Genomic DNA, 111,005 nt, shown 5'->3' on the forward strand with positions numbered 1-111,005 from the left:
GTGGGGAAATGGACTTGGCCTCTTGTTGGGAGGAGTGTGTGCGTTCTAGGATGGCAGGACCTGTGGTGCCTGGTGACGCGGGGTTTGCACACCTAACACCGCTCTCCCGGTCCAGGGCCTGGCGGGACGGGCAGACGCAGAGCTCCACCCAGAAGGGCCCAGTCTTTCTCACGGTCTGGTGTGGGTCCCCAGCAGTGTGCACGGGGGCGTAACAGCCCCGGTCTGGATGAGGGTTCCGCCGATTCCTGAACTGCTGCAGGCACACTGAGTGAACAGAGCCATCTTTATTGGGACTATTGTCATTCCCATGTTACAAATGAAGACACTGAGGCATAAGGAAGGAGTTGAGGGAACTTGTTCCAGTCCACACAGCACAAGTGGGACCGTGGGTTTGCAAGCCGCCTTCTGGAGCTTTCTACCGCATCACCTTCTTTTTTTTTTTTTTTTTTTAAAGATTTTATTTATTTATTTGACAGAGAGAGATCACAAGTAGACGGAGAGAGAGGCAGCCAGAGAGAGAAAGAGGGAAGCAGGCTCCCTGCTGAGCAGAGAGCCCGATGCGGGACTCAATCCGAGGACCCTGAGATCATGACCTGAGCCGAAGGCAGCGGCTTAACCCACTGAGCCACCCAGGCGCCCTACCGCATCACCTTCTGAAGGTCGCCCTCCAAGGCACCTCCCTCCTTCCTCCCTAATGTCGGGAATTCAGGGGGACAGTGGCTGGAGCACACATCCCTACCCCTCTCCCTCCCCGGCTACCACTCTGAAGTCATGGACCAGCAGGTGAGACTCGGCAAGGGGCGTCCGCACCCCAGGGTTCGCTGGGGAAGGAAGCAGTTAAGCAGGGTGTTGGTTTCAGGGCTGAGGGACACCCTGTCACCGGGGACCAGCAGCAGAGAGAACGTGCCTGATCTTGTCCTCTGGAAGAAAGTCCACAGGGGTTCCCCAAGAGGACTCAGCAGGGGAGACAGGAGGATGGGGCGGGCATGCATAATGTTGAGGAACTCACCAAAGGCCCCTGGTTCCCCTTTCCCTCACCACGCACCTACCTGTACACACGCACAGAACCTCAATGTATTTTCATGTACCAGGCCCAGTAATCAGAAAGCGCCCTCACGACAAATACAGTGAAGTCCGGACAGGTGGTCCTGTGGCGGCTGAGATCGAGGCCAAATCTTGCCACTGGAACTGTCCTTTTTTTTTTTTTTAAGATTTTATTTATTTATTTGACAGAGTGACACAGACAGAGAAGGAACACAAGCAGGGGGAGTGGGAGAGGGAGAAGCAGGCTTCCTGCAGGGCAGGGAGCCGGATGCAGGGCTCGATCCCAGGACCCCGGGATCATGACCTGAGCCGAAGGCAGATGCTTAACGACAGAGTCACCCAGGCGCCCCTGGAATTACCCTTTAAGGACAACTGTGCCTCAGAGACCAGGTATTTCCAACGTTGCAGTGAACTTTGATGTAAATCACATCAGCAGTGCAGCTGAGTACAAGGTGAATTTGGGGGGACAAGACGGCACGCAGGGAAGTGAATCCAAAGACAGTTATAATCCATAAGGCTACTGGCCACTTAGAGCAGAAGTGGGGAAATGAGCCCAGATTTGCGAAACATTTATCATCAAGATGGCAAATGGGTTCAATTTGGATTCCAAACTACTAACAAAAAAAAGTCACTGTAGGGGCGCCTGGGTGGCTCAGGGGGAGAAGCCTCTGCCTTCAGCTCAGGTCATGATCTCAAGGTTCTGGGACTGAGCCCCATACCGGGGGGTCCGTACTCAGTGGGGAGCCTGCTTCTCCCTCTCCCTCTGTCCCTCCCCCCACAACTCATGTTCTTGCTTGCTCTGCTCTCTCTTGCAAAAAAAAAAAAAAGATTAATTTTTTTAAAGTGTTTTTTTTTAAGATTTTATTTATTTATTTGACAGAGAACACAAGTAGGCAGAGAGACAGGCAGAGAGAGAGAGAGGAGGAAGCAGGCTTCCTGCTGAGCAGAGAGCCTGATGCAGGGCTCGATCCCAGGACCCTAAGATGGTGACCTGAGCTGAAGGCAGAGGCTTAACCCTCTGAGCTACCCAGGTGCTCCAAAAAGATTAATGTTTTAAAAAGAGATTAGGGGTGCCTGGGTGGCTCAGTTGGTTAAATGACTGCCTTTTGCTCAGGTCATGATCCCTGAGTCCTGGGATCGAGTCCCGCATCGGGCTCCCAGCTCTGCTGGGAGTCTGCTTCTCCCTCTGACCTTCTCCTCTCTCATGCTCTCTCTCTCTCTCTCAAACAAATAAATAAATAAAATCTTTAAAAAGAAGGTGAATAATAAAATCATTTTAAGTTCCGCAATGTTAACATTTTTGTTTCCTATTGTTACCAAGACCCATTATAATCACACAAAATTTTATCAGTTGCCTTGTGTGATACAAGTGGGCAAATGAGCTATTGTCAAAACTAGTTCCTCATTTCTTATGACATTTTTTTCAAGAAATTGACATTTCAAGAGGTTAAAAAAACCTTTCCATTAATAGGCCTATAGAAAAATATAAAAAAAAGAAATCTTTTAACTCTTGAAAAGCATTAGGCTCTAATTGTTTGAGTCACAAATGCTAATCCACATTCTCACTGATCCAGAACATCCAGGCTGACATTCAAAATCTGGTCATCAAATGTGTTTTCTTTTTGCCAGCTCAGTGCTACTCAGCTTCAATTCAGTGCCTCAATTTGTGCTTTTATAAATTCTTGAAATACAACTGGGAAAATTTTCATCATGGCTTTTTTTTTTTCTTCCATAAAACAGTTAATCATCTAAAAGTGGTTTTGATTGAAATGACAAAACCAGCCTCTGATACATAATTAGAATTTCTAATAAATTTTGATTAGAAGCTTGCTTGAAATTCACGCCACTTCAGAGACTGAAAAATAAAAATTGATTTTCATAAAAATGTATTTATTATATGAAGATGCTTACACAAAATTGCTTTGGAACAGAGAGGACTTCAAGTTTTGAAGTGTTCCTGGTTTTATAAAGTCATAATCCATCCACATCTTCAGTGAAAAGTAGGTATGTATACTCTTCAAGATTTTAATTCACCTTAATGATGTTTTTTATGTTTTTATGTTTTTTATTATAATTCTTAAGACTCTAACATCAGGGGTGCCTGGGTGGCTCAGTGGGTTAAGCCTCTGCCTTCTGCTCAGGTCATGATCTCAGGGTCCTGGGATCGAGCCCCACATCGGGCTCTCTGCTTAGCAGGGAGCCTGCTTCCCCCGCTCTCTGTCTGCCTCTCTGTCTACTTGTGATCTCTGTCTGTCAAATAAATAAATAAAACCTTTAAAAAATTAATTAAGTTTTAAAAATCACAATACTATTATTGCATCTAAAAAAGCGAACAATTTCTTAGATTAACCAAATATCCAGTTTGTATTTCAAATTTCCTTGATCCAACAATTGAATTTTAAGGTAATAGATCAACATTGAAGCCAACGTTAAGCTAAAAAATGTCGCAAGAGGGGTGCCTGGGTGGCACAGTCCGTGAAGGACCAGGCTCAGGGCGTGATCTCAGGGTCTTGAGATGGAGCCCCATGTCGGGCACCGTGCTCAGAGCGGAGTCTGCCCCACAGTCTCTCCCTCTCCCCTCACCCCTTCGGCTCATGCTGCCTCTCTCTCTCTCTCTCAAATAAATAAATCTTTTTAAAAAATCACTGCAAGATTAAAGATACATACAAACTGAAAGTGAGGATGGAAAAGTATTTGCCGTGTTTTCATTTGAAAACCAAAAAAAGACTTCAGGCTAGCAATATTTACATCGGACAAACAGACTTTTTTTTTAAGATTTATTTATTTGACAGAGAACGCACAAGCAGGGGGAGTGGCAGGCAAAGGGAGAGGGAGAAGCAGGCTCCCCCGCTGAGCAAGGAGCCCGAAGCGGGACTGGATCCCAGGACCCTGGGATCATGACCTGAGCTAAAAGCAGACGCTTCACTGACTGAGCCATCCAGGCACCCCTTGGACAAAATAGACTTTAAACAGACTGTGTTGGGGTGCCTGAGTCGCTCTGTCAGTTGGGCAGCCGACTTTTGGTTTTGGCTCAAGTCATGATCTCAGGATCCTGGGATCAAGCCCCAGGTTGGGCTCTGGGCTCAACTGGGAGTTTGCCTGAAAGTCTCTCTCCCTCTCCTGCTTCTCCCTCTGCTCTCTCTCTCTCTCTCTAAAATGGATAAATAAATCTTTTAAAGTATATAAATATATATATACACACAAAGACTATAACAAGAGACAAAAAAGGACCTTATATAACAAAAAGGGGATCAACCCAATAAGAGGACATAATGATCGCAAAAACCATTGCAAGTGCCTGATTTGGGGAGTGCCTGGTTGGCTAAGTCCATAGAGCATTCAACTCTTGATCTTGGGGTCATGAGTTCAAGCCCCACGTTTGGCCTAGAGCTTACTTCAAAAAAAAAAAAAAAAAAAGATGGACTTCAACGTGACAATATGAGGGACTCACCTATATAAAAAGACAACCATTTACAATAATCTAGAAGTGGTCCTATGGGCATACACAAATGAAGAAACATCTATTCAAGAAAATCCACTACAATTTTAGAAGTGTGGTATTTGAGCCCAAACTGTTCCCTCTCTCCCTACCTCTGCTCCAGATGGGTGTAGCTGAGAACACGGGGCCCCCTCTCCCCTCAGCTCCATGTCAGAGGGAAGGAACAGGACATCAGCATCTGTCATCCTACACCAGCAACCTGTTGTTGAGACTGAGTTCTGGGCAAGTGTGGCCAAGAGGTGGGGACTCCCTTGTTCTGTTCAGCTCGCACTCACGGAATGGAGACTGTGCAGAGTGTGATGTCACGTTGAGTATGGTCATCCCTGCCCTGGCTCATTAAGACGGTGGTTTCATGCCAGGAGAGGCAAGCTGCCTCCCATCCTTCACGGGCTCAACACCGAAATGTGTCACTCAGAGAGAAGCACACCATGGTCCCCACCCCAGTTCCAGAGCCCTGGCTCAGAGATTTGGCGGGGGGGACAGAAGCGGGCTTATACTCTACATAGGTCCTAATCTCTTCCCAAAGGAATTGACTTTATTTGCAAAGAGAGTGGAGAAGTTCATCCCTAAGGGTGCTCCCGAAAACAGTGGTGGTTGTGGCAAGAGGGAACTGGGAGCAGACTTGTAGATTTGATGAAGCTACAGGTTCAAGTGTGAGCCAGCTGGTTTGCAGGAGAGAACCAGGGAAAGCGACAGCTAGTAGAGACCCTAACTTCAAGTGCCACTCCTGCAGAGGAGCGGGAGTCTTATCAAGCAATTTCTGCCCCAGGACATTGTTACAAATCGTAAAGCAGTCAGCTAGCAATTAATGGAGCTGAACAGCTGGATATGGTCAGGGAAAGAGGTGTAGCGAGCCCAGGCCAAGTGGCTGCCAACCTAGGGTGACGTACACCCCAAACCACACTTTCCTGCAGGGCAACATCAAAGGTTTAACACTTCACGGGACTCGGGGGTGGGAGGCTTCACTAAAATAAGCCACCCAGTCATTAAAAAGCAGAGAACAGGCCTGAGATGGGGACTGGGGGTCCAGTACCCAGGGTTGTTACAATATATTACCTAAAGTGTTCAGTTTCCAACAAAGACGTATGAGACAAACAAAGAAGCAGGAAAGCAGGACTCTGCTCTCATTCTAGAAAAAGGCGGCCGCAGGCCATGGCCACACAGCCTGTGACCGTGACCAGATACTGACTTTAACAGACAAAGACCTAAAGTAACCACGAGGACACTGTCAAGTTTAAATTCAGAGGCAGATGTGGCAGTGTTAGAATGGAAAACATCTGCTCTCCTGGGAAAGATGAAGGCCCTTGGTGGCATCAACGGGGGGCCTGGAGGGGGGCAGTTTCAGGCGTGCAGCAGGTAACCACAGAGACACATGGACTTCCCCTAGCCAGAGAGGTACAGGGGGGTGGCTGGAGCTAACCAAGGACCAGAAAACAGCAGGTGTAGAAAGCCCGGCTGAAGCTGAATGCTACTCCCAGCAGCTGTTAGCCAGGCCAGGGCGGGGGCAGCAGATCTGAGAGCATGCATCTGGGTGAGGGTTTGGCTGGGCAGAAAGCCAGGAACACAGGGGATTCGGGGTTATGATGAAAGAGTAGCTTGGATGATGACCCCCAGGGGTCATAAGCTTTTCCCGCCTGGACACGAAAGAAAGCTTCGGGGCTGACACGCTGGGAGGCACACAGGGGCAGAGAGATGGAGGCTGGAGAAGGCTGTAGAAGACGAAGAATGAAAATGCTGGGGGACGGATGGGAGGCCTTGGTCTGAGTGGGGTATTAAAGGCCATGAAAGTAGACTCGAGTCATTAACACAGGTGGTGGGGGGCCAACTCCCACACAGGAGGACAGAAACCACCCCCCCACACACACACATCTTAAGCTGGAGTCCAAACGGGTGGAGGCTGGGTTGGGATAGGGCCAGGTTTATAGGTTTAATGATGCAAAGGTGAGGAAATGAATAGTTGGCATTGAATGACACTTTAGACCAGATGGACCTAACGGATATATACAGAACATCCCACCCAAAAGAGTGGAAGACACATTCTCTTCAAGGCCACAAAACAAGTCTCAGTAAGTCTGAAAAGAAGAAGCAGAGCAGCAGAAGCAGAAGGAGAGGGAGAAGAAGGAGAAATTAACAGGATTCCCTTTCTCCATAAGGAGGAGAGGCATTTAGAGAGAGCAAGAGTGGGCGTGGGATTTGCAGGCTCAGAGAGAGGGTCTCGTGTCTTATTAACCACTGAAGAAAGGGCATAAGGTGCTGATCAAGGGATAAGCAACATCTACAGGGATTTTGATGACTAAAACCCACAAAGATGGAAATGAAACACATAAAACCATTGATTCTGAGTCGTGTCTGTCAAGAGGGTAGCAAGGCACAGCTCCATGTGCAGACAGTCTTGGAATGAAGGGAACAACTGTCCCCTTGTGAGTCCGCGCCCATGACCCTGACTTGGCCCCCCTAAGAGGAGGTGAGAGAGCCGAGCCTGAAGGACCCATGACCGCCCTGGGCGCCGGCTCCTGCTTCCCGGGAAGCCTTGCAGAGGACGGATACCTGTCGCATCGCCCAGACTTGCTCTCACAGGTGGAGAACAGGTGAGGGCAGAACGTTCCTGGAAGGGACGGGCGCCTCTCATCCTTGAAGTTCCAGACAGCTGGGGGCTGGGGGCTCTCCCAGGCTTTGGAAGGCGAAGACCCTGGATGCTGTCTGTCCGCGAATATACCGTCCCACCTGCCGCTCGCGCCCATGGAGGGCTCTTCGAGAGCGGGGGCTGGGGCGGGGTGGGGGGGAGGGAGGGGGTGCAGAGCTGCCCTGCCCTTCCAGGTGACGCCCCATCTGGTGACACCAGAGGCCCTGCGGGACCTTTCAGGCCGTCTCTCTGCTGCCGAGAGCTCCAGGCTGGCCCGGGTTTGGAAACGGAATGTAACGTGACTGAGGGTCCTGGCGGCCCGGGACGGCCACCCATCCTACGCCTGTGGGAGCCCTGCCTCCCGTCCCTACCACCGCCCACCCAGGGTCGGCTCCTCCATCCTCCCCGGCCCGTCCTTTCTCCCGCACTTCTGGACGGGGCCCAGGTGCCAGGGCCAGACCGACAGGTCCCGAGGGTCCCTCCGAGGGGGAGCGCGCCCGCCGCGGCTTGCCCCACGTCAGGCGTCCGGAAGCCGCGGGCGCAGGCCGGGAGCCAGGAGTGCGCGGCCCACCCGGCAGGTGGCGGCGTCTCCCCGCGCCCCGCCCCCCTCGCCAGCCCCCCCGGCCCGCGCGCTCCTGCCCTTGACCGCGGCCGGACAACGCCCGGGCCAAACCCCGGCTCGCGCAGGTGCCCGCAGCCCAAGTGCCCGGGAACGAGGACAGCGCCGGAGGGGCGCGAGCGGCTCGGCGAGCGGGTGGGGGAGGGGCGACACGCCCGCCCCCGGGACCCGCCAACGCACGCCCCCGAGGGTGCGGCGAGCCCGGGCAGGAGGAGAGCTGCTGGGCGGGGAGGCGCCGCGGGGGCCGGAGGAGGGCAGGGCCGGTGGGGCTGGGCGGCCGCCTCCGGGAGGCCGGCCCGGCCCGCCCGGGCCTCTCCCTTCGGCCCGGGACGGCGGCGGACGGGGCGCCCGCAGGCCGGGGCTGCATGGGGCTCCCGCGCGGCCAGCTCCTCTGGCTGCTGCTCCTGCTCGCGGCTGCCTGCTCGGGGATCCTCTTCACTCTGTACTCCTCGGCAGTGGGGCCGTACCCGGGGCCCCGGTCCGGAGCCAGGTAGGGGCTGCGGCGCCGTCCGACCAGGGGGGTGTGGGGGGTGGCGCGGGGGACGCGCGGGGCGCCCAGCCCGGGCCCCTCAGTCCGCCCGCCGCGTCGGCCTCCCTGGGGTGACTCGCGGCGGGGAATCGGGCCGCTGCCCTTTGTCCCCAAAGTCTATACCGGGGCCACCAACCTGTGCCGCCCGGGGCCCCACAGCCTCTGCCGGGGCCCGAGGGGAATCTCGCCCCTTTGCGCACTGGCTACTCGCTCCGCGGAGCCTCGAGGGTGGGAATCACCCTCCGGCCGTGATTCCAAACACTTTGTCCAGATCTGGCAGGGTCGTCGGGGTCGGACAAAACAGCCCCGTTTTTGTCAAGAACCGTCCCTCGCTAATGTCACATTTCTCTGACTCTACTTTTGGGGGAGGGACCCAAGACTCCCAGTTCCGTCTGCGCCCTCCCCGCGCCGGGTCGCCGCTCTGGCCCGCGCGCCGTTCGCTCAGTTTATTTTGATAAAGCGCCGTCTGCGCGCGCTCCAGCGAAGCGGCGGCCGATCCCGGGCTCCGTCCAAGCCCCCCCAACACCCGCCTCCGGGCCCCCCTCCCTCCCGCTCGCCCAGCGCGCACCTTCCTTGCATGTGTGCCGGGCGAGGACGAAGCTCCGAGCCTGCGTCGGTAGGTGATGGTGCCAGGTACTGAGGAAGCCCCGGAAGAATTTGGTTTTCCGTCCGGGAGGCGAATCGAGCTGTGCAGGAGTCTGGATTTGGGGGACCGCCAGGGCCCCCCACAGGCTCGCCCACCCGCGAGGCGCCTCCCCACCTGCGCGCTCCTCACCAAACCGACGGGATGAAAGGCAAGTTAGTTGTTAGTTCTCAGGAAACGCGGTCCGAAGGCATCTCAAGTTGCAAAACAGCACGGGAACACCTGTGAGTCCTTAGCAGCCCAGTGGCTCTACAACAGAGCGGTTCTGGCCGCGGGGACCTGGAGCCCCTGCACCTGAGGGTAGTCAGGAGTTGCAGAAGGCAAGGGCCTGGAAGGTGGAAGGTGTGGTTTAAGAAAGAATCCTTTGTGAATTTTACGTAAAGATGTTTTAAAACACATTTCAACATCCTTTGAAAGTATCTAATAAACTTCAAATATGAGGGTGTGGGACATCCACTGTGCCTCCACAGAAGTTTTGAAAGGTCTTTCATCTTTTAAAAAGCTCATACCAGCGAAGAACGTGTCCGTTTTCTTGCTGTTCCCCCTAAGGTTTGCGATTTGGCTGAGCCCCAGGGGCTGGCCAGGAGGGTTGCTCTGTAGGGGGTGTGTGGGTGGGGGGCGGCTGGGTCTGGAGCAGCGAGGAGCAGGCTGGGTGTCCCACCCACTGCGGCCCCGGGGTGGGAAAGCAGATGGCCTGGCCACCTGGAGAGCTTGGGAAGGGACTGGGGTGCCTTGGGGCCTGGTCTTTCCGCACCTGAGGGCCTGTCATTGCAGGCTGGACAGGGGAAGCCAGCCCGGGAATTCACCTATGGCAGAAGAATCTGGGTCAGGAGTTTCCAGGCATTGGGATATCTAGACTTGTCTTAAAAAAAAAAAAAAAAAGAGGGGCGCCCAGGGGGCTCAGTTGTTAAGCTTCTGCCTTTGGATCAGGTCATAATCCCAAGGTCGTGGGATGGAGCCCTATATCAGGCTCCCTGCTTCGCTGGAAGCTTGCTTCTCCCACTCCCCTTGGCTTGTGTTCCCTCTCTCGCTGTGTCTTTCTCTGTCAAATAAATAGGTAAAATCTTTTTTTTCCCCTTAAATATTTTATTTATTTATTTATTTGACACAGAAAGAGAGAGTATAAGCAGTGGGAGGCGCAGAGGGAGAGAGAGAAGAGGACTCCCCGCCGAGCAGAGAGCCCGACCTGGGGCTCGATCCCAGGACCCAGAGATCACAACCCAAGCCGAAGGCAGACACCCAATCAACAGAGTCACCCAGGCACCCCAGTAAATAAAATTTTTAAAACATAATAGCAATTTTGGGGACACCTGGGTGGCTTAGTGGGTTAAGCCTGTACCTTCAGCTCAGGTCATGATCTCTGGATCCTGGGATCAAGCCCAGCATCGGGGCTCTCTGCTCAGTGGGGAGCCTGCTTCCCTCCCCCCCTCTCTCTGCCTGCCTCTCTGCCTACTTGTGATCTATCTCTCTCTCTCTCTCTCTGTGTGTGTGTCAAATAAATAAATAAGAGGGAAAAAAGTAATTTTTAAGGAAAAAAAAAAAAAGAAAATCCTTTTTAAGGGTGGGGTGGTGGTGGTAAGGATAGATATAGGCCGCCCCGGTTATCTGAGTGTCTGTTGTCAGCATTATTTTGTAAAAGAAAATTTTTTTTCTAGGGAACTAGAAAATTCTAGGGAACTCCCCTAGAATTCCTAAGAGTAGATCCAAATTGAGTAGACTTTGTTTTATGGGAAATGCACCGCAGGGCTACCTCCTTATATGCAGTTTGGCTTTTCCTACAGAGGAAAAACACAGTCACTCACCCCTACTCAGGTCTGGAAGCAGATCAGCCTCCCCCACCCCCACCCCGCCCCCACAGACAGGTCAGTAGGAGCCTGAACTAATGGTAAGTCACAGTGCGGCCATCACTTCCCTCCCCCTCCGATTTTGTCATCTCCCACCGGTGCCAGAAGGGTGATAGTCACAGAGTCAGATATTGACAGAGACCACACTCACATTATATTCTTATGATCGTCCTATTTTATCAATTGTTTTTCTCTTACTGTGCCTCATTTATAAAGTTAACTTTAGCGTTCCTTTGCATGTAGAGGAAAAAACATAGCGTGCACAGAGTTCCGTACTGTCCACGGTCGCGGCCTCCACTGGGGGTCTTGGAGCTTACCCCCAGGGTAGGGGAGGACTACTGTACAAGGTCCTTATTTCTCCTCAGACCAGTGAAACCTGCGAGAGGGGCATAGGGGGGCTGGCTCCCTTCCCCACTTCTTCTGGGCTCATCTAGAAGGTGTGTCTAGAAGCCCTTGAATTCCTAAGAAGGTGGACTGGGAGAAGTCACTGAGCACCGAGGGGGGTTCTGGAGATAAGCAGGCCTCCCTGAGACTGGGGTGTTCAGGGCAGCAAAACAGAACTGGGAGGGGGGCTCCCCAGCCCCTCGCCCGCAACTCTATCCCTCTGGTCTCCAAGCTGCCCTGGCCAGCAGCTCCCTCATCTGGTTCTCAAGCCGGGCTCCCATGAGAATCACCTGGCAAGGAGGCCTAGACCAGTCAGATCAGAACTGCAGGGGTGAGGCCCTGTGCGCAGGTGTTTTTCAGACGCTCCCCGGGAACCTCCCCTGAGGCTGTGTCCTGGGGCCCCGGTTCCTCTTGAGAGGCTGTTCTGTTGTACTGAGGAAAGGAACCACAGGGTGTGGGGGGCAGGTGGCCATCTGAGGGGGAAAGGGAGAGATGGGGGAAGGGACCATCCCTGCCCCTCCCCGTCTGCCCCGTGGGGTTCTACGGAAACCCGAAGTGAGGCAGGTCATGGGCTCCCTTGTGGCCCAGCTGGCTCAGCAGGTCAGAAGCAAGGAACAAGAGGCCTCTGTTTCCTTGCAAACAGCCTGGTGATCCAAAGCTCTCCCCACCTGCTTCCCTGTGGCTGTGGGGGCCGGGGGAGACAGGAGTCCAGGAGAAGCCCGACACCCGTTTGAGTAGACAAAGGCCCCTATTCCTTCTATGCTCTTTGCCGTCTCCCCCAATGCAGGGGTCGCCTGGGAGGTGGGAGTAGGGGCAGAGCAGTAACATGGGCCCCTTCCCTCCCTCCGGAAGGGACACAGTCGTAGAGGTTGTCATAACAAGGTACTTTCCCTTCCTCCTTTAGGTAACAATAGCTACCATTTAGAGGACACGTTTTGTGTGAGATAATATCGAGTCTCTGTGTGAACCCTTCCAACAACTGGAAATGTGATATATTTTTCAAAATTTTATTTATTTATTTGACCGAGAGAGACACAGAGAGAGGGAACACAAGTGGGGGTGGGAGAGAGAGAAGCAGGCTTTCCGCCGAGCAGGGAGCCCAGTGTGGGGCTCGATCCCAGGACCCCAGGATCATGACCTGAGCCAAAGGCAGACACTTAACGATTGAGCCACCCAGGTACCCTGGAGATGTGATACAATTAATAATGATAATGAATTACTTGATTATATCTGCTGCCCAGATATAGACACCGAGGCTTCTAGAAGTAACGTCCCTAGACCGTGGGGTATAAACCTAGGGAGTGAGCCTTCAGACACGTGTCTTCTATGGGGAGCCACAGGGCAGGAGCCAGGATGACCGACCCCAAGGGGAAGGGGGACCACATCATCTGAGACCGACCATCTATCTCTGGGGACTCTGCAGGGAGCTCCCTCAGATGGCGGAAGGGGTCTGGCAAGCTCGCCTAGTGTATGTTTTCATCCTTGAACCAGATCTCACAGTTCTGTAAACTACATTTTTGCCACTTGCCATGGGATTTCTTGGATTTCTGGGATTAGAGAGCTGAGCAAAACATACTGATGTAACAATACATATTTTTTTAAAATTTTTATTTATGTGGGCGCCTGGGTGGCTCAGTGGGTTAAGCTTCTGCCTTCGGCTCAGGTCATGATCTCGGGGTCTTGGGATCAAGTCCCGCATCAGGCTCTCTGCTCAGCAGGGAGCCTGCTTCCTCCTCTCTCTCTGCCTGCCTCTCTGCCTACTTATGATTTCTCTCTGGGTGTCAAATAAATAAATAAAATCTTTAAAAAAATAAAGAAGATTTTATTTATTTGACAGAGAGAGCACACAAGTAGGGGGAACAGCAGGCAGAGGAAGAAGGAGACAGACCCGGATGTGGGGCTTGATCCCAGGACCCTGGGACCATGACCTGAGCGAAGGCAGACGCTTAACCAATGAGCCACCCAGGAGCCCCTAATGTGACAATATTTTTGTTCCTAAAGTAGGAGACATGGGCCCAAATCAGAGCACGGCAAGATCAAAGGCATGCCATCTTTGACTCTGACAGGCTTTACCAGCCCCCGGAGCTAAGAATCAGACAGAAGGTTCCGAGGGACAGGTCTGAGCCCTGCTTTACTTCTGCTTCTCCCCAGGAATGCCACATCATCTCGAGCATTCTTTGGACACAAGGCATCCAACGCTGGACCAAGAAAGGTACAATGGCCGACTCTCCTGGCAGTTTCGAGCATCTTCCAGTTAGCGGGGAGGTGGGGACAAAGAGAGCAAATGAGAACGTTCTCGTGAGACTGCTGGGGGGAGCTCTCCAGACCCCGTAAACATGAAGCTTCGAGCTGAGTGGCCAGCCAGACCTGGCCACCAGGGTTCCCTGGACCCCAGGAGCAGAGAAGGGACATAGCCAGAAGAGTTCTTGGGAAGCCTTGTAATTTATCTTTAAAAGGCCCGTGAATTTGACATTCTACTCAAAATGCCCTTTTTTTGAGATTTTATTTTTAAGTACTCTTTAAACTCACCGCGGGGCTTGAACTCAGGACCCTGGGATCAAGAGTCACGTGTTCTACAGACTGAGCCAGCCAGGCACCTTCTTACTATAAAATACCTTCTTGCTATGGAATTCACACAATTTTTAAACGGCTCTCCATGGAGTAGACGAGCAAACCTTGGAAAGATGCTCCACGCTTGCCCACGGGGCTGAGAACCTTCTGGGCCCTGCTCTATCATGAATTGTGTTGCCTCGAGCACTTCGCCCACGTTCTCGTGCAAAAGCCCCACGGCACCCCTCGCATGTAGCTTTTATAGATGGACACAGTGAGGCAGAGAGGTCAGGTCCTGGCTCATTCAGGTTTAAGAGTTGTGCCCAAGACACCAACCTGGGACTTGTTAGGGCGGCCTTAGGGGAGAAAAGATTTCACTGCGCGTGGAACATAGCGACAGCTGAGCTGTACAGAGACAGGGCAAGTAGCCCTGGGCAGGTGAGGGGGGTCCCCATCTTGAGAACAGAGGCAGGGTGAACCCTTGGCGCACAAGGCCAAAGAGAAGCCTCAAGCATCTTATGGGAGCTTATGGGTCGTCTTTAAGTTTCCTAAAGCCCTGTGCACCTTGAGCTGCTTGATGCAAACATATCTGAACCAGGTTTAAAAAAAAAAAAAAAAAAGTATTCCGGGTGGCTTTGGATACACATAACAAGGCAAAAATATAGAATAAAATGAAGAAATGGCAGTATAAAGGTAGGAGAATCAAACAATGTCATGTAGATAACTGCATGGAAAATGGGCCACAAGGTGTAAGGGATAGGCCATAGATCTGGCCCTGAGCTTCCTGGTGGCCACGGGGAAAAGGAAATTTGCCATTGTGTCCATGAGCTAATAGCAAGCCAGCTGCCCAGTTGGAGCACAGCCTTTCCCAATACAAAGACTGAGGAGTTTTCTCCTGGCCTCTCTTAAAGAAGGCCCTGGAAAAAACCCCAGAGATGAGCTGAACGGTAGTGAAATTAGTAGTCAGTTCTGTTAGAATGTCTGCTTTGAAAATGTGAATTTGTTCCAGCAAGATTGGTATCATAGGAAACAATTTGAGCATAACACAAACTTTGTGTTTGCCTCTGGGTGACTGTCATTGTGAACGCGAAGAGTAAATCCAGAGACCCACGCCCAACCCCAGGCAGCCACGAGGAACACGCAGAGTGCGCACACATGTGCCCGTCAGATAAGCACTTCAGGGTTCTAACCCTCTTTCCACTACTCCCCAGTAACTCCCAAGCTCCCATCTTTCTGACGCCCACTCGCACAAGCAAACGTCAAGCCTCCTCCAAGGCCAAGGGACACGTGTTTAGTAGAGCGTGGCAGATCTTAACCACGGGGTGAGTGAGCCTGGGCCTCCAGCTTTGTTAGGACCCTCATTTGCCCAGTCAACCATCACGGACCAAGCTCTTAAGTATTGTGCCCTGATCCCATTAGCCCCAAAGCCCCGTGGTTTTGACGGCACCCGTTTTGCCTAGTGCGCTGGTTTTTGGGCATCCATAGGTAACATTACAGCAGAACTTACCGTACGGCTCTTTCCTGACCTGGTCAAACCACCGGCCTAGCAAAGAGCCCCCTTCAGTGGGAAGGGGAGCCCCAGCCAGGCCAAGGCAGTGAGGGATTCAGACATTAGGGGCTGCAGGCAGGTGAGGATGGCCAGAGCTAGGATTTGGGTCCAGACTGACGGATTCCAAAGCCCAGGCTGGAATTCCTCCATCAAAGGGCTGGCAGGGGGCACCTGGGTGGCTCAGTGGGTTAAGCCGCTGCCTTCAGCTCAGGTCATGATCTCAGGGTCCTGGGATCGAGTCCCGCATCGGGCTCTCTGCTCAGTGGGGAGCCTGCTTCCTCCTCTCTCTGTCTGCCTCTCTGCCTACTTGTGATCTCTCTCTGTCAAATAAATAAATAAAATCTTTAAAAAAAAAAAAAAAAAAAGGGCTGGCAGGTCTTACACATTTGGTGGGAAGGTGCCCCACAGTTCCCTAGGTGTGAACTGAAGGAGCAGGAGGCCAGAGCCATCAGGCCCTGGACAGGGCGGAATCCAGGAGATAGAGAGAGAAGGCTGGGCTTGGGTAAATCCAGAAAGCTGACCCCCACCACGCTGCTGTGCTACAAGCCAGCTCAGCAGGCAGGTTTGGTGGACCAAGTCCGGAGGGGAAGAGCAGATCTCTCCCCCCCCAACCATCCTGCAGGGGTCTGCAGGCTCCCATAGGAAGGTTCCCACCCCCCACAGCCCCCAGCTAATGGAGCTTGGCCCTCTTGCCTCCTGCCCCACAGAGCCCGCACTGCCAACATCCACTTTATCAGGCCATCCAGAAGCACCCCCACTTCCGCACCCTGTTCGATCTCTCCATTCCAGTACTGCTCTCGGGGGCCCTCTTCACTCAGGAGCTCTGGGACAGGCTGAGCCAGCATAAAGCCCCCTATGGCTGGCAGGGGCTCTCCCGCCAAGGTAACCGGAAGCGGCTGCTTCTTGCCCAGCCCTCTGACCCCAGAGAATCCCTTCCTCCTGCTTTGGGCCCACGTGCCGACCCTGCCTTCACAGCATCTTATGGGGACCCCCACCCCCACCCCACCCCTTTGCTCCCAAGGAGGTCTCCTGGCTCGGACCCTCCCCCTCTGCTGTGTGACACCTGCCATACTCGCCAGCACCAGGGGTCAGGGAGGGTTTGATGTGCAGCACCTGGGACCAGTGTCCAAAGGTGGTCAAGAACAGCCCAACCGTGGTTCCCGCAGTGGGAAACCGCCCAGAGACCCCGCCCCCACGCTCACTCTGCCCCCCAACCCCCGCGAGCCTTTTACTGTGGAACATTCAGTCTTGAGAGGACTAGTGATTCAAGTTCTTGAGGTGACTGAGGGTACAGCCGAATCCTTCCCCCCTACCCCCCCCCCCCCCCCCCGTTCAGCCCGACATTGCGCTCTGCGCGCCCCTCCCCCCCCACCCTCCGTGCCTTGCTTAGGGCTGTCAGGCCTCTGGCAGTCTCGGGACAGCCCCGACCCATGAGACAGCACCCCCACACACACCATGGCACCCTGCCCTGTCTGGCACCCACAGCCATCAACTCCACCCTGAGCCTCCTGAATGGCTCCGAGAGCTCCAGGCTATACGCCGCCTCCAGGAAGCGGCCCTCCAAGTGCATTCGCTGTGCGGTGGTGGGGAACGGAGGCATTCTGAATGGCTCCCGCCAGGGGCTGAACATCGACGCCCATGACTACGTGTTCAGGTATGGGGCGCAGGAGGGGGGGAGGAGCGGGAAACGGAGCTAGTCCTCACCGGCCCCTGGGGGAGCATCCTCGGGGAGGGCCATGGGCAGGGGCAGCCCTGGAATGGGCAGGCGGGCCCAGACAAAGGCATACAGAGGGACAGACCCTGAAGGTGGGAGTGTGGGTGCCACGAGCCGGTGGGGGGGGAGCCGCCAGGGCCAGATGTGCCCATTTCCTTGAGGTCTGGAGGAATGGGGATGGGCTGGATGGGACGGGCCACCAGCGCTGGTGCCTCCCTGGGCGAGGGACATGGTCTGCCCAGAGGCCTGGGGACGGGTGCGGAAGTACAGCACAGCATGGGAGGTGCTGATGGGAGGCTGATGGGCCTCTGTCTGGACCAGACTCAATGGTGCTGTGATCAAAGGCTTCGAGAAGGATGTGGGCACCAAGACCTCCTTCTACGGTTTCACCGTGAACACAATGAAGAACTCCCTCATCTCCTACTGGAATTTCGGCTTCACCTCCGTGCCACAAGGCCAGGTGAGGCTTCCGATGGGCCTGCCACTGTCGCGGACGGTCAGTGCCAGTGTTCCCAGAGCGCCCTCTGTGTGGCGAACCAAGTGGCCCCAGTCCAGTAGGCAGAGAGCTTGTGCCGGGATGCTGGGTGCCTGGGATGGGGCCACTGAAAAAGTCAGCTGCCTCCAGGCCCCCCTGAACTCATGAGCACTAGGGCTTGTCTCCCATTTCCCTGAGTGGCCTTCCTGACCCCACAGCAGCCCGTGAGGGAGGCTGAGGTTCAAAGGCCCGGGGGTTTGTGCCCAGCCAGGGAGCAGGGGAGCCGGAATCCGAGGCCGCCTACCGCCTCCAGCTTCTTGACACTGTTCTTGATACTGTTCCCAGCTGCGGGAACACCGCTCTTGCTTTCAGGAGCCATCTGGGTGTCACATAAAGGGGGGAGATCCCAGGGCCTTGTGGTGCTAGATAGGACTGGGCTGAGTTTCTAGAAGCCTCCTCCTCTAAGCAGGAAATTCAGGAGTGTCCTAGCCACAGCAGGACCTCTCCTAGCTCTTGACAGAACAAGAAAGAGCACATTTCTGGCCACACTACCTGCCTGAGTTACCACGGTGTTAACATCACCCCAGACTTAGTAGTAGCTTTAAACAACATACATTTATTATCTCACCGTTTCAGGGGGTCAGGAATTTGGGAACAGCTCAGCAGGGTGGTCTTATCTCAGGATCTGGGTGTTTGCCAGGATCCGCAGGGGCTACGGGCACTTGAAGGCTTGACGGAGGGCACTAGAGTGTCCTCAGACCGTGGCAGCTCGCATCAGGAAAGCTGCAGTGCCTTTTACGGCCTTGTCTCTGAGGTCACACACCAGCCCTTCGGCTTCGTTCTATCCATTAGCCCCTCAAGGGGATGGCAAGGAAGCCGCGCCTCTTGCAGCATGCCCAAAGATTTGTGAGCACGTACTGAAACCAGGAGAGGGAGACCAGTGAGAGGGGGGTTCCAGGCAGAGAGCAGAAGTTCTCCCATCAGGACGGGCAGCAGGACCGGGTGTCGGGCTGAGCAGGACACGGTCCTGTTAGGGGGGCTGCAGGGACTGGGTCAGTGTCTCTGTCGCCCCGACAGGACCTGCACTACATCTTCATCCCCTCTGACATCCGGGACTATGTGATGCTGAGATCGGCCATTCTGGGTGTGGATGTCCCCGAGGGCCCTGATAAAGGGGACAGGTGAGCGGCCAAGCCGGTGTGGGGTGTGGCACTGCTGGACCCACTGTCAGGGTGGGAAGGTGGGTGAGGACAGCAAGAAAATCCCCAAGAATTCAACAGACACCTGGGGAATTGTGCTCTTTTCCCTGCCCCCAGAGGAGCCCAGGTAGCCCTCCCGGTCCCCAGGAGCCCAACGGAGGCGGTAGGCTGTAGCTCCGAAGGGCTGCTGTCCCCTAACACACACAGCCACCCCTCCCCCGGCCGGCAGCACAGGCCGTGCCTGTCCACTCCTGACTGCTGGCCGGCTGAGCGCACGGTGTCTGGAAGCGAAGTGGCGGGGGGGGGGGGGTGGTGCTGGCATCCACGCCACTCGTCCCGGTGGGCATCCTCCCAGGACTGTGCCCGGGAAGTGGAGAGCATTTGACAAGGGCCCAGAGACTGCAAAGAGAGAACAAAGGGCGCTCTGACTTTTCTCCCGCACCTTCCTGGGCAGCAGGCCGGTGTCCAGCTCCTTTGAACCCTGTCCTGGCCTCAGCTGCACCTTCCCCCAGTGGTGCTGAGACAATTTCTCGTCCCAAAGTCAAGTCCTTAGGTATCCCTGCCACCTCTGTGGCCACAAAAACCAGCCCGCCCCATGACGAGCCAACAATCACTCCTGACGCGGCATCTGGTCATGAGGGTGGGCTTTGTGACACGGGGGGGCCTGGGCCCTTGGGGGGGGCTGGCTCAGAGACATCGATCGGGTGGTCGTAAGCCTCCCCAACACCAATGAGCTCCCCCTCCCATACCCCCAATCCGTCCCCTACCCAGTCCCCCTCCCAGTCCCGGTCCAACCACATTGTCCCTTCCAACCAGCAGGCCAACTCCAGCTCTGCTGCCTCAGCCCCTTCTCCGTCCCCCACCCGGGGGTCTTCCTCCCGGCCCCCCTCTCACCCTGTCACCCCCACTGCCTCACAGCCCTCCTCCCGGGCTTCATCCCTAACCCCCAGCCCTCATATCCAACATGTGCCCAGAGGGTCTTCCCAAAACCCCACCCCCCCCACCTCCAAATCTCCTTCCCAGTCTGGCTTGAAATCCCTCTCCCGAAACTCTTCCCAAACTCCTCCCGTGCCGATCCCCCGGTCCCCCTCCCGCAGCCCCGCCACCTCAGCCTCCTACATCGGGCCCATTCGGGGCATCCCCTCCTACATCGCCCCCTACGTGCCCCGCTTCCTGAAGGAACCCCCCTTTTTCCAGCCCCCCACCGCACCCCTGCCCCAGAACCAGTGCTTCCCCTGCTCCTTCCCCTGCCCGGCCCGGGAGCCCCCTCCTCTCCCGGACTCTCTCTACTTCCCCCTGCTCCCACCGCCTCCCCACCACCCCCGGATCAACTGCTCCTACCCGACCCCTCCATCCCTGTTCACGCCGCCCTCCTCGCTCACCTACACCCCACCCACCGAGGTTCTGGTGAGCGGGAAGCCGCACGTGGTGCCCACGGTGCTGCCGGCCACCTTCTACACGCCCTTCTCCCGCTACTACACCCAGCCCCGCCCGTACCGCACGCACCGCCGCAGGCCCAGCGCCTTTCCCCTCACCTCGCTCCCCAGCCTGCCGTACGACGGCCCAGGCCGCTCTGTCCACTTCTTTCGTGGGTCCTAGGCCTCAGACCTACTTCGGACCGGAAGCCTCTGCCAGGAAATTCAAGCTACTACATCCAGACTTCATCAGCTACCTGAGGGAGAGGTAGGTGTTGCGGGGTGGGGGGGTGGGTACACAGAGAACAGCTCCCCCTCCCATCCCCCTGCACACCAACCCGTCACTGCAGGCTTTACACTCCAGACAGGAACCCACAGGGACAGCCAACCTGTTCTGGGCCCAAGCGCGGGCGTTCCAAGGCGACCACAGGGAGGAACCCGGGAATAACAGCCTGCTCTCACCCCTCCTTCCGGCCCTCAGTCCCTCTCCCCTACCAGCGGTTCCAATGGTGGGGGGCGGTGTCACGTGGACCTCTCTGGAGCCGTTCTGGTTGTCACTAGGTAAGCGCCACTGGCGAGCAGAGACAGGGATACCGTACACAGAAGGCCCCTGCAACCAACCAAGAATTACTTGGACGTCCATAGCGCGTGGCCGAGAAGCCCCACTGTCGCCCCCTGCTGGCCCCCTTCAGAGCAGGTGGAGGGTGGCGGGTGTGGCTCTGGGTAGGCCCACTGGAGCCATCCACAGAGGAAGAAACAGGCTCTCCAGGAGGCCAGGTGGTTTTTCTGGCAAAGCGTAGATGTGAATCCGGGGTGGCCACCGTGGTGTGGCCTCACTCGGATTCTGAGAGTGTGCGCACACTTCTCTCACCAGCGACTCCGGGCCCAGGCTGTGGGGGCCCTGCTCATGCGCCTCTTAAGGGACTTCTCCTGGGCTGAAATCTGGGGAAAGAAACACAGGTTCCAGGCTGATCAATAGGCCGCCCGTCCCCTAGAGACTGTGGTTACTTAGCCCAGGGGCAAAGGCAAGGTGTAGTGGAGAGGAAAGGGCAATCAGGCTGGGTTCGGCTTCTAGAGCGGGAGAGGGAAGGATCATACCTGTGGTTCTGCCCAGGCCTGCTCCTCTTCTCACCTGATTCTGTTACCCAGACGTTTGCGTTTGCTTTGTTTGGGTTTTCTCCTAAATGGGGAAGAGCCGGGAAGTTCTGAACGGTTCTCCAGCCAATCGGAACGGGTCGCTGGAAAGCGTAGGGGCACAACCATCCGCTGAGACTTACACCTCTTTCTTCAGTTCTGATGCCGCTTCTCCTCTCCAGGTTTTTGAAATCAAAGTTGATTAACACAAATTTTGGAGACCTATATATGCCTAGTACTGGGGCCCTCATGCTGCTGACGGCTTTGCACACCTGTGACCAGGTAAGAGGCCTTCTCTTTGAGGAGCCCGCAGCAGCAGGGGGCAGGTGTGACCTGATAAGCCCTACAGGAGGCCTCTCACCCGCAGGGCGCCTGGAACTGGCCCTGCCTCTGTCCCGTTGGGGAAGGGATTTGCCCCTATGGGGAGGGGATTCTCCAGTCACAGGAGCAAAATCAGGTGTCTGGAAGGGGCGGGAGGGAGTGCCACTCCCCAGCTACCTCCATGCAGGCTTGGCAGGGACCTTCCCAGGACAGGTGCTTCCTGTCCTTCCTTCCTGTCCTTCCTCCAGCAGCCGCCTGCCCCGGGGACCTCTGTCCTTCACCCCTGTGGTATTTAAGGAGCATGTTATCAAACTGTTGTTGTGAAAGCAAAATTGCAACAGGAGTGGATAAGGACATCCTTTTGGGAGAACATTCTAGAACTGAGCTGGGCAGCAGGTTTAGCCTTCCACACACAGCTTTTGAAATCACTGCCTGAGACGTTCCCAGTGCCGCCCCCAAGAGCCCAGCAGAGGTGGAGGAGCGGTTTTCAAAGAAGGGCAGTGACCCCCACTAAGGCCAACACAAGAGCCGGAGGCCAAGCGCCACCCCACGACACTGTCCTCTTCCTTTTCCCAGTTTTTGTTTTTCTTTTTTTTTTTAAGCAGCTGCGCTCCCCTTAGAACGAGTACTCGTGGACTTGTCTCCACCTCACACTTAACAATGGAGACCATGGCTTTGATCATGAATCACAGACCTGACTTGGAAGCCCAGCCTGGCCACTCACTAGCTCGTGACTGAGGACGTGGCTGGTTACCCCCGAGCGCTGCCCCATTCGTGAGATGGGGAGAACCCCTGAGCTTATCCCGAGGCCGAGAGAACGTGTACAGGAGCGCACGGCCTGCGGCTAGCGCGAGCTCCGACTAGTTCGCCTGTGCTTTCCACACGGCATCTAAGGAAGGGGGGGGTGCCTTTCCCAATTCATGTCACTTCACAAATCTATCTGCACAGAGCTCAGTAAATGCTAACTCAGTGACTGTCCTTGTCCAGGTTAGTGCCTATGGATTCATCACAAGCAATTACTGGAAATTTTCAGACCACTATTTCGAGCGAATTAAGAAGCCACTCATATTCTACGTGAACCACGACCTGTCCCTGGAAGCCACCCTGTGGAAGAAACTGCACAAGGCCGGCATCCTTCGACTGTACCAGCGCTGACCCTGAAGTACCCAAGCCTTTTGTTCTTGCAGAGCTGTGGACCCGTGGGCACCTTCCCTGGCCCCTCACGTGCCTAGGCGGCCCCCAGTTTTTTCAGCCTCTGAGAAGGGCTCCAGCTCCCCTCCACCAACCCCTTCTTCTCTAGAGAGCACAAGAGCTGGACTTCTGACTGTTTTTGAAGCCTGTTCATTGCGGGACACCCCATCTTGTTCTTGGTTTCTCCAAGAAGACTCCCCTCAAGATTGGAGACGGATATCCCGACCTTGGGCGAAGGGAGACGACCGCTCTGCTGGGTGTTTGAAAACTGAAGGTAATGTAATAGGAGACTGTGACCCTCACCAGCGAAGGGCAAACACACTTCAGAGCAGATGCTCTAAGCCAGCCGTTGGTAGAGAACTTGACAATGTGGGTGCGGTGACTTCGACATCTCCACTGACCAGGGTCAAGCAGCAGTGCAAGCTTGCCCACTCGCCAGCCAGACCCTCCCACGAGCATGTCCAGCCCCCCAGCAACTCCACGACGTCAGACTCTAAGACATGCCTACACCACCCGAGGACATGACCACTTTCCTTCTGCCCCATGATGAAGTGGGAGCACAAAAGGCACAATGTAACTTGAACTAGGTACTTGCATAAATGACAGAATGACCCTTGCGTCTTTTCTGTGTGTTGGGGACAGGGATGGGGTGGCACACCAGAGTGTTTAGCAGGCAGATCACTCAGAAAATTCAAGAACCATGGGCCAGTCCTGGTAATTTGACAGGGGTCGAGCGCACAGAAGGCTGCCCACCTGCGCAAGTCCCACTGGATCCATTACCACTGGCCAGTGAAGTGCAAGATCAGGTAAAGAACTCTCTGCCTCACATCGCGGCTTCAGTAAATCCAGCCAGTTTTAGAACACAGGGGCTTCCATTGGAAGGGTTAAGTCTCAACTAACCAAGTCACCTCCACATAGCCCTTAAGCCCTGGGATTTACTGGCCCCGTGACTAGTAGCTCCAGTCTGATCCGCTACACTGGCTACATCAAGAGCCTTCCCAAGGTGGCACTGACCACCACTGGCTAATTCACCAAGGCCTGGGACCTGACCTCTGGCTCCGTGGTTTTGGAAGATAGATCCTATCAGCGTCTTACCAAGAGGTTAACTGTCACCAGAATCAAAATTCTACTTTAGAAATTCAAGTATGTGACCCAAGGCCTGGACTTTAACGACCAAGGCAGCTACTTGAAACTGCTTCCTGGGGCTGGCGAGCAGCTTAGACAGGAGGGGAGTAGCAAGCAGGAGGCCACAGCCTCTCTTAAGCTTGGCAACATGGAAATGTCCCTTAGTCTCAAGGACAGCAGTGTCCTAAGTATGTTTCTCTGGACAGAATCACTGGTCCAGGAAGAAAATGTCAAATGTGGGAAACACGGTATGGTCAGTCCGTTCTGCCATCTGACAGTGACATTTACTATCAGTTGCTAGTGAAGAAATCCAGTTGCCCTAAGTCAGGATAGCCAGCGTAGCCCAAGTCAGACTGAACTCCTTGTATCCAGGACATTTCACTTGTCCCTATTCCGCTCACATCTGGAGCGATCAGAATCTTCGTCAATCCATTAGATTTGAGAAATGCTAATGTTACATTTGTGGGTGGTAACCCATTGAGAGAGGCAGAAAATCAATTTAGTGGGAAACTTGTAAAACATCTGATTGCATCCTGTGGAAGTTGGGGGACCCTGGTGGCTCAGTCGGGGAAGTGTCCCACTCTTAGGGAGAGAAACTAGATTCCGGCTGAGCCTAGAGCCCAGAAGCATCAGACTCGATGTGAGTTCAGCTGGTGATCTCAGGGTTAGGGGATCGAACCCCCCAATGAACGTAGAGTCTGCTTGTGACTTTCCCTCCCTCTGCCCCTCTTAAAAAAACAGTATTCGGTGAAACCTTCATTTATTTAAGAATGTGTTTGCTGAGTCACAGAATAAAATCCCTTTATGAGGGTCTCAACATGAAACACATTTTTAAAAAACTTTTATTTATACTTCAAATCTTAAGCCCAAGATACATTAACTTCACAGGAAATCCGCTCTGAGAAACCTCTTTCTAGGCCAAACACCTGCTTCCCCTCAGACTCCCCAACACACAGCGCGTACACGTCATTCTCTGTTCACAATCCCCGCCTTCCTGCCAGCCGCTCACACCCAGATCGGCTCAACTGCGGCCTTCTGCACGTTCCTAGTTATGCCCTGGTCTGACTGACCGCCAGATAGTTTTCGGGGTAAACTGTCACTCAAAATATTTGGTTCCTTTTTGAAGAGAAAATCCAAAGAACTGTTCAACTGTTCTCCCTCTGGGGCCTCAGTTTATGGGCATGAACAGTTCGCACAGACGCAGCGCGGCTCCATCTGGCGTCGCGGAGGAGGGAACCTGCAAGACCAAAGGAGAGTCGCGTGACGGGCCGGTCAAGTGCGGGCCTTGAAACGGAAAGCCAGATCTACAGAAGGAAACACAATCGTAGCAGCACTCGTTCTAACCGCAGGTCGGGCACAGACCGCTTCCCAGCAGGCTGCCCTCCCCAGCTGAGGCGCGGAGGGAGCAGGGCCTGGGGAGGGGAGAACCACCAAGAAGCACTGGAGACCGGCACATTCAACCCTCTTCTGGAGGTAAAACTTTTCAAGCCAAACCTGAAGGTCTACAGAGTCCCACAGAGCAGTCAAATCTCTGCATCAACGATAATGCAAGCAGCTGACTTCCGACTCCCTACCACGTCCTTCTACTGTTTTACTTACAGGCTGTAAACTGCTGGGGCCGGTCTTCAGGCTTATTAAATCCCACCCCAAATCTAGCTTCCTTGGTGACTGAACAATTATGTGACCTTAAATACAAAAAGCCCATACATACCTCCCAATTTCAACAACAAAGGCCATCTGCCCACTCCAAGCCTGGCATTTAAATGGGAACAAAGCCAGACAACCACCCCACCCAGTACACTGGGTTACTTTTTGGTCACACGCCAGCCCACTCAGCCCTGGGCCACGCCAGGAGCAGCGCCATGCCCGCTATGTTGTCCAGAAAGGATCCGAGCTACCCCTAGGAGAGCTCCCTGGTAGTGTGAACGAAGCACCTGGAAACCAAATAGCTCTGCTGGCGCCACGGCAGCCCTTCTTTCCCAAATGTCACAATGTGGTGCCGAGGGAGGTCCCAGTCCTGCCACAGCTGGCAGACTGCCGACATTCCCATCAGTTTCAAAGAGTGCATTCATTTCCTTCAAATATGGGACAAGCACTCTTTGATTCCACAGTAAGAACATGACCCGAAACTGGGCTACTTGCCTGTGTCTGCCCCCTCTCAGAACCTGTGCCCTGAGGACCACTGATCAAGGGGCCAGAGAGTGACAGGGCAGCCACACTACTGGTTTTCAAGTTGCAGAGGGATGACGCACGCCACTGGGGTCTTGGCGAGGTAACAATTCCCTCTGGAGTACATTCAGGCTAATTCCTGATGAAGCCTGAACCTTTAAGAGCAAAGAGCCAAACCCCGATGCCTCAGAGTAGACGGTTTCCCCTCAGCCGAGATGTTCGGACAGGGATAACTAACCATCACAGGCTCATGGGGCTTCCTAGGGACACGGAAGATGGAAACACAGACTACAAGCAACTGGGGAGGGGTCCTTTCACTTACTTCAGGCACAGCAGCTCCATTCTGTTTCACACACTGCAGACATCCAGCCAAAGAAACAAACCCATGTTAAAATCTCCCTGCACCCAGCACAATCCTAAACCCGGGGCAGGAGCAGCAAACAAACCTCCCACCCAAGTCTATTTGGAAGGGCTCTACTTACATACAAGTCTCCGCTTCGGGCCCAGGGCCGTGGACTTGGCCACCATCTGCCTCCGCAGGATCCTTTCCAGCCTTGGAAACCAAGGCTGGGACTGTACCTGGCAAGGAGAAATTGCAAAATAAAAATCAAGATATACACAGGTTAATTCTCAAGCCGCTCACTTTCAAATCTGGCCTAAATTTCCCTTAAAGTGAACTTGGGAACTGAGTTTCAGACATCCATATTCCACAAAAAGGCCTTTCTTTGCCTTCAGACAGGGATAACTTCAGATCATCATGGACTCAGCTCCCACCAATCCACCAGTCCCCAGGGCTGACGCTTCTAGCACACGCAGGCCGCTTTGTCCTTACAAAATTCTTTACTTCCCTCATAAGCTTTCTCAATCTTGTCTACTTTATTAAAAGAACTTTCCTTCCAAGGTAAAAAACTGCTGATACCCAGTGCCTAGATGTACCCAGCATCCTGGACCTACCTGACACTTCCTGCCCTTTTAAAGACAAAGTCCGCCCCACACGAAGTGCCTGATGGCAGAGTATGTATGGGGTATATATTCGAATGTCAATAAAATGTGTGGTTACTGGGGCACCTGGGTGGCTCACTGGGTTAAGCCTTCAGCTCAAGTCATGGTCTCAGGGTCCTGGGATTGAGCCCCGCATCGGGCTCTCTGCTCAGCAGGGGACCTGCTCCCCGCCCCCCACCCCGCCTGCCTCTCTGCCTACTTGTGATCTCTGTCAAATAAGTAAGTAAAAATCTTTTTTAAAAAGTGCAGTTACTTCTTTGGGACATCCCTTTGAAGGCCAGCTGTACAAAGGAACCTGCTGCCAGGAGGCACCGCCACACAAGGTCATTTTCTCCTTCATTCTCCTCTGCGTAAACATGATCCACAGAGCTAGATCAGTTTTTTTTTAAAGTAGAGGATTATAGATCTGCCCCAAGAGCTACTTATAAATAGCCAGTGCTGTAATCTGGCTGTAATAAAAATTCCCCGAGCTAAAAGTGGATCAGATCATCCAATTGTTCCTGTATGACTGCTCTTGGAGCAGCCACACAATACTTGGGCCTCACTCCAGGGTCATTCTCAACCATGGCTGGAGATGTACTTCTCCAGCCTTAGATGTATAGCCAGATCTGGAAAACAATAACCCTTTCTTACAAGGAAATAAGGCTCCGGTGGGGTTATTTGGTAACAGGCTGGGACTGGAGCACAGAGCACTCAAGTCCATCTAATACAAAGCTTCGGCCTCAGCTCTGACGTTCTGGGTGGCTAGTTCTCTGTGGTGGGGGCTGTCATGCATTGCAGGATACTCAGCAGCACCCATCAGTGCACGCCACACTCGTGGAGAACGCCTGGGCTACTCCTAACTCAATTATTTCTCAATGAAACTGAAAAATCCAACAGCACTCCCACAAAATGTTTATGGTTCTTTAAAAAACAAGAAACAGCTGTAGAACTCTAAGCCTGTTTTGTCACTCACTAGCAAAGGAGAAAGTATCTAGTCCACTTAAGATTGTAGTAACAGGGGCGCGTGGGTGGCTCAGTGGGTTGGGTCCCTGCCTTCCGCTCAGGTCATGATCCTGAGGTCCTGGCCCTCGTTGGGCTCCCTGCTCAGCATGGAGCCTGTTTCCCCTCTTTTCTCTCCGTCGGCCTCTCTGCCTACTTGTGATCTCTATCAAATAAATAAATAAAATCTTAAAACAATTAAAAAAAAATTGTTTGGGAGACTGCTTGGCAAGGAGGCTAGCAGAGTTCCACACTCCTTCCCTTATCTGGGTAGGAACAATTCTGGGAGGCTCACATGCTTGAAATCTAACAGACACTAAAAGCACCCTAATCTCTGCAATTCCGCCAAAGAGCTTATTTTTTAAAAACAGAAATAAAGAAAACCTTCCCATTTATAGAATTTTCATGAAAAAAATCCTTACACTCAACAGCTTAAGATGGTTTTCACGTGACTTTTTTCAAAGTTTACAGTCAACACTTTTAATCTCTACGAGAAATGTGGGTAACATACTTCATTCTAACAGAAATGATGTCAAGATGTTATTCTCAAGATCGGTATTTAAAAAGCTGAGCTCTGGGGACACCTGGGTGGCTCAGTCGTTAAGTGTCTACCCTGGGCTTAGGTCATGATCCCAGGGACTTGGGATGGAGCCCGGCATCGAGCTCCCTGCTCCATGGGAAGCCTGCTTCTCCCTCTTCCACTCCCCCTGCTTGTGTTCCCTCTCTCCCTGCGTCTCTGCCAAATAAATAAAATTTAAAAAAAAAAAAAAGAAAGAAAGAAATTGAAGTACCCAAACTTGTTAAAAGAAAATAAAAACATGGCGCCTGGGTGGCTCAGTGGGTTAAGCCGCTGCCTTCGGCTCAGGTCATGATCTCAGGGTCCTGGGATCGAGTCCCGCATCGGGCTCTCTGCTCAGCGGGGAGCCTGCTTCCTCCTCTCTTTCTCTCTCTCTGCCTGCCTCTCTGCCTACTTGTGATCTCTCTCTGTTAAATAAATAAATAAAAAATCTAAAAAAAAAAAAAAAAAGAAAAGAAAAACAAAAAGCTGAGCCTCGAGGCGTCAGAACTCCTCACAAAAGACCTCCTTTCAGACCAGGGTAACTTTAAATCATCCACAAATACTCTCAGCCCCGGCCTACCAGAAGCCTTTCCCTGACTCGGTCTCCCTTCCACCCCTGGATGCAGTGACCCTCCCGATTCCACACAGCGACACCTAGTGGCCCCAAATCACCCTGGCCCAGACCCCGCTCATTTCCGGATTCTGGGTCCCTTTTTCTCACCCCAACGAGACTCCGGCGTCCACGTGCTCCTAAAACCGAACTGAACAGCAGAAGAAAGTGAGAGGCAGGCCTTCCCACCACCTGGACTTCCTCGCGTGCGGAAGGTCCGCGCAGGTCCTGCCGGGCCCCGTCCTTACCCACTTCAGGGATCCATCTGGTACTTTTAAGCTTCAGCCTGCAGGTCTGGCGCTCAGGGTCTCCGCAGACGCCCAAGAAAAGCCTGCGGGGAAAGAAAAAAATGAGCTTGGAAGTGGGGGGGGGGGGCTGCAGAGTCGTGGCTTTCCAAACCCGACAGTCCCACCCACGAAGGTCTGCAGGGTTAAGCAGAACTACGGGCCAGGGCGTCCTCCAGGCGCTCCACGAGGGGCCTGACTTGGCCGCTAACCTTGGACGTGAATTAAGGGCCGGCCTCGGAGACCCGCGGGGCACACCGTGGCGGTGCGACGCCCGGGGCTGCCCAGGCCGGAAGCAGCTCTCCCCGGCCCAGGAGGGACCCTCTGGCTCCAGAGGAGGACCTCAGCGCTCTCCCGTCTACACGCGCGGCTCGGAAAGCGTCTTCCGACCCAGTACTCGACCCAAGCCTCCCAGCCGCCCTAGGAAGGAGACCGGCTACCGTCCCCATTCCGCCTCTGAGGAAGGGTAGTCGAATGAACTAGCGCCGGCTCAACGAAGACCTCGTTTTCCTACCTCCACAGACTTACCCCAGCCAAAGGCCCGAGACTGCTCGTTCCGTTCTTCCCAGAGAGAAGCCGCCATGTCTCCTGGCCACGCGGCCTGCCTCAGAAAAGAAAGCGGGGCCGCGCCTGCGCAAAGGTCTTTTCGGACATCTCGCGAGGGCTCTCGCGATGTTGAGAAACCGCTCATGGGAAGTGTAGTCCAAGCAACAGCGAGCGGCTGGGAGGCGGTCGCATCCTCAGCGCCACTGTGGGGCTGGGGGTAAGACGGTTTCCGCCACCAGGGACAGTAGAGAGCGCGGGGTGGGAGCCCTGATCTCAGTAGAACACGAAGACAGGCGGTGGCTTCAGCTACAGTCATTTATCTGCTGGGTCCACAGATTGTCCCTGGCCCAGACTGGGGTGGCGCAGGAAGTTCAAGGGGACCTCAAGTGGGTAGGTTGCCACATTTGCTTATGTTTGCCTACTTTAATTTGTAAGTTCTTCAAGACGGGAGACAGGAGACGTCTGTGTCTCTTTTTAAAGATGGATTGGTGGAGGGGCACCTCGGTGGCGCAGTGGGTTAAAACCTCTGACTTCGGCTCAGGTCATGATCTCAGGATCCTGGGATCGAGCCCCGCATGGGGCTCTGCTTGGCGGGGAGCCTGCTTCCTCCTCTCTCTGCCTGCCTCTCTGCCTACTTGTGATCTCTGTCAAATAAATAAAATCTTAAAAAAAAAAAATTCATGGATGGATGTATGGATTGATTGGTTGATTGATTGATTTGAGAGAGAGCGCACACAGCAGGAGGAGGGAATCTCAAGCAGACTACCCAGAGTAGTAGAGTAGCAGAGCCCGCCCCAGGCCTCCATCCCACTGCCCTGAGATCATGACCCCAGAGGAAACCAAGAGGCCCTCACTTTACCACCTGAGCCACCCAGGGGCCCCAGGAAATATCTCTCTTAATTATTTTCATTTTCTCACTAATGTCCTCACCTCACGTGGTTGGTATTTGGGTGCCTCTGCTTACGACACATTCAACAGACACGCGTGGGCTCACCTCACAGTAACTTCTATCTTGTAAAATTGACCCTGAAGCTTCTCTAGCTTACCCTTGAAGACACTGTTTTGTATAATACCGAAAGGGGAATGGGTTCTCTCCATGTACACTTAAGTTCCTTTCATTTCAGACTTGGAGAGGCAGGTTTTTGTTTTTTTAGGATTTTATTTATTTATTTGAGAGAGGGAGAGCACCAAGGGAGAGGGAGAAGCAGGGTCCCCACTGAACGGGGAGCCCGATCCCAGGACCCTGGGATCGTGACCTGAGCCAAATGCAGACGCTTAGCCAACTGAGCCACCCAGGCGCCCCTGGAGAGGGAGTTTTTCTGTTTGTTTTTAAGACCTTATTCATTTGAGAGCGGTAGCAGGAGCACAAGCACACGCACAGGGAGATGGAGAGAGAGAAGCAGACTCCCCACTGAGCAGGGAGCCCAATGTGGGACTCGATCCCACGACCCCGGGATCATGACCTGAGCAGGGAGCCATCCGGGCGCCCCTGAAGAGGGAGTTTTAAGGGTGGAAGTTCCCAGACTGGCTGGTATGCAGGCCAGCGGCCTGCTGTAGGAGAAAACAGCGAGAATGGATACCTCTTAGCGCTTACTATGTGTATGTGCCATTCACTCCTGGAGCGCTGGACGTGCACTGATTTGTTTAATGTGCACCACTGCCCTGTGAAGGGCACCATCACTACCCCCATCTCACAGAGGAGGGAATGCAAGCATAGAGTGATGATGTAACTTAACCAAATTCACACACAACTGGCCATTGCTGGAGTCGGGGTTTGAGCCCAGCCTTTAAAGTCCAAGCTTTCGCTGCTAAGTTGGACTGCACCATGTATGTCTCTACACCCTTATTACAGGGCTTCTGGTTGTGGGAGAGAGGAGCAAAGAGGGGTTTTGTGCATTTGCAGGGGTGATCAGGGGTGAAATTACTAGCCGGAATGATGGGCACCTGTCCTGTGATTTTGGCAGTGGCCAGAGCAATGTGCAGCGAGAAGGCTTGGGCCTGCATACCTGTTGGGCACACTGCCTGGGCAGGCCAGAAATCCATGGGAAAGACGGGGTGTCTGGGTAGCTCAGGCGGCTAAGCATCTGCCTTCGGCTCAGATCGTGATCACAGGGTCCTGGGATGGAGTCTCAGATTGGGCTCCTTGCTTGGTGAGGAGTCTGCTTCTCCCTCTGCCCCTCTGTTCCTGCTCCTTTGCTTTCTCTCTCTCTCTCTCTCTCTCTCTTCTTCCCTCAAATAAATAAATAATCTTAAAAAGAAATCAGTGGGAAAGACAACAAAAAAATGCATCAGATGTCTGAATGAGTAGGCAGGGGTTCAGAGCTGTCGACACCAAAGCGTTAAATGTTGTGATTTTTTTTTTTTTTTTAAGTAAGATCCACACCCAGCGTGGGGCTTGAACAGACCACCCTGAGATTAAGTGTGGCGTGCTCCACTAAGCCAGCCAGACGCCTCGAGGTCTGGGATGCTTGAATTTTCTGTGCGGTGGAATTACTATGCAGACATTGTTCACGGCTAGTGTGGATCTGTATTTATTGATATGGACAGAGTCACACAGTCGAGTTGTCAGTGACAGAAGTCCAACACGGGCTGATCAGGGCCCAAGTCCTCCATGCAGGTCAAGGACCTTGGCTCCCAGCACAGACGGGAAATCTAGTCAGTTGGTCTCCTGTGTTCTGGTGGTTGGCTCATCGGGTTCCATTCACTGATGGGATTTCAGATATGGTATCTGAAACCCACATTAATAGGAAACTGAGTCTCTAGAATCTGAGGTTAATTTCTCAACTGGGAAAAGCAGCTCGGCTGTTATTAACAAGAACAGAAAGTTGGGTTGGTGTATCCCAAGTGGCTGGCTGCTTAGTTGGGAGCAGCTGACCGGTGATTCACGATTCACGGGAGGCCCACAGCTGTTCCTCCTCCATCTCACAAACAGAACAAAGCTACTGGTGGGCTTTGCGCTTCATTGAAGGCAAGCTCCTCTCCAGCCCTGAGGGCAGATCTTGCTGAGTTGGCACCAGACCCTTATGATAAATCTATTTCTTCTGCCGGGAATTCAGAAAAGGGTTTGTGATGCAGTTATGCCAAGTTTGGGAATGTTTTCTTGTTTTTAAAAACAACAGCCTCCCTTCTGGCTTCCGGATGCTGTGAAGATAGGCCGCTTAAGGCTGTGGCAGCCTTCTTGCGTCCCTGAGGCTTGTTCCAAAGCCAGAATCCAAGGTCTGGTGTGGCAGGGTAGAAACAAAGGACAGAGTCTTCATGATGAACTGCCGAAATCCCAGCCCTGGAGCCCCGTACCTTCAGACCTTTGTTTGGACTCACAGACACTTTTTTTTTTCATCTTAATATTTCTTTCTTTTTTTTTTTTTTAAAGATTTTATTTATTTATTTGACAGACAGAGATCACAAGTAGGCAGAGAGGCAGGCAGAGAGAGAGAAAGGAGGAAGCAGGCTCCCTGCTGAGCAGAGATCCCGATGCGGGACTCGATCCCAGGACCCTGAGATCATGACCTGAGCAGAAGGCAGCGGCTTAACCCACTGAGCCACCCAGGCGCCCCTCATCTTAATATTTCTGAATGTGAGAAGCATTTTGCAAGCAATGGCATGTTAGTTTCAGTGAAACACAGAATGAGAGTTTTTAACATTTATTTATTTGAGAGATGGGGAGGGGCAGAAGGAAAGGGAGAGAGAATCCCAAGCAGACTCCCCGTTGAGCACAGAACCCCCCCAACACACACACAATGCAGGGCTCAATCTCACGACCCTGAGAGCGTGATCTGAGCGGAAACCAAGAATCGGGAACTCAACGAACTGCACCACCCATGTGCCCAGAATGTGAGATTTATTTATTTTTTTTAAAGATTTTATTTATTTATTTGACAGAGAGAGATCACAAGTAGACAGAGAGGCAGGCAGAGAGAGAGGGAAGCAGGCTCCCTGCTGAGCAGAGAACCCGAAGCGGAACTCGATCCCAGGACCCCGAGATCATGACCTGAGCCGAAGGCAGCGGCTTAACCCACTGAGCCACCCAGGTGCCCAGAATGTGAGATTTAAAAAAAGAAATCTCCATACTGTTTGAGCCACCCTAAGTTGGGCGTTCTGTTGAGTCACAATCATCCTAAATGACACGATCCACATGTGCCACATCCTTTCGTTTCATTATAATTTTCTGAAAGAACGGGTCATGGCAAAGTAAAAGGAATGAGCTGACATGTGCACATCCCCTTTCTGAAAACACAAAAGATACTGTCTATTAAGAGTTTGCTCTGGGCCAGGCTCTGCTCGAAGCACTTCCTTTTTAAAAAACCAACGTATTGAGGCCAGACTAGCATACAAAAAGCTGTACGCACTTAACGCCTCAGACTTGATGGGTCTGGTTCTCCAATGTGCCCTCTTAACGATCACCGCCTCCCACTTTTGCAACAAAAGGAGCCAAAGGACAGGAAGGTGAACGTGATCAGTGAGTGGGAGCCTTGAGATGGGACCGCAGACAGTCCAGCCTCAAAGCTGCTGATCCCCGCGGCTGTGCGGAGTTTCCCGGAAGAACACAGGATGACAATGGGACACATTCTGCTTCACGCCAGTGACCTGACTTCAGCCAGTTAGAAAGCCCAACATAAAGCCCAGAGAGTTTTCTTTTTTTTTTCACCCTGGGATTTCTCAGGACCACGACAGAGTGCCACCAATGGTGTTCAGCGGAAACCTGGGCACGTGGACCACATGACCTGTAACCTCCGGGAGGAGAATTATGACAAGGCTTACTCCACTCCCTCAGAAGAGGCGACCCTGGCACCACAGTGGTGTTTTCCTATGTTTGCCAAGAGCACACCCATCCCTTGCCTGCTCAGCAGAGCTGTTGCCTCTCGTAAAATTATTGCTTAATGGGTTCTTAAAAAAATAAATGAATATGAAGTACGTGCAATATCCTGTTGACCTCTTCTGCTCATTTCAGGACATATCTCTCCCTCCCCAGGAGTCCTGCCTTCTCCAAGGCTGTCCAGCCTGTCCTTATTTTTGTTTGTTCCCTTTGCCTTGAAATCTCCTTCCCCGCATCCTCTCCTCTGCTAAGCAAATTCCAACTCCTGTGTCAACACCTCCTCTGCAAAGTCTCACCTGAGAAGCTGCAGCGGTCCCGAGCTCTCCTCGGGGTGGTCTGCCGCAGGCTGGCATAACACAGGCTCCACACCCAGGCAGGCTCTGAGCGTGGTCCCAGCCCTGCTGATTCTAGCTGAGTCACCCTTCGAGAACCGTTGCCCCTCCGTCTGAGCCTCTTTGCTCACGGGGACATTAAGAACAGTGCACGCACAGCACCTCCATGGGCCAGGGGGGAGGGGCCCTTGTTATCTGAGCACACTTCTTAGGATACAGTCTTTTTTTTTTTTTTTTAAAGATTTTATTTTTATTTATTTGACAGACAGATCACAAGTAGGCAGAGAGGCAGACAGAGAGAGAAGGGGAAGCAGGCTCCCCGCCGAGCAGAGAGCCCGACGCAGGACTCGATCCCAGGACCCTGAGACCGTGACCCCAGCAGAAGGCAGAGGCTTTAACCCACTGAGCCACCCAGGCGCCCCAGGATACTCACAGTCTTAATGATTATTTGTTTTCACATCTGGCTTTTACTTTGTTTTGTTTTTAAACTCTTTTTTTTTTTTTTAAAGATTTTATTTATCTTATTTGACAGATAGAGATCACAAGCAGGCAGAGAGGCAGGCAGAGAGAGAGGGAGGAAGGAAGCAGGCTCCCTGCTGAGCAGAGAGCCCGATGCGGGGCTCGATCCCAGGACCCTGGGATCATGACCTGAGCCGAGGGCAGAGGCTTTAACCTACTGAGCCACCCAGGCGCCCAAGTTGTGTATCTTTTTATGTGTTTATTAGCCATATGTATACTTTCATGCAAAGTATCTATTAAAACTCTCCCCCCTTTTTTGTCGGGCTGTCTTCTTATTGAGTTGTAGAAGTTCTTTATATATGCTGGACACAGGTCCTTTCTCAGACCTTTGCTTGGCAAATATTTTCTTCCAGGCTTTCCAAGAATTTCGATAAAATCCAATTTATCTGTTTTTCTTTTACGGTTAGTGCTTTTTGTATACTCTCAAAAGCACTTTTCTTTCTCCTTTGGATCACTTTCATTGCGTCTGTTTTGGGGATCCCATGGGTCTGTGTGGATATCCTTAGGAACAGCACGCTGCCCTGAGCTCTGATCTTGTCTCCTCACTGGAACGGGACCACTGCCATCTGCTGGGGTTCCCCTCCCCACGCCACAGGCAGGGACCTGTGTGAGGCAGACCTGAGGCAGCCACGGGGTCACCATCCCGTGTGGCACCCGCTGCCAAGTACTGGTTGCTTCTCCTTTGCCGGGTTTTCTGGTTCTTTGTGGCAGGAAGTCTCACCCTATTTCTGCACCCAAGGGACCTGGCACACGGGCTCCATCCACACTTGCCGAGCGAGCCAGTCATCGTCAGCGCCTCCAAACACGGTCCATCGTGGCCTGTCTGGACTGGGAGAATCGGGAAATGGTCCATCCCCTTCATCTGAACAGACCGTTCTTTTTTTTTTTTTTTTTTTAAGATTTTATTTATTTATTTGTCAGAGAGAGAGAGGAGCGAGAGTGAGCACAAGTAGACAGAGAGGCAGGCAGAGGCAGAGAGAGAAGCAGGCTCCCTGCCGAGCAAGGAGCCCGATGTGGGACTCGATCCCAGGACGCCGGGATCATGACCTGAGCCGAAGGCAGCTGCTTAACCAACTGAGCCACCCAGGCGTCCCCAGACCGTTCTTCTGAGGGTAGTCGGGGGTCCCTCTCAGGCTCAGCACCAGCCCACCCGGGGTCCGCACTGCTTGTTAAGAGGGGAGATGAGGTGCAGAGAAGGAAAGGTCAAGTGACAAGGCTCGGCCAGGCTCTTCCTGTTGTCCTCACTGGCGCGTCAGGCACTGTCCCTTCCGTCGCTCTCTGGGTGTGTATGTCACAGCGATATGTGGGTCTTAAATAAATGACCAAGGAAGAAACGAAATCATTCCTTTGAACGTTCCGTGAGCCCGGCTTCTGCAAATAGTATTACACATGTGTGTGCCCGTGTGTGTGCAAGCAGGCGCGTGCATTCGCAGGGACACAGGACCAGCCATTCCTGTCCAGCCTCAGGTGCCACAATGTATCAGGAAATCTTTTTTTTTTTTTTTTAATTTTCTCAGCCACCCTCTCATCTTAATCCCCACTAGGGGGCATGTGTAGCCCACAGAGAGGGTCCTTGTCCTTAGGTACAAGGATTGGTTTCCAGCTGAAGTCACCGGGTCCCTCTGGAAGCCATCTCCTTCACACCCTGCACCCTCCCCCTGTAAAAACAAACAACAAAGCCTTCCTCCTCAATCTCCCCGCTCTCCTGCTGGGCTGCTGGCTGCCCTCCTACCCCCAGGGCTCTGCCCCTGGTTGAAGGAGGCTGCTAGCAGAACACCAGTGACAATGAGTGACAAGTTCCATGACCTTGTCATCATGGGCCACTGCTTCCTCCCTGAGGGGTGTGACAGATCCCTGAAAGGCAGCTCTCAACACTCCCCTCAGTCGGCAACCCAGGACCACCCTTTCAGGGCCCAGAGTCAAATCCAGCCTGGAATGATGCATTTCCTGCAGAGGGAGCACGGGAATGTCACGGGGCCGGCTCCACAGCTCTCATTCTCCGTGCCCTGGTGGGCAGGTCATACCCAGAATGTCCTCAAGCCCCAGCTGGAGATTCGAATCCTCTGTGCTCCAACACCTCCCCAGGCCTTGGCATCACATTGCCCAGGGCGCGCTTTCTGGCTTCACTACTCGCTGTCAGTGACCTTGAGCAAGCTCCACAAACTTCACTTTCCTTATTGGGTAAATGAGGATGACAACAGTCCCTGCCCCATAAATGAGACAATGCGTATAAATAAAGCACTTGGCACAGCGCCTAGCACAGAAGTGTTTGAGACACATTAACCATTATTAATATTAGTATCATCATCTTACTGTAAACCTTGGCCATTTCTCTTCTTTCGAGGCTCACGAAGAAGCATGACTTCCCTCTAGCTCAAGGTCTTGGGCTTCTTCCTAACTGAGGTCCTGTAAAGGGTCCCTAGGAAACTGTGGGACCAGTCCCGGTGCCATCGCGCCTGCTTCATCTTGAACTAGGGCCTCTGCTGGGCGCCCTTGCCCACGACCCTCCCACACAAGCGCGTGTTTGGGTTTGGGATGGGCAGGGCTCTCCCTGTGGCAGCATCTGTCCCCTAGGGTGACACAGGACATCAGTGGCTCATACAGCTGCTGTGTCTGCTTCTCCTGCTCCCGACACCCTCCTCCACCACCTCATTAGCTCTCCAGTCATGCTCCAATCTCCAGGAGAGACTGGCAGCAGCCACAGAAGTAGCAGACAACAGCACCTCCCTGCTCCTGGCTGCCGCCCCTGGCCACCCTGCAGCTCAGAGCAGCCTTTCCCCTGTCACTCAGGATCCAACCGGCAGAGAGATTAGCATTCAGAGGGAGAATGGAAAAACATCAAGGCCATCACCTCCTGTCTTCCTTAGGAGCTAAGATCCATGAAGGGAAGCAGAGCCAGTGGGAGGGAGGGTGTCCAGGCCAGGCCTCCCCCTGGAGGTTAGGACAGGGCTCCAGGCACACAGAGGCAGCAGCGATGCACCCTGGTCCTGTCTGCCTGGTTGCTGGGTCTTCCCAGGTGTCCCAGGGCTGGGCTGGGCTTGGTTCTGGCTTGTTTCAGAACTGCCCATCGCCCTGCTGTTGCGTTTGTGGAAAGACAGGGCAGGAAGGGCCACGGGGGGAGGAGGCGAAGAACTAGCTGCTCTGAACCCACCATTGTTGCAAAGTGTCCTGTTGTTCTGTAGTTAACACTGCCTCCCGGGCTCAGATATATGGAAGGCTTGCTGAGCACTTTAGACACGTTATCTAATTTAACTCTGACGACCACTCAGAGACAGGTTTACCATAATCCTCCTCATAGGAGAAACCCCAGGTTGGGGACGTTCAGTAACCCATCCAAGGCCACAGAACTGGGAAGTGATGGTGGCATCTGGACTCATATCTGGTGCTCTGAGCCCGGACTCCTCACTCTCAGATTCTGCGTTGATATTTCATGAGAGCCAGCACCCCCCCACACCCGGGGCCAGGGGAGCCCCAGCTCTCAGTCTCTGCGCTGCCTCGCTGCCTCGCTGCCTCTCTGGTTGCCCTTAATCCCTTCCCTCCTATTATGGTCCGTCTGCCAAGCCCCTGGGCTTTCCTGCTCCCATTCCCAAGCAGCAGCTCTTTCCAAGGAAATAGGGCTGGGGCGGGGGGCGGGGGAGGATGGGAGGAGGCAGCCTCTTGGGGACACTGGGTCCACCCCCTGCGACAGTGGGCTGAGGCAGGAGCACTTGGGGCCCAGCATCGGCTGAGGGTGGCCACTTCCTGCAGCAGGAGAGGGGCTGCAAATGTGCACGTTGTGCAGAGAGCCCAGGGGTGGGAGAGCCCCGGGGAATAAGAGGGAGCGTGGGCTAGGTGTGCGGGGAAGGTGTAAACACAATCTGCTCCCACCGAAGCCAGCCGCTCCCTGGGGGAGGGGGCCCCTCCCGTCCAGCCCACATGGCACCCCAGCTGCCAGGGTCCAGGCAGCCGCCAAGGCCAGCCAACACACTCCCCGCCCCCATCCCCCGTCCCCTCGCCTTCCCTCCCTTCATCTGGGACTGATGCCTGGAGGAGCCACCGGCCCCTGAGCAGGCTCCTGGAACAGAGCTGCGAAGGGGTGTCGCTTTGTGGAGGTGTGTCTGGGCCACCAGCCAGCCCCTGTCCTGCCAGGTGACCTTGGCCTGACAATTCCTCAGACTCGTGCAAGGAGACAGGCCACCTGGAAACGGCAGAGTGCAGAGCCGAGGCTGAAGTAACAGCAACATGGCAAAGAGATTAGAGAATGAATACCCAGGTCGGGCTCGGGGACACAGACTGGGGCCCCAGGAACGGTGTCCTCTGGCCCTCAGCCTGACAGCCCTGTCACCAGGAAAGCCACTGCCTGCCGCGCAGCAGAAAGACAGGCTGACAGGAGCTGAGACAGGGGTCACGAACTCTTGGCCTGGGTCAAGTGGGCAGTGGGGCTCTGCCGGGGACTCCAGCCCAGAGCTCCTTGCCTGGTGGGACCCTTCCCCTGCCTCTGCCCCGCCCTACTTCTAGAGGCTTCCACAGCCCTGCCAGGCTCCCTGCAGAATCAACAGCCCCTCCCCCAGGGCTTCCGTGTAGGTCCCCACAGTCTATGGCATCTCACCCTTTCCTCCCCTCCTTTATCTGTGGAGTCACAGGGCGGCAGCAAAGGGACTGCTGTCTAGAGAACTCCTCATCTCCTGCCTCCCATTGGCAGGGGCCAGCCAGGCGGAGACTTCCCCGCCTGTCAGCCCGCCTGGGGGCTGGATGGTGAGGAAGGGGGGGGGTGCACGTGCAGGAGGGGGCGGGTGGGGGGGGTGCTGCTTTGCAAGATGAATGGCTTCCAGACAGTCGGGAGCAGCTGCCTGCAGGTCTGTGCCTGGATCCCAGGGAGCAGAAGCGGAAATCTGCTTTGATCTCTGCTCTGGGTCAGGCAGGATGGCGAAGAGAGAAATGGCAGAGCCGCTGGGGGCAAAGGAGGCCGCTATGGTGCTGAGCAGTCAGCGGACTGACAAAAACAAGTGTCATGCTTTTTCCCTTCCCACACGCTACTGCCCCTTTGGAACCCGCGCACGCATGCACACGCGCGCGCCCAGAAGACGCGCTCAGAGCCCAGGCTGGGAGAAGCTTTGCTCCAGCTGCAGGCAGACATGTCACAGATCCAACGGGCACTTCTTGCTGATGATCTAGCCAAGCGGCCCGTGACAGGGAGAGCGCTGGGGACCCGGGAGAGGCAAGGACCACAGGAAGCGCGTGCCACTCTGGGACACTGATGCCACACAGCCTTGGTCCACAAGTTTTGGGGCTGCCAGGCCAGGAGAACCCCTTTTTTTTCACAGAGCAGCTGCCAACTGCCGTGGGGTTCCAGAGACGACTAGGTCCTGGTGGTTAAGAGCGTGGGGCAGCTCTGCAGCATCCGTGAGAGGCTCGGGAAGGCGGGGTCCCCCATTAACGAGCTAGATGACACCGGACAAATTTGTTAGCTTCTCTGTGTTTCCTCATTTCCAAAATGTGGATAATAATATGCCCAGGCTCCTGGGTTATTTCAAGGATGAGGTTAAGGAATGAGTGAGAAGCCCTATCAACGGTCCCTTAACTCCTGAGCTGCTCCTCATCTAGCCTGGGCTGCTGGGATGCCCCAGAGTAGACCCCACCGAGTCCCTCTCTGGGCCTTCCCCCAGACGATCCTCAAGACCTCAAACAAAGGCAGACCATCCCAGGGCAACGAGCGTCTCTGCCCCTCCTGCCGGCCACCAGCGCCAGGGGACAAAATGAGGACAAGCAGGTCCAGGACCTCAAGGGGAGGGGACTACCTTCTCGATGGCTGCTTTTTCCCATTCTCCAGCGTGCTGCTGCTCCTTCCACCACAGCATCCTCTGCCGGGACTTGAGCTGAAACAGAAAACCAGACCAAATTAGCACTTCCTCCCATGCCAAGGCAGAAGCTTGCATTCCAGAATGGATATTCCAGAGCTCCTCCTCTCCCTTAGAAGTCCACTGGGGCTACCCCTCATGGCCCCAGCATGACCACTGCCTCATCTCCTAGCTTAGAAAATGCCATTGAGGGGCACCTGGGTGGCTCAGTGGGTTAAAGCCTCTGCTTTCAGCTCAGGTCATGGTCCCAGGGTCCTGGGATCGAGCCCCACATCGGGCTCTCTGCTCAGCAGGGAGCCCGCTTCCCTCTCTCTATGCCTGCCTCTCTGCCTGCTTGTGATCTCTGTCAAATAAATAAAATCTTTAAAAAAGAAAAAAAGAAAATGCCATTGAGATCACACATCATTCCCTTAAAACTGGCCCTTGCCCTGTGACTGGGACCATGACAGGCTCAAGGTAGGAGCTGAGAAGAGTCCACGCTCCCCCTTATGACCGCAGAGCACAGAGCTGCAGGTGGCCTGTTCCCACATGGCCAGGCCTTGCACAGTCTTCCTCCCTGGGCCCCAGCCTAGCCCTCTCACCTCCAAGCCTTGAAGCCTGGCCCTACCTGTCTCTGCCAGTTGATGTCGGTCCCTGGGGCCGAGCTCCTCCTGAAGACGTGAGAACTTACTTCAGAGACTCTTTCTCCCTAAACAGAAAAGGATGGGAGTCAGAGGGGGGTGTCCTTCCCATGCGTCCAGACCTCCACTTCCTTCTGCCCCAGGCCTAGCGAGTCACCCCACTATGGAGGAGGGGTAGCAGTGGCTGGGAAAGCAGCTGGAATTTGTGACCAGGTAATCAGAGAGCAGAAATTTCACCCAGGCTGACCCTTGCAGGCTGGAGGTGTTAGGCGTTAGGTCCTGAGGAGTTGACAGGAAAATGCTTCCTTCTGGTTTAACCACACAAGGCCAGGCCTGATGGTTCAGATTCAGCTCTCTCCTCCTGAGAAGGGGTCCGGGCCCATTTCATGTGGCTGAGACGGACTGCCTGAAGTCAGGGACCTGTCTGTCCCCATCGGCCACAAATCGGAGGGATGACCTTGAGCAAGTACTTGTGCCTCCAAGTCCCTCAGTTTCCTCCACCATTCATGAGAGATAGAAATGTTTGTCTTGCCAACCCTCTGGGACTGTTACAACCCCCAAATGAGTTAATACATGGGACATCTCAGGGAATGACTAGAACACTGACCAAGAACCAGAGGAGCGCAGAACAGCCAGCATTTATTAAATAGCTGCTTTGTGCCAAGTGGTTTAGGATGATCTGTATTTGAACCTCACAAACAACCCACGTCATACTGTTATCAATCTCAGTTTATATATAAATAAAAAGGTCGCTTTCTCTGAGTTTCAGTCAGTAAGGGAAGTCAGGACATGGACTCTGGCTATACACTTCCAGACCCAAACTCAGCCTGGAGGACCAGTCTCCAGTGGCCAGAAAGTTAACCCTTCCCTAGGCTGAAACCATGTGGCCTTCACAAGGGATGAAGTTTTGGGAACTTCTGGAATGTTCCTTCCCTGGGTGAACAGGGTCCTGCTCTGTGTGACGCCCGCTGTGTGAGGCCCGGGGCGCACCATTTCGCCTAGGTCAGCCGATTTCACCTTGGGCGCTCTGTGGCCATCTCAGCTGGCCTAGATGCCAAGGAAGGGCATCGAAGAAATGCCCGTTTCTGGCAAGTGTCCGGGGCTGGCCAGTGGGTCTTCTGACATTCAGAGCCTGGAGGAATCCCAGCACCAAGGAGGAGTTAGGCGCTGCACACGGACAGAGACTCCCATTCTCATGGCTTGCCAGTCTCCGTGTGGCTGAGGGCCACCGCAGGCGCGTCCCACACCCCAAGACGGAGACACTGGGGTGCCCCGGCAGGCAGGTGTGCTGATTGGCTCAGGCTTCTGAGCCCTATGCGGAGACTCCCTCCAGCCAGGGGCCCGGAGCCCGAGGGCATCATGTTCTTTGTTTCACTAGGAGTGAGCGAAGGCTAGAAGAATTTGCAGGAGAGAATGCTGTCCTCTCACTTGCAAGAGGTGGACCCACGGGCACAACAGAACGTGCCAAATAGTATCTTCTTGATAAATATTCGTCGATTTTTCCGTGTTTTGTTGGGCACAGGAGCCCTGATCATCAAAGGGCCCTGGTCACCCAGGGAAGGAACATTCCAGAAGTTCCCAAAACTTCACCCCTTGTAAAGGCCACATGGCTTCAGCCTAGGAAAGAGTTAACTTTCTGGCCACTGGAGACAGCGTCCTGCCCGCAGGAGCTGCCCAGCCAATGGCACTGCGTGCTGATGATGTCATGCTCCCCCTGCGCCTCCTATTGGGCACCGGACAGCGAATCGGGCTCCGGGCTCAGGCAGAGGAGCCGCGGTGGCTGAGCGGGGGCCGCGGGAGAGGGGGAAGGGAAGGCGAGCCGAGCCAGCGGAGCTGCTTCTGCCCCATCCTTCTCTCCAGTCCCCCTGCGCCTTCCGATAGGACCCTGGGGACCACCCCACATTCGGACAAACAAGACAGAGCAGCTGTGGTCCAGAGGACAGGCTGGGGGCTCCCACTGCCAACTGGAGAAAACGTTCAGCCTGCCCACCAGGCACACAGGGAGCAGGGTGGCTGGGGCGAGGGGCCAGCCTCCAGCGCGCGCACACACACACACACACACACTCACACACTCACGTACACCCCCTTCCCGCCCCCCAGGGACGGACAGGGACGGGAGAGCGGCAGCTTCCTTGGACACACCCTCCCTCCTCCACCCCTGACTCTCTTCTGCCTTACCTGCCTGAGGACTGGAGGTCTGTTTCCGATCTGCTGCCCATTACTGCCCCGTCTGCTCCGCTGGGCTCTCTGTGGGCGGGAGGACCAGGCAAGAGGAGCTGTGGGCAGCGCCCAGACCCAGAACCCTCTCTCCTGCAGGACCCAGCCACTCTGGCCTGGGGAAGCTGGGGAGCTTCAGCCAGAGTTTTTGAAGAGCTGCGAACTCCCCCAGCTCTGAGTGGAAGCCTCTCAGAGACCTCTGCAAATCTGCACCCCATCCTCCACCGCCCTCCCAGAAGGTCCAGGTAGCCTGGGGCCCAACTTCAGCTTGGCTCTCGCCCCCACAGTAGTTTCTCCCCACCCCACCCACCCACCCACCCACCCAAGTCCACTGCCCAGTTTCTCACGGTTGGACCCGGTTGGCGAATCGGCGGCGCCAGAGCATGGCCAAGGTGCTGAGCACAAAAAGAGTGGTGCACATGACTCAGCTGCCCCATCCCCTCCCCGACAGGGTCCGCAGAAGAAGGCCAAGATGGCCCTGTCACCTTCCGCGAGCCACTGCCGTCTGTCCTGAGGTTCCTGCTGGCCCTGGATTAGGAGGCTCAAGCTGCTTAGTGGGGTCAGCAGACCCGACCTTGTGCAGACTGATTAACCTCTCTGGGACCAGGTTGTCGCCCACGGTGGCAGGGTAAATCAAGCTGTCCCTTCGGGATGTCGATGTTACAGACCTGGGTCGGACCCTCAAGGGACTTCTAGTTTAGACACACGCCCTGGCCAGTTACATAAATGACCACAATGGAGAGATGTAGGTGATGGAGGGCAGAGCCCTTGGGGCGCTACAAGCCTTAGGGAACGCCCAGCTGGAAGAAGAGCTGGGGGCACCGGAATTGGGAGGGGCTCAAGGAAGGTTGAGCCCCCCTGGCTGGCAGATTCTGCTGGGGGCTGCAGACATGAAAGCATCAGGCATGTTCCAGCAACTGGAAGTTGAGTGTCAGCAGAACAATGATGTCATGGCAAGGCATCGGGAGGGGAGGAAGGGAGAAGAATATTAGATGATGAAGCCAGAAGAACAAGGAAGGCCAGGGATTGAAGGGCTGGCTAAGCCATTCAGTTGTCCCCTCTGGACAATTCTCTCCAACTCTTCCTGATGACCAACCCTCCTCCTTAAACGACTGATCTTCAGTGTGCATCGTGCAATAGTATATGCATCCGCTTAGACATTATATACTATACAACAGGGCAAATATAGTCCTGCACCACGAACACACAGAAGACTTACAACGGATGAGATGAGAGTAAGCAGACATAAGATTTCTCCTGCTTGATTTTCCGGTGGAAACCTTCCGGGCAGGTGCTTGGAAGGGCACCACACTGGCGTCGGGCATCCTATCAGAGTGCTTCAGGGAGGTGGCCAGGTGCAGAGGGCTCTGTCCTGACCCAGGCAGCCTGGGGAGCAGAGATGGGTCTGAGCATCCATCCTCTTCCAACCCTTTCCAAAACCCACAGGAGAAAGCACTAGATTCTCCTTCCCTCAAATGAGATGGAGGCAGCGTCAAGGGGGCCCCTGCCCAGGATTCCAGGGTGCCCCTGCCCAGGATTCCAGGGTAGTACGTGCATGAACCCTGAGCATCAGGGAGGGCCAGAGCTGGGGCTCCACCGGGGCTCTCTACTCGGAAATATTTTTTTTTAAAGATTTTATTTATTTATGTATTTGACAGAGAGAGATCACAAGTAGGCAGAGAGGCAGGCAGAGAGAGAGAGGAGGAAGAAGGCTCCCTGCTGAGCAGAGAGCCCGATGCGGGACTCCATCCCAGGACCCTGAGATCACACCCGAGCGGAAGGCAGCGGCTTAACCCACTGAGCCACCCAGGCGCCCCAGAAATATGATTTTAACATACCTAAACCAGCACTCAAGAGAAGAGCCAACCTCTTCTAATACTTGCAGTGGGACACAAAGTCTTGAGAAGGGCGGGGTCACCAGGGAGTGTTAGGGAAAACTGGGCCCTGGCCTCCTGCAGGGGCTGGACATCAGAGGTGGGACCTGGCTCCCAACAGCTTATTTGCAGGGTGGGGACCCACCAGCTCCCAGGCCCAGACACGGCCTCCTGTTCTGTGGTGCTCCCACCTCGCAGAGCAGGACCACCGGGATGAGAATTCGTCTCCTCCATCCTCGGAATCAGCGCCTAGTCGCAGCTTTGGCACCTAAGCTGTCTCCAGGGCCTGGGCCTCCCCAAGATTACTTGACACCTTCCCCACAGTACCTCCCTGCCCGGCCGGCTACCCCTCCTGTGGACTTCTCTCCACCAGGGCCGGGATTCGGGGTAGCGCCTGTTTTTTGCCTGCCTCTATCATTCATAAGCCACCCAGGAGCCTTTCTTCCGACGCCATGCGCACGTACCGCGGCGGGGGTGGTGGTGGTGGGGGGTGCTGGCCGGAAGGAAAGGGGGCGCAGGCCTTGGCGCTGAAGTTCGACAGCCGTCCCCCATCCCCGCAGTAGGGGATTCCAACATGGAACTGGAGCAGGGAGGCGACCCCAGTCCCAAACCCTCCGGAGCCTGGGGTCCGGGGCTCCGGGAGTGGCGCCGCGGCCCCCAGTGGCTGGCTTGGGAGAAGCCGGGAGGGAGCGTGAGCTCAGCTGGGACCCCCGCGCCGCCGGAGGGTCTGCGTCCGCCCCCTCGGGCGGACGGCCACGACGCAAACGCCTGGGAGTGTTTGACTTTGAGTCAGTTCCCCGCCGCGTGAACGGAGCACACACGCACACAGCCCGACACCGCCCGCAGCGTGAGCCGCGACACGGTGCCCCCCGGCCGCGCCCGCCCGGGCGCACTCCTGTGCGGCCCGCGCAGCCCAGCGCCGCGTGACCGCCCCCTCCCCCCGAGGCTCCCCAGCACTCCCACCACACCTACGCCCCAGCCCCGCCCGGCGGTCAAGGTCCGCGGTGGCCCGGCGGGCGGGAGCCGCGTCTCCCCCACCCCGCCCAGCCTTCACCTTGCCGGAATTGGCTCACCGACGCGGGGTTTGGGGTTTGGAGCGGCTTTATTTTTTTTCACATTTTTCCAGCAGACCACATCCCCGCCCCCCGCTCGCGGTCCCCCGCCCCCCGCACATATACCCTGCACACACACTCACACACACACACACACACAAACCCGGCGCGCAGAGACAGACACGCTCCCTCCCTCCGGCGCGCTCTACCCCTCGCTCGCCAGCCCGCCCGCCCGCCGCGCACGCAGCCGGCCCCGGCTCCCCGCGCCCGGCGCCCCGCGCCCCGCTGCCTCCGAGCGAAGCCGGGCTGGGCTTGGAGCTGCTCATGGAGAAAGTGCCGGGCGAGATGGAGATTGAGCGCAGGGAGCGGAGCGAGGAGCTGTCCGAGGCGGAGAGGAAGGCGGTGCAGGCTACGTGGGCCCGGCTCTATGCCAACTGCGAGGACGTGGGGGTGGCCATCCTGGTGAGGTAGGTGTCACTCCGGCCCGGCCGAGCCGGGGGAGGGAGGGCGGCAGCGGCTCCGGGCAGGGGCGGGTTCGGCCCGGGTCCGAGCTCCGGCGCCACCTCTCCCGCTGAAATTGGGGCCGGGCCTGCCCCGGTGCAGGCAGTGTGGGGCGCCTTGGGATGGGCGAAGCTCTGGCTGAGCAACCGGTTCTGGGTCTGGGCCGGGGGGCTAGGAACTAAAGAGCCAGACGCAGAAGGAGGGCACCCTGGTCCCCCTCCTCTCCCCCGCCTCAGAACTCCTGGCTCGGCCAAGCATGCCTTCCTCACCAGCGACCCCAACCACCCAGCCCAGCTGCGCCCGCACACATTTCAATTTGTGTGCTTCAACTGGGGACTCCCCATTTTAGAGGCGGGAAAACTGAGGCTCCACCAAGAAGGGGGAGAAAGAGGAGCAGACCCGTCCAGCTCAGCCCCTTTCTGTGTTCAAAGCCTCTCGGAAGAACGGAGCAAAGGGCCAGAGAATAGAGGTCAGAAGGAGCAGGCCACTAGGAACCGGCTTTCCCAGCTGGCCCCTCCTGCCCCTGGGGAGTGGGCGGGCAGGGAGCTCCCAGGTGAGGCACAGGTGAGTGGAGAAGCGAAGGTCCCTAGGGTACAACACCTGCTGAGCTGAGGAGGGAAAGGAAGAAGGGGCAGGAGTCAGGGCTCCACCCTGGAATCACCCCTTAAAGAGGAAAGGCCATGTGTCTTGGGCTCAGGTTCCTCAGTTACCTCAGGTACCACAGCCCCCCAAAGTAACTTATTTGCACACCACATGCTGGTGGACACATACCTTTGCTCTAGAGTTAATGTCCCCAACCCCTACAAGCTAGTAACGGACTACAGCACATAATGACGCTCTCTTCCCACACATGCGGGTCCCTGGGGCCCCAGACTCACACACTCACCCTCAACCCGCTGTCAGCCGCAGAAGGAAGCAGCCAGATTGCGGACACAGCAGCCTTATTCTTTGGAGATGGGGCAAGCCCTTGCTTGTGGAAGGGAGAGGTGAAATGCATGCCTGTCTCCCAGTCCTGGCCCCTGGCTCTGGTTTCTCTGTCTCCCTGATTCTCTCTCCCTTCTGCCTCCCCCCAAACAGAGGACCAGCCCAGCTCCATATCCATATCCCCCGATTCCAACTTGGAAACAGATTTTGGAGGAAAAAGAGCAAGAAGTACTCTTGAGTTGGAGTAGGATTCCTGGGCAGCCCCGAGACCCAGAAACATGGGTGGGTGGGGAGGTTAAGAGAGAGTTTCAGATCCTGAAGCCATCAGACATTCTGAGACACAGACCTGCAAGTAAGACCACCCACACAAGCTCACGGTCGTGGAGTCCCAGATGCGCTGGCCTACAGCCCCGGAGGGCGGCTCTCAGCCCTGTGTGTCGGCACACGCGAGACCACCAAGCCTCAGGATGTACCCCCGGTGCACACACATGGGTCACCAAGAGGAAAGGAGGTGGCATCCTTCAGGCCTTGGAGATCTGCTGTCCCAACACCGACATGCTACCATTTGCCAAGGAGGACGGGGAGGGGATGTGTCCAAGATCCAGCTCCTGGGGCCCGTCCAGCCTCCCCGGGAATGAGGGGTGCAGAGGAAGGAACGGAAGACGGCCAGGGCTGTTACTGGGGTCTGACATCTTGACAAGATCTTTCTCTGTGCCCCTGCAGTTCCCCATTCCTGACTCTCAGGGAGGCTGGGGTTGGGCACGTGGCAGGGGTCCTTTCCCCATGTGCTCGGTGCTCAGTGAGAGGGCCATGGTTAACCCGAGAAGGCCTGAGACAGTGATTAGCTCTGGCTTGCCGGTCAGCGCAGGCCACGCTCCACCTGACCCACCTCTGTGTTGATGGATGGGAGCCCCTCGCTGGCTCAGCTCCTCCCTGCCAGATCCAAGCCCCACCAGCCTACCTGTCCTGGGTCTCTTCTTGCCACCCCCCCCGCCCCCGAGCTGCCAGGTTGTTGCAGGGCGGGGTGTGCAGGCTTGGTTAAAAAGGGGGAAAGGAAAAGATCAATAAGCTTCTCGGGTGTCCCAAAGGCCCTCCTCAGTCCTGGCCCACAAGCACAGGCCCCCGTGAAAGCCTGAAACACTAGTTCCCTGGCCCATTGCTCTTTGCGTCCTCCCTCCCTCTGGGCTAAGACCAGCTGCACCCCCTGCCCCAGCTGTACCCCAGGAGCCAGGCAGCCGGCGGTAGTGGAGAAGCCGTCTTCCAGTCTGAACCAGACCCCACACCTGCACTCCGACCGAGAGGGAACACCCCTGCTCCGGGAAGCCTCTCTCCTTTGGGTTGTAACTCTGCCGCCTTCCCCCCTCACACTCAGATGAGCCTATTTCAGGCTCTGCTGGAAGCCCAGATGCCTCTGGGAGTGGAGAAACCCCCCAAGGCTGGCTGCTGAGGCTTCTCCCCGGCAGGCAGCACAGGCCTGGACCAGGAGGGTCGAGAGTGTCCGTGGAGGGGCCAGGGACAGAGGCCCAGCATGAAGGAACAGAGCACAGGGCATAGCCATGGGGCTCCCTGGGACTGTCACTCCTCAGGACCATCACCTGGCCCCGGGGTGTTGGGGCAGGAGACTCCCTGGGTCCCTGGCCCCCCCATCTCCCTGTCCCTACGAGGCAGGATGGGGCAAGTAGAGTCTCTTCTTCCTGCCCCCGCTTCGCTGGGCAACCTTGGCCATCAATTCCTAAAACAGAACTTGGGGATAAAAACAGTGCCAGCCTCAGGAGGCTCTTGCAGGATTAATGAGACAATCTAGTAAGTGCTCAGTAAGCCTCCTCATCAGTAGAACAGAGACAATGCCTGCTTGGTCGTGGCAGTTAAATGAAGGAGCCGGTGGAGATGTTTTGCACACGGCGACACACCGGGCGAACAGCGATCATTATTTTTACGGCAGTGTGAAATGCCCAGAGCCCAAGATCCTCATCTAAGTCCAGATTGGGTTTTTCACATTTGTCCTTCATACAGTGCCTCTCCAGAAAAATCCAATGTATTTTCAGACTCATTGCCTCATTTGTCCTCACCATCGTATCTGTGAACTATCGAGCGGGAGGAAGTCCTCTCACACTTGAGCAGACAGGGGATGTGAAGTGGTTTGCCCAAGGTCGCCCTTGGTCTCCACATGGACCATGTCTCGGTCACTCCCTCCCTGCCAGCTGCAGCTTTGTCGCCGGGAGGGTCGGCCCCGGCCAGATGCTCTTTCTACAGCTCTTCCAGCTCTCTGGCCAAAGAGCTGATTTGGTACATTGTCAGCTTTCTCTGATCACAAAGGGGGACACTTCGGAGCTGTGACACCACCCGACAAAACGGGTTGTCCCAAGACATTCCGGACGCATCCTGGAGTTCTGACCCAGTCTCTCCGCGGGTACCTCCCCCAACAGCCAGCTCTGTCAGGGAGAGGGAATGCAAAGGTCATCCTCCTCAACGTCATCCTGCAGACCACAGGGCCCTGGGCGGAGACACTGGGTCAGAGCATGTGTGAGAGCCACACCCTGCCCTTGGGTGGTAGAACCCAGTCCAACAGGCAGAAAGGGAAGCATCGGTAAAAGGTGGCAGGGGAACCCCTCATGGCCTTAAGGGGAAAGCCGTGTCCCGGGAGGCAAGTTCAACCTGAGAAAGAGTGAGGAAGACATCCCTCCCACGGTGCGGAAAGAAAGGCTGGCCGGCCCAAGGGGTGTTTTACCAGCAGTGAATGGACTGGGCTGGAAGAAGGTGCCTGAGTTGGGACAGTTTGTAGGAAGCCTGGAATCCCAGATTAAGGATTTTTACCTCGGCCTGTAGGCAATGGGGAGCCACTGAATGTTTTTGAACATGAGAGTAACCTAGTGAGAGTAATATTTGGAGGGAAATTAGACAATCTCAGGTAAGCTGGAGAGGGGAAGGAGAGCTAAAAAGACCTGGGGTCTGCCCCGGAATGGGCACAGGCTTCTTGGAGAAGCAAGATGTGGAGATGTGAAGTAATAGAGGGTAAGACCAGTCTGTAATTCTAATTAAGTCAGCCAGGCAATACGTGCCCAACGGGCTAAGGAGGGGAGCACGGCGTGAGGAGGAAGCGGAGAGCCGGCAGGACACCGGAGTTGCATATCTTCCCTCGAGCGTGCTGGGTGACCTGAGCTAGGTCACTCGGGCTTTACTTTGTTTGCAAAGAGGCTCTAACCTGACTGTGATGAAGTCTGGCATTTATTGAGCACCCCGTGTTCACACTGTGCGGAGGACCCCACGCCCCGTGCCTCAGTTCGTCCCCACAGCAAGCTGGGGACAACGATGCCCATTGCTTGGAGGAGGACACTGAGCCTCAGAGAAGTAAAGTCCCTTGCCCAAGGTGACACTGGCCTGAGATTCCAGAACTAGAGCTCTTACCCTCTCTGCTGGGACTACAGCAGGCCTTGAAGGGTGTGTAGGATTTGGAAATGAGGCCAGAGCAAGAGAGGCAGAGGCCTGGGAGACACAGCTGACAGTGTGCAAGCCTGGAAGACGGAAATGGGCAGGACGCGGCGGTGGGGGGGCGGCTGCCTGTAAGCCAGCTGGGCCAGAGAGAGGGTCTGCGTCTGAGGGACAGCTACCCACGGTGGTGAAAACAGTTAAGGGGTCCTGCCCCTCCTACCCCGCACCCCCATCATCCTGACCATCTCGGGGTGGGGCCGCAGCGGCCCCCGCTTCAGCAACCCCTCCCCACCAGGTTCTTTGTGAACTTCCCGTCGGCCAAGCAATACTTCAGCCAGTTCAAGCACATGACCGAGCCCCTGGAGATGGAGCGGAGCCCCCAGCTGCGGAAACACGCCTGCCGGGTCATGGGGGCCCTCAACACTGTGGTGGAAAACCTACACGACCCCGAGAAGGTATCGTCTGTGCTCGCCCTTGTGGGCAAAGCCCACGCCCTCAAGCACAAGGTGGAGCCCGTGTACTTCAAGGTACGTGGCTGGGTGGGCGTGGCCAGTCCACCACCCACCCCGCTCGGCCCGCTCCGCCCGGGGAGCCCCTGGGACAACAGCGGTGACCACCAGACGGCCCAGCCTCCTCCGGCAGCATAGTGGTGACGGGGAGGGGCACAGGAGCAGGTCTCCGTGGTACCTGGTCCCCCAAGCCGCCGGGCTGTCATGTCATCAATGATCCCCTTGGCCAGACTCTGGGAGGAAGGGGTGCTGGGGTTCTGGTGCTTTTGGGGGTGACACAGGGTACCCAGGCGTTTACTTTTCCCTCCTCTCTTTGCTCCCAGATCCTCTCTGGGGTGATTCTCGAGGTGATCGCTGAGGAATTTGCCAATGACTTCCCAGCAGAGACGCAGAGAGCCTGGGCCAAGCTGCGCGGCCTCATCTACAGTCACGTGACCGCTGCCTACAAGGAAGTGGGCTGGGTACAGCAGGTCCCCAACACCACCACGTGAGGAGGGGTGAGGGTGGGCCGGGTCGCTTCCCTGCCGTTACTCCCCCTGCCCGCTCATCTCCCGTCTCTCCTGGGGCACAGGAACATTTCCGGGAGGCTGGGTCTGGGGTCTGACACATTGACAAGCAGGCACGATGGGCAAGGGCCAGGCCCCTCCTACAGGCGGCAGTGAGCCCCGAACAAATTCTTCTTCTCTAGGACAAGAGAGCACTCAGAGCCCTCAAGGCCGAGGCCACCCAGGGCAGGGAGGTTCTAGAAGGTTCCTGCCGGGAAGGCTAGCTCATCGGGCCGGAGGCCGGCCAGGCTAAGTCCGGCCATTTCCTCCCTGGGCACCAATCACAGGGGGCCGTTCCTCATCTCGTGCTGGCCAGTGCTCCGTCCTGCCTCTGCCTCAGTAGGGCCGGAGCCAGGAGAGTCACGAGGATGTGTGCACGCGGACACACGTGCCCGGGCCCATGAGGGACCTGTGTGGGTACCACGACCACACACACCGTCAGCGGGGTCTACTTCTCAGCTGACCCTGGAGGCCAGGTTCCCGGGGCTGGGGTGAGGGCCGGGGATATGGGCTCGAGGAGGGTGGCCGGCCTCAGGGACTCCAGCTGACTCGGAGCATGAGGGGAGGGCCGGCCCCCAGACATGGTGGCTGGGAACACTCAGGCCTGCCTGGGCCCCCAAGGGGCAGGCGGCTCTGGGAGCTCAATGGAGGGGCGGAGGCAGAGCTGGAGTAGGAAGGAGGGAGAGGCGCGTAGGCGGGAATGGGAAGCAGGGGTCAGCCAGCGGCTCAGGACACGCGTTGTAGAGAAACATTCCCAGCAGTTTCCCATGGAAAAGGCGCGTCTCCTCCCTGGGCTCCAAGCTGGCCCACAGAGCCTGCCGGGACCTCCTGCTCGCAAGGCCTCTAGGCCCAGCTCTGGAGGAGGTCCCTTGAGGGTGACCTTGCGAGGCCCAACCTCCAGGCCTTCCTGCTGCTGACCACACCGGCTCCAGCTTGCTCTGGCTCCCTTCCCCCACCGCGGCACCACCCCAGGAGAGTAGAAACCTCGGGAACTTCTGGCTGCAGCCAGGCAGTGACTCCAGATGTGCACAGCTGGGTCCTGGCCGGCCCCAGATCCCCGGGTGGACGGGAAGCAGGCCGAAGATCTTTACCAGCCAGAGAAGGTGCTGGCAGAGCCCGGAGAGCTGGCGGAAGCAGACAGAGGGGCCAGGGAGGGTCAGTGGGGGGAAGGGGCTTGCCCTCCCACGCCTCTCCCCAGGCCGGCTCAGCTCTGGCTGCCAGAGATGAGTTTGTTTACAGCCAGGAGACAAGACTTCCTGCTTCTAGAGAAAAGGGCTTTTTTACAGGGGCCTAGAGGGACTGGAGAGGGAGAAGGAGAGAGCGCTGGCCAGCACTAGTCCCAGTGAATCAGAAACACATGGACAGCGTTTCCCGACACGAAGCCCTGTCCCCTCCCCTGTCTTGCCCCAGCTGGACCCCTGGGACTTACATCTCACCAAATCCCAAACATTAAGAAACCACCAGAATCTCAGTCTGCCATTTCTGCTCCTCGGGGAGTGAATGGAGGGGCTACAGCGGGGCCTGGCTGGAACCCTGCATCCATCCGGGCCTGGGCACCTCGAATTTGGGTTCCCCCCACCCGCCCCAGCCATGAAGTCCTGGGGATTATCCCCTCGTCCCTTTGCACACTCAGCTCCCACCCCGGTCTCCTGAGGGCACGCGTGTGGGCCCCAAGAAGGCGTGTCTCCCTGGGCCCAGGGCCTACAGACCCAAATTCCTGCCAAGGTCCAGATGGGTTCAGATGGTGGGAGGGAGTTTCAGAACAGAGTTCTAGAAGGCCTCTGTCCAGCTTCTCTTATCAGGGAAGCAGTGGCGGGCCAGATGCCGCTGTTTATTGAACTGCGCTGCTTAAGGGTTTATGTGCATTTTTCTTGTGGTTTGGGGAGTCGGGAGGTGGGGGGGGCATGGTGGTGAGTGCAAAGAGGTTGGTGTGCAGAGGATGCCTGTGGGTGACCAGAAGGGCACGCAGACAAACGAGCCGGACAGAGAGGAGACGGGTCTCGGATTAATAGAAAAAGAGCTGACTTTTGAAAGGTTCTTTGCAGTTTGTGAAAGGCAAACTCCGTTGCCTATGGGAAACTCCGTTCCCATAGAGTCAGACCAAACAGACATTATTCACAGGTTGGAGAGAAAAATCTGGGCTTCAGGTGGGCCCCTTGATTTGTCTGAGGTCGCACAGCGAGATCCTGGCCAAAGGGGGCCGGAACTTGGGTCTGGTGGGCTGCTTTGGCTGCAGCTGGGTGGGTCTCCCGGCAGATCGTGCCCTGCCTTGCCGTCATCCCCTGACCCCCACGTTCCCGGGCCCCACTCCGTGCCCCTGGTAACCTCTTAACTCCATCTCTATCTCGTCCACAGCCCGCCGGCCACGCTGCCCTCTTCGGGGCCATAGGACCCCCTCTCTCCTCCCCCCTCCCAGGCAGCACCTTGAGCAGAAGGCCGAGTTCTGAAGACCCTCCTTGACCCTCCATTTCTGGGTGCCAAGGAAGCTGGAGGAAACCCTGACTCGTCTTCCCAGAAAGAGGCAGCCTCTGCTGTGGCCACCGTCGGCCCTGGAGCGGCCGGCAGGTGGCGCTGGCGGCCTGTCTGCTGACCCCAGCTCAGGGGCCTGTGGGGGTGGGGACGCTTCCTCCTTCAAGAGCTGGGCCCACTCTTCTTAGCTTTTGTACTCTCTGTCAGAGACCTAGCTGAGCAGCTGGCAGGAGTCCGGGGCAGGTGTGAGTCTCTCCAGGAGCAAGCCAGCCCCATTTCTATCTGCCCGACCAGCATGCAGGTCCCCACATCACCTATCTAGAGCATCACGCACACTCATCAACCATACAGATATATTCTATATACAATCTATATATAAATATATATATATATATATACATACATATCTATACTGTGTATCTACGGGGCCCAGAGCACACGGGAAGCCTTGGTTGTGCCCATCTGCGTGTGGGGCAGGGAGGGGTCCTGGTCATGCTTCTGGGCAGAGGACGGAATGTTCTGGCTGAGATGGGGCCCCCACCTCAGCAGAGAGAGGATCTACACTTGTGGCCAGCGTGGCGGGGGACCCAAGGGCCTGGGTGGGCAGGGCAGGGGGAGGGGTGGACCCAGCTTGCCCGCAGAGTCCAGCCCATTCTCTGACCGGCTCTGCACATTCCTGCTTTCCACTTCCAGGTAAAGGATCTGGCCTTCCCCGCCTCTCCCCGCCAAAAGGATGTGGCTCCCTGACTTGCTCCAGCATGGGCAAGGGCGGACAGAGGGGCCAGCCATGTGGGACAGGAGGACCGCACGGGGGGAGGGGCCCTGGTACAGAAACCCTGAATGCCAGCCCCATCTGCCTTTGCTGCTAGGAGCCCAGCGGGAGTGGGGCTGCACGCGGCTGTCAGCCATGACAGGCCAGATGCCTCCCTCCCATCCTGGAGCTCTGTGGGCCGAAGGCCCAGGGCCTTCCGTCCCTGACCCCGGGCTGCTGGTTAGCAGTCGGGTCCTGTCCACCCATCTGGGTCAGAGTTGCTGGGGACCCCGCCCCTCGTGTGTGCCCCTTGGTCACGTGTGCCATCCTCAAGGATGTCTGGCTACTGTGGCTTCTGTGCCTGTGTCCCCTCCTGTCCCATCCTCATGCAGCCATGCGTGTAACTGCCTGTCCTTTTGTAGTTTCTGATGTTTGTAACCAGACCCACCGTGTCATTAAACAGACTCGCTCTTGCCGCGTCTGCGCCACTGGCTCTGTCTTTTCCTGCCAGCTGCCACTCGCCTCTGCCTCCCCCGCTTAGCTCAGGGCTCAGGCCTGTTCTTGAGAGCCACCCAAGGGCCCCCTCGCCTGTGCCTCAGCCACGGCCGGCGGTGGCTCCTTGGAGCTGGGGCTTACAAGTGGAGCAGACGCCCTGACCTGGGTATAATTGGAAGCCTGGGCTGGAGACCGGAAGCAGGGCTGTGGAGGGCCGAGAAGGGTGTTTGTGCTGTTTTTAAAATCGAGGGGCTTTCAGTGTCCTGTCCTGGAAGTCTCCTCCCTGGGGAGCATAGGATAAGTCCGGGAGGAATCCGGGAGAGATGTTCAGGAAAATGGGAGAGAGTCAAGGATTGCCCACCCCCCTTACCCCTCACCCCTTCCACCCCTCTGCTAGACATGAGCACTGGCTATCCCACACGGGGAAGGGGGTAGGGAGCTCCCGGAGGTGTCTGGCAGAGGAGGTTTGAGAAAGGAAGTCTGTTTCCTTATACCACCTTAAGCTTCTAGCACCTTCCCTGGGCTCTCAGCTCCCAGACCCCCTTCCCAAGCCCTGGATCCCACACCCCACAGCCTCAGGTCGGCCTGCCCCACCCCCACAGGAGGAAGGCAACAGCCAGAGCAACAGCTCCCTAAGGAGGGACCAGGAGGTCTCTACCCCCGGGGTGGGCTGCAGGAGAAGCAGGAAGCAGCCTCTGAGCTTGGGAGGGCTCCCGGCCGCCTGGGAAGATGCAGCTGACATGCAGGACGAGTCTTGTCCCTCAGACGGTGAACTCCTCGGATGCAGTGTACACCTTCGTCTCCGGGGCCTGGCACAGCCGAGGTGCTCAAAAGAAAGCCAAAGAATGAATGAACACGGCTCGGAGAAAGCAAGACCAGTGCATGGGGCCGAGAGGGAGCTGTGTGAAGGAGCCATGAGTGCAGAGTGGAGAGGACAGGAGTGGGCAAGGCCTTTCCAGGGAGGCGGTGCTGCAGGATGGAGAGCTGGACTCTGGAGCCAGACGGCCTCCTGATGCTGTGTGACTTTGGGCAAGTTACTTAGCCTTTCTGAACTGCACAGTCACCTCTAATTTAAAATACGAGTGAGACATAATTAAAATAAATATAAAATAAAAAGTAAAATAAAATAGGAATGAACCAGGCAGGTACCCAGAGGAGGAAGAGGAGTTTGGGGTTTTTTTTTGTTTTTGTTTTGTTTTGTTTTGTTTTTGTTTTTGTTTTTTTAAAGATTTTATTTATTTATTTGACAGAGAGAAATCACAAGTAGGCAGAGAGAGAGAGAGGGAAGCAGGCTCCCTGCTGAGCAGAGAGCCCGATGCGGGACTCGATCCCAGGACTCTGAGATCATGACCTGAGCCGAAGGCAGCGGCCCAACCCACTGAGCCACCCAGGCGCCCCTGTTTTTTTTTTTTTTTTTTTAAATTTTATTTATCCGACAGAGAGAGACCACAAGTAGGCAGAGGCGCAGGCAGAGAGAGAGAGAGAGGAGGAAGCAGGCTCCCCGCCAAGCAGAGAGCCCGATGCGGGACTCGATCCCAGGACCCCGAGATCACGACCCGAGCTGAAGGCAGCGGCTTAACCCACTGAGCCACCCAGGTGCCCCGGAAGAGGAGTTTGGAAGCCAGCCACAGCACTGGGGACATGGGCATGCTCTGGACAGGGCGACTTGACTATCAGGCCATCAGAAGCAGCAAATGAAGGGAAGGGAGAGGGTGGGCTGGGCCAAGACCAGTCTTGAGGGGCAGAGATGGAAAGAGGAAGGCAGTGAACAAAGGAGGAAGATCGCAAGAAACAGGGCAAAGGACAGGGAGATGGAGGCGGGCAGGAAGGGGGTGGTCGCCCCCATCCTGGGCCTGATGGCCCCTGGTGAGCTCAGGCTGAGCGGGAGCCAGAGGGCTGAGGACTGTGAGGGCTGTGAGAGGAGAGGGGGCATCCGTGGGCAGGGTGGGGAGAGCCTCCGGGGAGAGAGACGCCCCCCCTTCACTTCAGTGGACTCAAGTAGGGAAGGAGCCTCTTGACTGGCAAAACTGGAATCATTCTGGAACGTGGCCCTTGAGAGTTTATCTCTGCTCCCCACCCCCTAGGCACAGGACACTCCCCGCACACCGGGGCTAGAGCTGCTGCTGGGTAGGGGTGGGGTGGGGGAGGGACAAGTCCACCCCTGGCCTGCTGGGCAGGGCCCAGGTGTCCCCAGGGGGCTGGCCCCAGGGTCGGGGAGCAAGGGGTGAGCTTTTGTGCTCTACACTCAGGGATAGCCTTGTCGCTAAAGAACTAACCAACTGGGCCACCTCCCCCTGCTTGCTCAGGCTGTGAGTGATGGGGTGTCAGGAAAGTGGGGGGTTGCCCAGGCTGCTGCTCCTTCTCCGCTGCACAGCCCCACAGCGCCCCCTGCTGGCCACTGGCTGGGACCCTCCCCGGGAGGCTCTGGACCAGGCTGCCAGTGACCTTCCTTTCCCCCTTCCCTTACCCTGTGGGCCCACCTTCCTCCCTCACTTGAAAGGACGTATCCTGAGGCAAGAAGGAAAAACGTGAGCCCCCATACCTATTTATGAAAATATCCTCCCATAATCTGAACCACGTGGAAAAAGCTAATAAAATCTCTATTTAAAAAACGGACGATAGATAAAACACCATGGGTGGCCAGTTGGTTGGGTCTACTTTGTCAACACTTACAGACTCACTCATTTCTGGTGGCTCTGGATGTCCCTCAATTTGTGGCCACATGGCCTTCTGTGTGTCAGCCTAAACCCAAGACGATCTCTCCTCGAGATCTTTAGCAAAGTCCCTTTCTTCAACAAGGCAGGTGGATGAGAATTTGGGGGCCTCCACTTAGCTGGCTTTGTCCATAAGAGGAGGAAAGAGCAAGGGAGAAAGCAGGGACCCCCCTGCTCCTCCTCCTATAAGCCAGACACTTACTGGGTCCTGCTGGTCTGGCCAGGCCCTGCTCCAAGAATTATCCAGATGGCCCTCTGGGATCCAGAAGGCTCTATACAAAGAGCAGCTGATAATGGAGGAGGTTAAGGAAGTCGAGGCGGGACCTGGGATCTGAGACTGTGGGGGGAGGTGGGAAGGTCCCCCAGAGCTTCAGAGAGAGAGCATGTCCTCACACCTAATATTTGGTTTCTCATTCCTGACCCAACATCTGGGCTGATGGTGGGGGCCCAGGTGTTCCAAGCTTGGGAAGGGCAGGGGATCCAGACTCTGCACTCACTTCTACATCCCCTTGGGTCGTGGAGCCTGAGGGAGCAAAGCTCTCCCAAAGACCTTTTGTGGAGCACCTGTGGGGCTCAGTCAGTGAAGCGTCTGCCTTCAGCACAGGTCATGTTCCTGGGGTCCTGGACTGAGCCCCGAGTCGGCGGGCTCGCGGCTTGGTGGGGAGCCTGCTTCTCCCTCTCCTTCTCTCCTTCTCCCTCTCCTGACTCATACTCTCTCTCCCTCTCTCTCCCAAATCAATAAACAAAATCTTAAGAGAAAAGGAAAGAAAAGGAAAAAGAAAAGAAGAGAAAAGGGAAAGACTAGCTTTTATGTTTCTCAGGACAGAGGGGGGCAGCACTGATGAAGTTCTAGAACACAGGTGAGGTTTGGTGGGGTGAGGTCCGGAGCTGATGACCAAGAAAGAATTCTTGAGACTTCTTTGGTGCAAAATGGCGGTTTATTAGAGCTCGGGGACAGGACCCGTGGGCAGGAAGAGCTGCTGCCCCCGGGGATCTGAGGAGTGGTTTGTTATATACTTGTAAGTTGGAGAGGGGGTTAGGGATGGCGTAAGTCTCTATGGAATTTTGGAAGCAAGGTTTCTAGGATCTTGAGGGCCCAGCTATTGTCTGGGGAAAAGGTTATTCATTACCAGTAATAAAACCTTTCGTGAGACCCTTTAGATGTCTATCAGTGGGCCATATGCTTGGGAATGATTGTCGACACTATCTTGGAGGTTTAGAGATAAAGTTTCCAAAGGAATTGTTAAAGTAGACTTTCAGGATCCTGGTTGGGGGTAGGGGGTCGGTCAGGCTAGGATTGTCCTTTGCCCTTAGCAAAGCCTTAAGGAGGGGGTAGTTGAGTCCGTAGAGGAGAGTCACTCTGCCTGTTTTAAGGGCTTGTCAGGAGGTAAGGAAATTAATAATTTTTCTCCTGCCTCTGTGTCCCACATCAGCACCATGTCAGACTGGCATCAAGAGACCCGCGCTGGTTCAGATCCACACCGCCTTACTCTGCGACCCAGGACTAAGCCCCAGTTACAGGGACCCAAGACGGGGAGTCAGGTTACCGCTGGGGCCCATGGGCTCTTGAATGGTTCCTTTTTCTGCTTAGCCCAGAATCTCCCCACCCTGGGAGCTACTTCCAGGGGCGCCAAGGAACTGAAAGCCTTGAGGTGACCCCCACCCACAAGTGCTGCAAAGGTCAGGGCTGAAAGCCACGGTGGGGGCACGGGGAGGGCAAGGACCAGGCTCCAGGAGGAAGAAGAACACAGACCAAGGAGTTCCCTTTTTTTCTTCCTCTGTCTTTTTTTCTTCTTTTTCAATTTTATAAGTATACATTTATATATTCTTATTCTTTTTTAAAAAGATTTTTTTAGGGTGCCTGGGTGGCTCAGTGGGTTAAGCCACTGCCTTCAGCTCAGGTCATGATCTTGGGGTCCTGAGATCAAGTCCCACATCGGGCTCTCTGCTCAGCAGGGAGCCTGCTTCCCTCTATCTCCCTCTCTGCCTGCCTCTCCGTCTGCTTGTGATCTCTCTCTGTCAAATAAATAAATAAAATCTTTAAAAAAAAAAAAAAAGAATCCTTTAAAAAAAAAAAGATTTTTTAATTTATTTGTCAGAAAGAGAGAAAACACAAGCACAAGCAAGGGAAAACGCAAACAGAGGGAGAAGCGGGCTCCCCGCGGAGCAGAGAGCCAGATGCGGGGCTCCATCCCAGGACGTGAGCCGCAGGCCGATGCTTGACCAACTGAGCCACTCAGGCTTCCCAACATTTATATATTCTTATCGTTAAAGATTCCAGAAATACCTACCTGTGAATTTAAAGTAAAATATGACAGGGGCACCTGGGCGGCTCAGTCAGTTGAAAGACTGACTTTTTTTTTTTTTTTTTTTTAAAGATTTTATTTATTTATTTGACAGAGAGAGATTACAAGTAGGCAGAGAGGCAGGCAGAGAGAGAGAGGAGGAAGCAGGCTCCCTGCTGAGCAGAGAGCCCGATGTGGGACTCGATCCCAGGACCCTGAGATCATGACCTGAGCCGAAGGCAGCAGCTTAACCCACTGAGCCACCCAGGCGCCCGAAAGACTGACTCTTGATCTCACCTCGGGTCTTGATCCCAGGGCTGTGAGCATAAGCCCCACACAGGGCTCCGTGGTGGGCAAGAAGCCTACTTTAAAAAGGAGGAAGGAAGGAAGAAAGAAAGAAAGGGAGAGAGAAAAAGACAGAGAGGGACGGGAGGAAGGAAGACTGGAAGGGAGAGTGGGAGGGAGGGAGGGAGGGAGAGAAGAAGGGAGGGCAGGAAGGAGGAAAAAAGAAAGAAATGACAGTCTTTCTCTAGGGTCTCTCTAGAATATATGCACGCCCCACTCCCCAGCTGCAAGGCCATGAACAAATGACTTGAATTTACTGGGTCTCAGTTACTCATCTGTACAATGGGCTGTTGGGAGGATGAAATGAATTCAGACATATACAGAAAGCATTTGGACCATGCCTGGGGTTCGTGGGGCATCTTGAACGAAGTATGCAAGGGGAGCCACAGGGACTGATGGCGGACACAGAGGAGGCGTATCTCCTCAGCTCACGTACTCACTCCATTGTCCCATTGGTTCGCTTACAAAACACAAGTTCAAAGATAAAAGTATTAGACAAAAAGACAACAGAGCATTAAATCTAGTGCAGAGCCCTTCTGGGGCGCCTGGCTGGCTCCATTGGTAGAACACGTGACTCTTGGTTTCAGGGTTGTAAGTTCAAGTCCCATGCTGGGTGTAGAGAGGGATTAAAAATAAAAGATAAAATAAACAAAATAAAAAGAGCCCTTCTGAGCAGGGGGCTCCGTGCGACTGTCCAGGTCACGGGCCCGTGAAGCCAGCCCTGCCTCCAGTAGGAACTGAACCTACCAAGGAGCTTGGAAGTGGATTGTCCCCTAGCCAGGCTTGAGATGCCCACAGGCTCACTAACACTCCCATGATAGCCTCATAAGATACCCGGAGCCCAAGAACCCAGCTAAGCCACACATGGATTCCCGAGCCACAGAAACTATGAGGTCATAGTGTGCATTGTTTTAAGTGCCTAAGTTTGGGGGAACTTTCTAGATATTGACCCTTCGTCAGTTACAACCGTCAGGACTGCTTTCTCCCATTTGCTTGGCTTCTCACTTTGTGAAGGGCATCTGTGTGGCACAGAAGTCTACAGCTTCTATGCCATCAGATCTGTCCATCTTTTTGTTTATGGCTTCTGGGTGGAGCTTCTAGGCTGAGGTGTCTTCCTGGGGAACCCTCAGCTACTCAAGGTTAGCTGCATTGCCTAATGTAACTCATCAAACGGCTAGTTAGTGGGTATGCTGGTGTATTTGCCACCAAAGCCGGTGCCCCCCCCATCTCCCACCCCTCCCCCCACGGTCCTCCCAGGGTGACTGCGGCCTCCATGGTGAGGCAGGGAAGATGCAGCAGTGATCAGGGGTCTGTAGGATGAGCCCAGCCAGGATCTGGGAGGTAATATGGGCTCCAGAATAATATCCAAAGTCCGTTCCCAAAGGCCGGTCGGTATGACTGAGTCTGGGATGAGACTAGGATGCCCCAGAGGAGGGCTGATAAAGGATTGAGAACAGCACGTGCAAAAAGCGACTGCTGGGGGAGAGGCAGAGAGTTCAAGGTCACCCTGGGGGAGGAGAGAGCCCCAGGAAGAGGAGCTGAAAAGCATCTCAGGGCCCAAGAGTCTGACCACAACAGCCTCTGGACACTGGATGCCCCAGCCTTTCACCTGGGTGGCAGGCAGCTCCTAGGGTACCTGAGGTCTTGTAGTTCATGAGCACCCAAATTGAGAGAGGTCACTGGTGCCCCTTCCTGGGCATGACCTTCTGAAAGGAGGGCAGGGTGGCAAAGACGAGTTATATAGGCTTTTGCAGCTTACTAACGCCGATAAGCCCTTTACGGGTGAGCCTGTAGCTTTAATGCCTGTCGTATTTAGGTGGGGCTGCCAGGTGTTCTGCTGAGAAAGAAGGAAGAGGGGGCAGAGATGAATCATGGCTTCCCCGGGATTCTCTAGACCAGGTGGGGTTCCTTGGTGCCGTGCCCCAAATCACCACTAGGTGGCGACTCTGCACCATCAATGCTAGTGGTCAGGGTCCACGGAGATACAGGCTCTCTTTTCTGAAAAAGCCCTCAACTTCAGCCGGCCCAAGCTCTCTTCCTCGACTTTGCCGGGCTAGAGTCCCTGAGTGGGGAGGTAAACCCAGAACATAAATGGAGAGGACATCTGAGGTCCTGCGTCAGCCAAATTCTGGACAGAAGGGATGCCTTTCTGATCCCTCTTCTCTGCTCCGTTGCCCCAGTCTCTTTCCCCACCCTTTGACCCGGACCTTTGCAGTAGCCTCTTCACTCACCTTGCTAACTTTGACCAACTTGTCTGTCCTAAGCACAACCAGAATGACCCTTTTGTAATACTGGTGTGGTCCATGATGCTGGAAAGAACATGGGTCTAGGGTAGAGTACCCAGCTCTGCTCCCCACCAGCTGTGTGGCCTTGGGCACAGCCCTATACCTCTCTGAACCTTGACAAGAAAGTGAGCTTCATTCACAGAGCTTTCTTATGTGTTCTAAATTTCTTTGAATCTCAGCTAATAAAAAGACTCCTAATATTTTTACTCTCTTGGACAAACACAGGGACATCCTTCAAAGGTATATTATCAGAACTTTTAAAAAGTTTTATTTATGAGAAAGAGAGAGAATGAGCACAAACAGGGGCAGCAGCAGGCAGAGGAAGAAGCAGACTCCCTGCTGAGCAGGGAGCCCAATGTGGGACTGGATCCCATGACCCTGGGATCATGACCTGAGTTGAAGACAGACCCTCAACCGACTGAGCCACCCAGGCATCCCTTATCAGAACCTTCCTGAGTTTGCTAACTTATGACTTCAGAAACCTCTTGCCCTTTCTTTTGGGGGTCACGATGTCTCACCTTCTTGATCTGAATGTCGTGGGAGGGGGGGTCTCGGGATTGCTCAGGCATGAAAGAAAGCCTATCATTCTCGTGTGCTGGGAGGGGGGGCTGGTGGTGGCTGCTCCCTTCCCCAGTCTTCCTGCAAAGCAGTGCTTACAAAGGACAAAGGGTTCTCATTTTAAAACTCCGAGTGTGTGGTCTTTATTCCACAAAGCCTGTTTCCTCATCTATAAAGCCTGGCTTGCCTACCCTGCAGGACTGCTGTTAAGATGAAAAACGTAACCATGTCTATGAAAGCACTTTTCAAAGAGTAAAATACTAGATGCAATTTTCCAGTTTAAAAACTCCCCACTGCTTACAGAAAAATAAAAACGCCTCTCCACACCTAGCAGAATCTCCCTTACACACGTCCTGCCTCCCCCTCCTTGTTGCCCATCAGCCTCCCCAGCATGTCCTGGGATGCAGCCGGACCAGGGGCCGTAACCAGGGATCCCGCACTCCTATGTCTTTGTTTTTCTTCTTCCCACCAGCATTTCCTTTCTTCACCCCTCCCTGTCCAGACCCTCCTGATACCTGTAGGCTAATTTTATTTAAAGGTTTTATTTATTTAAGAGAGACAAAGAGAGAGCACAAGGGGGTGCCCAGGAAGAAGCAGACTCCCCCTGAGCAGGGAGCCTGACGCAGACGTGGGGCTGGATCCCAACACCCAGAGATCATGAACTAAGCCGAAGGCAGACACTTCACTGACTAAGCCACCCAGGCGCTTCCCCCTTTGGGCTAATTTTAGAAAAAGTTTAGACTGTGTTTTCTGTAAGTAATAAAAGTAATACACACACGGTATGAAATGAAAAGCACGTGTGTGTCCTGCTCATCTCCACTACCCTCCCACGCAGGGTCACCCCACACATGGACTTCCAGACTGTTTGTGGATCTACCAGCAAATCCATGGGCATGTTCTTTTTTTTTTTTTTTCCTTTTTTTTTTTTTAAGATTTTATTTATTTCTTTGGCAGAGACAGATCACAAGTAGGCAGAGAAGCAGGCAGAGAGAGAGAGGGAAGCAGGCTCCCCGCCGAGCAGAGAGCCCGATGCGGGGCTCGATCTCAAGACCCTGAGATCATGACCTGAGCCGAAGGCAGAGGCCTTAACCCACTGAGCCACCCAGGCGCCCCTATGGGTATGTTCTTTAAACACAGGCAAATGGAGTGACGTCAAACATGCGCCCGGCTGTCCTCTGCTTTCCACTTCATGTATCCTGGATGTCTTTCTCATCATCAGCACACAGAGTAGCCTAACTGTTTTTTTTTTTTTTTTAGATTTTTTATTTATTTGATAGAGAGAGATCACAAGCAGGCAGAGAGAGAGAGAGGAGGAAGCAGGCTTCCCGCTGAGCAGAGAGCCCGATGCGGGGCTCGATCCCAGGACCTTGGGATCATGACCTGAGCCGAAGGCAGCGGCTCAACCCACTGAGCCACCCAGGCGCCCCAGCCTAACTGTTTTTAACGGCTGTGTAACACCCTGGTCTGTTCGATGCCCTCCTGCCCTCCGGCTGCGCGGGTGCCGGGGGTTGCAGCCAAGGCCACGGTCCGCATCCCTGCGCCTACGTCGCTGGGCACTGGGCGGTGGGCTCTGTTTCCAGGGGACAAATCCCTGATGTCAATCATCACCATGAGTCCCTCTCCTCCTGGGGGCTCTTACAGTTTTCCTTGGCGTTCCAGGACTGCCCCCTTGGCTCCGGTATTGGGAGAATTTGCCAGAATCTTTTTTTTTTTTAATTTGCCAGAATCTTAAGTCAGAGTGTGACTTGCCTCCCACCCCAGCTGCATCACTTCATCTCCTGCCTCGGTCTCTTCATCCCTAACATGGAGGGGATCCTAGTGGTACCGCTTCTGAGTTGTCACAAGAGTTGGGATAACACTTCACAGCCCTCCCGTCAGGCCGCCCTCATCCTTCTTCTTCTAGCCCCTGTGTATTTCCACCTTCGCCCTGAGCCCCAGCGCTTTGCACACAGGCCCCAATCTCGTTCCTCTCTGTCTCCACAGCCCCCCGGGATGTGGCGGGTACACAATAATGGGTCCTTGCATGTGCCACTAGGAAGCAACCCTCCAGCACTGGCCCCTTCTACTTCTTTTTTTTTTTTTTTTTTTTAATATTTATTTATTTATTTATTTGACAGAGAGAGATCACAAATAGGCAGAGAGGCAGGCAGAGAGAGAGGAGGAAGCAGGCTCCCCGCCAAGCAGAGAGCCCGATGCGGGGCTCGATCCCAGGACCCTGAGATCATGACCTGAGCCGAAGGCAGCGGCTTAACCCACTGAGCCACCCAGGCACCCTCCCTTCTACTTCTTAACCTCCCATCACCATCCCACTCAGAAGCTCTGTTAAAGGGTCAGGGTCTTGGCTGTCCCCTAAGACCAACAGGACGGCCTGATTTTGGTCCCATGGGACCAGCCCCCCCCCCCCAGCAGAGTCTCCCTTCAGACTCTGCTCCTGGAGGCAAACGTGGAAGGGGGAGATAAGAGCCTCCAGGGCTGAGAAAGGGGCATGCTGACCTTGGGGTTCCTCCAAGCTCCCCTGGCCACAGTTTTGTCTAGGCCAAAGGGGGAGTCTAGGGCCAAGTCCTCTTACTGCTGAGGAGGAAGAAAGTCCACCTGGGTAGCCAGGCTCGGGTCAAGGGGCCAGGAGGGCAGAAGGATGGGGTAGCCCAGTGCCAGCAGGGGCCGGCTGGCATACCACACCCGGCTCCCACCCAGCCCACACCCAGCCCACGCCCACCCTGGAGGGAATTGGGCAGGTCCTGCCAATGCTTTTAGGAGTAGGGAGGTTCACCAATTTTGGTCCTGGCCACAGGGCTGTTAAAGGTGGGACCCCAGGGGGCCACTGAGCTAGGGAGAGGCAGGGACCCAGGGAGAATCAGAGGCCAGCTTCTCTGGGAGTAGGAGTTGGTTCAGAATTGATGAGAAATGGGGTCCTAGTGTGACAACAGGAACAGTAGTAACCATAGCAGCTGCCAGAAGCCGCTAGCACAGGCCAGGTGCCCCGCTCCCACCCCCGGGGGCTTCTTACATGACTTCTATTTACAGAGGAGGAAGCAGAGCTTGGGGAGGTGGCAGGATTTGTCCAAGGCCAAAAAGATAGCAGGTGGCAGGGTCAGGATCTGAGCTTAGGTCCTCTAGCTGTGGGCACCCCCCCCTTGTAATAATAACCCCACTAGTTAACACTTGATGGGGCAACCTTTTGCAGGTTCTGTTCTCTGCATCCCCACGGCCAACCACATGAGAAAGCCAGGCAGGCTTTGCAACTTTGCAAACTAAGAACGGGCTCCAAGGGGCTAGAGCCTGGGCCTCGGCCACCCTGCCTGGAGGCAGCGCACTCCCTCCCCGGGGGCCCCCAATCTCCAGATCCTGAGGGCTTTCCCCTCCCGCTGCAGGTGTCCCTGTGAGCCAAGGTTTTGCCCCATCAGGAAGGTTGTGTGTCGCCGGGCCAGAGACAACGTCGAGTTTTCACTGGGTGGCCCTAAAGGAGAGTGCTGGGACTCCTCCAGAGAACCCGGGCACCCACGCAGGCACCCAGCGCGGGATCCCCCCCCTCCCCCCGGGACCCGCTCTCCGATCCCAGGTGGCGGGCGGATGAGGGCGGGGGAAGTTGAGCGAGCAAGACCCGGCCTAGGAGGGCGCCTCCGCCCCCAGCAGGATGAAGAGGAATGAGATCAGAGGCTTCGCCGAGGCGGGATCCTCAGCAGGACTTGGAGTAATTGAGAGGCTCCAAATACGTTTCAAGGAAAGGGTGAAGGGCTCAAGGAACAGGCCCACTTGGCCTTAGAAGGAGGGAGCTGGCTGGAGCCGATGGGAGGTGGTCATCAATGGAGTGACTTCTCGGGGGCGTGGGGGTGACGTGATGGCAGTGCAGACCTAGTTCATGCGCTTTGTCCGGGAAAGAGAGGACGGCGCCCGGAAGAGACCAGCTCCGGCGGAAAACAGGGTTCTGCCCAGGCGGGGACGCCCCCCTCCCCGAGGGGGCGGAGCACTCAGCGACCCCCGTAAGTCCCGGGCGGGGGCCAGCTGCAGCGTCCCGCACGGACCTGAGCTCCGGCCACGCCTCCCGGCCACTAGGCCCCGCCCCTCTGGCCCGGCTCCGCCCCCACCGCCCGCGCGCAGGTAGGGAAGAGGCGGAGCGCCGGGGCCCCGCCCCCAGGAGCCACCGCCCAGCCGCTGACCCGCGCCGCTCGGAGCTGCGTCCTGGGGACGTGGGGCCGCAGGGAGGTGAGCGCGGGGCGAAGGGCGGAGCCGGCAGGCGGAGGCCGGGCGGCAGGCGCCGTAGGGGTCCGCGGGGTCGGGGCCGAACCTCGCCTGGGGCGACGGTGCGCGGCCCGCGAGGGTGCCCGCCCTGCCGGAGCGCTCGGGCCCCACGTGGGCCTCGCCGGAGGCCAGAGGTCGGGGCTGGACTCGGACGGAGGTGCTGGACCGGGTCTGCCGGTCCCCGGGGCTCGGCTGGGACAAGACGCCAAAGGGGGTCCCTTGGCCACGGGTCACCAGATGTGGGGAGGGCACGACGACTGGGCCGAAGTTTAAGGCCGCGGAAGGAAGGGGACAGGACCGCGCGGTCCCGCCTTCCTCCCAGAAGCGCCTGGAACTCCGATCCTTCCCTCTCCTTTAAACTCCGAGGCAGAGTTTGTGCTCTCAGCCTCGCCGGGGTGGAAACAGGTGCGGGGGAGCGGAGTCACAGCGAGGCTACATCGAAGCTCAGAAATTGGACCCAGAAGTCCTGACTTCTGGACCGAGGGCCTTGGGGAAGGTTGGCCCCCTCTGATATTCCTCCACGGCCTTGGGTTAGGTTAGGGTTGGAAAGGGTTATGGCTGCTAGAGGCACCCTCCCATCCCAGGGCAGAGGGGAAGCCCAGGTCTCACCCGAGAGGGCTGAGGGGTTGGAGCTCCTGAGAGGGTGTCTGAGCTGGGAAGGGCTGCCAAAGATCCCACAGGTGCACTGGCAGCTGGTTCCCAAGTGGCTAGATTTAGGACCCCGTGTGGGTGACATTGGCTAGTAAAAAGATGTGCTCCTGTTCACTCTGTAGGTAGGGTGGAGGGTAGAGTGGGGAGTGAAGCTTGTTCTAGAGCAGTGAGGTGTCAAGGCGGGGACTGATTATTGGTGCCAGGAGATAATCTGACAGTGGAGACATTGCGGTTATCACAACTCAGGAGAAGGAGGGGAGTGCTGGTTGTTACTGGTATCTAGTGGGTCCAGGCCAGAGATGCTGCTCAGACATCTTAACAGCGCATAGGACAGCATTCCCCCCCCCAAAGAATTACTGTGCTCAAAATGTCAGTGCGGGGGCGTCTGGGTGGCTCTGTGGGTTAAAGCCTCTGCCTTCCGCTCAGGTCATGAGCCCAGGGTCCTGGGATCAAGTCCTGCATCTGGCTCTCTGCTCAGGGGGGAGCCTGCTTCTTCCTCTCTCTCTCTCTCTCTCTCTCTGCCTGCCTCTCTGCCTACTTGTGATCTCTGTCTGTCAAATAAATGGGTGGAATCTTTAAAAAAAAAAAAAAAGTCAGTGCGGTGCTGAGGTTCAGAGACCCTGGTGCCACACCTGGTTCATCAGGTTACTTCTCACTACTTCCCCTGCTTGCTTCAGTTTCCCCCGGGGTTAGGGTAGGAACAAAATAAACTTGAATGAGATAAGAGGTGTGAGGGCAGTTATTCCCCTAGCAATAGGCTCCCTTTGGTGCCATAAACCTTCCTCTTCCCTGCTCAAACCACAGTCTCTGCACAAAGCCGGTCTGGGTGCTATGGGACAGGAGCTGAGTCCCAGGGGCTGGAACAGGGCCTTCTCCTAACTCAGTCCTGGAGTGCCTCACCCCTAAGGCAGCCCTCCAGCTCAAATATCCCCCTGGGGGAGGGGGCAGAGAGGGAGGAGAGGAGGGGGGGGCTCTGTTTTCATAGATTTTCCCAAAGCTGGATTGCTAAGACAGGCATGGACTCCTGGCACCATGTGACCTGCTGGAATTTTCCCTTCTAAACTGACACCGAACTCTTCCAGCTATGTACACCAGGAAAATAACATCCAAGGACTAACAGGCTTCTAATTCCCTGTGGCTCCCCCAGTCTGCTTCCCTCCTACAACAAAAAAGGGCCTCTGTGGCTATGGGAACCCTGAGTTAGGCAAGAGGCCCCACGGTGGGCCCCGCTGCTGGCAGAGCGAGGCACCCCCGTTCCTGGTGTTAGCCAAGCTCCAGGCCAGGGGGACCCCAGTAGGGACGACTCTGGTTTGAGTTGGGCTCAGGAACATTGGCCCAGGTCTTGGAGGATAGGGGTGGGGTGGGGTATTCTAGAGGGGTGGGATGGAGTGAAGCAGCTGTCTGTCCCCAGGAGCCCAGGCCACCCGCTGCCCTCCCTTCCTGTTTTCTGACAGTGTCCGTTGCCCCCTTCCTGTTCACTTCTGGACCCTGGCCTCCTGGCCTGGGAGCTCTGGCAGGACAAAAGGAGCAGGTGGCAGTTTCTGGTTGGTTGTTTTTGTTTTTGCTTTTGTTTGCTTTTAACTTTAAAGGGCTGGAGGGACACTCCCATCTTTTGATTGAACAAGAAACTAACAGTGTCCTCCGCCTTTAATGTGTCCCTCGTGGCACAAGGCAGCAAAGGCAGCACTTGGGACTAGTGCAGAGCTGTTAAGGAATCGGGTGGCAGAACCTGATGCTGAACCCGGGCCCAGCCCCCAACCCTGTGCCCTCGGGCCCAGCCCCCAACCCTGTGCCTACCTGCTGCTAAGCCGCTGACTGACTCCTGTCTGGTTGGCTCCCGTGCGAGCTACAGCTGTACGTGGTGCAAGACACACGCGGGAGGCCCAGGAGGGGACATCCGTTCCTCTCGGGGGAGGGATTAGTCACATCCCAAATACATCATCATGGAGCCTGCCGGGGTCTGGGTCTGGCTCTTCCTCCCCGGTGGTGCTTTTCCTGGTGCCAGAGCTCTCACCGTGCTCCCCTCGACTTGCCAGAAACCGTGCTAGATGGGAGAGCCGATAAGAGCAGGCAGATGTCGAGGGGGTGTGTCCATGCGTGCACTGACCTGTTCGGGTGTACAGGTGACTTGAACCAGGGCACCTGGCTGGCTCAGGAGGGCATGTGACTTGATTTGGGGGTCATAACTTTGAGCCCTGTATTGGGTATACAGATCACTTAAATAAATAAGAATTTTTTTAAAAATCCTGAAACAAAAAGAGGTGACTTGAATGGGCCACCTGGTACTTCTCTTCTCTTTGGTTCAGAATGAGTGGGGGCAGGATCGGCACGGCCCCAGGCGGAAGCATCTGGGGAGAGGAGCTCGGGTCTGCCTCCCCCTCTCCACACATCCCCTCGGGTTTGCACCAGCCACTTTGGAGCAGTCTTCAAGGTTGCCCCCGCTGCCTATGGGGATTTCCAGAGTGAGCTCACAGCGTTGCTCCGCGTTTCCTACCCAGCTGGACCGGGCTGAGGGAGCGCTGGCGGGGTCTTCCACGCCCGCTGCTGGGGCAGGCTAACCTGTGCGGGGTGGAGAGGCTGGGGCAGTGCCCGGGCGAGGCCAGCTCTCAGGATATGGGCTGGGAGGGGTTGCCCCACCTGCCCCATCCCTGGGGCAAAACAAGGGCTTTCCCCTACAGCCCATAAACTTACTCTTGCTTCCCTCTGGGAGTCAGATCTGAGTGTCAAGAAAAATTCAGCCTGTCGTCTTCAGGGAGGTACGAGAGCCCAGCGCTCCCATTCCGTCATTGCGTAAACTTATCCAGCGACCCAGACACAAGTCATTTGTTTGCACTTTGAAAGCTGCCAGAGGCCTGTTGTGGGGGTGGGGTGCCAGTGGTTGGAGCTAAGTGGGCAGTGCCAGTCAGGGATGCTGGCCAGGAGGCTGGGAGGACGGGAGGAGGGTGATTCCCAGCGTGGGGGAGCCAAGGAGCGAGGCCCAGAAGCTGGCAGCCCTGGTGGCCCACGAGGTCATGGTCAGTAGAAGGAGGGCCGCTTGTGGTCTGTGCCTCAGTGTCCGCAGCTGTACTGTGGGGCAGCAGTAGTCCACTGGGATGCTTGCTGTGAGGATTCCAGGGGTGACCATGGGAAGTCTTGGGCCCGGGGTCTGAGGTGGGAGCCGTGAGGATAAGGGCATCATGCCTGCTGTTAGAGGCGTGTCTCTGGGCCCTTGGCACAGGCTCGTGGTGATGACAGGGGCCTTGCCCGGTGAGCTATGAGGAGAGCTAGCTAAGAGCATGTGGAAGAGCAGCCGTGCTCTAATGACTGCAGAAGTGGCCCAGCCCAGTCTGGGGTGGGGACCCCCGCTGCACCAAGGCTGAGGGGATGGAGGGTGGGCTTGGACATGGGAGGGGAGCTTCAGGCCAGGACGTGCTGGCTCCTTCAGCAGGGGCTTCTCCCTGTCTGCCTGCATGTGTGTCAGGATGAGGGGTGAGGGGCTCATGGAGGCGGTGACCCTCAGCCTCCGCTCCCTCTGGCTGGGCTTGTGGGGCCAGGAACAAGGTAAGCCGTTCAGAGTCTTGCTTTTCTCGGCTGCCTCCCACATGGGGCCCCGGGACCTGAGCCAAGAGCTCCGTCGGGTGGTCATGCCCCTGACGTCCAACAAGAAGAGTCTCTTCCCTGTCCAGATGGCCGTCCCCAGGTCAGGCCTCCAGGGCAGCCTGCAGAAGGCCTGTGGGATGGGCCAGGAGCAGGACTTGACACCGAAATATGGCCCGAGTCTTGGCTCTCACCTTGTCAGCCACTGGTGATCATGACGGAGGGACAGACAGCGTGAGAGAATGTTTGAGAAGGCCCTTTGATAAGTCCAGGACTACCTAAGCTCCGGGTGAGGTCATTTCTGCCTGGGGCACTGGGAGGAGCTCCAGATCTCTCGGGCCCACCCCTAAACTCACCCTCAGCATCTCGCTCACCACCCCAGGCCGGATTTTGGCCACTTCACCTCACCAGTTCCAGGGTGGCAGGACTCCCACCCCCACCCCCGTGCGTGCCCAACAATGGGACCCGGGACAGGGGACGTGTCTGAGCCTCAATTTCCCCACCTGTCAAATAGAGGTCTGTTACCTCCAGGGCTCTCGGCTCAGGTAGAGAGACTGAGTGAGCAGCGGTCAGCCAGGAATAAAAGAAGCCACCAATTAGTGGCCCTTGATTGTGTGCCAGGCCCTGTCCATTCATCATCTGATGTCATCTCTGCTGGATCGGCGGGTTTGGAGGGACCTCAGCCCATTTCCCAGCAGAGGAAACCGTGGCTCCGAAGTGGTAACTTGCCTGAGATCTCCTGGCAGGTAAGTGGCCATGCCAGGGTTTGAGTCCTGGCTTTGTCCCCCCCTGCCCCACAACCCTCCTCATTCCACAGCGAGTGAATCCACGCTGCCCCAGAGTGAGGCAGGGGGCTGCGGCGAGGCGGGAATGACAAAGCCTCACACCCCCAGCCTTAATGGCCTGCCTGGGCCCACGTCCAAGAGCCCTGAAGCTTGGTCGTCACAGGGGCTGGGGCCAACCTCTTCTGGGGAAGCTGCAAGCTCCGGGGCAGGGTTCTGGGAAGTCAGGTTTATTAGCTCCTTAATGACTGTTTACAAGCTGAAAATTGTTTGCCTGGCACGCTCCCTCCCAGCTGTGGGGCCAGCCTGGGCCTCCAGAAGTGAGGGGCACCCAGAGCCCCAGCCTGAGTGGATCAAGATGAGGGGACCCAGGGCAGCCCAGGGCCTGACTTCTGGCTGAATGACCCTGGGCTGGGTGCTTACATCTCTGTAAGCTATGGTAAGGCCGCCTTTGTCCCTCAGCGGTGCCAGCACCCAAGGTGAGCCCCAGCTAATGGGGACAGAGCTGCCCAGATTTCAGACTCCTGGGGGGCTGCTTAGCATCTTTTAGCATAAACAGACTGGGGTCAGGCATTAAGTGGCTTATCTAAGAGTACCCAGCGTTGAGGGTTGGACCCGAGACCCGTTTGCCTGAGCTGGGCAGTGTTTGCACTGTCTAGAGCCAGGCCACAAGGAGCCGGGTGGAAATTAGGTGGACCCCACCCTTGCAAGCCCAAGACAGAGCCCTGGTCTGTGTGCTGAGTGTGCTCAAGTCTGGAAACAGCCTGTCACCTCTAGGTGTCGGGGAGCTTCCAGCAGGAGGGAAGCCGACCTCCCCTGCTCCCCAACCCACATTGGAAGCTACCCTGCCCCTAACCTCCAAGCAGGGTCTAGGCCTCTGCCAGTGCTAAGGACCAGTGAAAACCCAGTTCCTAGGGGCTCTCGGCCGGCTCAGTGGGTGGAGCTTGCAGCTCCGGATCTCAGAGTTGTGAGTTCTAGCCCCACACTGGGTGCAGAGATTACCAAAAAAATAAACTTCAAAACAAAACAAAAAAACAATTTCCAGTACCTTGAGATCCTGAGAGAGGCAAATCCTCTTTGATGTTTGGAGCAAAGCCAGCTGGCATCAAGCTCAGGTTGACACGATGTCCCTGTCCAGGAGCCATCCTGTGCCCTGGTATCAGACCCAGAAAGGACCAGGGCCTTCTGGACCCCCAGTGCCACCCCCGACTGCTCCCCTTCGTGGCGATGCTCAGGGAGCAGCAGAACTAGGACAGGGCACCTTCCCAGAGGAGGCTGGGCCGTTGGGCAGGGCCCCCCGGGGAGCAGCCCCTGTGCTCCCTTCCCTCTGTTGTCCCCAGGCAGCCGTTGGCCCCCAGGCTCGGAGAGCTGCTGCCTCCCTGGGCTGTGGGAGGGCACCTGCATCCCTGCTCAGCCGCCATCCCCTTGTGTGCTTCCACAGGCAGCTTGTAGAGTCCAGAAAGTTCCAGAGTGCCCTCCGGGAGGGCACCTAGGAGGGCAGGGTCCAGCACTGTGTCCAGCTGGGGACACCTGGTGGCATTTAGTGCTGCCTGCCCTGCATCCCAGCTCAGCTGGCTTCCCATACGCGGGGCCCCCTGCAGAGGTTGGGATATTCACGTCTCTGCCCGCCCCACGGCGCATGGTCCCAAGAAAGCCTGGCGGGTGGGACAAAGGGGTGTTGGGGTCTGCCCCACTCTAAGAACTTGGCACTCCCTCCAACTTCCATGTACTCCGACTCTGGGCCTGGAGCCCAGCACCCACTTCCCGTGTCTGTGGTTGGCCGTGCCACCCAAGCCACGGTAACTGGGTCACAGGAGTCCAGAACCTGGGGTCTGATGGGGCAAAGCCAGTGGGTCACCAAGCCCCTGAACCTGCTACCCCCTCCCCCCTTCTTTATCTTCGGAACTGAGTTTGAGCAAAGGCTTTTTTTTTTAAGAGTTTTTAAAAATTTATTTGACAGACAGAGATCACAAGCAGGCAGAGAGGCAGGCAGAGAGAGGGGGGGAGGCAGGCTTCCCGCCGAGCAGAGAGCATGACCCTGAGATCATGACCCAAGCCGAAGACAGAGGCTTTTTTTTTTTTTCTCGAAGACAGAGGCTTTAACCCACTGAGCCACTCAGGCGCCCCTGAGCAAAGGCTTTTAAGGTGTGTGTGGGGAGGGTGGAGACATCGGGGCTCTCCCTATGGGAGGGGCACAAACCCGCAGGTGCTTTCAGTTTTCCTTTGCACCGCGGCCGGCGAAGCCTCCCAGCCCCGCAGTGCAGCCGAGTCCGTGGACTTGCACCTCTGGGGAAGTGGGTGCTCGCTGGGAGGGAAGGAGAGGGACAGGGCGACCCGCTGGCGTCTCTAACTGACCAGCAAGTGACTTAGAGTTCGTAGCCTCTGACAGGGACCCTGTGTCCCCTTCCCTTTCTGCCTCTGCATTCTCTCTTCCTAAGTCCTGTCCCCAGACACTCAGCGTCCGCTGGGTGCTTCCCTGCCCTTTGCTCCAGCCCATTCTTGGCAGCGCAGGGAGGTGTTGGGGTGAGTCACGGGCCATCAGGACGCCTGTTGGGAGACAGGGTTAGATGACAGCCTTTACATAAGCTATCCTTTCCGGGTCTCGAGGGGAGCTGGAGCCACTTCCCCTGAGGTCAGCAGAACTCGGGGTTTTGCTGGGGGTTGCACAGTGGGCGAGGGCCAGCTTCCTCTCCTCTCTGCAGCTTTCTAAAAACGCCCTGGTTCCCAGAAGGCTGTGGGGAGGGACCAGCCGGTTTCAGTTTCTGTGGCAGGGAAGCAGCGGAGAGAGGCCACTTCCTTGCTCCTGGCTGTCACCCTATCATTCTGTGATTCATCAGGGGACAGACAGGTTCCCAGCAGCCCCGGGCCATCTTCCTTCCCTCCACTCGCCCACAGCTGCAAGCCAGGGCTGGGGGCCAGTTTCCTTTCTTGGTTCAGGGGACCTGTGTGCCCCCCCACCCCCACCCCGGGAGGTCCCCTTAACTTCCTGATTGAGCCTAGTAGTTAGCAGTGGTCTGCCTCTTTGCTGGAGGGGATACTTGTTACCCCTTGTCCAAGGGCTCCTTTCTTCCCTTTGTCCCCAGTTCGGCCACACAGGCCAAGCCCCGATGTCTGTAGCCTCCTGTTGCCATCCGGAGCTGCAGCTCCTGACTCCCGGTCCTGGTTCTGGAGGTCCTCAGAGCCTGGGGATTGCTGAGACCCCATTGCCATTAGCAAGACCAGGGGAGCCTTCAGAGCCAGCTGGTGTGCCCTGGGGGGCCGGTGGGTGGGGAGGGAGAGAAGGGACTGGAGTCAGACCCCTGGGGGCAGGTGGCGAGGAGACAGTGGGGCCACCCGGGCTCAAGGAGAGGGGATGCTCACCCAGCACCCTGCCTGAGCCCGCCCAGGAAGAGCTCTGTGGGGAGACCTCTCCGGCCGAGGCCTTGCTCACTGTGGCTGTGTCTGCCGGGATGCGGCTTAGCCAGCAATGCCCAGCCCCACCCTTTGTGGGGAAACCAGATTGTCCGGTGGCATCAGTGAGCGCTTTCTAAGTCTGCATTTCTGTCCTGTGTGCCTGATCTGGGCTGCTCTTAGCCGGGTTACAGCACTGGTTGGAGGGGGGTGGGAGAGGGGGGTACAGAAGTACCAACCCTTGGGCACCTCAGGATGATTTGAATCTGCCCCACCCACACCCTGTGATGGACCCCCCCGCCGCCCCCCGCCGCAAAGTCGCTGCCCTTACCCAGGCCCCGCTACTTTGGGCCGGGGCAGAAGGCCCCACTGAGGCCAGGATCCAGCATCGGCCTTGCTGGGTGGGACAGGCTCTCAGTCAGACCTTCCACCCAAGTCCCCCACCCCCGGCCGGGTGCTGTGGCAGCCAGCCCTGGGGTCTTAGAGCAGCGGATGTGACTGGGCCAGGAGGAAGCCTTGTCCCGGGATGTCACAATTTCCTCTGCAATGAGCAAGCATTTCTGGGGCGTGGGAGATACATGTCGGGCGGGGTGCTCCCAAAGCTCCGGCACTTTTTCCATCTGGGTTCGTCCATGCCCAAGACTTGGGTTCTGTGGCCCCCCCGTACTGCTGGCCCTACCCTCTGCCCCCCGCCACCCCGAGGAAGACACTGGGCTTCTGGTACACCTGCCCACCATTTCTGCACAGGTTGGGGGAAGTCTCAGGAGTAGGCCCTCCCCTCCTTGGTGGAGAGGGGCTGTAGGAAAGGTGTTTTGTACTAAGCTGCGGGCTTGGTGGGTGTCAAAGCTGGGCCAGCACCTCGTCCGAGTCTCTTGCCTTTTTTTTTTTTTTTTAAGATTTTATTTATTTATTTGACAGACAGAGATCACAAGTAGGGAGAGAGGAGGACGAAGGAGGCTCTCTGCTAAGAAGAGAGCCTGATGGAGGGCTCGATCCCAGAACCCTGGGATCATGACCTGAGTCGAAGGCAGAGGCTTTAACCCCCTGAGCCACCCAGGCGCCCCCAAGTCCCTTGCTTAACAGAGAAGGAAACTGAGGCCAAGGAGTAAAGCTGGCTCCAGGCTAGGACTCGGCACTGACCACGAAGATGGTGAAATAGCTCTCTTAGGTACCCCACTCCTCCCCAGGGAGGTGTGACCCCGGCACTGCCTCTGCTCTCCGGGGCGCAGCCACTTCTCCCTGTGGCCCCCAGAAGTCCCCTGGGGCCAGTCCGGTCTCCCCAGCATCAGGACATTGGCACAGATGCCAGCAGCACAGTGGAGGCCAGGCCGGAGGGCCCAGCCAGGGTGCTGTGGCTTTGGGACGGGAGGACAGGCCGGGGAGTCCAGGCTGTGCTGAGAGAGGGGAGCGGGAGGTCCAGTGGGGGCTCATCCTGGGACTGCATCTGCCGTCCTCGGCCCACAATGGTCACAGATCCCCAGCAGGGCAGAGAGTACCTCCTGGAGCCTTCTGGAGTGGGCCACTCCCTTCCTGGGCTGAGTGTAGGACTGGGGGAGGGATAGTTTTAGTCTGGGGTACCTGTGGACTGACAGTCTGCAACGGTGCATATGCCCCCTCCCCCCAGCTTCCATCCCGTTAGCCATTAGTGGAAGCCAACTTCCAGATTTGTTGCGGCTCGGGGAGGAGGACACCTATACACAGCCAGGTGTCTGCAGTGTGCTAGAGGAGGCAGGTGAGAAAGTGGTTGATTCTGCCTGATGGTGACAGGGAAGACTTCCTGGAGGAGGTGACATTTCACCTGCCCAGGGGATGAGGCGGAGCCTGCTATGCTAGTTGCAGGGCCTTAGGTGAGGAAGTAGGGGCCAGGGGACCTGCAGGGCATGTGTGTCTGCTGGGGGTGGAGACAGGTTCTGAAGGGCACTGGGTGCTTGCTCTGGGCAAGGGTGATCAGCATGGAGTTCCAGAGGGAGCCTGCGTGCTTGATGACCTCACCCAAGCTCAGACTCAGCAGCTCGTCCTAACCTTTCTCCCAGCCTTCCTCCATCGTCTGCCTTCTTCCCTCCTTGGGGCAGAACAGCGCCTGCCTGGTGCCCTCTTGCTGCCCCCGATCCCAAAGGAGACCAAACCGGAGAACTTTCCATGCAGTGGCCCCAGGGGAGGCTGTTGTCCTGGAGCTGCCCCCAGAGTAGAGGTAAAGTGGCGTCTGAGGAGCCAGCTGGCCTGACACTGAGGCCCGTCTGCCCGTCATCTCTCAGGGGCCTTGTCGCCCGCTGCCCGCCTGCCCTGAGGTGTGGAGTCAGGACTCCCAGCACTTTGGGATAGAAGTAAGGATGCCCGGTCTATTCAGCAAACCCTGAAGCAGAAAGTGTCCTGCGCCCCCAGCTCTGCCTCCGATCCCCCCTCGGGCACCCCTGCACACCCAGAGCCCCTCTTTCTTAGAGCTGGAACACTTTGCCACCCTGTGAAATCAGAGGGAGGGCACAGACCTGGCCCCAGCCGGTTTGCCCCACGTACCCCTCTGGGTAACCCCAGGCTGCTGAGGAACAGAGTTTGCAAAGTGCTGTTGAGTAAAACTAAGTTTCCTTCTGGACTGGACTATACTGGGTCACCCTGATAGGGATCTGTCCAGCCCCCAGTGTGCCCTAGCTTTGGTGGCAGGGGTGGGGGGGCGCTCCTGTTTCTGAAAAGACCCAGCTGTTCCCCCTCCTGGCGGTGTGAGCGTGGGCAAGTCACTTAACCCCTCTGAGCCTCCCTCCATCCCCATCCACAAAATGGGGGCGATGGGAGATGTCTACCTTCAGAGGTGTTTTGAGGACAAAGTGGGATAATGGATGCGAGGGGCCAAGCCTGGCGCTCCTGAGGACTGACCTGCCCGCCCCCAGCAGCCTGCGGGGTTCTGCTAAGGGAGGGTCTGCTGCAGAGCTCCTCTGTGCAAGACCTTCTGGAGCTTGCCGCAGTCTCTCTGAAACGCTTAACTTTATGTTGTGTGGGTTTGATCTCAATTAGTTAAAGATTAGTTAAAGTAAAGCTAAGAAACCCTCTCTCTCTCTCTCTCTCTCTCTCTCCTTTTAGATTTTATTTATTTATTTGACAGAGATCACAAGTAGGCAGAGAGGCAGGCAGAGAGAGAGGAGGAGGTAGGCTCCCCGCTGAGCCAAGAGCCCGATGCGGGGCTCGATCCCAGGACCCTGGGATCATGATCTGAGCCGGAGGCAGAGGCTTTAACCCACTGAGCCACCCAGGTACCCCCAAAGAAACACTTGTAACTCATTTGAATGCTGCCTTCAACATCCGTCTTACTCTGTTTGAAAGGAAATCTTAGAAGAAGCCAACACTTTTCTCATGAAGTTACATTGACGCACACAAAAAAATAGGGACTGTCCTGATTTGGGATTCCGGGCCCAGAGTGGAGGTCCTTACTGCAGGAGAGCAGATCTCCTAATCCCTCACCCATGAGGCCTGTGGAATTACCCCATTTTATAAATGCAGAGACTGAGGTCAGGAAGATTGAAAGATGCGTCGTTCTAGCACGCCTGCTTGAACCTGCCCTTCCCTCCCTATAGGCTGTGCTCACCAAGTGAGCGGCCCCGTTTGGCCTGGAAGCCTCTTATCTTGGCATCTGTCCACCTTTACACGGAGCTGAAGCTGGACTGACCCCAGAGCATCTGCATAGAGTGAGGGAAGGACTAGAACATGCTCTGAAGACCCTTGCAGCAAGACCCGGGAAGCAGTGAGCTCAGTCCAAACCCAGAAGGTAGGAGGACACTGGATAGCCGCGTGGGCTGGACCCAAGGCACCTGCCGCTTTGCTTGCTTTTTTGTTTTTCAGCCAATACATATGGATACTACCTGTGGGCCAGTAGCCTGCTGGAGGGGTGGTGCCGCAGGGCATACGCCTGACAGAGGAGGGTGACCAGGGTAAAGCCATGGAGAGGCTTGAAGCAGGAGTGGGAGAGCTGCTTTGGGCAGTCAGGAAGGGCTCCTTGGAGGCGGTGGCACCCAAGCTGGAACCAGAATGATAGGAAGGAGCCACCTGCTCTATTGTGTGATGAACTGCTATGAGGAAAGAAAGACGAACACAGGCAGAGGCCAAATGTTTATGGAGTACCTGCCTGAGACTTTTTTAACAGCGTCATTGAGCTATAATTCACATTTAGTCCATTTAATCCACATAAACTGCATCCATTTAAAGTGTATAATTCAGGGACGCCTGGGTGGCTCAGTCGTTAAGCATCTGCCTTCGGCTCAGGTCATGATTCCAGGATCCTGGGATCGAGCCCCGCTTGGGGCGGCCTGCTCAGCAGGAAGCCTGCTTCTCCCTCTCCCACTCCCCCTGCTTCTGTTCCCTCTCTCGCTATCTCTCTCTCTGTCAAAAAAATAAATAAAACCTTAAAGAAAAAAAATAAAAGAACGTGTACAATTCAGTGGTTTCTGGTGTATTCACAGGTCCGTGCAACCTTCCATTGCTTGATGAGACCCACCCTTTAGCTGCTGTCCCCCTACCCCCGGCCTGTCTCAGACTCTCATATGAATGGACTCCCAGAGCATGTGGTCTTTGTTGTCCGGCTTCTCTTACTTCACATAACATCCTTAAGGTTCAGCCGCGCTGGACCCCATGTCGGTGTTGCTCTCCTGTTTCTGGCTGACTCAATCCCATTATGTGGATGGAACATGCTTTGTTTCTCCGTTGGTCTGTCGATGGGCCTCTGGATTGTTTGCACCTTTTGGCTCTGAGGACCATGCTGCTGTGAACATTCTAGAACAAGTTTCTGAGTCCACACCCTGCCCAGGTGTGCATCATGCATTCTCTCATTTGATGCTCAGGGTGCCTCTCCTGGGGGAGGTCTTTCCCTCCTTACAAAGTGAGGATGTGGGTGACTCATGGTCAAGTGCAGGTCAAGGCCAGACCATCCAGTGAGTGGCAGGATGCTTTTTTTTTTTTTTTTTTTTTTTAAGATTTATTTGACAGAGAGGGAGAGACGGAGCACAAGCAGGGGGAGCAATAGGCAGAGGGAGAAGCAGGCTCTTCGCCGAGCAGGGAGCCTGATGCGGGGCCCAGACCCAGGACCCTAGGATCATGACTCAAGCCAAAGGCAGACGTTCAACCAGCTGAGCCACCAAGAGGCCCCATGCTTTTGACCGTGACCCCTTGGTGACTCCTAGCAGAGCTTAGCAGGTGCTAGGTAGGGAGGGGCTCAGAGTGGCGAGTTCAGGGGCAAGGAGGACACAGAGCCACTCAGGGCCCAGAGACCCCAGTGAGAAGCATGGACTTTAGGTGAGAACGGGAAATTCTGGGACAGTGCTGAGCAGAGAGAGACGTGATGTGATTGATGGTTTTATTATTATTTTTTAAAGATTTTATTTATTTATTTGACAGAGAGAGATCACAAGTAGGCAGAGAGGCAGGCAGAGAGAGAGGAGGAAGCAGGCTCCCTGCTGAGCAGAGAGCCCGATGTGGGACTCGATCCCAGGACCCCGAGATCATGACCTGAGCTGAGGGCAGCGGCTTAACCCGCTGAGCCACCCAGGCGCCCTGATTGGTGGTTGTAAAAGGTGATGTCTGTTGCTGGTCATGAGGCTGGGGACACGAGGGGCAGCAGGTGGAGGGGTCAGGAGGCTGCTGTGACCCCTCAGTGGAGAGAAGATGGTGGCTCTGGGGGGGCTGCGTAGAGATGGAGGGGACAGATGGACTCAGGCCACGTGTGGCTGCTGTGTCACCTTTCTGTCACACGTTGGTCCCACACGCCCTTACCTAGAGGGCTTCCATGTGACTCTCCCCGGGGTGTCCGCATACCCGGGGTCAGCACTGTGTCGGCAGGTGGATGTGGAGTCCCTGGCCTTGTGCTGGGAGGAGGGAAACCAGGGCAGCTCCAGCAGCTTCAGGAAGTGGGGAGGGGAGCAAGGGAAGGATTTTTAGCCAGAGAAAGAGCAGAGCGAGTGAGGAAGGGAGGGGGTAGCACAGGCAGAGCGGTGATTCGGCTGGAATTGGAGGGGAAGTGGGAGTGGGGGCCACGAGCGAGTATGGACAAGCCCCAGATCTGGGCGGGGGTGCGGAAGGGGGGTAACCTGCCCCCTCCTCTTGGCAGGGCCGTTTCCCAGGATCCACTGAAATTCAGGCTGAACTTACTCTCCAACCCAGCAGTTCCACTTCTAGAGGTTCGTTTTGGGATAGCACTGGGACAGGTGCACGGTCTAGGCTAGGGCGTTGGTTAACACTGGACAGGAGTCCCATATGCCAAACACACCCCAAACAGCCATCAGTCTGGTTAAATCTTGGTATATTCCACTCAACGAGATCTTTGCAGTCGTCAAGAAAGGTAAGGTAGGGGCGCCTGGGGGGCTCTGTCGGCTGGGCATCCCACTCTTTTTTTTTTTTTTTTTTAAGATTTTATTTATTTATTTGACAGAGATCACAAGTAGGCAGAGAGGTAGGCGGAGAGAGGAAGGGAAGCAGGCTCCCTGCTGGGAGAGAGATCATGACCCTAGCCAAAGGCAGAGGCTTTAACCCACTGAGACCCCAGGCGCCCCTGGGCATCCCACTCTGATCTTCAGGTTTCCATCTTAGGGTCGTGAGCTCAGACTCCCCGTGGGCCTCCACTCTGGGTGTGGAGCCTACTTAAAAAAAAAAAAAAGAAAAAGGTAGATCTGTCTATATGCATTGATGTGCAGCTTACGGAAGAAAGGATATGGTGTGAGCGTGTAAAATTTTAAGTACGTGTATCCTTCTCCGGGTGCAAAGAGGCTCTTTCTTGGAAGACGGGGTGCCGGGCAGACTGTGAGTTCACGTTCTGCTTTATAATCGTCAGTCATTTTTTTTTTTTTTAAAGGTTTTATTTATTTATTTGACAGAGAGAGATCACAAGCAAGCAGAGAGGCAGGCAGAGAGAGAGGAGGAAGCAGGCTCCCTGCTGAGCAGAGAGCCCGATGCGGGCCTCGATCCCAGGACCCTGAGATCATGACCTGAGCCGAAGGCAGCGGCTTAACCCACTGAGCCACCCAGGCGCCCTCGTCAGTCATTTTTGTGTTTTGTCTCTGCAATGAGCATATGCCACTTTTATCACTGGGATTAACATTTTTTCTCCACAAAAAGATAAAAGTAAAAACAGGTGGCAGTTTCAGTTACCTTTGAAAAAGGAACCAGGCAGCCCAGGGGACAGGAACCAGCGTGGTGGCTTTCCCGTCTGTCTGGTAATGAGGCTGAGCTACCATTTCCTTGCTAGAAATCCAAGAACGGCTCCTCGGAGAACCACCTGCTCCCCCGCACAGCTGTGGAACTCTTGTTTGCAGGTAGGGCACCAGGTTGCCCTGGAGCCTTCTTGTCCTCCACCAAGCCCTGCCCCAAGGTCAAGGAAGCTGCCCTCTGGCCCCTGGCCTATGTTGACCAGGGTGACCAGGCAGCCAAGGTCACTGTAACCCTGTCCTTTGCCCTGGGCTCCTTTCTGGCTGTGGTTCTTGGCCTGAAGCAGACAGACCACCAAGGGAAGGAGGTGGAAAGGTGGGGATTCCCCAGACCCCTCCGGGCCTGAAATGCAAACAAAGGACAGAAATAGACCTATACTTATCGGACCCCGCCCAGTTCAGAGTCAGTCTCTGCCCGGGCGGTTTGGACCCCAGAGTTAGGCATTCAGCAGGTGGTTCTCAGCCCGGGCCACCTGCCCTGGCACCGGGGCCCCCAGATCCCTTCCTGTTGTGCCACCTGTTGACACGCTCATACCCCCTCTCCCTGTTCTCATTCCAGTCGCCCTGCGCCCAGCCCACCATGGCCTCCGCTGACAAGAATGGCGAGAGCGTCTCCTCTGTGTCCAGCAGCCGCCTGCAGAGCCGGAAGCCACCCAACCTGTCCATCACCATCCCGCCTCCCGAGAACCCGGCGCCGGGCGAGCAGGCCAGCATGCTGCCCCAGGTAAGGGGGCAGCCTAGAGCTCACTGGGGAGCAACAGCTGTGCCCATGCAATACCACTGGGGCGGAGGCGGCCCCTTCTGCCTGAGCCTCAGTGACAGAGGCCTGCGCCCCCCTCCTCCCCCGCCCTAGCGTCACAGGGAATGAGCCTTGAGCGCAGGAGCTGTGTCTGCTGGTGGTCGGTGGACGGGGAGACCGGGAGCACAGTCCTCGAGAGAAAGGCTCCCGGTTCTACGTACCAGTCCCGGTGGTTTCCATTTCCTGCCTAGGGGCCCCCCCACAAGGGGCTGGCAGACTCGGGGGTCAGGGCATCAGCAGCTGACCCCACAGCGCCTGACTCCCCTGGAGAATGGAAATGAAGACGGGCTGGACCAGCGCTCCATAAAGGGCTCATTGAGAGCAGCCTTGAAGCAGTGTCCTGGGGCATAAAAGGGGTCCTGTGTTGGTGCCACCCACTCACCCGGGGGCTCTTTTGCATACAGGGAGCCAAGGGGGAGCACTGGTTAGGGAGTTGGGAAATCACATTAGGGTTCCTTGAAGTGTGGAGAGAAGGTGACTTTACATTCGGAAGGAAAGCAGCTCAGGCATGTACCTTAGGAGCGAGGTGTGTTCTCAGGGTTCTGTAGGGGACCGAAGAAGAGCGAGCCCAGGGTCTGGGCTCCACCAAGTCCCAGCCTGTCCTCTTGCCCTGCCTCCCACAGAGGCCCAGGAACCCAGCCTACGTGAAGAGTGTCAGCCTCCAGGAGCCACGGGGACGATGGCAGGAGGGCGGCTCGGAGAAGCGTCCTGGCTTCCGCCGCCAGGCCTCCCTGTCCCAGAGCATTCGCAAGTGAGCGCCCTTCCCGTCCCCAGCAGCCCTGGGGACCTCTGCTGGGCCGGCCTCTGTGTCCCCTTCTAAGAAGAAGGAGTAGGGCAGGGCTGGAACGTGCATATTTGGTGGGGAGGCACAGGGGAAGGAAGCTGAAGCCCAAGGTGTCTTGTAGAAAGTCACAGACTGGAGGCTGGGAGTTCAAGGAGCCAGGGTTGCAGGGGAGGCTCTGGCCCTCAGGAGGGACCCCAAGGCCTGCCCAGCCCGGCTTGGCCCTGGACTCTGTTTACCCCCTCCGTCTGGTCATCGGGTACCAACCCAGGAGCCAGAGGGGGAGCCAGTCTGGCCCTTGCATGGCACACACACGTGCCCTGTCCCCCAGTCCCCCTGCACACACCTCCCCCGGCCTCTCCCACATCCCCTGCCCTGCCCACCCCTCCCGTGACCCCCACCAGTGTGCACTCCCCATCCTGCCATGGGCGTCGTGGAGGCCCCCGCGGCCACAGCTCCGTGTGCTCCCGCAGGGGCACGGCCCAGTGGTTCGGGGTCAGCGGCGACTGGGAGGCCAAGCGACAGCACTGGCAGCGCCGGAGCCTCCACCACTGCAGCGTGCGCTATGGCCGGCTCAAGCCCTCGTGCCAGCGAGACCTGGAGCTCCCCAGCCAGGAGGTGCCCTCCTTCCAGGGTGCCGAGTCGCCGAAGCCCTGCAGGATGCCCAAGGTGGGCTCCCCTGGCGACGGTGGGGGTGGGGCAGGGGGGTGGGGAGTGGCAGGTGCCTCGGCCCCGGGATCCCCAGCTCTGCTCACTCCTGCACTCCCTTCCAGATTGTGGATCCCCTGGCCCGCGGACGGGCGTTCCGTCACCCGGACGAGGTAGACAGGCCCCATGCCCCGCACCCGCCGCTGACCCCAGGAGTCCTGTCCCTCACCTCCTTCAGCAGCGTCCGCTCTGGCTGTTCCCACCTGCCCCGCCGCAAGAGGATGTCTGTGGCCCACATGAGCTTTCAGGCTGCTGCCGCCTTCCTCAAGGTAAGGATGCCTCCCCGCCTCTGCCGCCCCCCCCCATCTTCCCAGATCATCCCCCGCCACCACCACAGACTGTGCCAAGGGCAGAGGGAGGGGCCCTGCAGCGCAGGAGCCCCACCCACATCCTCCCAGACCCAGCTCTCCGCGGTTCTGGAACCCGGTTTCTGCACCCACCCGAGCTGGGAAAGCAGGAAGTGACCTGTGTAGGGACCACCCTTCACCCAGGTTCACTCAGCGCCTGTGATGTGCTGGGCGCGGGGACTGTGGGGCGGACCGAGCCAGTGCCAGTGTCACTGCCCTGGAAGGGCTCTCAGCCGCAAGGGGGCCGGTGTCACTACTCAGCGTGATGGGGGGGGGTGGCCTGCGTAGGAGAGGGGCTGATGTTGGGATAGTATTTGGGCTGGAATCCAGAAAAATAAGGGAAAGCTCCCCAGGGAAGGAAGGAAAGGAACAGTATTCTCAGCGGAGGGAAGGGCCCAAGCAAAGGCCTGGAGGTGGAGGGGGCCTGGCCCATCATGGGAGCAGCGTGTGGTTTGATGGGATTTTAGTGAGGAGGGGCTCATGGGAGGAGAAACCACCGACTAGAGTCCAAGAGGCAGACGGGGGCCGGCGGTGCTGTGCCAGGAAGCTGCAGCTGGGGGAGATGGCCCGAGTGTGGGGGGCGAGGGTACAGAACAAGAGCGCGGGAGGAGCCGCCCCAGCCAGAGGTAATGAGGTCAGCAGGGTGAGAATAACCGAAAATCTTGGAGAGAGCCATGGGTTCGGGGCTATGGAAGCTTCGCTCCATGCTCTGGGCAGAGTCCCAGGTCCCATCTCCCAGGGTGCTGCCCCGGGAGAAGGGGCTTCACAGTTCCTTTGGAGGGGGTGGGGGTGGTGGCCCCTGATCTGGGCCTGATGGCCGGGCCTCTGCCCTGTCACAGGGCCGCTCCGTGCTGGATGCCACGGGCCAGCGGTGCCGCGTGGTCAAACGCAGCTTCGCCTACCCCAGCTTCCTGGAGGAGGACGTGGTGGATGGCGCGGACACATTTGACTCCTCGTTTTTTAGTAAGGCAAGCGTGGGGTGTGGGCCTCGGGCATAGGGCATGGGGTGGCCTGGGGGTGAGGAGAGGCAACCTGGCCTTGATCATGCTGTGCCGGGAGCCCCTGAGGGATCCAGAGGCCCATGGGTGGAACTCCTGGGCCCCTGTCTTCCTGTAGAGGACCTGGCAGGATGGGGGGCCAGCCTGGAGGGTCACGGTCAGGGTGGATGGGCACCAGCCTTCCGCTTCCCTCCCAAAGAGCCCGTCTAGCTTTGTCCTGTCCTTGAACTGAGGTCCTGTCTTTTTCTGTGTCGCCCGCCGCACCCCACCACAGGAGGAAATGAGCTCCATGCCCGATGACGTGTTTGAGTCTCCCCCACTCTCGGCCAGCTACTTCCGGGGCATCCCACGCTCGGCCTCTCCGGTCTCCCCCGATGGAGTGCAGACGCCTCTGTGAGTTGGGCATCCCTCCTCCAGGGCGCAGGGAGAAGGCACAGCTTGGGAGGGCTCCCCAGACACCCAGTCCTCCCCCAAGCCCCCTTCTAGAATGTGAGGGGTGGGGGCAGCAGGCTGAGAGCCGTCCCCCCACCCCCCAGGAAAAAAGAGCACGGCCGAGGCCCGCTGGACGGGGCCAGGCGCGGAAAGCGCATCGCCTCCAGGGTGAAGCACTTCGCCTTCGACCGCAAGAAGCGGCACTACGGGCTGGGCGTGGTGGGCAACTGGCTGAACCGGAGCTACCGCCGCAGCATCAGCAGCACCGTGCAGCGCCAGCTGGAGAGCTTCGACAGCCACCGGTGAGCGGCCGGTGGGCCCGGGGCTGCCTGCTGGGGTGAAGCCAGCTGAGCGTCCCGCCCTCCGGAGTCTCTCTGCGGTAGGCAGGACTAGAAGGACGGACAACCGGCCCATCCCCCGAGGGTCCCTCTCCCGCAGTACCCCGTATTCAGCAGGCATGGGAGAGGAGAGCGGGGACAAGCCGTCAGGGTGTCCCCACGAGCACGCGTGTCGCCTGGGAAGGCTCCTCGGGCCCTTTGCTGCCTCTTCACCCTCCTGGCTCTCTTGGCCTGTGTCCTTAGTCCTGCCCCCAACAGCCGTCAAGGATTCATTGAGCCCTGGAACAGCTCCAGCAGGAGGGACGGGGGTGCAGGGTGGGCCAGAGGGACAGTTAGAAGCTCTGTGAGTGAGGGGACCGTCGGGGGGAAACCAGAGGTTTGGGGAGGGGCAGTTCTCACCACGTGCCGCAGGTGGTGACCCGATCGACGTCAAACCCCAAACCAAAAAATGAGTAACAAGTGTAGCAAGTGTCCCAGGAGGACAGAGCATGAGTGGACGGGCCAGCAGGGAGGGCTGCAGCCAGCATGAGCAGGAGGTAGCCTGACAGAAAGAGATGTGAAGAACATCCCTGGCAAAGGAAATGCCAGGTGCAAAGGCCCTGGGGCTGCAGGGATCATGGTTTGTTGCAGGAGCTATAAGAGGAGAAAGCGGGCGGGCGCAGTAAGGCCCTGTGGCCAGCAGGAGGCAGTGATGTCAGCCTTTACGCCAGGGGAAGCGAGAAGACATCTAAGGGTTTAAGCTGGGAGAGAGACCTGGGGGTGATTTTCAAAGTCACAGTGGTGAAGGATGAGTTGGAGGGGAACAGAAGAGGAAGGGAGAGACCAAGTGAGAGTGACGGGGGCTGGGCTCCGCAGGCTGAGGTTGGGATGTGGGTTTGGCTCTGCTGATCCAGGGCCTCTGTCCCCAGGCCCTACTTCACCTACTGGCTCACCTTTGTTCACATCATCATCACGCTGCTGGTGATCTGCACGTACGGTATCGCACCTGTGGGCTTTGCGCAGCACGTCACCACCCAGCTGGTGAGTCAGGCTAAGGAAGGGGTGCTCCCCTTGGAGGGTCCTGAGACCCCTGAGACATCAGCATCATCAGCCCTGGAGTCCCTCCCGTGGCCACAGCCTGGCCCATGCAGGAGGGTGCTCTGGGCTCAACGTAGCTTTACCTCTCAGCCTCATGCTGGAGTCCCTACCCTGGGATGGGGAAACCCCTGACCGCCCCCCCTCGCCCCTGCACCAGGTGCTCAGGAACAAAGGTGTGTATGAGAGCGTGAAGTATATCCAGCAGGAGAACTTCTGGATTGGCCCCAGCTCGGTGAGGAGCCCAGAGGGATGGGCAGCTTCTCAGCAGGGAACCCTAGGGCCCTGTCCCCTGCCCAGGAGCCCCTCTTACCAGAGGACTCCAGGGGAAACTAAAGCTCTGAGCCCAGGCTCACTCTTTGCCCTCCCCCAGATTGATTTGATCCACCTGGGAGCCAAGTTCTCCCCCTGCATCCGGAAGGACCAGCAGATCGAGCAGCTGGTGCTTCGGGAGCGAGACCTAGAGCGGGACTCGGGCTGCTGTGTCCAGAACGACCACTCGGGCTGCATTCAGACCCAGCGGAAGGACTGCTCGGTGCGGACAGGCCCTCCAGCCCCTGCGAGCCCCACTCTGGCCCTGCACACCATTCCCTTGCCCCTGGCATAGCGGAGGGGCCCTCAAGGGCAGTGACAACATCCCCTCTCTCCTTCTGGGCCCCATACACCCCCGTACCTGGCCCAGCACAGGGAGAGTGCCGACCTCCCCAGCCCCGCAGAAGTGAAGGAAGTGATGTTCCCAGGTCTTAGGAATGTCAGCGGCGGGTGGAGGTCTGGGAGGTGGGCCTGAGCCCTGGGGACCAGGGGAAGGGCCTCCGTCCAGAGGGTCCCTTGCTCACTAGTGGATATGGTGTGATCCTAGGCATAACCAACCTCCCTTCATCCTCCAGGAGACTTTAGCCACTTTTGTCAAGTGGCAGGATGATACGGGACCCCCCATGGATAAGTCTGATCTGGGCCAGAAGCGGACATCAGGGGCAGTGTGCCACCAAGACCCCAGGTACCGTCCGAGGGTGGCCCAGCTGGGCTGTGAGAAGACAGGGTTGAGTGTCCTAGATGCCTCCCCCCCCCGGGGATGTTAGCGGGGGGGTGGGGGTGGGTGTGGCAGGCTGGGGGGACGCCCACAGCTCCTCATTTTGCCCCCTCTGACCTCTGCCTCCAGAACCTGCGAGGAACCAGCCTCGAGCGGTGCCCACATCTGGCCCGATGACATCACCAAGTGGCCCGTGAGTGTCTGGGGTGGAGAATGGTCTAGGAAGGGCGGGGGGTGGGGTGCCTGCCGCCACAGGGGCCCAACCCAGTGTGGACGTCCCCCCTCGCCCCCTGCAGATCTGCACCGAGCAGGCCAGGAGTAACCGCACCGGCTTCCTACACATGGATTGCCAGATCAAGGGCCGCCCCTGCTGCATTGGCACCAAGGGCAGGTCAGCCGGCCCCGTGCCCCTCGGTCGCCCCACCCCCACCCCCCGGGCTAGTATCCTCCTCCCCAACTCAGGGGTCGCCCATGGTGTGAGCAGGATGAAGGGGAGCCTGCCCCAGAGCTAGGGTCCCCACAGAGGGGCACCCCTTCCTGCCAGTGGGCAGGGACCCTCGGGGCTCTGACGGATGCCCTTGCCTCCCTGGCCCGCAGCTGTGAGATCACCACCCGCGAGTTCTGTGAGTTCATGCACGGCTATTTCCACGAAGAGGCAACACTCTGCTCCCAGGTAAGGTGGGGCCTGCTGGAGCCCCAGGCGTGAGGAGGTGAGCATGGCGGCCATGTGTCCCCCGCACCACCTGCAGGTCTGTGCCCCCCACCCCCACAGGCACTGACTGCCCCGTGCTTGCCCTCAGGTGCACTGCTTGGACAAGGTGTGTGGGCTGCTGCCCTTCCTCAACCCCGAGGTCCCCGATCAGTTCTACAGGCTCTGGCTGTCTCTGTTCCTCCACGCAGGGTAAAAGGCTCCTCGCTGCCCTCCCCTCCCCCCACACCCCTGTGCCCCCTGCGCTGCCCATGTGCCCCCCTCCCCCCTCCCCCGCTCTGGCCTGTGGATGAGGACTCCTGGCTGGCAGCCCCGGGGGCAGATAGGGGACAGCTGACGCCTGCTGTGCCCCCCTCCCCAGCGTGGTGCACTGCCTCGTGTCTGTGGTCTTCCAAATGACCATCCTGCGGGACCTGGAGAAGCTGGCCGGCTGGCACCGCATTGCCATCATCTTTATTCTCAGTGGCATCACCGGCAACCTCGCCAGTGCCATCTTCCTCCCATACCGGGCGGAGGTAGGGACAGGGGACAGGGTGGGGAGGGCCAGCTCTGCTGCTTCCGCCCCTCCCCCAGGAGCCGCCAGAGGGATGCGCGGCCCCTCCCGGGCCAGACGGCAGATGGACAGCTAAGCCGTGGGCTTATTGGCTGATCCCCTAGTCCCCGGGGGCATCGGACAGCGATGCCTTTGCGTCATGCTCAGGCATCATCTCCAGAAAGACCTTCCCAGCCCCTGTCCCCCGCTTTGCTCTCTTTCTCTGCTTCATTTCTCTTCGTGACTGTGACCGTGACCCTTGCCTGCCTACCAGCATGTCACGTATCTGTGGGTTGAGCTGTATGAAATCTGTAATGTGCAGCCGTTCGTGACCCACAGAAGCAGGGACAGGTTCCCCATCGGTTCAACCCCATGCCCTCGGCTTGTTCGGTGTCTTGTCCATCCCGCTGTCTGCTGCCTGGTGTAGGCCTGTCTCTCCTGCTTATAGCACAGGCCGCTCACTGGGCACGCGGTCTGTCCTCGGTGTTTGCAGAAAGAGTGGGTGCAGCGAGGCCGGCTCTGGTCCAGGAGCCTCCGCTGCGGGGTCCCCAGCCCTGGGAGGAGCCCGCCCGTAGGAGGAGCCGGGTCCCGGTGCTCCCACCGCCCGGCTGCGCCCCGACTTTGCACCGGGCCCCTGGGATTGACGCTGCTCCCCTCCCCGCCCTGCCCCAGGTGGGCCCGGCGGGTTCGCAGTTTGGCCTCCTCGCCTGCCTCTTCGTGGAGCTGTTCCAGAGCTGGCAGCTGCTGGAGCGGCCCTGGAAGGCCTTCCTCAACCTGTCGGCCGTGGTGCTCTTCCTGTTCATCTGCGGCCTCCTGCCCTGGATCGACAACATCGCCCACATCTTCGGCTTCCTCAGCGGCCTGCTGCTGGCCTTCGCCTTCCTGCCCTACATCACCTTTGGCACGAGCGACAAGTACCGCAAACGCGCCCTCATCCTAGTGTCGCTGCTGGTCTTTGCCGGCCTCTTCGCCTCTCTCGTCATCTGGCTCTACGTCTACCCCATCCACTGGCCCTGGATCGAGTACCTCACCTGCCTGCCCTTCACCAGCCGCTTCTGCGAGAAGTACGAGCTGGACCAGGTGCTGCACTGACCCCCGAGGGACGGGCTGCCTGTCTGCAGAGCGCCCCAGCCGGCACCCCGGACACCGCCACCGGGGGGGCCCCGGCCCTCCCTCCGCCAGCCACGCCGACTCCACGGGGACAGTCATAGAGGCCGGTTCCTCTCGGGAGGGAGGCCCCCCTTCCTCAGTCTGGGGGACACCCTGATCACGTGCTCCTCTGCTGCTCCCCTGCTGGCAGGACCCTTGCCCCGGCATGGGCTTCTCTCCATCCCAAGGTCCTGGGCTTTGCCCATCTCCTCCTTCAGCCCCTGCTCATGCTGTCCCCACCCCCCCAGCCCCCAGCCCCCCCCACCCCCCGCCACACACAGGCACCATTACCCTGCATGTGCCCTCACTGGGACGTGGCCAGGGTTCCCACCAGGTTCCCGCCCCTGCCTCACCCCTCCCTGCCCTATGAGCCCGTGTCCCTCATTCAGCAGTGGCCCGGCGAGCCCGCCCTTCATGCTCCTGGACCAGATGTGCGGGACAGGCTCTGCCGTGGTCTGGGGCAGAGGCCGGGCACAGAGACACAGCAAGGCTGGGAAGCTGAGAGCCTCTGCTTGCTGGTGGCCAAGAGAGGCCGTCCTCCCTCTGTCCTGGGCCTCCGTTGGAGTCAGTGTTCTGCCCTGTGGGCTAGCTCTGAGGAGGCCAGCCCTCCCCCTCTCTGCCTCACTCCTGCCCAAGTCGGGGTGGGGGCCGGGCCGCCTCAGGGACCTGCTCCCAGGGTTGCCCAAGGCTCAGTCAGGCCCTTTTTCTACTGGTTTATATTATGGTTCTAATTTTTTAAAGTAACGCTAACTTTATATGGATGAAGACTCAAATGTAGTAAATGATAGTCTCTAGAATTATCGTTTTGTGAATGGAGGGGTTCTGACTCTGGGGTCCCAGAGTGAAAGCTGGGACTCCTTGTTGATGGGGGGGTCAGCCTTGAGCTCAGGGGCAGGGCTTGGGCCCAAAGGGATGGTGGAAAACCTGGGAGGGTTTAGTTGGACCAGAAATCAGGTTTGGGGTCCCATGGAAAGCCTCAGGGGGTCCCTTGAGAGGGCCAGGTCAGATCCTTGGACCCCAGGGGCATTGAGGGGCTGGCTGCCCTGGCAGAGACAGCGGCGGAGGGGAGGCACAGCCCTTGTCCGTTCACCGTACCTCACCCGCAGCCCTCACCCCACACAGGAAGCCACCTGGGAGGGTATGCAGCACAACTCTTTATTAGAGGGAAGAAGATCCGGGGTATCTGAGGCAAGGGGTGGGGGACCCATGGGGGGAGCTGGGAGATAACCCCCGCACTGCCCTGCGCCCAGCTCCCCCCTATTCCGGGGCCGAGGATGAGAAGGGGAATCCCTGAGGCTGGGGAGAAGGAGGCTGTCTGCCCAGAGGGTCCCCCTTTGGTTCCCGAGAACGAGGGAGTCACGGAGGCGGTCCAGGGACACCTGCTATCCCCAGTTCCCAACCCAGCCCCACCTCCGGCACCGTTCGGCAGGCAGCCTGGGCTGGGCAGAGAAGGGGACCCTGGGGCCGGGTGGGAGCCCCAGCCTGCCTCCCCGCAGCCCCAGCATGTGGCCGCGGGTGCCGTGGGGCGGCAGCCAGGAGGGCAGGGCGCCGGGCTCAGCAGCCACTGTTCCGACGCCGGGACGCGTGGCCTCTCATGGAGCACTGGAGCTCCGTGAAGGCGAGCGGGCCCAGGGTGATGGCGCAGGGGCCCACGGGGCTGAAGCCGAACCCCTGGTAGAAGGGCACCAGTCTGTCCTCGCACATGAGCACGGCCCGGCTCACCGCCGGCTGGCCGCCCAAGTGCTGCAGGTAGCGCCGCATCAGTGTGGAGCCCTTGCCCTGGCGCCGGCAAGCTTGGTGCACAGCCAGCACGTGCAGGTGGGCGGTGTGGCCCCCGGGCCGGTGCAGCGTCAGCGACTCCTGGGAATGAGCAGGGATGTGAGTCCGGCTCCATCTGTGCCCATCCTTGGCTCCTCAGCTACCCCCGCCGGGCCAGGAGCAAGTGTCTCCCGAGTGTCTCCGAACGGGGCTCCCTTCCCACCCGTGGAGGGCCCCCAGTGGGTACCCTACCCTCCACCCCTTGGAGGACCCTTCATGAAGGCCTTTGAGCCCCAAAGTCCTTTGACCAGGGAGAAGACCAGAGGAAGACATTCCAGGCCCTGGGCTCCTCTGCCTCCTGAGCAAGAGAAGCCAGGGCCCCGGGGTGGCAGCCTCCCTTCCAGAGGTTTCCCAGCAGTCGGGCATCCCAGCCCCAGCCTGCCCTCACCTGAGTGAGTCTCTCCTGGTCCCAAAGCGAGCCGATGATGAAGGCTACGAGGCACCCCTCCTGGAACCAGCCCAGGGACAGCTCTGGACACAGGGTCAGGAAATGCTTGACCTCGTCCAGATATAAGGGGCAGGTGCCCAAGACGGAGATGAAGGCTGCAGGGGGAGGCACGGCGGGTGACTCGGTGGCAACAAGCATCTGCTCGGCAGCCCCAGGCGGGCCCCCCCCCACCCTCTCCCACAAGAAAATGGGGGTGGTTCCCATCCCCACCTTCTTGAACACCCACCCACGCACGCACACACAGAAATGCATAGCCAATCTGCTCCTCCGGGGCCCAGCCACCGAGGTCAGGGGCTCCTCCCCAAAGGGCAGCCGTGGCAGAGTGCGTCAGCGTTCAGACCCCCAGCGGGGCCCGCTCACCTTCGCGCTCGATCTCAAACACGCCGGCGGCATCTTCCGCAGTGAGGCAGCGGAACTCACTGGCGGGAAGCGTGTGGCGCCGCTGGCGGCCGGGGGCCTCTGGGGTCCCAGGCTGCAGGTCCAAGGCCTCGGGCTCCGGGTCGGGTGTGCTTTGTGTGGACATCTTGGCTGCTGGTGTCTCCTGGGGATGCCCCAACTTCAGAAGTGGCCTTTGTCACCTAAAAGGGCCCTCTGGCACCTGTTACCAGAGAGGAGTGAGGGTCAGGGGTGCGGTCTTCAACAGCAGAAGGCCAGGGTGGGGGTGCATCTCACCTCTTGCCTCTTTGGTAGCTGGACCTGGGTTTGGGCGAGTCCCAGCGCGGATTCTGGGAGCTGTAAATGTTGGTACCCTGTCCCCATCTTTCCCTCTCAGCCAGAAGTACTCATGGAGCAGCCCTTCTAAACCTCCGGATCCTGGCCTCATTGACCTCCGGGTACATCTTAGTCTCAGGAGGCGGTGGGAGGGGTGACCACTGACCACGTCTAACACGACGACGAGAGGTGTGGGTCGGTCGGTCTCACCTGCCCAGAAAGGGGCTTCCCCGTCCTTCGCCTGTGAAAGATGGAGTGGGTCCAGCTTCTTAGGCTGCTTCAGCCATCGGCCCTAGAGAAAAAGACCCTTAGTTGAAGTGGGTCCTCAAGGAGCTTTCATGTTTACTCAGAGGGCCTCGGACTGGACCACGCACACATGAGGGCATCGGGAGGATGGGGGGCGTCTGGGGAGGTAGGGAGGAGCAGGCCTGGAGGGCATCTGACTGTGTCCCTATGGCGCCTTGGACCTTGCTCCCATGATGGTCTTGCCCTCCCTCCTCCACTTTTTCTCCCTATGCCCAGAAGCCCCAAGCACGGTAGCTCCTGTTCCGGAAGGCTGGGAGCCCGGGGTTGGGGGAGGAGTGGGAGATGGGGGGTCCCTTATCAGGACTCTGAGCAGGGGCCCAGTGTTTCCACCGCAGAGCCACTCACCCTGGAGGTCGTCAGCAGTCGAGGGAGGCAGGGAAATCTGGGACTTCGGTCCGCTTGGCTGCTGAGGAGTCACTGGGGAACATGGGCTGTTCTCTCCGACTTATAATCCCTGCCCCGCCTCTGTGTTACACCAGCAGGTCGGAGCCTGCAGGGCTGTGCCGCTGCCCGCCCTGTCCCCGCCTGCTGAGGGTCAAACATCAGAGTGACACATTGCACGCGGGGGATTACAGGGACTGACCGGGGGCCTGGAATCTGGGGGAGGCACACAGGGCTAAACCTCAGGGGTCCGGCTCTAATCTCTGTTCCGGCTCTGCCTGGCGGGGCCTGGGCATTCACCCTTTGTGCTCTGGAAGCTCGGACACCCCCACCTCGGAGGTCCTTCCCCCAGATCCAGACCTGAGAGTCAAGTCCTTCTGCGTACTAGCTGGTCACCTGTAGCAAAAACCAACCCAGATAAGCAAGAGGTCCTTCGCGACTCGCGCCCTCCTCCCATCTCTTGGTACCCTACCTGGTCTCCCACACCTGCCATTACCCTGGGGTACTTCAAGAACCCTGAGGAGGTGCGGCCGCCACTTTGGAAGACCTTGCAGTACCTGCTACATTGGGGCTTACGCCCTGGGACCCACAATCCCCACTCGAACGCAGATAGAGCTAGAAGCTTCCCCAACTGGGAACAGCCCAAATGACCATCAGCAGTAAGAGACTAGAGAATTAGTTCTAGCTCCTTAGGGAACTCATCCAGCTGTGAGAGCAAAGGACCCTGAGGACACATGGCGTCATCGAGACCCTCGCCAATGCAACAGGGAAGGAAAGAAGCCCCCAACAAGAGGGGTTCTGAGTCCCTGGAGTCTGTTCTAATCTGTGTATGGGAGGCAGCGGTCACCCAAGGGGGGACTTCTGGAGTGCTGGTGACAAAAGATTCAGTTCTTTCTTTTTTTTTTTTTTTTTTAAGATTTTATTTATTTATTTATTTGAGAGACAGAGAGACCTCAAGTGGGGCAAGGGGCAGAGAGAGGGGGAGAGACAGATTCCCCGCTGAGTGGGGAGCCCAACGCGGGGCTCGATCCCAGGACCCCAAGATCACGACTGGAGCCGAAGACAGACGCCTCACCTCGGGGCCGCCCAGGTGCCCCCAACATTCAGCTCTTCAGCTGAAGGAGGAAGGTGGTGGGAACTCAGCAGGCTGCCAATTTGTGCACTTTTATTTCTGCATGCTCTACTTGAAGTTTACTTAAATATCGCAGACATTGTTTCACCCAATGTCCCTGTTTACCAATGACCTTGGCTCTGCCCCAAGGCCAAGGCAGCCCCAGGGTCGCGCAGCAGCTGATGGGAGTTCTCCCTTGCGAGCCTTGAGCCCAGCTCTTCCTTCTTACCCCCTCCAGGCCCTCAGACCAGCAGGCAGCCCTGGCTTCTCTGCTTTCCCTCCGGCCCACACCCCTCCCACAGCCCTGAGCCCCGCCCTGGCCAGCACCCACCCCCTCGCTCCTGCCACCACACTCCCTGCCCTGCCAGGGCCTGGCTTCTACACCCGCAAGGCCGGGCCAACTCCTGCTCTTGACCATGATTCCGGGGTCGCCTATATGGCTCTGACACTGGGGTGACGCCAGGCCAGCCCAGATGCCCCCCGCACCCACACTTCTATCTGTGGGGTCCTCCCCTCCCAGGGCCGCTCTGCTGCCTGAGGCCCAGCAAAACCCTCAGAGCTTACCACACCCCCACCCCCACTGCTACCAAGCAGCTTCCCCTCTTTCCCCTTCCCGGAACCTACGACTGAGCTCTCAGGCTTGGCTCTGGGGGCTTGGTCAGGACCTGGGCTGGGCACCCCCGCCTACAACCTCAAGGTCTAAGGTGAAGGCCTTCTCCGTCCTTCGTAGACCTGTGGCTCCACTGCGCCCCCTCACGGCCCGCCGGAGAAGAGCAGGTTACGGATCGGCCGTGCGGGCCCTACTCTTCCCGGAAAACCTCCCCAGACACGTGGAACCTCGGAAAGCAAGACAAGACAGTACACTCGACATGACTAGACCGGGGGATCCGAACCCCCGTGGGGGGCAGGGGAGGGCGAGCGAAGGTGATCTATCCTGGTCAACTGGAATAACAGGACAAGGCGCCTGGGAGGGAAAGAAAGAGATGAGGGGCGTGCGGGGTGGACGAGCACGGAGAGAAGGACGCCCTCTAGAGGGAAGTTAGGAGAACCGACCCGGGGCGCCGGGCTGACTCCGTTTGTGGAGCACGTGACTCTTCATCTTCTGGCTGCACATTCAAATCCCGCATTGGGTGCAGAGACTGCTTAAAATTAAAAAATAATAGGGGCGCCTGGGTGGCTCAGTGGGTTAAGCCTCTGCCTTCGGCTCAGGTCATGATCTCAGGGTCCTGGGATTTGAGTCCCGCGTCGGGCTCTCTGCTCAGCGGGGAGCCTGCTTCCCTCTCTTTCTCTCTGCCTGCCTCTCCATCTACTTGTGATTTCTCTCTGTCAAATAAATAAATTTAATAATAATAATAATAATTTTTAAAAAAGATTTTATTTATTCATTTGACAGAGAGAGACACAGCAAAAGAGGGAACACAAGCAGGGGGAGTCAGAGAGGGAGAAGCAGGCCTCCCACTGAACAGGGAGCTCCATCCCAGGACCTTGGGATCATGACCTGAGCCAAAGGCAGATGTCTAACAACTGAGCTACCCAGGCGCTCCAAAAATAAAATCTTTTTAAAAAAATATTTTATTTATTTATTTGACAGAGACAGAGAGATCACAAGTAGGCAGAGAGGCAGGCGGAGACAGAGAGAGGGGGAAGCAGGCTCCCTGCTGTGCAGAGAGTCCAATTGCGGGGCTCGATCCCTGGACCTTGAGATCATGACCTGAGCTGAAGGCAGAGGTTTAACCCATTGAGCCACCCAGGTGCCCCTAAAATATTTTTTTTTAAAGATTTATTTATTTATTTTAGAGCGAGGAAATGGCACAAGCTGGGGGAGGGGCAGAGAGAAAGGGAGACAAGCAAACTCCTGCTGAGCAGGGAGCCTGGTTTTGGCCCAGGTCATGACCCAGCAACCTGAACCAAAACCAAGAGTCAGATGTTTAACGGATTGAGCCCACCCAGGTGCCCCAAAAATACACTCCTCGGAAAAAAAATGTCAAACACCAAGATGGAGAGTGACTTCATGTGTTTCTAGTCCCAGCCTTGCTGAGTGATAATCTGCTAAAGCATTTCTGAAGCTAACTGGGTCCTGGCTCCAGAGCACACTCCCCCAGGGGCTGTCATCAAATTCATCTGGCCTGTGGAGTAGCCTCAGGAGATGGACCTACTGAATGAGGTTGCCTTACTTAGCAAATAAAAATGCAGGAAGCCCCATTGAAATTCAAATTTTAGGTAGACAACCTTTTTTTTTTTTTTTTAAAGATTTTATTTATCAGAGAGAGAGAGGGAGAGCACAGGCTGACAGAGAGGCAGGCTGAGGCAGAGGGAGAAGCAGGCTCCCTGCCGAGCAAGGAGCCCCATGTGGGACTCGATCCCAGGACGCCGGGATCATGACCTGAGCCGAAGGCCGCTGCTCAACCAACTGAGCCACCCAGGCGTCCCGGTAAACAACCTTTTTTAAGATTTTATTTTTAAGGGGCACCTGGGCGGCTCAGTAGTTAAGCCTCTGCCTTCAGCTCGGGTCATGATCCCAGTATCCTGTGCTGGAGCCCGGCATCGGGCTCCCTGATCCGAGGGGAGCCTGCTTCACCGCCCCCGCCCCGCCTGTCTCTCTGCCTGCTTGTGATCTCTCTCTGTCAAATAAATAAATAAAATCTTAAAAAAAAAAAAAAAAAAGATTTGATTTTTAAGTAATCTCTTGCACCCAACGTGGGGCTCAAACTCACCACCCTGAGATCAAGAGCTACAACGATCTGCAGACTGAGCCAAACAGGTGCCCCAGAAGTAATTTTATTTATTTATTTATTTAAAATTTTATTTATTTACTCGACAGAGAGAGATCACAAGTAGGCAGAGAGGCAGACAGAGAGAGGGGGAAGCAGGCTCCCTGCTGAGCAGAGAGCCCGCTGCGGGGCTCGATCCCAGGACCCTGGGATCATGCCTTGAGCTGAAGGCAGAGGCTTAACTCACTGAGCCACCCAGATGCCCCAGTAATTTTATTTTTTTTTAAGATTTTATTTATTTATTTATTTATTTAAAGATTTTATTTGTTTATTTGACAGACAGAGATCACAAGTAGACAGAGAGGCAGAGAGAGAGAGAGGGAAGCAGGCTCCCTGCTGAGCAGAGAGCCCGATGTGGGACTGCATCCCAGGACCCTGGGATCATGACCTGAGCCGAAGGCAGCGGCTCAACCCACTGAGCCACCCAGGCACCCCCACAAGTAATTTTTTAAGTATAACTCTATCCCATGTGATATTTGGGACATACTTTTACTAAAAAATTGTTTATCCAAAATTCTTTTTTTTTTTTTTTAAAGATTTTATTTATTTATTTGACAGAGAGAAATCACAAGTAGATGGAGAGGCTGGTAGAGAGAGATAGAGAGAGAGAGAGGGAAGCAGGCTCCCCGCTGAGCAGAGAGCCCGACGCGGGACTCGATCCCAGGACCCCGAGATCATGACCCGAGCCGAAGGCAGCAGCTTAACCCACCGAGCCACCCAGGCGCCCCTATCCAAAATTCTGATTTCCACCTCACACTAATGCAACATTATATGTCAACCCTATTCAAATTAGAAAAGAAGTTTATAGGGGCATCTGGCTGGCTCAGTCAGTAGAGCATGTGACTCTTGATTTCTGGGTCATGAGTTCGAGCCCCACTTTGGTGTGGAGTTTTTTTTTTGTTTTTTGTTTTTTGTTTTGAGAAAGTGCGCATTCTCGGAGCTGTAATTTGGTATCTTATTGGTCTTCCTTGTGGGGAAAGAGTATGCCCGGCTAGCCATGTGCACAGAGCGGGCGTTCAAACCTTGTACCCTTTTGCAATTGCAGTCTTTGGCAGAGCACTAACACGTAAACCAAACCAAGAGCCCCAACCTCCACCCCAGGCTGGATGTCCCATGAAGCTGGAACAATATGGGTCCCACCAGGGGCCCCTGGGGAGAAATGCACTGCCCTCAGAGGCACAGACTCATCTCAGAGCGTCCTGCGCCCCTGGCCCTTGAAACACCACCCCCACTGGCAGGTTCTGAGGCTCTGTCCAGACTCAGGGGTCAAGAGAAGAGTGCCATCTATCTGAGAGGCATCACAGGGGACACATCACAGGCAGAACCACAGATGAGCTGTGTATCTGATGTATAGTCTGTGCAATCCAATGTCCCGCGTGGGGACCATTGGCTCGGGGTGCTTCATGTGAGACCCCCTACTGATACAGTTTTCCTTTTCATGCCAGTCTTCTCCTTCCAGAACCAGCTCCCTGGAGAGGGTCCTGTCATAACCACTGCTCCCCAGCTCTGCTTCTGCCCGTTGGCCTCCAAACCACACTGCTTCTCCCAGCACCGCTCCCCTTAGGGGTGCTACCCTCACTTCCTCCGTTCTGGCCTCCCAGTCCACCAGACAGGTGCACGCACGTCTGAATGACAGCTGTGGGCTGGGTTCCAGTTCTCTCCCACAAGGCTCTTTGGTCCCAAGCGAACCATGGGCTGTGGCTTGGCTCTGCTTCAGGGCTCCAGAACATTCTATGGGTTTGGAGCCAGGTTATGCAAGGCACACAGTGATCTGCCCCCCCCCCCCCAACCAGAGGCCCGTGTTACCAAACTCCCCACCTGTCCCCGCACAGCCTCACCTCTGACCCAGCTGAGTCCGTATCACACCAGCAAGGATCACAGGCACGGAGGTGGCCGTCCTCATGATCAAGTAGACAACAGAGGTCTCGGTGTAGGAAGAGTGTTGAGAGGAGCTTCCTGGTGCTACTGGAAAGCTGAGGGATGTCTGCTCTTCAGGGCGGTGGTGGGGGGAAGGAGACATTAGCAGGATTTTGAAAGGTGAGACTCAAGACATTTCCCAGAATCCAAGGGATGGGGGTCAGCAGTGTCAAACGCAGACAAAAAGGAGAAAAGGTCTCAGATGCTCTTAACAAGGAGGCCCCTGGTGGCCTTTAAGTCCTTCAGGAGAGAGGGGGTGGGGAGGGAGGCCAGATGCAGGGGAGCCGACTCTTAGTGACAGAACAGAGGTCACAGGGCAGAGGCTGTCTGTTAAAGATACGCTGACCCATTGGCATGTCTGGGGCCTGGAGACGACATCCTGCATCCCCCACGGTATTCCTCCCGCCCCCACTCCCCCGCCCCCAGCGCCGTAACAACTCTGATAACCTGCGGAGCCTGGCCCCGTGTGGCCGTGAGCACCCACCCGGGCCCAGGACCTCCCTCCGTCCCTCAGTGTGACAACTGCCTGGTTCCCACGGCAGGGCCCAGGGGAGCTGACCTGGGGGAGACTGAGAGGTGGGTGCCCTGAGAGACCGGGCCCAGAGACACTCTGATGACGTTTCTGAGACCCCAGCTTTCCATGCAGAGCCGCGGAAAGGCCGTAACAGGCAGGGAAGGCAGCTCTCCCTAACGGTGTCTGTGTGACCAGTTTTTGGTGGGCTTTTTGTTGTTGTTTTATGATTTTATTTATTCATTTGGCAGAGAGGGAGAGACAGTGAGAGAGGGAACACAAGCAGGGGGAGTGGGAGAGGGAGAAGCAGGCTCCCCGCTGACCAGGGAGCCCGATGCGGGCTCGATCCCAGGACCCCAGGATCATGACCCCAGCTGAAGGCAGAGCTTAACGACTGAGCCACCCAGGCGCCCCAGTGTTTGGTGGTTTTGAGGGTGGTTTCTTTCTATCAGCTCCTTCCCCGGCCCTAAGGTCTGCCCTGCACACCTGGCTCTGAGCACCTTTCGCCTAATTGTATTTACCTTTTCAACCTTCACCTGTTATAAGCAGGTTCCCCAGGAAACACAAACTGGGATGGAGGACTGCGTGCAGGAGGGGGCGCTCTCAGCAGCAGCCCCTGTCGGGGTCGGAGGGCAGGGGAAGCAGCCCTGGGCAGAGGGAGAGGGCAGCCACGATGATGCCCGTGATGGGGTTGCCACAGAGGCCTCAGCCCCTGTGGTGGGAGCTCAGGAGCCAGGAAGCCCTGCAGAGACGCCCAGCCCACGGCAGGGGGCAGACCTTCTGTCCTGCATTGACCTTGGTAGAGACAAGCTTCCTGAGCGGAGCAGAGGGCAGTCCTGCCAGCCAAGGGGTGGGAGCTTGGGATCATTTTCATCAAGCTGCCAAGAGCTGCCCCAGCAGAGAGCTAGCACCGACTTCCGGGGGCCTTGCCAGGGAGATAAATCTTGCGGCAGGGAAAAGTGTTCCCAGAACAACACTCTCGCCTTGCCCAACTTAATGTTCTGCCTCTCCTGACCCAGTACCCTTGACTGCAGTCCCACATTCTCCCAGCTCCTGTCAGCAACATTGGCTGGGACCTGCAGCCCCTTCCGGGGACAACTTTTTTCTCCCTTTCAGTGGCCCGGAGAGCTACCAACCGAGTTGAGTTGTGATTTAGACCAAGTCATTGATCTGGGACAGAGAGAGGAGCTGGAGTAGATCCTCCGGTCGGGGGAGGGTTAGCGTCTGTCTCACAGGGAGGAGTTCCATCTTCAGGCAAGGAGAAAGCACTAACCTGTGCCAGGCAGGAGGGGGTCACTTAAGAGGGGGCCACGGCTATGAGGGTCCAGAAGGCTCAAGGGGAACCTGGCACTTTGAGATTTTTGAGTCTAGAGACCCAGATTTCCCCAGTTGTCTCAGAGTCCCCCCTCTTCCCAGTGAGGGTCCTCCTTGGTATAGCTGGCTCACTAAGGCTGGGAATTCAACCTCCTCTAGGGGCCTGTTGCCCTTATTAAGTAAGTCTGGAAGCTGCTTCTCTAGTTTTCTCTGTTCCCTAACTTCAGGAGGTGAGCTTCACTACATACTGCCAAGAAGACCCTCTGGCTCCCCCCCCCCCAAGAGTTTATTTATTTATTTGACAGATAGAGATCACAAGTAGGCAGAGAGGCATGCAGAGAGAGAGGGGGAAGCAGGCTCCCCGCTGAGCAAAGAGCCTGATGCAGGGCTTGATCCTAGGACCCTGAGATCATGACCTGATCCAAATGCAGAGGCTTAAACCACAGAGCCACTCAGGCACCCCGAGACCCTCCGGCTTTAATACTGAGCCTTCAGGGGCGCCTGGGTGGCTCAGTGGGTTAAGCCGCTGCCTTCGGCTCAGGTCATGATCTCAGGGTCCTGGGATCGAGTCCCGCATCGGGCTCTCTGCTAAGCAGAGAGCCTGCTTCCCTCTCTCTCTCTCTCTGCCTGCCTCTCCATCTACTTGTAATTTCTCTCTGTCAAATAAATAAATAAAATCTTTAAAAAAAAAAAAATACTGAGCCTTCGATTGGTGACCCAACACCCACAGCTTTTCGCTGTTTTTCTCCAGGGCGACCGCCTCCAGCAATAGTCATGAGGTCCCATCGTCCTTATAAGGACTGCTCTCCCATACGTGGCAGGTGCCTGACACTCACTGTTCACTTCCCCCACCCACAGTTCCTTCTACTAGGTCACTGTCCACCAAAGTTGTAATGATTGCACCACTGTCGTGTGCTAGGACCCAGAATACTACACCTCCCACCACGGTGGGGATCCTCATTAACAGGCAAGTGAGCAGGCTCTAGAACCCACTTTAGAGTCTGTTTCCTCCCACCACACTCGGCACCAATGCTTATGGGTCAGACTCCCCAGGAAATAGACTTAGAGGCTCAGATTTGCGTGAAGACACCTACCGGAAGTGCCATCAGGGAGCAAGGTCAGCAGAGGCGGGCAGAGGGCATTTAACCGTGAAGACCTAGTTCCGGTGGAGACCTCAGCTGATCCCAGGAGAAGCTCTGAAGCTGGAGTGCCCCTTTCGAGGGATCCTGAATGGAGGTGAGAGGGCTGGGCTTTGCTCCTCCTTAAGGACAGTCATTGGACGGGTGAGGCACCTTTTTGCAGCCAAGGGCAATCCCTGAAAAGGTACCAAAGCCTTCAGTTTCAGCAGCCAGTGCCTGGCAGCTGGGGGAAGGATTCCTAGGATCGGAAGGTAGACTCGGGCTGTGCACACAGTGTGTCCACTGATGCCCATCTCCCTGACAGGCTTTATTTACTTTTCGTAAGATTTTTATTTACTTACTTGACAGAGAGAGAAATCACAAGTAGGCAGAGCAGCAGGCAGAGAGAGAGGGAAGCAGGCTCCCTGCTGAGCAGAGAGCCCGACATGGGGCTCGATCCCAGGACCCTGAGATCATGACCTGAGCCGAAAGCAGAGGCTTAATCCACTGAGCCACCCAGGCGCCCCCCACCCCACCCCTCGGGCTTTATAAACCTCTGGAAAACAGAGATCAGGTTGAAAGTGGGGCCATGTGCCCCTCCCCGCCCAGATCAGGTGTCTATCAACTAGGTCTTGATTCTTCTGTTGAGTAGTAGCATGGCATTTAGCTTCTTGACTTCCTATGGATTTATTTTGAAGCCTCATTTGCATAAATAGGTTGGCTTCGGTGCATGGTTGAGCAGAGCCCCATCCTTATTTGGGGTTTGATATCTGAAAGATGACACAGGCTGTTTCCTCAGGAACCTTCTAGACTTTTCTGGAAGGAAGATGTCAAAGGCAGGGAGGGATCGCCACCTCCTGGAGAAAGAAGGGACCTACGGCTCCCCGAGCATCTGGAGCCGGGCAGGCCAACACAGAGGTCATGTGAGCTCCATAATGTGATTTTCAATTTTATAGTAGCCACATGAAAAAGATCCAAAAGAAAGCAGGTAAACTTGATTTTAATAATATATTTCATTTAACCTAATACATATAAAGTATTGACACTTCAACAAGTAATCATTATAAAATTAAGAAGATTATTTTAGATTCTACCCCCCCAAACAAGTCTCCAAAATTCAGTGTATATTTTACACTTCCAACACATGTCAATTCAGACGAGCCACATTTTAAGGGCTCAAGGGCTACATGTGGTTAGGGGTTGCCACAACAGACAGTATAGACCTAGAGGCTGAAAACTGAGGAGAGAGCAAGTGTGTGTGTGCGTGTGTGTGTGTGTGTGTGTGTGTGTGTGTGGCATATGTGTATGTTCCTCCCCATATCTAGCAAACATGGAGAGCAACAGACTTGAGGAAAGACAGAGGTGTCCCGGAGCCTTGCTGACACATTTCGAACCGTCGGGAAAGTTTGGCTTGCTGGTTTTGTTCACTCAACAAAAATCTTTGGAGCCCGCGCTATGGGTCAGACCTGTGCTGGATGCTGGGGTACAGAGATGAAGAGGGGAATCAATACAGCCACACAGGTCTTACCAGGTAAGTGGGGAGAATCATCAGGGAACGAGGTGCTTGGAGGATGTCATGGATAAGAAGGCCCGATCTGGGTTTTGTGAGATGAAAAGGAATTCTTTTGGTAAAAACAGGGGTTGAAACTTCCTGGCAGATGGTGAGCAAGGGAAAAGGCACCAGGCAGTAAAAACTGGGGTCCTGAGGGGCGCAGCCGGGGCTGGAGCATGGCACATGTGTGCAGGGTGTAGAACTGGAAGACAGGGTTAGAGGTAGGTGGAGGGGACCGAGTTTAGAAGGGCTACCTGTGTCATTCTCTGCTGGACCAGGAGAGCCACAGAAAGATGGGAAGCCAAGAAGTTGGAGAATCCTGTTTGCATTTTCAGTGTCCCTGGGAGCAAGGTGGTGGATGGGTAGGCGGCAGGAGTAGAGGAAGGAGGCTACAGTCGCGGCGCACTCAGGAGATGGGGATGAACACATACCAGCAGGTAACGTGTATCAGTCCGCGCTAACTGAACAGGCCTTAAGACGCAAACCACCGTCCACTGACCACGCCAGTTATACTGCCAACAGCCCTGAGAAGTAGGTACTATTGTAACTCTTATTTCACAGAAAGAAAGCTGAGTCTCAGAGAGTGAAATAGCTTGTCCAAGGTCACAGAATGAGTTGGTGGCATCACAGGCCTCTCAAACCCAAGTCCATGGATTCTGGAATCCCACTCCTAGCCACCACACCAAGGTGCCACCCTACCTCCCCGTGGAGCAGCCCCCAGGGGAGATGCTCTGGACCTGGGGTGAAGCCTGGAAAGAGGGTAGAGGGGCCATGACCTGGGCTTTGATTGCCTGTGGAGCTTCAGATCAAGGGTTAACCCTTGGTGGCTACTTGGTACCCAGGTAAGTGACGCTGCAATCCACTTGGAAGAGAAGTTTGGGAGAAGGCATGGGTTTAGGGGAAATGGGTTTGGGACATCTGGCTGGTCATCCAGGAGGTACCCATGAGTTGGTGCTGGCGATCTGGGACTTGGTGGTGAAGAGGGTGGATGGTGGAGTGACCGCAGCCCCCATTGTCCTTCAAGCTGGTTCAGTGGAGGTGCTGTCCTTGACCCCAGTAGCTGAAGAAAGGGGGGAAACAGGGTGCACCTGCCAAACCTGTGCTCTCACTTATTGCTCAACTGTTTGGTGCCTCCAGCACAAAGTAGTGTGCCCCATGGACTGCAACCATTCCTGAGTCGGGAGTGAGAATGGCTCAGGGCCAGCCCCTCTGGGCCCCAATCCTGACTGTACTGCAGGGTGAACTTGGGCAAATCTCACAGACCTTCCAGGGCATCCACACAAAAAGGGGTAAGGCTCCAGGGGCAAGAAGGACCCCTTTGATTCCAAAAGCCCATGATTCTTGAGCAGTTGCCGGCTGGAGCCGCAGGCATGGGCATTTCTCCAGCTAGGCTAGCGATGGGGGTGTGGGACGGGTCCCCAGGGGAGCTCCCCTCCCACTCCACCTTCCTAGCCTGAGATCCGGGTGCTGAAGGCACCCTAGAGCCTCCAAATACGCACTCCAGGGTAGAAGGAGTTCTTTGGGCCCATCTGGAGTCTCTCGGAGGGGGAAGCTTAGAGAGGCCAAGCAGGCTGAGGCTCCGCATGGGCCAGTGGGAAGTGCATACTTCTTAACCCAGTGGCTGTTTGAGATAGTGATAAGACAGGGCCTGCTTCCCAGAGATCAGCTCATGCTGCTGCCAGCCCGGTTGCCTCCTGCACCCTGCCAGCCCCTTAGCAAAGGGAGTGGCCAGACCAGCTCAGTTTCTTGCAGGCATATTTGTAAATAAGCAAAATTCCCCTGAGAAGAATCTCTATCCTCCAAAGAGGGATGGGTGTTGGGGGTTTCTCCACTGGGGAATGAAGGGGATTTCTTTGTTGTTTGTTTGTTTTCATTTGGCAATTATGAAAATAAGAACTAGGCCAATGCTCCCATCCCAGCTCACCGCACTTACCAGCTTGGCCATGCAGACTGTGGTTGGGGGCTCGGGGACTGGGGAGGAGTCAAGCCCCCAACTTTGGGGCGCCTGGGTGGCTCAGTGGGTTAAAGCCTCTGCCTTCAGCTCAGGTCATGATCTCAGGGTCCTGGGATCCAGCCCCATATCGGGCTCTCTGCTCAGTGGGGAGCCTGCTTCCCTTCCTCTCTCTCTGCCTACTTGTGATCTCTGTCAAATAAATAAATAAAATCTTAAAAAAAAAAAAAAAGCCTCCAACTTTGACTGGAGCATCTTAGACCTGAGTGAGGAGAGGGAATGTAGAGGAGGAATATACTGACCCTCTTCTAGAAGGACTCTGATGCAGCTCAAACTGGGGCGACAAAAGGGCTGAGAGATAGTGTGAGGCAGCTCCTTGGGTACATAGGGGGAGGGTGGGAAATGGACCAGCCGGAGGGACAGGAATCTCAGGCCTTTGACAACCCCTGATACGGCACATCACTGAGCACTAGGACTGTGCCAGGCGCTGTACTAGGCACTGGGCTGACACGCATACCTAGGATATGACCCACGTGCTCAAAAGGGGGTTAGTTAGTGAGGGAGAGATCAGCATTTGAAACCAAGGGATCTTACCTACAACCTAGCAGTTTCCTGGGGGAGGGCAGGCAGCAGAGCGGTGCTTCACAGAAGGGGGGCTCATGCTTGCTCTCTCACCGAGGACTAATCTATGTAGAGGTGGATAATCTATGCAAAACACTTAGTATAGTACCTGGTATTAAGTTACAGCAAAATGACTGGGAGCTATTATTAGCCATTATTACAAGAAGCCGGAGAATAAACATGGCACGTCTTCCTGGAGAGCCAATTTTACTCAATGATTAGGGAAGAAGGACAATCTTTTTATATTAAAATGAACACAGGCATAAGCTGGTGTAGAGTGCAAAACTCACTAGATTTTTTTTTTTTTTAAAGATTTTATTTATTTATTTGACAGAGAGAGATCACAAGTAGGCAGAGAGGCAGGCAGAGAGAGAGAGAGGAGGAAGCAGGCTCCCTGCTGAGCAGAGAGCCCGATGCGGGACTCGATCCCAGGACCCTGAGATCATGACCTGAGCCGAAGGCAGCGGCTTAACCCACTGAGCCACCCAGGCGCCCAAAACTCACTAGATTTTTGACATCAAGGATTTGGAGCCCGCATTGCCCTGCCCCTTCACCCCACTTGCTTGCCCCCTCCCCCAACCCTTGCTAGACAGAGGAACTAGAAAAGCCCCTGCACTTGGAGTCAGGAAAACTGGATTCCAACTTGGCCCTGCATGTTACTATGTTGTGACCTTAGACG

General features: G+C 56.4%; 6 protein-coding genes and 1 non-coding gene across 12 annotated transcripts; 4 read left to right on the forward strand and 3 right to left on the reverse strand.

Annotated features, from left to right (window-relative positions):
• The first annotated feature begins 8,102 nt into the window (after positions 1-8,102).
• On the forward strand, positions 8,103-23,346 carry ST6GALNAC2 (ST6 N-acetylgalactosaminide alpha-2,6-sialyltransferase 2). Its single transcript, XM_044247359.1, has 9 exons — positions 8,103-8,275; positions 13,337-13,397; positions 15,992-16,166; positions 16,770-16,938; positions 17,320-17,458; positions 18,551-18,654; positions 20,272-20,355; positions 21,404-21,503; positions 22,530-23,346. Exons 1-9 carry the CDS (start codon positions 8,151-8,153, stop codon positions 22,695-22,697), a joined length of 1,125 nt encoding a protein of 374 aa, XP_044103294.1. The 5' UTR covers positions 8,103-8,150; the 3' UTR covers positions 22,698-23,346.
• Positions 19,238-20,271, forward strand: LOC122905954 (extensin-like). Its single transcript, XM_044247360.1, has one exon. The coding sequence runs from the start codon at positions 19,402-19,404 to the stop codon at positions 20,269-20,271; it is 870 nt and encodes a 289-aa protein (XP_044103295.1). The 5' UTR covers positions 19,238-19,401.
• Positions 23,347-26,712: 3,366 nt separating the features above from the next.
• On the reverse strand, positions 26,713-26,794 carry LOC122908115. Its single transcript, XR_006384895.1, has one exon. It is a non-coding gene; the product is annotated as a small nucleolar RNA R38 (small nucleolar RNA).
• A 9,916-nt stretch (positions 26,795-36,710) lies between these two features.
• Positions 36,711-44,822, reverse strand: PRCD (photoreceptor disc component). The gene is made up of 5 exons (XM_044250334.1): positions 44,695-44,822; positions 44,309-44,377; positions 42,118-42,198; positions 41,451-41,528; positions 36,711-36,982 (listed from the first exon to the last, which is right to left on the reverse strand). The coding sequence occupies exons 1-3, from the start codon at positions 44,766-44,768 to the stop codon at positions 42,177-42,179; spliced, it is 165 nt and encodes a 54-aa protein (XP_044106269.1). The 5' UTR covers positions 44,769-44,822; the 3' UTR covers positions 36,711-36,982; positions 41,451-41,528; positions 42,118-42,176.
• A 2,710-nt stretch (positions 44,823-47,532) lies between these two features.
• On the forward strand, positions 47,533-56,892 carry CYGB (cytoglobin). 2 transcript variants are annotated; one of them, XM_044247361.1, is made up of 4 exons: positions 47,533-47,740; positions 52,423-52,654; positions 52,960-53,123; positions 55,537-56,892. In XM_044247361.1, the coding sequence occupies exons 1-4, from the start codon at positions 47,598-47,600 to the stop codon at positions 55,568-55,570; spliced, it is 573 nt and encodes a 190-aa protein (XP_044103296.1). In that variant the 5' UTR covers positions 47,533-47,597; the 3' UTR covers positions 55,571-56,892. The 2 variants fall into 2 exon arrangements, with proteins under 2 accessions (XP_044103296.1, XP_044103297.1); XM_044247362.1 differs by having other exon boundaries at positions 52,960-53,133; positions 55,537-55,579.
• Positions 56,893-69,225: 12,333 nt separating this feature from the next.
• Positions 69,226-94,593, forward strand: RHBDF2 (rhomboid 5 homolog 2). 5 transcript variants are annotated; one of them, XM_044247367.1, is made up of 20 exons: positions 69,226-69,286; positions 81,285-81,475; positions 84,941-85,007; positions 85,459-85,623; positions 86,322-86,449; positions 86,953-87,148; positions 87,253-87,456; positions 88,374-88,502; positions 88,807-88,925; positions 89,069-89,266; positions 90,211-90,322; positions 90,537-90,611; positions 90,750-90,911; positions 91,264-91,373; positions 91,536-91,599; positions 91,703-91,797; positions 92,004-92,079; positions 92,207-92,307; positions 92,477-92,630; positions 93,320-94,593. In XM_044247367.1, exons 4-20 carry the CDS (start codon positions 85,480-85,482, stop codon positions 93,737-93,739), a joined length of 2,487 nt encoding a protein of 828 aa, XP_044103302.1. In that variant the 5' UTR covers positions 69,226-69,286; positions 81,285-81,475; positions 84,941-85,007; positions 85,459-85,479; the 3' UTR covers positions 93,740-94,593. The 5 variants fall into 5 exon arrangements, with proteins under 5 accessions (XP_044103302.1, XP_044103299.1, XP_044103301.1 ...); XM_044247364.1 differs by lacking the exon at positions 81,285-81,475 and adding an exon at positions 74,171-74,295 and having other exon boundaries at positions 69,231-69,286; XM_044247366.1 differs by lacking the exon at positions 69,226-69,286 and adding an exon at positions 74,211-74,295.
• A 627-nt stretch (positions 94,594-95,220) lies between these two features.
• On the reverse strand, positions 95,221-97,481 carry AANAT (aralkylamine N-acetyltransferase). Its single transcript, XM_044250335.1, has 5 exons — positions 97,425-97,481; positions 96,984-97,065; positions 96,423-96,660; positions 96,003-96,157; positions 95,221-95,656 (listed from the first exon to the last, which is right to left on the reverse strand). Exons 3-5 carry the CDS (start codon positions 96,583-96,585, stop codon positions 95,351-95,353), a joined length of 624 nt encoding a protein of 207 aa, XP_044106270.1. The 5' UTR covers positions 96,586-96,660; positions 96,984-97,065; positions 97,425-97,481; the 3' UTR covers positions 95,221-95,350.
• Between the last annotated feature and the right edge of the window lie 13,524 nt (positions 97,482-111,005).

Source organism: Neovison vison, chromosome 5, assembly GCF_020171115.1.
Source record: "Neovison vison isolate M4711 chromosome 5, ASM_NN_V1, whole genome shotgun sequence".
NCBI lineage: Eukaryota > Metazoa > Chordata > Mammalia > Carnivora > Mustelidae > Neogale > Neogale vison.

Coding starts and splice junctions, on each gene's coding strand:
- ST6GALNAC2 (XM_044247359.1), top strand. CDS start 8,151: ATGGGGCTCCCGCGCGGCCAGCTCCTCTGGCTGCTGCTCCTGCTCGCG. Junction 8,276..13,336: donor GGGCCCCGGTCCGGAGCCAG/GTAGGGGCTGCG, acceptor GCTTCTCCCCAG/GAATGCCACATCATCTCGAG. Junction 20,356..21,403: donor ATCAGCTACCTGAGGGAGAG/GTAGGTGTTGCG, acceptor TCTCCTCTCCAG/GTTTTTGAAATCAAAGTTGA.
- LOC122905954 (XM_044247360.1), top strand. CDS start 19,402: ATGAGCTCCCCCTCCCATACCCCCAATCCGTCCCCTACCCAGTCCCCC.
- PRCD (XM_044250334.1), bottom strand. CDS start 44,768: ATGTGCACCACTCTTTTTGTGCTCAGCACCTTGGCCATGCTCTGGCGC. Junction 44,378..44,694: donor TTCGCCAACCGGGTCCAACC/GTGAGAAACTGG, acceptor TCCCGCCCACAG/AGAGCCCAGCGGAGCAGACG. Junction 42,199..44,308: donor GACCTCCAGTCCTCAGGCAG/GTAAGGCAGAAG, acceptor TTTTCTGTTTAG/GGAGAAAGAGTCTCTGAAGT.
- CYGB (XM_044247361.1), top strand. CDS start 47,598: ATGGAGAAAGTGCCGGGCGAGATGGAGATTGAGCGCAGGGAGCGGAGC. Junction 47,741..52,422: donor GGGGTGGCCATCCTGGTGAG/GTAGGTGTCACT, acceptor CCTCCCCACCAG/GTTCTTTGTGAACTTCCCGT. Junction 52,655..52,959: donor TGGAGCCCGTGTACTTCAAG/GTACGTGGCTGG, acceptor CTTTGCTCCCAG/ATCCTCTCTGGGGTGATTCT.
- RHBDF2 (XM_044247364.1), top strand. CDS start 74,192: ATGTCATCTCTGCTGGATCGGCGGGTTTGGAGGGACCTCAGCCCATTT. Junction 92,080..92,206: donor AGGCAACACTCTGCTCCCAG/GTAAGGTGGGGC, acceptor GCTTGCCCTCAG/GTGCACTGCTTGGACAAGGT. Junction 92,308..92,476: donor TCTCTGTTCCTCCACGCAGG/GTAAAAGGCTCC, acceptor CCCCCTCCCCAG/CGTGGTGCACTGCCTCGTGT.
- AANAT (XM_044250335.1), bottom strand. CDS start 96,585: ATGTCCACACAAAGCACACCCGACCCGGAGCCCGAGGCCTTGGACCTG. Junction 96,158..96,422: donor GTTTGAGATCGAGCGCGAAG/GTGAGCGGGCCC, acceptor CTCCCCCTGCAG/CCTTCATCTCCGTCTTGGGC. Junction 95,657..96,002: donor ACCAGGAGAGACTCACTCAG/GTGAGGGCAGGC, acceptor GCTCATTCCCAG/GAGTCGCTGACGCTGCACCG.